This window comes from Oncorhynchus keta, chromosome 22, assembly GCF_023373465.1.
Source record: "Oncorhynchus keta strain PuntledgeMale-10-30-2019 chromosome 22, Oket_V2, whole genome shotgun sequence".
Taxonomy (NCBI): domain Eukaryota; kingdom Metazoa; phylum Chordata; class Actinopteri; order Salmoniformes; family Salmonidae; genus Oncorhynchus; species Oncorhynchus keta.
The window spans coordinates 423471-567649 of NC_068442.1; the positions used below are offsets into that span (position 1 = coordinate 423471).

The 144179-nt window shown below is 42.6% G+C and overlaps 1 protein-coding gene across 2 annotated transcripts; it reads left to right on the forward strand.

The window, feature by feature from the left end:
* The first annotated feature begins 57954 nt into the window (after positions 1-57954).
* LOC118400935 (LHFPL tetraspan subfamily member 3 protein-like) lies at positions 57955-117255 on the forward strand. Of its 2 annotated transcripts, XM_035797975.2 has the most exons (6): positions 57955-58619; positions 58803-58888; positions 59201-59688; positions 102814-103050; positions 114706-114733; positions 115025-117255. In XM_035797975.2, the coding sequence occupies exons 3-5, from the start codon at positions 59256-59258 to the stop codon at positions 114720-114722; spliced, it is 687 nt and encodes a 228-aa protein (XP_035653868.1). In that variant the 5' UTR covers positions 57955-58619; positions 58803-58888; positions 59201-59255; the 3' UTR covers positions 114723-114733; positions 115025-117255. The 2 variants fall into 2 exon arrangements, with proteins under 2 accessions (XP_035653868.1, XP_035653869.1); XM_035797976.2 differs by having other exon boundaries at positions 57956-59688; positions 114709-114733.
* Positions 117256-144179: the final 26924 nt, after the last annotated feature.

Consider the following 144179-nt stretch of genomic DNA (forward strand, 5'->3'; position numbering starts at 1 on the left):
TAGCTTCTCATGCGAAAAGCATTTTACAAATCTGACTTGGTGGATATATTCACAACGAGTGTAGCTTTAATTCACTACCTTGAATGTGTATTTTAATGAAAGTTTAATGAAAGTTTGAGTTTTATCAAAAACTATAGGTGGCGCTCTGAAATTCCGCTGAGTGATGTTCCTGCATGGGAACTGTATTCTGCGTCATCCTTAAGAAGATAATAAAGCCATCACCTACAGAGAGATGAACCTGGAGAAGAGTCCTCTAAGCAAGCTGGTCCTGGGGCTCTGTTCACAAACACACCCTACAGAGCCCCAGGACAGCAGCACAATTAGACCCAACCAAATCATGAGAAAACAAAAAGATAATTACTTGACACATTGGAAAGAACTAACAAAAAAACAGAGCAAACTAGAATGCTATTTGGCCCTACACAGAGAGTACACAGCGGCAGAATACCTGACCACTGTGACTGACCCAAAATTAAGGAAATATTTGACTATGTACAGACTCAGTGAGCATAGCCTTGCTATTGTTGCCATGAGAAAAGGGCAACCAGTGAAGAACACACACCATTGTAAATACAACCCATATTTAAGCTTATTTATATTATCTTGTGTCCTTTAACCATTTGTTAAAAAACTGTATATATATATAATATGACATTTGTAATGTCTTTATTGTTTTGAAACTTCTGTATGTGTAATGTTTACTGTTGATTTTTATTGTTTATTTTACTTCATATATTCACTTTATATATTATCTACCTCACTTGCTTTGCCAATGTTAACACATGTTTCCCATGCCAATAAAGCCCTTGAATTGAATTGAATAGGGTGTCATTTGGAATGCATTCCTAGACTGTCTTTGTAGTTTATACAGGAGGCTATGTTATTAGACTATATATATATATATATATATCCGGGGGATGTGTCCTAGCACAGATACTAAGGGCTGGTATCCCTGACAGATTAATTTATCTCCAAACTCTTTGCTAACCAACACAACTAACAAGTAATGAGACCCCAAGCACAACAAAGGAGAAAATATACAGCATGCTTTTAATTCCCTGACTGTGCTTAATCTTTGTCTTGGAAGCCAGTATGTGGGTTAGTTAGGCCTTCCACCCATCTAGTAGCCAGTGGAACAGACTCTTTCGGAGGCATGGCAGACTAGACCGCCCTGCCTGAAAGTAAGAGAACCTATGATTGGGGAAACAGTCAAGAAAGACAAAATACAGAAGCAAAGCGAGAACGGGTTTAAGAGGGCTCCAGCGAGCTGGGATGAGAGCCACGAGATCACAGTTGAAGGAGGTGGGAAGTGGGCTGCATAGGAAGGATATAGTATACCACCCACACAGAGACAGACAGACAGACAGACAGACAGACAGACAGACAGACAGACAGACAGACAGACAGACAGACAGACAGACAGACAGACAGACAGACAGACAGACAGACAGACAGACAGACAGACAGACAGACAGACAGACAGACAGACAGACAGACAGACAGACAGACAGACAGACAGACAGACAGACAGACAGACAGACAGACGCGCACGCGCACACGCACACGCACACGCACACGCACACGCACACGCACACACACACACACACACACACACACACACACACACGTTCATGCCTCATTGATCCATCACATCAACAAGCAACACCTCGCTCCCACCCTCCTCCTTCGCTCATCCACCTCTCCGCCCCGCATTTACTACTTGTCCTGCACGAGTGCACCAGATTTAGTACTTCTCTCACCACTACTGTATGAGGAGAGAGAAGGAGGGGGAGAAAGAGTAGAGCGAGTGAGACAAAGAGAGAGAGAGAGACACACTCTCCGCTGACCAGGCACAAACATTACACACGCATGTATGTTTTACTATCCCTGTGGGGACCAAATAACTGTAAAAAAAAAAATGTTAAAATTCTATTTTCCCTAACCCCTAACCCTAATTCCTAAGCCAAAAATGTACTTTTTCCTTGTGGGGACCCGTGAAATGTCCCCAATTTTCCGTGTGAGGACTTCTGGTCCCCAGAAAAATATACATACACACACATGTAGAACCAAGGTCACTGTGGATCAGAACAGCCAGTAAATTAGTTTAATTAGGCAAGTCGTTAATAATGAGTGTCTGCAAATGACCAAATCCCACACACATACTGCTGCTTCTCACTATAGTATGGAGAAGAGTTAGGATAGCTCTCTGTGTTGTACCCGCCTGCCAGAGGAACCGTAGCTAGTGTGTAGATTCAGCGATATGCATGTATGCATAGTACTTTGATATTCCCTTTCCCAAGGTAAAACATTTGTATGACTTGAATGATTTTCCTTCATGAAGCCTAACGGTAGAAAAGGTGAAGGGACTGAGCGAAAAGTCAAGTAAACTGAAATGAAATATAACAACATATGCAGGAACAGAGACAGAGGAGCATGAGTAGAATTCCAATCGCCATAAATAGACATTCCAGTTGGAGCCTATACACAGACAGAGCACACAGCTCACAGCTTCAGCTTTCTGATCAGCCAGTCATCTAGCATTGTAATTAGACATGAGTAACGAGCTCATCAGTAATTAACCTTATACACAGACTAAACTGGGAGGGAGGGAAAGAGAACTTAATATTGTTGGGGCAGTGGGGAAACTTTTCATGCAATTAGAAAGTAATTCCAATTAGAGGAGGCTGGAAGAGAAGACCATCTGATCTAACAGCGGGTTTATGGTCGAGAGAGAGCAGTCAGACCCTTCCTCTATGACCCTCTCATCCCTCCATCTCACCATAATTTCCACCAAGCAATTTAACAAGCTAGTAGCCATCTCATATTGACGTCACAGAAGGGTTTTTGGCCTGGTGTTTTCAGCAGGTCAGGGAGAGATCGACAGTAATTACGACACAAATCAACAAGCAAATAAACCTAATATCCATAAACATAGACAGTGTAAGTGTAATATAGCAGAATGTGCATGGTGGTACACAGACACAAATATGTTAGGTTTGTGACACAGTTGCACACTGGTACACAACAAGAAACGACTTTCACAGTGGTGTAAAAACACACAATGCCATGTCACAGCGGAGATATAGATTTTCTCTACTCAGGTCTACTGAGCTGAGAGGCTGAAGCTGCTTCCCTCGTGGGGGGAGCTGTGTGTGTGTGTGTGTGAGAGATAGATAAATAAAGATGGATAGAGAGAGTATGAGTAAGAAAGAGGAAGCATGTAAAAGAGAGTTGGAGAAATTGAGAATGTAAGACAGGGAGAGCATAGGAGAGAAAGCTCAGAGAAATGACAGTGATTGAGTATAATCATTGGATAAACAGAGAATAAAATCAGTTGGTACACCAGCAACAATGGGACAAGAAAATACATGGATTTTACAGAACACCAGCAGTCTCTTGCAACTCATCTGCAATCGTTTCTTACCACATGTTTGTGGTAAGAACAGCAATGAGACAAGAAAAGACAATAGGATGGTGAAAAGTTGGACAGATGTCTAAGGAGAGACACACTGAGTGTGCCAAACATTAGGAACACCTTCTTAGTATTGAGTCTTTTTGCGCTCAAAACGGCCTCAATTCGTCGGGCATGGACTCTACAAGGTGTCGAAAGAATTCCACAGGGATGCCGGCCCATGTTGACTCCAGCAGCAATACAACAGCAGCAACACTCGTTAGCAGCATACAACACTAGTTCGCAGCATTCCACCGTGCATCCCACTGCTGGCTTGCCTCAGAAGCTACGTAGGGTTGGTCCTAGGTGGTCCCTGGATGGGAGACCAGATGCTGCTGGAAGTGGTGTTGGAGGGCCAGTATGAGGCACTGTTTCCTCTGGACTTAAAAATATCCCAACACCCCAGGGCAGTGATTCGGGACATTGCCCTGTGTAGGGTGCCGTCTTTTGGATGGGACGTTAAACAGGTTTCCTGACTCTCTGTGGTCATTAAAGATCCCATGGCACTTATTGTAAGAGTGGTAGCTCGATTCCCAATCTGGCCCTCATACCATCATGGTCATCTAATCATCCCTGGCTTCTCCCCTGTAACTATTCACCAGGTCATAGCTGTAAATTAGGTTTATTTTTATTTTTTATTATTTCACCTTTATTTAACCAGAAGGGGATTAGGGTTCCAAACCTCGTTTAGTTTTGCAGTCTGTGTCTTTCGGTTCTCAAACACGACACATTTCGGTTGAAATGCAGCCAAAAGTCAAGTGGATGCGCACCAAAACGGTGAAATTACATATTATATGTCGACTAAACAGCAATTGTGAGGACGAACAGAAACACAGGCACCGTTTAATCGATCTTGGAAAAAAGACAGGACCGGAGCATGAGAGTAACCTGTTTTTTCCCGTGACCGAAAGGTTTCGGCCCGCCAAAACTCTCGTGAGCGCGCGATTCTCACAATGAGAAGCCCCATTGGAATCAGACATCGCGCTGAAGACAAAGAGACTGTTCCCAGACCTGTAGGTGCTTGGGAAGGGTGGGCGCGATGACGTCAAAGTTGGGCCAACTTTTCTGATGACAAGAGAGAGTTTGGGAGAATGACTGCCCTGAGAGTTCTGCTTTACATACAGACATAATTTAAACGGTTTTAGAAGCTTTAGAGTGTTTTCTAGTCAATAATATTTTTTATTTGCATATATGAGCAACTTTTGACCAAAAAAAATTCTGTTTACTATGGGCACGCAATTACTTCAGAGGGGGCAGTAAACAGCCCTATCCCCAACAGGTTTTAACCAGGTAGGCTAGTTGAGAACAAATAATTTGCAAATAAATTCATTAAAAATCCTACAATGTGATTTTCTGGATTTTTCTTTCTTATTTTGTCTGTCATAGTAGAAGTATACCTATGGTGAAAATTACAGGCCTCTCTCATCTTTTTAAGTGGGAGAACTTGCACAATTGGTGGCTGACTAAATACTTTTTTGCCCCACTGTATATTCCTGGTTCTACATTTTTTGAGTGGGGCATGCTTATTTAAGATGGTGAGGAAGGCACTTTTAAAGAATAGCCAGGCATCATCTACTGATGGGATGAGGTCAATGTCAATCCAGGATACCCCGGCCAGGTCCGCTAGCAATGGTTTGCTGACTGATAGCTGTGTCATGACTGTCCTGATCAGGTCAGGTTACAGGAGACCACAACCCTACAGATTTACTCTCAACCCCAACAAAGGAGGAGAGATCTAGAGGTGTGAAGATGTGGGGGTTTTATGACCCCTCATACCCCCGGTAAATCTTAGGCCACAGACAAATTCCTTTTGTCCTGTTACTATGGAGAACCAGCCTCAGAATATTAAACATGAAATAAAGGGACTTTGGAACAATGGTTTCTGTCAGCCACAATGGTGGTCATGGCAATAGGTGAACTATGAAAATGTATGTCATTGTTGTTTTGTTATTAAAGGTTAATAGATGACGTTATTACGAAAACATTGTAACGTAAACAGTTTACCTAGTATATGTTTGATGTTTATACATTGAACGTTGTATGGAAAATGTCCAAATCAAAGAGACTGTTTTGGTAAAGATGAAATCTGAAGTTAGTTGTCTAAAATTGGATTTGAGTGAAATCCAGACCTTGCCTCTTTACTTGGTACGCCCAGAGAATTTCCCTAAAAGCGGTTACGCCCACTTCTGACACGAGTGTATAAAACCAGTGAGTAAAGAATTTACAGATAAGTGACCCAAGCTGCAGCCGAGGTCTAAAAAGTCAACGAACCCAAACCGCAATACAAGTTTGAAGACAAAGAAATATTTTTCTACCCAAGCTACGGATGACTAGCTGTGTCTAAGCGAGTGAATTCAAGTTGAACCACCTAGCTTCCACTTCCCATCGAATCGTGGTATCTACACTGTTTCATACCTACGCTGTGAGCTCTGAGCTACAGAGCTGTCTGTCCTCAGAAGAGCCCTTCCAGAACAAGGGCGAGGGAACAAACTCCTAAGCCAAAAGGATACTGACATCGTGAGGATGACCAGAGAGGTGCGCCGGAGAAGTGCGTCATTGAGCAGCCTGAACGGTCCACGCGGAAAATCCACAGAGACCTTCCCCACGTAATTTCATCATTATATTCTGACACATAAGAGCAGCAGTTTGGGGCAAGGCTAGGGTTAGAATAAGCATAGCTGACAAATTCACCCAAATTAATATTTCTCTCGTGTACATTCTCTTTTTCTCTCTCTTTTAAATCCCAATTTTGGGTAACACGCGCCATAGTGTGTTGGCTCGTTATACTAAGTTCTAATCAATAGCCTAGAATGTGTATGTGTATCTTTTATCATAATTTTAGCTTTCTAGTAAATAAATACTGAACTAAGATTGGTGTGGTACGAACTCATTGGTGAGACCTGGGTCCGTGCAGATTCCCAGATTATGCGACGTTCAGAACGAGATTGTAGAGGTAACTGATTAATTAGCGGCTGTTGTAAAAATGGATATTGTCACGTTCTGACCTTAGTTTCTTTTTATGTCTTTGTGTTAGGTTGGTCAGTGCGTGAGTTGGGGTGGGTAGTCTTTGTTCTATGTTATATTTCTATGTCTTGGCCTGGTATGGTTCTCAATCAGGGACAGCTGTCTATCGTTGTCTCTGATTGAGAACCATACTTAGGTACTCTTTTCTCCCACCTGTTTTGTGGGAAATTAACTTTGTCTTTGTTCAGGGCACTTAGCCCAAAGCTTCACGGTTTGTTTTTGGTTCTTCATTTTGTCAGTGTCATTTTTTTATAAAAAGAAAATGTACGTTTACCATGCTGCACCTTGGCCCAGTCCTTCAGCCAGCCGTGACAAATATTCTTTGAGTTAATTTGGGAAATAGAAACTCAATAAAAACGTATTTTCACATGGTGCCCCAGGTTAATGAGTTAATAATTGCTTGATTAAGTAAATCATGCAATTAGAAACTTTTAATCATTCGATGAGCAACAGTCATCACATTAACTAATACAACTGTCACGCCCTGGTCGAGGTATTTTGTGTTTATCTTCATTTATTTGGTCAGGCCAGGGTGTGGTATGGGGTTTTTGTATGTGGTGTGTTGGTATTGGGATTGTAGCTTAGTGGGGTGTTCTAGTGAAGTCTATGGCTGTCTGAAGTGGTTCTCAATCAGAGGCAGGTGTTTATTGTTGTCTCTGATTGGGAACCATATTTAGGCAGCCATATTCTTTGTGTTTCATGGGTGATTGTCCTTAGTGTCTGTCTCTGTGTTAGTTTACACAAGTATAGGCTGTTTCGGTTTTCGTTACGTTCTTTGTTTTGTAGTGTTTGTAATTGATTCGTGTTTTACGTTTGTTTATTAAACATGGATCGCAATCTACACACTGCATTTTGGTCCGACTCTCCTTCTACAGACGAACGCCGTTACAACGTCATGACAGCTGGTAGGTAGTTAGCTGGCTAGCTTCAGATGAGGGATTCCAGATCCGAAGTAAATAGAAATACTTTAGAAAAAAAACAGATCCACGCGACATTGGGTGAGGCGGGTTGCAGGAGAGTATTTAGAAGTTGAGGTTTAGGAAAAGATGTAAAAAGATATACAAGGGACACGACAGGACATCTGCTACGCCATCTTGGCGTGTGTTACCTGGTTAAATAAAACAAACTCCAATTGTCAAGGTTTTCTTCCGGTGAAAGAGAGGCGGACCAAAACGCAGTGTGGTTATTTTTATACATCTTTAATAAAGATGAAAATAGAACAATATAAAAAAACAAGAACCATGAAAACCAAAAACAGCCCTATCTGGTGCAACAAAGACAGGAACAATCACCCACAAAACCCAACACAAAACAGGCTACCTAAATATGGCTCCCAATCAGAGACAATGACTAACACCTGCCTCTGATTGAGAACCATATCAGGCCCAAACACAGAAACAGACAAACAAGACATCCAACATAGAATGCCCACTCAGATCACACCCTGACCAAACAAAACATAGAACATACAAAGCAAACTATGGCCAGGGTGTGACACCAATGCTTCCCACAGTTGTGTCAAGTTGGCTGGATGGACCATTCTTGATACACACAGGAAACTGTTGAGTGTGAAAACTCCAGCAGTGTTGCAGTTCTTGATACATTCAAAACAGTATGCCTGGCACCATACCCTGTTCAAAGGCACTTCAATATTTTTGTTGTGCCCATTCACCCTCTGAATGGCACACATACACAATCCATGTCTCAATTGTCTCAAGGCTTAAAAATACTTATTTAACCTGCCTCCCCCCCTTCATCTACACGGATTGAAAAAGTGACATCAATAAGGGATCATCAATCATAGTTTTCACATGGATTCACCTGGTCAGTCCATGTCATGGAAATAGCAGGTGTTCCTAATATTCTGTACACTCAGTGTTAAGGTCCACTGATGTAAGTGCATTAGATGTGGTGATTGTTTTACATATAGAGCTGGGTAGGATCGTTGATATAGACTATTTGAGAATTACTGACAGATACATTTGTGAGACGGACATTCAAAAAGTGAACAGAGTAAATTTGCATTTAGAGAGAGATGGAGAGAGGAATGAGAGCTGAGAGAAGGAGTGGAGGATGAATGAATGAGGGAGTGAGAGGGAGAATGGGGGGAAGGGGATTTATTAGGATCTCCATTAGACATTTACATTTACATTTAAGTCATTTAGCAGACGCTCTTATCCAGAGCGACTTACAACTTGGCTGATGTCAATGGCGACAGCTAGTCTTACTGGATTTCAACACGTAACGAAAACTACATTACAGACAAAATACTTTATAATTTACATACATTTAAAAACATTCAAATTAAGTGTGTGTGTGCATCTATCAGTGACACATACATGTCAGTACATACACACAACACGTAGGTCAAATGGGGGAGAGGCGTCACATGGAGAAGAGTCGTCGCTGCAGCCAATATTGTGGTGGGATGGAGCTTTCTGCTGACCCCTGACCTGTTATTGGATCACATGGTAGTGTTTGTGTTGTCGGCGCCAGTACAGGGTTCAATGTGTGCGAGGAGGAATTTATAGTGTGTTTGTGTGTGTAATGACAGGTCCCTATGAACACCAGCCATTATAGCCATCATAATGATACAAAAACAGATGTGTGCGTTTGTGAGGCCCACTCTATTGTCACATGGTCAACACTAACAGAGTGCCCTATTGTCCTACTGTTGCTCTTAATCACTGAGCTCAGTAGTGGCTGGTGAATTACTGAATACTAAAAAGATGATACCACCTGTCTCTTTCCTCTGATAGCAGTGGGATTGTGCTTTTGTCTCTGCTGAGTACTGGGAGAATATTGTGCAGGATTGTGTGTGTGTGTGTGTGTGTGTGTCCCTCTGGCCACCTGACCCATATGATTAAGGTCAAAGGTCTCCTACCACCTCCATCCCCCTATCACTGGCTGGGTCTCTATGGAACAGACCAGGGAGGTCCATCTTGTTTGAAGTCAAGTCAAGTCCAGGTCCCATGAAAGTCTAAAATTGCCTTCAAAACTTGCCACTACGGGCAACGGTGAGCTCTATTACCTTCAACTAGGCTGTCGGCATGCTAGGACGTTGCGGACAAGGGTGGTGGATGGGCATAAAGGCCATGCTCCGGCGCTGAGGGTTGCGTGTTTAATCCAGTGCTAGGAAATATTTTTTTGTTTTTCTGTTTTAAGCCTTTCCCAAACTTTAAACCCTTAACTTAAAGCTACAACATGTAACTTTTTTAAGTTCCACATAAAAACAAGAATAAAATGTATAAAAAGTATGATACACCAAATAAAATAAACACAGCTTTGCTCTCAAATGCTAGGCTCCTTGATTTCACCACCTAGTAGGCTAATATCTAAAAAGCAGTCCTGCTTGAAAGTGCAACTGTTACTGTCTCTTTAGTCCTGGCAAACTGCAACATATATGAAGAAGAGCACACTAACACATATATTGAGAAGAACACACTAACACATATATGGAGAAGAGCACACTAACACATATATGCAGAAGAGCACAGTAACACAAATATGGAGAAGAGCACACTAACACATATATTGAGAAGAGCACACTAACACATATATGGAGAAGAGCACACTAGCACATATATGGAGAAGAGCACACTAACACATATATGGAGAAGAGCACACTAACACATATATGCAGAAGAGCACACTAACACATATATGGAGAAGAGCACACTAACACATATATGGAGAAGAGCACACTAACACATATATGGAGAAGAGCACACTAACACATATATGGAGAAGAGCACACTAACACATATATGCAGAAGAGCACACTAACACATATATGGAGAAGAGCACAGTAACACATATATGGAGAAGAGCACAGTAACACATATATGGAGAAGAGCACACTAACACATATATGGAGAAGAGCACACCAACACATATATGGAGAAGAGCACACTAACACATATATGGAGAAGAGCACACTAGCACATATATGGAGAAGAGCACACTAACACATATATGGAGAAGAGCACACTAACACATATATGCAGAAGAGCACACTAACACATATATGCAGAAGAGCACAGTAACACATATATGGAGAAGAGCACACTAACACATATATGCAGAAGAGCACACTAACACATATATGGAGAAGAGCACACCAACACATATATGGAGAAGAACACACTAACACATATATGGAGAAGAGCACAGTAACACATATATGGAGAAGAGCACAATAACACATATATGGAGAAGAGCACAATAACACATATATGGAGAAGAGCACACTAACACATATATGGAGAAGAGCACAATAACACATATATGGAGAAGAGCACAATAACACATATATGGAGAAGAGCACAATAACACATATATTGAGAAGAGCACACTAACACATATATGCAGAAGAGCACAGTAACACATATATGGAGAAGAGCACACTAACACATATATTGAGAAGAGCACACTAACACATATATGGAGAAGAGCACACTAACACATATATGGAGAAGAGCACACTAACACATATATTGAGAAGAGCACACTAACACATATATGGAGAAGAGCACACTAACACATATATTGAGAAGAGCACACTAACACATATATGGAGAAGAGCACACTAACACATATATGGAGAAGAGCACACTAACACATATATGGAGAAGAACACACTAACACATATATGGAGAAGAGCACACTAACACATATATGGAGAAGAGCACAATAACACATATATGGAGAAGAGCACACTAACACATATATGGAGAAGAGCACAGTAACACATATATGGAGAAGAGCACACTAACACATATATTGAGAAGAGCACACTAACACATATATGCAGAAGAGCACAGTAACACATATATGGAGAAGAGCACAATAACACATATATTGAGAAGAGCACAGTAACACATATATGCAGAAGAGCACAGTAACACATATATGGAGAAGAGCACACTAACACATATATTGAGAAGAGCACACTAACACATATATGGAGAAGAGCACACTAACACATATATGGAGAAGAGCACACTAACACATATATGGAGAAGAGCACAGTAACACATATATGGAGAAGAGCACAATAACACATATATGGAGAAGAGCACAATAACACATATATGGAGAAGAGCACACTAACACATATATGGAGAAGAGCACAGTAACACATATATGGAGAAGAGCACAATAACACATATATGGAGAAGAGCACAATAACACATATATTGAGAAGAGCACACTAACACATATATGCAGAAGAGCACAGTAACACATATATGGAGAAGAGCACACTAACACATATATTGAGAAGAGCACACTAACACATATATGGAGAAGAGCACACTAACACATATATGGAGAAGAGCACACTAACACATATATTGAGAAGAGCACACTAACACATATATGGAGAAGAGCACACTAACACATATATTGAGAAGAGCACACTAACACATATATGGAGAAGAGCACACTAACACATATATGGAGAAGAGCACACTAACACATATATGGAGAAGAACACACTAACACATATATGGAGAAGAGCACACTAACACATATATGGAGAAGAGCACAATAACACATATATGGAGAAGTGCACACTAACACATATATGGAGAAGAGCACACTAACACATATATTGAGAAGAGCACACTAACACATATATTGAGAAGAGCACACTAACACATATATGGAGAAGAGCACACTAACACATATATTGAGAAGAGCACACTAACACATATATGGAGAAGAGCACACTAACACATATATGGAGAAGAGCACACTAACACATATATGGAGAAGAGCACAGTAACACATATATGGAGAAGAGCACAGTAACACATATATGGAGAAGAGCACACTAACACATATATTGAGAAGAGCACACTAACACATATATGCAGAAGAGCACAGTAACACATATATGGAGAAGACCACACTAACACATATATGGAGAAGAGCACACTAACACATATATTGAGAAGAGCACACTAACACATATATGGAGAAGAGCACACTAACACATATATTGAGAAGAGCACACTAACACATATATGGAGAAGAGCACACTAACACATATATGGAGAAGAGCACACTAACACATATATGGAGAAGAACACACTAACACATATATGGAGAAGAGCACACTAACACATATATGGAGAAGAGCACAATAACACATATATGGAGAAGTGCACACTAACACATATATGGAGAAGAGCACACTAACACATATATGGAGAAGAGCACACTAACACATATATTGAGAAGAGCACACTAACACATATATGGAGAAGAGCACACTAACACATATATTGAGAAGAGCACACTAACACATATATGGAGAAGAGCACACTAACACATATATGGAGAAGAGCACACTAACACATATATGGAGAAGAGCACAGTAACACATATATGGAGAAGAGCACACTAACACATATATTGAGAAGAGCACACTAACACATATATTGAGAAGAGCACACTAACACATATATGGAGAAGAGCACACTAACACATATATTGAGAAGAGCACACTAACACATATATTGAGAAGAGCACACTAACACATATATGGAGAAGAGCACACTAACACATATATGGAGAAGAGCACACTAACACATATATTGAGAAGAGCACACTAACACATATATTGAGAAGAGCACACTAACACATATATTGAGAAGAGCACACTAACACATATATGGAGAAGAGCACACTAACACATCTATGGAGAAGAGCACACTAACACATATATGGAGAAGAACACACTAACACATATATGGAGAAGAGCACACTAACACATATATGGAGAAGAGCACAATAACACATATATGGAGAAGTGCACACTAACACATATATGGAGAAGAGCACACTAACACATATATTGAGAAGAGCACACTAACACATATATGGAGAAGAGCACACTAACACATATATTGAGAAGAGCACACTAACACATATATGGAGAAGAGCACACTAACACATATATGGAGAAGAGCACACTAACACATATATGGAGAAGAGCACAGTAACACATATATGGAGAAGAGCACAGTAACACATATATGGAGAAGAGCACACTAACACATATATGGAGAAGAGCACACTAACACATATATGGAGAAGAGCACAATAACACATATATGGAGAAGAGCACACTAACACATATATGGAGAAGAGCACACTAACACATATATGGAGAAGAGCACAGTAACACATATATGGAGAAGAGCACAGTAACACATATATGGAGAAGAGCACAGTAACACATATATGGAGAAGAGCACAGTAACACATATATGGAGAAGAGCACAGTAACACATATATGGAGAAGAGCACAATAACACATATATGGAGAAGAGCACAATAACACATATATGGAGAAGAGCACAGTAACACATATATGGAGAAGAGCACACTAACACATATATGGAGAAGAGCACAGTAACACATATATGGAGAAGAGCACAGTAACACATATATGGAGAAGAGCACACTAACACATATATGGAGAAGAGCACAATAACACATATATGGAGAAGAGCACAGTAACACATATATGGAGAAGAGCACAATAACACATATATTGAGAAGAGCACACTAACACATATATGGAGAAGAGCACACTAACACATATATGGAGAAGAGCACACTAACACATATATGGAGAAGAGCACACTAACACATATATGGAGAAGAGCACAGTAACACATATATGGAGAAGAGCACACTAACACATATATGGAGAAGAGCACACTAACACATATATGGAGAAGAGCACAGTAACACATATATGGAGAAGAGCGCAATAACACATATATGGAGAAGAGCACAGTAACACATATATGGAGAAGAGCACAATAACACATATATTGAGAAGAGCACACTAACACATATATGGAGAAGAGCACACTAACACATATATGGAGAAGAGCACACTAACACATATATGGAGAAGAGCACACTAACACATATATTGAGAAGAGCACACTAACACATATATTGAGAAGAGCACACTAACACATATATGGAGAAGAGCACACTAACACATATATTGAGAAGAGCACACTAACACATATATGGAGAAGAGCACACTAACACATATATTGAGAAGAGCACAGTAACACATATATGGAGAAGAGCACAGTAACACATATATGGAGAAGAGCACAATAACACATATATGGAGAAGAGCACAATAACACATATATGGAGAAGAGCACACTAACACATATATTGAGAAGAGCACAGTAACACATATATGGAGAAGAGCACAGTAACACATATATGGAGAAGAGCACAATAACACATATATGGAGAAGAGCACAGTAACACATATATGGAGAAGAGCACAATAACACATATATGGAGAAGAGCACAGTAACACATATATGGAGAAGAGCACAATAACACATATATTGAGAAGAGCACAATAACACATATATGGAGAAGAGCACACTAACACATATATTGAGAAGAGCACAGTAACACATATGGAGAAGAGCACAGTAACACATATATGGAGAAGAGCACAATAACACATATATGGAGAAGAGCACAGTAACACATATATGGAGAAGAGCACAGTAACACATATATGGAGAAGAGCACACTAACACATATATTGAGAAGAGCACACTAACACATATATGGAGAAGAGCACACTAACACATATATGGAGAAGAGCACAATAACACATATATTGAGAAGAGCACAATAACACATATATTGAGAAGAGCACAATAACACATATATTGAGAAGAGCACAATAACACATATATGGAGAAGAGCACAATAACACATATATGGAGAAGAGCACAATAACACATATATGGAGAAGAGCACAATAACACATATATGGAGAAGAGCACAGTAACACATATATTGAGAAGAGCACAATAACACATATATTGAGAAGAGCACACTAACACATATATGGAGAAGAGCACACTAACACATATATGGAGAAGAGCACACTAACACATATATGGAGAAGAGCACAATAACACATATATAGAGAAGAGCACAATATCACATATATGGAGAAGAGCACACTAACACATATATGGAGAAGAGCACAGTAACACATATATGGAGAAGAGCACAATAACACATATATTGAGAAGAGCACAATAACACATATATGGAGAAGAGCACACTAACACATATATTGAGAAGAGCACACTAACACATATATTGAGAAGAGCACACTAACACATATATGGAGAATAGCACAATAACACATATATTGAGAAGAGCACAATAACACATATATTGAGAAGAGCACAATAACACATATATGGAGAAGAGCACACTAACACATATATGGAGAAGAGCACACTAACACATATATGGAGAAGAGCACACTAACACATATATTGAGAAGAGCACACTAACACATATATTGAGAAGAGCACACTAACACACATATATGGAGAAGAGCACAGTAACACATATATGGAGAAGAGCACACTAACACATATATGGAGAAGAGCACAATAACACATATATGGAGAAGAGCACACTAAATCATATATGGAGAAGAGCACAATAACACATATATGGAGAAGAGCACAGTAACACATATATGGAGAAGAGCACAGTAACACATATATGGAGAAGAGCACAGTAACACATATATGGAGAAGAGCACAGTAACACATATATGGAGAAGAGCACAGTAACACATATATGGAGAAGAGCACAATAACACATATATGGAGAAGAGCACAATAACACATATATGGAGAAGAGCACAATAACACATATATGGAGAAGAGCACAATAACACATATATGGAGAAGAGCACAGTAACACATATATGGAGAAGAGCACAGTAACACATATATGGAGAAGAGCACAATAACACATATATGGAGAAGAGCACAATAACACATATATGGAGAAGAGCACAATAACACATATATGGAGAAGAGCACAATAACACATATATGAAGAAGAGCACAATAACACATATATGGAGAAGAGCACACTAACACATATATGCAGAAGAGCACAGTAACACATATATGGAGAAGAGCACACTAACACATATATGGAGAAGAGCACACTAACACATATATGGAGAAGAGCACACTAACACATATATGGAGAAGAGCACACTAACACATATATGGAGAAGAGCACACTAACACATATATGGAGAAGAGCACACTAACACATATATTGAGAAGAGCACACTAACACATATATTGAGAAGAGCACACTAACACACATATATGGAGAAGAGCACAGTAACACATATATGGAGAAGAGCACACTAACACATATATGGAGAAGAGCACAATAACACATATATGGAGAAGAGCACACTAACACATATATGGAGAAGAGCAGAATAACACATATATGGAGAAGAGCACACTAACACATATATGGAGAAGAGCACAATAACACATATATGGAGAAGAGCACAATAACACATATATGGAGAAGAGCACAATAACACATATATGGAGAAGAGCACAGTCACACATATATGGAGAAGAGCACAGTAACACATATATGGAGAAGAGCACAATAACACATATATGGAGAAGAGCACAATAACACATATATGGAGAAGAGCACAATAACACATATATGGAGAAGAGCACAATAACACATATATGGAGAAGAGCACAATAACACATATATGGAGAAGAGCACAATAACACATATATGGAGAAGAGCACAGTAACACATATATGGAGAAGAGCACAGTAACACATATATGGAGAAGAGCACAGTAACACATATATGGAGAAGAGCACAGTAACACATATATGGAGAAGAGCACAATAACACATATATGGAGAAGAGCACAGTAACACATATATGGAGAAGAGCACAGTAACACATATATGGAGAAGAGCACAGTAACACATATATGGAGAAGAGCACAGTAACACATATATGGAGAAGAGCACACTAGCACATATATGGAGAAGAGCACAGTAACACATATATGGAGAAGAGCACAATAACACATATATGGAGAAGAGCACAATAACACATATATGGAGAAGAGCACAATAACACATATATGGAGAAGAGCACAATAACACATATATGGAGAAGAGCACACTAACACATATATGGAGAAGAGCACACTAACACATATATGGAGAAGAGCACAATAACACATATATGGAGAAGAGCACACTAACACATATATGGAGAAGAGCACACTAACACATATATGGAGAAGAGCACAATAACACATATATGGAGAAGAGCACAGTAACACATATATGGAGAAGAGCACACTAACACATATATGGAGAAGAGCACAATAACACATATATGGAGAAGAGCACACTAACACATATATGGAGAAGAGCACAATAACACATATATGGAGAAGAGCACAATAACACATATATGGAGAAGAGCACAATAACACATATATGGAGAAGAGCACACTAACACATATATTGAGAAGAGCACACTAACACATATATGGAGAAGAGCACAGTAACACATATATGGAGAAGAGCACACTAACACATATATGGAGAAGAGCACAATAACACATATATGGAGAAGAGCACACTAACACATGTATTGAGAAGAGCACACTAACACATATATGGAGAAGAGCACACTAACACATGTATGGAGAAGAGCACAGTAACACCTATATGGAGAAGAGCACAATAACACATATATTGAGAAGAGCACAATAACACATATATGGAGAAGAGCACACTAACACATATGGAGAGGAGCACACTAACACATATATTGAGAAGAGCACACTAACACATATATGGAGAAGAGCACACTAACACATATATTGAGAAGAGCACACTAACACATATATTGAGAAGAGCACACTAACACATATATGGAGAAGAGCACAGTAACACATATATGGAGAAGAGCACACTAACACATATATGGAGAAGAGCACAATAACACATATATGGAGAAGAGCACACTAAATCATATATGGAGAAGAGCACAATAACACATATATGGAGAAGAGCACAGTAACACATATATGGAGAAGAGCACAGTAACACATATATGGAGAAGAGCACAGTAACACATATATGGAGAAGAGCACAGTAACACATATATGGAGAAGAGCACAATAACACATATATGGAGAAGAGCACAATAACACATATATGGAGAAGAGCACAATAACACATATATGGAGAAGAGCACAATAACACATATATGGAGAAGAGCACAGTAACACATATATGGAGAAGAGCACAGTAACACATATATGGAGAAGAGCACAGTAACACATATATGGAGAAGAGCACAATAACACATATATGGAGAAGAGCACAATAACACATATATGGAGAAGAGCACAATATCACATATATGGAGAAGAGCACAATAACACATATATGAAGAAGAGCACAATAACACATATATGGAGAAGATCACACTAACACATATATGCAGAAGAGCACAGTAACACATATATGGAGAAGAGCACACTAACACATATATTGAGAAGAGCACACTAACACATATATGGAGAAGAGCACACTAACACATATATGGAGAAGAGCACACCAACACATATATGGAGAAGAACACACTAACACATATATGGAGAAGAGCACACTAACACATATATGCAGAAGAGCACACTAACACATATATGGAGAAGAGCACACTAACACATATATTGAGAAGAGCACACTAACACATATATGGAGAAGAGCACACTAACACATATATTGAGAAGAGCACACTAACACATATATGGAGAAGAGCACACTAACACATATATTGAGAAGAGCACACTAACACATATATGGAGAAGAGCACACTAACACATATATGGAGAAGAGCACACCAACACATATATGGAGAAGAACACACTAACACATATGGAGAAGAGCACACTAACACATATATGCAGAAGAGCACAATAACACATATATGGAGAAGAGCACACTAACACATATATGGAGAAGAGCACACTAACACATATATGCAGAAGAGCACACTAACACATATATGGAGAAGATCACACTAACACATATATGGAGAAGAGCACACTAACACATATATGGAGAAGAGCACACTAACACATATATGCAGAAGTGCACACTAACACATATATGCAGAAGAGCACACTAACACATATATTGAGAAGAGCACACTAACACATATATGGAGAAGAGCACACTAACACATATATGCAGAAGAGCACACTAACACATATATGGAGAAGAGCACACTAACACATATATGGAGAAGAGCACACTAACACATATATGGAGAAGAGCACACTAACACATATATGGAGAAGAGCACACTAACACATATATGGAGAAGAGCACACTAACACATATATGGAGAAGAGCACACTAACACATATATGGAGAAGAGCACACTAACACATATATTGAGAAGAGCACACTAACACATATATGGAGAAGAGCACACTAACACATATATTGAGAAGAGCACACTAACACATATATGGAGAAGAGCACACTAACACATATATTGAGAAGAGCACACTAACACATATATGGAGAAGAGCACACTAACACATATATGGAGAAGAGCACACTAACACATATATGGAGAAGAACACACTAACACATATGGAGTAGAGCACACTAACACATATATGCAGAAGAGCACAATAACACATATATGGAGAAGAGCACAGTAACACATATATGGAGAAGAGCACACTAACACATATATGGAGAAGAGCACAGTAACACATACATGGAGAAGAGCACACTAACACATATATGGAGAAGAGCACACTAACACATATATGGAGAAGAGCACACTAACACATATATGGAGAAGAGCACACTAACACATATATGCAGAAGAGCACACTAACACATATATGGAGAAGAGCACAATATCACATATATGGAGAAGAGCACAATAACACATATATGAAGAAGAGCACAATAACACATATATGGAGAAGAGCACAGTAACACATATATGGAGAAGAGCACAATAACACATATATGGAGAAGAGCACAATAACACATATATGGAGAAGAGCACAATATCACATATATGGAGAAGAGCACAATAACACATATATGAAGAAGAGCACAATAACACATATATGGAGAAGATCACACTAACACATATATGCAGAAGAGCACAGTAACACATATATGGAGAAGAGCACACTAACACATATATTGAGAAGAGCACACTAACACATATATGGAGAAGAGCACACTAACACATATATGGAGAAGAGCACACCAACACATATATGGAGAAGAACACACTAACACATATATGGAGAAGAGCACACTAACACATATATGCAGAAGAGCACACTAACACATATATGGAGAAGAGCACACTAACACATATATTGAGAAGAGCACACTAACACATATATGGAGAAGAGCACACTAACACATATATTGAGAAGAGCACACTAACACATATATGGAGAAGAGCACACTAACACATATATTGAGAAGAGCACACTAACACATATATGGAGAAGAGCACACTAACACATATATGGAGAAGAGCACACCAACACATATATGGAGAAGAACACACTAACACATATGGAGAAGAGCACACTAACACATATATGCAGAAGAGCACAATAACACATATATGGAGAAGAGCACACTAACACATATATGGAGAAGAGCACACTAACACATATATGCAGAAGAGCACACTAACACATATATGGAGAAGAGCACACTAACACATATATGGAGAAGAGCACACTAACACATATATGGAGAAGAGCACACTAACACATATATGCAGAAGTGCACACTAACACATATATGCAGAAGAGCACACTAACACATATATTGAGAAGAGCACACTAACACATATATGGAGAAGAGCACACTAACACATATATGCAGAAGAGCACACTAACACATATATGGAGAAGAGCACACTAACACATATATGGAGAAGAGCACACCAACACATATATGGAGAAGAACACACTAACACATATATGGAGAAGAGCACACTAACACATATATGCAGAAGAGCACACTAACACATATATGGAGAAGAGCACACTAACACATATATTGAGAAGAGCACACTAACACATATATGGAGAAGAGCACACTAACACATATATTGAGAAGAGCACACTAACACATATATGGAGAAGAGCACACTAACACATATATTGAGAAGAGCACACTAACACATATATGGAGAAGAGCACACTAACACATATATGGAGAAGAGCACACCAACACATATATGGAGAAGAACACACTAACACATATGGAGTAGAGCACACTAACACATATATGCAGAAGAGCACAATAACACATATATGGAGAAGAGCACAGTAACACATATATGGAGAAGAGCACACTAACACATATATGGAGAAGAGCACAGTAACACATACATGGAGAAGAGCACACTAACACATATATGGAGAAGAGCACACTAACACATATATGGAGAAGAGCACACTAACACATATATGGAGAAGAGCACACTAACACATATATGCAGAAGAGCACACTAACACATATATGGAGAAGAGCACAATATCACATATATGGAGAAGAGCACAATAACACATATATGAAGAAGAGCACAATAACACATATATGGAGAAGAGCACACTAACACATATATGCAGAAGAGCACAGTAACACATATATGGAGAAGAGCACACTAACACATATATTGAGAAGAGCACACTAACACATATATGGAGAAGAGCACACTAACACATATATGGAGAAGAGCACACTAACACATATATGGAGAAGAGCACACTAACACATATATGCAGAAGAGCACACTAACACATATATGCAGAAGAGCACACTAACACATATATGGAGAAGAGCACACTAACACATATATTGAGAAGAGCACACTAACACATATATGGAGAAGAGCACACTAACACATATATGGAGAAGAGCACACTAACACATATATGGAGAAGAGCACACTAACACATATATTGAGAAGAGCACACTAACACATATATGGAGAAGAGCACACTAACACATATATGGAGAAGAGCACACCAACACATATATGGAGAAGAACACACTAACACATATGGAGAAGAGCACACTAACACATATATGCAGAAGAGCACAATAACACATATATGGAGAAGAGCACACTAACACATATATGGAGAAGAGCACACTAACACATATATGCAGAAGAGCACACTAACACATATATGGAGAAGATCACACTAACACATATATGGAGAAGAGCACACTAACACATATATGGAGAAGTGCACACTAACACATATATGCAGAAGTGCACACTAACACTAACACATATATGCAGAAGAGCACACTAACACATATATTGAGAAGAGCACACTAACACATATATGGAGAAGAGCACACTAACACATATATGCAGAAGAGCACACTAACACATATATGGAGAAGAGCACACTAACACATATATGGAGAAGAGCACACCAACACATATATGGAGAAGAACACACTAACACATATATGGAGAAGAGCACACTAACACATATATGCAGAAGAGCACACTAACACATATATGGAGAAGAGCACACTAACACATATATTGAGAAGAGCACACTAACACATATATGGAGAAGAGCACACTAACACATATATTGAGAAGAGCACACTAACACATATATGGAGAAGAGCACACTAACACATATATTGAGAAGAGCACACTAACACATATATGGAGAAGAGCACACTAACACATATATGGAGAAGAGCACACCAACACATATATGGAGAAGAACACACTAACACATATGGAGTAGAGCACACTAACACATATATGCAGAAGAGCACAATAACACATATATGGAGAAGAGCACAGTAACACATATATGGAGAAGAGCACACTAACACATATATGGAGAAGAGCACAGTAACACATACATGGAGAAGAGCACACTAACACATATATGGAGAAGAGCACACTAACACATATATGGAGAAGAGCACACTAACACATATATGGAGAAGAGCACACTAACACATATATGCAGAAGAGCACACTAACACATATATGGAGAAGAGCACACTAACACATATATGGAGAAGAGCACACTAACACATATATGGAGAAGAGCACACTAACACATATATGCAGAAGAGCACACTAACACATATATGCAGAAGAGCACACTAACACATATATGCAGAAGAGCACACTAACACATATATGCAGAAGAGCACACTAACACATATATGGAGAAGAGCACACTAACACATATATGCAGAAGAGCACACTAACACATATATGCAGAAGAGCACACTAACACATATATGCAGAAGAGCACACTAACACATATATGGAGAAGAGCACACTAACACATATATGGAGAAGAGCACACTAACACATATATGCAGAAGAGCACACTAACACATATATGGAGAAGAGCACACTAACACATATATGCAGAAGAGCACACTAACACATATATGGAGAAGAGCACACTAACACATATATGGAGAAGAGCACACTAACACATATATGGAGAAGAGCACAATAACACATATATTGAGAAGAGCACAATAACACATATATGGAGAAGAGCACAATAAGACATATATGGAGAAGAGCACACTAACACATATATGCAGAAGAGCACAGTAACACATATATGGAGAAGAGCACACTAACACATATATTGAGAAGAGCACAGTAACACATATATGGAGAAGAGCACACTAACACATATATGCAGAAGAGCACACTAACACATATATGGAGAAGAGCACACTAACACATATATGGAGAAGAGCACAATAACACATATATGGAGAAGAGCACAATAACACATATATGGAGAAGAGCACAATAACACATATATGGAGAAGAGCACAATAACACATATATGAAGAAGAGCACAATAACACATATATGGAGAAGAGCACACTAACACATATATGGAGAAGAGCACAATAACACATATATGGATAAGAGCACACTAACACATATATGGAGAAGAGCACACCAACACATATATGGAGAAGAGCACACTAACACATATATGGAGAAGAGCACAATAACACATATATGGAGAAGAGCACAATAACACATATATGGAGAAGAGCACAATAACACATATATGGAGAAGAGCACAATAACACATATATGAAGAAGAGCACAATAACACATATATGGAGAAGAGCACACTAACACATATATGCAGAAGAGCACAGTAACACATATATGGAGAAGAGCACACTAACACATATATTGAGAAGAGAACACTAACACATATATGGAGAAGAGCACACTAACACATATATGGAGAAGAGCACACCAACACATATATGGAGAAGAACACACTAACACATATATGGAGAAGAGCACACTAACACATTTATGCAGAAGAGCACACTAACACATATATGGAGAAGAGCACACTAACACATATATTGAGAAGAGCACACTAACACATATATGGAGAAGAGCACACTAACACATATATTGAGAAGAGCACACTAACACATATATGGAGAAGAGCACACTAACACATATATTGAGAAGAGCACACTAACACATATATGGAGAAGAGCACACTAACACATATATGGAGAAGAGCACACCAACACATATATGGAGAAGAACACACTAACACATATGGAGAAGAGCACACTAACACATATATGCAGAAGAGCACAATAACACATATATGGAGAAGAGCACAGTAACACATATATGGAGAAGAGCACACTAACACATATATGGAGAAGAGCACATTAACACATACATGGAGAAGAGCACACTAACACATATATGGAGAAGAGCACACTAACACATATATGGAGAAGAGCACACCAACACATATATGGAGAAGAACACACTAACACATATGGAGAAGAGCACACTAACACATATATGCAGAAGAGCACAATAACACATATATGGAGAAGAGCACAGTAACACATATATGGAGAAGAGCACACTAACACATATATGGAGAAGAGCACAGTAACACATACATGGAGAAGAGCACACTAACACATATATGGAGAAGAGCACACTAACACATATATGGAGAAGAGCACACTAACACATATATGCAGAAGAGCACACTAACACATATATGGAGAAGAGCACACTAACACATATATGGAGAAGAGCACACTAACACATATATGCAGAAGAGCACACTAACACATATATGCAGAAGAGCACACTAACACATATATGCAGAAGAGCACACTAACACATATATGGAGAAGAGCACACTAACACATATATGCAGAAGAGCACACTAACACATATATGCAGAAGAGCACACTAACACATATATGCAGAAGAGCACACTAACACATATATGCAGAAGAGCACACTAACACATATATGCAGAAGAGCACACTAACACATATATGGAGAAGAGCACACTAACACATATATGCAGAAGAGCACACTAACACATATATGGAGAAGAGCACACTAACACATATATGGAGAAGAGCACACTAACACATATATGGAGAAGAGCACAATAACACATATATTGAGAAGAGCACAATAACACATATATGGAGAAGAGCACAATAACACATATATGGAGAAGAGCACACTAACACATATATGCAGAAGAGCACAGTAACACATATATGGAGAAGAGCACACTAACACATATATTGAGAAGAGCACAGTAACACATATATGGAGAAGAGCACACTAACACATATATGGAGAAGAGCACACTAACACATATATGGAGAAGAGCACAATAACACATATATGGAGAAGAGCACAATAACACATATATGGAGAAGAGCACACTAACACATATATGGAGAAGAGCACACTAACACATATATGCAGAAGAGCACAGTAACACATATATGGAGAAGAGCACACTAACACATATATTGAGAAGAGAACACTAACACATATATGGAGAAGAGCACACTAACACATATATGGAGAAGAGCACACCAACACATATATGGAGAAGAACACACTAACACATATATGGAGAAGAGCACACTAACACATATATGGAGAAGAGCACACTAACACATATATGGAGAAGAGCACACTAACACATATATGGAGAAGAGCACACTAACACATATATTGAGAAGAGCACACTAACACATATATGGAGAAGAGCACACTAACACATATATTGAGAAGAGCACACTAACACATATATGGAGAAGAGCACACTAACACATATATTGAGAAGAGCACACTAACACATATATGGAGAAGAGCACACTAACACATATATTGAGAAGAGCACACTAACACATATATGGAGAAGAGCACACCAACACATATATGGAGAAGAACACACTAACACATATGGAGAAGAGCACACTAACACATATATGCAGAAGAGCACAATAACACATATATGGAGAAGAGCACAGTAACACATATATGGAGAAGAGCACACTAACACATATATGGAGAAGAGCACACTAACACATATATGGAGAAGAGCACACTAACACATATATGGAGAAGAGCACACTAACACATATATGGAGAAGAGCACACCAACACATATATGGAGAAGAACACACTAACACATATGGAGAAGAGCACACTAACACATATATGCAGAAGAGCACAATAACACATATATGGAGAAGAGCACAGTAACACATATATGGAGAAGAGCACACTAACACATATATGGAGAAGAGCACAGTAACACATACATGGAGAAGAGCACACTAACACATATATGGAGAAGAGCACACTAACACATATATGGAGAAGAGCACACTAACACATATATGGAGAAGAGCACACTAACACATATATGGAGAAGAGCACACTAACACATATATGCAGAAGAGCACACTAACACATATATGCAGAAGAGCACACTAACACATATATGCAGAAGAGCACACTAACACATATATGGAGAAGAGCACACTAACACATATATGCAGAAGAGCACACTAACACATATATGCAGAAGAGCACAATAACACATATATGGAGAAGAGCACACTAACACATATATGGAGAAGAGCACACTAACACATATATGCAGAAGAGCACACTAACACATATATGCAGAAGAGCACACTAACACATATATGCAGAAGAGCACACTAACACATATATGCAGAAGAGCACACTAACACATATATGCAGAAGAGCACACTAACACATATATGCAGAAGAGCACACTAACACATATATGCAGAAGAGCACACTAACACATATATGCAGAAGAGCACACTAACACATATATGCAGAAGAGCACACTAACACATATATGCAGAAGAGCACACTAACACATATATGCAGAAGAGCACACTAACACATATATGCAGGTAGAGCACACTAACACATATATGCAGAAGAGCACACTAACACATATATGCAGAAGAGCACACTAACACATATATGCAGAAGAGCACACTAACACATATATGCAGAAGAGCACACTAACACATATATGCAGAAGAGCACACTAACACATATATGCAGAAGAGCACACTAACACATATATGCAGGTAGAGCACACTAACACATATATGCAGAAGAGCACACTAACACATATATGGAGAAGAGCACACTAACACATATATGCAGAAGAGCACACTAACACATATATGGAGAAGAGCACACTAACACATATATGGAGAAGAGCACACTAACACATATATGGAGAAGAGCACAATAACACATATATGGAGAAGAGCACAATAACACATATATGGAGAAGAGCACAATAACACATATATGGAGAAGAGCACACTAACACATATATGCAGAAGAGCACAGTAACACATATATGGAGAAGAGCACACTAACACATATATTGAGAAGAGCACAGTAACACATATATGGAGAAGAGCACACTAACACATATATGCAGAAGAGCACACTAACACATATATGGAGAAGAGCACACTAACACATATATGGAGAAGAGCACAATAACACATATATGGAGAAGAGCACAGTAACACATATATAGAGAAGAGCACACCAACACATATATGGAGAAGAGCACACTGTCATGACTGGCCTGTTCGGGTCAGATTACCGTGGACCATAATCCCACAGAGACATCTCTCACACCCAGCACCTGGCGAGAGATCGAGAGTTATGGAGTTGCAAGGGTTTTATGACACCTCACGCCCATTGTAAATCTTAAAGCAGCAGACAAAATCCCTTTGTCCTTTCAGTATGGAGGAATGGAATTTATGATGGGCCTATGGAGAACCTACCTCTGAACAGTAACATGCAATAAATGGATTTTGGGACAATATTGCTTCGTTTGCCAAAATGGTAGTAATGTCGATAGATGGAATATGAAAATGAATGTCGTTTTTCTTATGTTATTAAAAGTTAAATGACGACGTTATAACAAAACATTGTAACCTTGAAGAGTTTTCACAAGATGTACCTGATGTTTGCATATTCCACGTTTTGTGGAAAAGGTCCAGATCAAAGAGAATGTTTTTGTAAAAATGAAATATGAAGTTTGTTGTCTAAAATTGGATCTGAGTAAAATCCAGACCTTGCCTCGTAACTAGTTATGCCCAGAGAACTTGCCCTAATGGTGGAAATGCCCATTTCTGACCCGAGGGTATAAAACATGAGTTAAGAATTAACATTATGACAAGGGACCATGAGCTGCAGCCAACGTCCAATTAGTTGTCACCCCAAAATACAACATGAGGTTGAAGACAAAGGAACCGTTTAACAATCTATGCTACGGATGAGTAACTGTGTCTAAGAGGGTGAATTCAAGCGGGACCACCCGGTTACCACTCTCCAAGGAATCGTGTTTCTACACTGCTTTCATTCCCACACTGGAACCATCTACACAGCTGTTTAGCCGTCCTCAGAAGACCCATCTTTCAGAAGAAGGGCGAGGAAACAGACCACTAAGAGAAAGGACACTGACAATGTGAGGACAAACAGAGTTACACCCGGTAACCGAAGACGGGCCGTCATCAGAGAAGGCGAACCCGGACCACGAATAGACACCCCATTGGAGACCTTCGACATGTAATTACGTCATTATAATCTGACATATAGGAACGGCAGCTCTGGGCAAGGTTAGGGATAAACTAAGCATAGTTTACAAATTTACCCAAGTGTGCTTTTCTCTTGTGCACTCTCTTTCGTGCTCCTTTGAAATCTCCATTTTGTGTAACACATGTCATATTGTGTTGGCCTGCTAGGGACCTGTTTCATTGAACTTAAATCTAATCAATAGCTTACATTGCGTGCTTGTGTATGTATATCTTCTATTATCATTTTAGCCGAATTATGCGACTTTCAGGATGAGACTGTAGAGGAAAGTAATTAATTAACTACTGCTGTAAAATCGACATTCTGATATTCGTTGAATTTATTTGGGAAATAGAAACTCAATAGAAAACAAAACTTTCCCATGGTGCCCCAGGTTACTGAGTTAATAAATACCTGATTCATTTAAACACATAATTATAACGTAACGACCGTCGTTGGAATGAGACCAAAGCGCAGCGTGGAAATTGTTCATGTATAATGTAAAAAAAAAAAAACACAAAATGACAAACGGAGAAAACAAAAGCGCACAGTTCTGTCAGGGAAACAACTTAAACAAAAAACAATCACCAACAACTAAAATGGCAAAAACAGGCTACCTAAGTATGATTCTCAATCAGAGACAACGAACGACACCTGCCTCTGATTGAGAACCATACTTGGCCAAACACATAGAAAAAAGAACATAGACTACCCACCCCAACTCACACCCTGACCAAACTAAAACAAAGACCTAACAAAGGAACTAAGGTCAGAACATGACTTATAAACAGTTAATCATTAGATGAGCAGTTGTTACATTTAATCAAGGCAGCATCACGACGACAAACACTCCAAACAGCCTACCCGACAGTTCGGAGGCGTCCGCATGGTCTTAAAGCACAACGTTTGCCTCGTTTTGTATCACATTCCAACGACAACAGGGGGAGACACAAATTACATTTCCGTGAATGTTGAGCCCCTGCCAAAAACTGCATTTTGGTATTTGTTTTATTAGTCCATTGTTGACATAGTCCCAAAATGTTTAGTTTGTCACCAATCAAATTTCCAAGATAGATAACTTTCAAAACACAGATATCATCCCAGTATGATGCGTTTTGCATCATATCATGCTGCGTTTTGTGTAATTGTTTGGGGGAAAGACTGTACAGTTGAAGTCGGAAGTTTACATACTCTTAGGTTGGAGTCATTAACTTGTTAGGGATAGGGGGCAGTATTTTCACTTTGGATGAATTGCGTGCCCATAGTGAACTGCATCCTACTCTGTCCTAGATTGCTAATATATGCATATTATTTTTACTAATTGGATAGAAAACACTGAAGTTTCTAAAAATGTTTGAATTATGTCTGTGAGTATAACAGAACTCAAAGGGTAGGCAATCTACAGGAAGTGAAATTCTGAATGCGTGTCTAATTTTAAGTCATCGCCTCTTCCCTTCCAAATAAGATATGGATCTGTTAGCACTTCCTACGCCTTCCACTAAGATGTCCTCATTCAGTAGAACGTGGAATGGAGCCTCTGGTGTGAACTTTGACCGAATGGGAGGGGAATGAGTCTCTGTCCTGGCAGAATGCAATTTCCCCGTGGCGCATTTGTCTGTGGATGTCACCATCAGGGGGACGACTCCTCGCCATGAAGCTCGTTTTTCAATCACCACAAATTTCTTGTTAACAAACTATAGTTTTGGCAATTCCGTTAGGACATCTACTTTGTGCATGACACAAGTCATTTTTCCAACAATTGTTTACAGACAGATTATTTCACTTACATATAATTCACTGTATCACAGAAGTTTACATACACTAAGTTGACTGTGCCTTTAAACAGCTTGGAAAATTCCAGAAAATTATGTCATGACATTAGAATCTTCTGATAGGCTACTTTAAATAATTTTTGTCAATTGGAGGTGTACCTGTGGATGTATTTCAAGGCCTACCTTCAAACTCAGTGCCTCTTTGCTTGACATTATGGACAAATCTAAATAAATCAGCCAGAAAGAAATTGTAGACATCCACAAGTCTGGTTCATCCTTGGGAGCAATATCCAAATTTCCGAAGGTACCACATTCATCTGTACAAACAATAATACGCAAGTATAAACACCATGGGACCACGCAGCCGTCATACCGCTCAGGAAGGAGACACTTTCTGTCTCCTGGAGATGAACGTACTTTGGTGCGAAAAGTGCAAATCAATCCCAGAACAACAGCAAAGGACCTTGTGAAGATACTGGAGAAAACAGGTACAAAAGTATGCATATCTACAGTAAAACGAGTCATATATGAACATAACCTGAAAGGCCACTCAGCAAGGAAGAAGCCACTGCTCCAAAACTGACATAAAAAAGCCAGACTACAGTTTGCGACTGCACATGGAGACAAAGATCATACTTTTTGGAGAAATGTCCTCTGGTCTGATGAAACAAAAATAGAACTGTTGGGCATTAATGACCATCGTTATTTTTGGAGGAGAAAATAGGGAGGCTTGCAAGCCGAAGAACACCATCCCAACCGTGAAGCACGGGGTGACAGCATCATGTTGTGGGGGTGATTTTGCTGCAGGAGGGACTGGTGTATTTCACAAAATAGATGACTTCATGAGGTTGGAAAATAATGTGGATATATTGAAGCAACATCTCAAGACATCAGTCAGGAAGTTAAAACCTGTTATGGCTGCAATCCCGATACCGGGATAGATATGACAACTACCAGTGAAAATAGAGGGCGCCAAAATTCAAACCACAGATATCTCATAATTACAATTCCTAAAACATTCCTAAAAAGATACATGTGTCTTATATCATTTTAAAGCTATTCTCGTTGTTAATCACACCAAAGTGTCCAATTTCAAATAGGCTTTTCAGCGAACGATTATGTTATGTCTCCACCAAACCACAATAAGCACAGCCATTTTCCAGCTAAATGTAGCATTCACAAAAACCAGAAATAAAGATCAAATTAATCACTAACCTTGAATTATCTTCATCCGATGAAACTCATAGGACTTCATGTTGCACAATACATGCATGTTTTATTTGATAAAGTTAATATTTATATAAAAAAAATCTGAGTTTACATTGACGCGTTAGATTCATTAGTTCCAATAACATCAAGTGATTTTCCATAGCCACATCATTCAACAGAAATACTCATCATAAATGTGAAATCTGACACAGCGGTTGCATTAAGGAGAGGTTTATCTAGAATTCCATGTGTATAACTATATTATAGCTATATTATAGTTATACAGATGGAATTATAGATAAACCTCTCCTTAATGCAACCGCTGTGTCAGATTTCAAAAAAGCGTTACGGAAAAAGAAATGCATGCAATAATCTGAGACGGCGCTCAAAAGTAAAAACAAGACATCACAGACATCATTCAAACAGTTTTAGAAACTTCAGAGTGTTTTCTATCCAATACTAATAATAATATGCAAATATTAGCAAATATGACTGAGGAGCAGGCCGTTTGATATGGGCACCTTTCATCCAAGCTACTCAATACTGTCCCTGCAGCCATAAAAAGTCAAAGCTTGGTTGCAAATGGGTCTTCCAAATGGACAATGACCCCAAGCATACTTCCAAAGTTGTGGCAAAATGGCTTAAGGACAATGAAGTCAAGGTATCGGAGTGGCCATTACAAAGACCTGACCTCAATTCTATAGAACATTTGTGGGCAGAACTGAAAAAGTGTGTGCGAGCAAGGAGGCCTACAAACCTGACGCAGTTTCTCCAGCTCTATCCGGAAGAATTGTCCAAAATGTACCCAACTTATTGTGGGAAGCTTGTGGAAGGCTACCCGAAACGTTTAAACCCAAATAAAAAAAATTGAAGGCAATGCTACCAAATACTAATTGAGTGCATGTAAACTTCTGACCCACTGGGAATGTGATGAAATAAATAAAAGCTTCAATAAATCATTCTCTCTACTATTATTCTGACATTTCAAATTCTTTAAAAAAAGTGGTGATCCTAACTGACCTAAAAATAGGGATTTTTTACATGGATTAAATGTCAGGAATTGTGAAAAACTGAGTTTAAATGTAATTGGCTAAGGTGTATGTAAACTTCCGACTTCAACTGTAAATCTGATAGACTTTGGTTTTTGATGTAAAGATAGCATAATAGTATTATTATTTGTGTTGAAGTAGAAAGCAATGGGTTGGAGGAATCCTACATAATCCATAAAGTAAAATGCAGCATCCATTTATGGCCAGCTATGTAAACTATTATTTTTCCTGCAATAGATGTCTTTCAATTGATAATATACATTCTTGTATAAAGGGAAAAGTAATCTTAAGGGAAAAGTAATCTAAAAGTAATTGAAAGCAACAGATAGTTACGTAACTGATACATTTTGGACAGGTAACTAGTAACAGTAACAGATAACATTTAGAAAGTAAGCTACCCAACCTCAAATAGTGCAATACACATGGTCAAAAATATGAACAAAGGAGTTAAAGAAGTAATACAAATAAAAGCAGAAGCTCTCTCTCTCGTGCTCTCTCTACACACATATACACACACTTTTTCAGCATGAGTAACTCAGCGCCTCATCATTACCCTCCTTGTATGCAAAGCTGTGAAAGAAAATCTGACAGAATACAATATTTGGCAGGCAAGCAGGCAGACAGTAGCTAGCGTGTGTGTGTGTGGCAGTTGTGTTCAGCGGGGGTGTTGTGTGGAAATGACGGTTGGCTCTCTGCTGTGACTGAGTACTGAGTTCGAACAACTAACCCACACCAGCCAGGAGAGGAGTATGTACGCCAGATAGCTTTGGAATTCAAATAATTCCAGGTATTCAGTGAATATGATTATCCAGCTTCCTTCGCTTCAGCTAAAGCTAAGACAGGCTGTGTCCTCTTCCATCAACATTCACCAATCAACCTATCCCTCATCTTTGTCCTCTCCCTCTACCTTTTCTTTTTCTCAGTCACACTTTATTTGAAGGTGGTATACATGTCGCATTCATAGCATAAGATATTCATAAAACTTCTCTCCAAGAAAGTTATTTTCATTTCTCCTTTTTTCTTCTTCCATTTCTGCTCTAGCCCTCTCTCTGACAGAGTTGGTCAATGATAACACTGAAAATATGCTGTTTTACCCATTAGCCAGACCTGTCCGTCAATTTCCATCCTCCTTTGTCTATCACCCATCCCCCATCTCTTATTTCCTTCCATCTCTGAGGTCACGGTGTTTCGGTCTTTCTACTCACATCTTCTTGGGACTTTGAGTGTTGTGTCCTGCAAAAAGAGTACTAGTTGGTACAGTCACAGAATGACTGACGATACATATTTAACGCATGGTATTAAAAATGAAAGGATCCGTTCTCCTTCTTTATTCTGAGACCCAGGGGGGGAAAAACAAGCTTCAATAATGGATGAGAGAAAGGTTCGCTAAGAAAAGCCAGGGCCGTGAGATTGAGCTAAGGGAGAGAGTGGAAATGAGGGATGGAGGAAGAGAGGGAGGAGGGATGGAGGGAGAGAGGGATGATGGATGGAGGGAGAGAGGGATGATGGATGGAGAGAGAGAGAGTGGAAAAGAGGGATGAGCAGGGAAGGAGGGAGATAGAGGAAAGGAGGGATGGAGGGAGAGAGGGAGGAGGGATGGAGGGATGAGGGAGAGAGTGGAAAAGAGGGATGGAGACATAAAGGAGGGATGCAGGGAGAGAGTGGAAAGAAGGGATGGAGCTGGGAGGGAGGGAGTGGAAAGGAGAGATGGAGGAAGAGAGGGAGGAGGGATGGAACAGGAATGGAGGGAGAGGGCGAGACCCAGATGCATACCCAGGAGGCAGATGGATGGAGTCTTAAAATGTTTATTAATACAAAAAGGGGTAGGCAAGAGAATGGTCGTGTACAGGCAAAAGGTCAAAACCAGTTCAGAGTCCAATAGGTCCCGATGGACAGGCACATTCAAGGTCAGGGCAGATAGGATGATCAGGCAGGGGGGAAAGTAGAGTCCAGAGTCAGGCAGTGGTCAACACCGGGAAGACTAGCAAAAGAGAATAGAGAAACCACGCTGGTTGACTTGACTAAATATATTAGATGAACAGACACAGAGAGACAGAAACACAGGGATAAATACGCTGGGGAAAATAAGCGACACCTGGAGGGGGTGAAGAAAATCAAAGGGACGGGTGAAGCAGATCAGGGCTTGACAGAGGAGGGATGGAGCAGAGATGAGGGAGAGAGTGTAAAGAAGGGATGGAGCAGAGATGAGGGAGAGAGTGAAAAGGATGGATGGAGGAAGAGAGTGGAAAGGAGGGATGGAGCAGGGATGAAGGTAGAGAGTGTAAAGAACAGATGGAGCAGGGATGGAGAGAGAGTGGAAAGAAGGATGGAGCAGGAATGAGGGAGAGAGTGAAAAGGAGGGATGGAGCAGGGATGGAGGAAGAGAGTGGAAAGGAGGGATGGAGCAGGGATGGAGGAGAGAGTGGAAAGGAGGGATGGAGCAGGGATGAGGGAGAGAGTGGAAAGGAGGGATGGAGTAGGGATGGGGAGAGAGTGGAAAGGAGGGATGGAGTAGGGATGGAGGGAGAGAGTGAAACGGATGGATGGAGGAAGAGAATGGAAAGGAGGGATGGAGCAGGGATGGGAGAGAGTGGAAAGGAGGGATGGAGGGATGGAGGAAGAGAGTGGAAAGGAGGGATGGAGTAGGGATGGAGGGAGAGAGTGTAAAGAAGGGATGGAGCAGGGATGGGGAGAGAGTGGAAAGGAGGGATGGAGTAGGGATGGAGGGAGAGAGTGAAAAGAAGGGATGGAGGAGGGATGGAGGAAGAGAGTGGAAAGGAGGGATGGAGCAGGGATGGGGAGAGAGTGGAAAGGAGGGATGGAGTAGGGATGGGGAGAGAGTGGAAAGGAGGGATAGAGTAGGGATGGAGAGAGAGAGTGAAACGGAGGGATGGAGGGAGAGGGTGGAAAGGAGGGATGGAGCAGGGATGGAAAGAGAGTGGAAAGAAGGGATGGAGTAGGGATGGAGGGAGAGCGAGTGGAAAGGAGGGATGGAGCAGGGATGAGGGAGAGAGTGAAAAGGAGGGATGGAGCGATGGAGGTAGAGAGTGGAAAGGAGGGATGGAGCAGGGATGAGGGAGAGAGTGAAAAGGAGGGATGGAGGGGTGAGGTAGAGAGTGTAAAGAAGGGATGGAGCAGGGATGGGGAGAGACTGAAAAGGAGGGATGGAGGAAGAGAGTGGAAATGAGGGATGGAGTAGGGATGGAGGGAGAGAGTGAAACGGATGGATGGTGGAAGAGAATGGAAAGGAGGGATGGAACAGGGATGGGAGAGAGTGGAAAGGAGGGATGGAGGGATGGAGGAAGAGAGTGGAAAGGAGGGATGGAGCAGGGATGGATGGAGAGAGTGGAAAGGAGGGATGGAGTAGGGATGGAGGAAGAGAGTGTAAAGAAGGGATAGAGTAGGGATGGAGGGAGAGAGTGAAACGGAGGGATGGAGGGAGAGGGTGGAAAGGAGGGATGGAGGGATGGAGGTAGAGTGGAAAGATGGGATAGAGTACGGATGGGAGAGAGAGTGAAAAGGAGGGATGGAGCAGGGATGAGGAGAGAGTGGAAATGAGGGATGGAGGGATGGAGGTAGAGTGGAAAGATGGGATAGAGTACGGATGGAGAGAGAGAGTGAAAAGGAGGGATGGAGCAGGGATGAGGAGAGTGGAAAGAAGGGATAGAGTAGGGATGGAGGGAGAGTGGAAAGAAGGGATAGAGTAGGGATGGAGGGAGAGAGTGAAACGGAGGGATGGAGGGAGAGGGTGGAAAGGAGGGATGGAGCAGGGATGGAGAGAGAGTGGTAAGAAGGGATGGAGTAGGGATGGAGGGAGAGAGTGAAACGGAGGGATGGAGTGATGGAGGAAGATAGTGGAAAGGAGGGATGGAGCAGGGATGGAGAGAGAGAGTGGAAAGGCGGGATGGAGGGATGGAGGTAGAGAGTGGAAAGGAGGGATGGAGCAGGGATGAGGGAGAGAGTGGAAAGGCGGGATGGAGGGATGGAGGTAGAGAGTGGAAAGGAGGGATGGAGCAGGGATGAGGGAGAGAGTGAAAAGGAGGGATGGAGGGGTGAGGTAGAGAGTGGAAAGGAGGGATGGAGTAGGGATGGAGGGAGAGAGTGGAAAGGAGGGATGGAGCAGGGATGAGGGAGAGAGTGGGATGGAGTAGGGATGGAGGGAGAGAGTGAAAAGAAGGGATGGAGCAGGGATGGGGAGAGAGTGTAAAGGAGGGATGGAGTAGGGATGGAGGGAGAGAGTGTAAAGGAGGGATGGAGCAGGGATGAGGGAGAGTGGAAAGAAGGGATAGAGTAGGGATGGAGGGAGAGAGTGAAACGGAGGGATGGAGGGAGAGGGTGGAAAGGAGGGATGGAGCAGGGATGGAGAGAGAGTGGTAAGAAGGGATGGAGTAGGGATGGAGGGAGAGAGTGAAACGGAGGGATGGAGTGATGGAGGAAGATAGTGGAAAGGAGGGATGGAGCAGGGATGGAGAGAGAGAGAGTGGAAAGGCGGGATGGAGGTAGAGAGTGGAAAGGAGGGGTGGAGCAGGGATGAGGGAGAGAGTGAAAAGGAGGGATGGAGCAGGGATACAGATAGAGAGTGTAAAGAAGGGATGGAGCAGGGATGGTGGAGAGTGGAAAGAAGGGATAAAGTAGGGATGGAGGGAGAGTGAAACGGAGGGATGGAGGGATGGAGGAAGAGAGTGGAAAGGAGGGATGGAGCAGGGATGGAGAGAGAGTGGAAAGAAGGATGGAGCAGGGATGGAGAGAGAGTGGAAAGAAGGATGGAGCAGGGATGAGGGAGAGTGGAAAGAAGGGATAAAGTAGGGATGAGGGAGAGAGTGAAACGGAGGGATGGAGCAGGGATGGAGGGAGAGAGTGGAAAGGAGGGATGGAGCAGGGATGGAAGAGAGTGTAAAGAAGGGAAGGAGGGGTGAGGTAGAGAGTGGAAAGAAGGGATGGAGCAGGGATGGAGGGAGAGAGTGGAAAGGAGGGATGGAGCAGGGATACAGATAGAGAGTGTAAAGAAGGGATGGAGCAGGGATGGGGAGAGAGTGAAAAGGAGGGATGGAGGAAGAGAGTGGAAAGGAGGAAGGGAGGGATGGAGCAGGGATGAGGGAGAGAGTGAAAAGGAGGGATGGAGCAGGGATGGAGGAGAGGGTGGAAAGGAGAGATGGAGCAGGGCTGAGGGAGAGAGTCGAAAGAAGGGATGGAGCAGGGATGGAGAGAGAATGGAAAGAAGGGATGGAGCAGGGATGAGGGAGAGAGTGAAAAGGATGGATGGATGAAGAGAGTGGAAAGGATGGATGGAGCAGGGATGAAGGTAGAGAGTGGAAAGGAGGGATGGAGCAGGGATGAGGGAGAGAGTGGAAAGAAGGGATGGAGCAGGGATGAGGGAGAGAGTGGAAAGGAGGGATGGAGCAGGGATGGAGAGAGAGTGGAAAGAAGGGATGGAGCAGGGATGAGGGAGAGAGTGAAAAGGATGGATGGATGAAGAGAGTGGAAAGGATGGATGGAGCAGGGATGAAGGTAGAGAGTGTAAAGAAGGGATGGAGCAGGGATGGACAGAGAGAGTGGAAAGGAGGGATGGAGCAGGGATACAGATAGAGAGTGTAAAGACGGGATGGAGCAGGGATGGGGAGAGAGTGAAAAGGAGGGATGAAGGAAGAGAGTGGAAAGGAGGAAGGGAGGGATGGAGTCAGAGAGTGGAAAGGAGGGATGGAGCAGGGATGAAGGTAGAGAGTGTAAAGAAGGGATGGAGCAGGGATGGACAGAGAGTGGAAAGAAGGATGGAGCAGGGATGAGGGAGAGTGAAAAGGGGTGATGGAGGTAGAGAGTGCAACGAATGGATGGAGGAATAGAGTGGAAAGGAGGGATGTAGCAGGGATGGAGGTAGATAGTGGAAAGAAGGGATGGAGCAGGAATGAGGGGAGAGTGGAAAGAGAGATGGATCAGGGATGGAGGTAGAGAGTGTAAAGAAGGGATGAGGGAGAGAGTTCAAAGGATGGATGGAGGAAGAGAGGGGGAAGGAGGGATGGAGCAGGGATTGAGGGACAGAGTGGGAAGAAGGGATGGAGCAGGGATTGAGGGACAGAGTGGGAAGGAGGGATGGAGCAGGGATTGAGGGACAGAGTGGGAAGAAGGGACAGAGGGACGGCGGCAGAGAGTATAAATGAGCGATGGAGCAGGGATGGAGGCAGAGAGTGGAAAGGAGGGATGTGGAAGAGAGTGGAAAGGAGGGATGGGGCAGGGATGGAGGGAGAGAGTAGGAAGGAGGGATGAAGCAAAGATGGAGGGAGAGAGGTGGGGGAGAGGGAAGAGGAGGGGGGCTGGGAGAGAGAAATGATCATGCATTGGTGGACAGATTTAGAGATAGAAGGGAAAGAAAAAGGAGAGAGGGGTGGAGAGAGAGGGAAATCGAGACAGAGAGAGAGAGAGAGCTATGTGGTTTTAGAGCCCTGTTGTGTCAGTCAGCGCGGTTGGGCTGTCAGTCGGTGAAGGTGACTGTGGGTATGACCTGGTGTTGCAGTGATACGTCTCCCCAGATGCAGATCTTTGTCCCATTTAGGGGTACACATAGCTGGCTGCTCCTGATGCTTGGCTCTCACTCAGACACGCACATCAAGCAAACGCAGAGTCAGCCTGGCCTATGCAGCCGCAATGTCAACCAGCAACACACACATACAATACAATTCCTCACGCTCTCTGTGTGTGCGTGTGTGCGTGTGTGTGTGTGTGTGTGTGTGTGTGTGTGTGAGAGAGAGAGAGGTAAAGTCAATTCATGTGTGTTTGAACTGAGAGACTTTTCTTCTGGAGAATCTGAAATCTTGCCTGTGGCATTCCCAAAGTATTCCCAATCCACGGTTTTTCCGAAAGACTTGGTAAGTCTGAATGGTAAGGCCTTCCCACACTGTGCAGTCGTGGTCAAAAGTTTGGAGAATGACAGAAATATTAATTTCCACAAAGTTTGCTGCTTCAGTGTCTTTATATATTTTGTCAGATGTTACTATTGAATACTGAAGTATAATTACAAGCATTTCATAAGTGTCAAAGGCTTTTATTGACAATTACATGAAGTTGATGCAGAGTCAACATTTGTAGTGTTTTTCAAGACCTCTGCAATCCGCCCTGGCATGCTGTCAATTAACTTCTGGGCCACATCCTGACTGATGGCAGCCCATTCTTGCAAAGTAAATGCTTGGAGTTTGTTTGAATTTGTGGGTTTTTGTTTGTCCACCCGCCTCTTGAGGATTTTTTGTGCAAAGCAATGATGACGGCACGTGTTTCTTTTCAGTTAACCATGATTGACAGACGAAGAACAATGATTCCAAGGACTTTGCAATTTATTGCAATTCATCTGATCAGTATATGCAAATTGCCATCATACAAACTGAGGCAGCAGACTTTGTGAAAATTAATATTTGTGTCATTCTCAAAACTTTTGGCTACGACTGTACATCGGATCCAGTCTTTTACGATTTTTACAGGTCACACTGTGCGATGTTACCAAATTTCCAACCTGGCCAGATTGTACGATTTGCTTCAGTTTGCGTCAGCTGAAGTAGGCTACGTCAACTGCAGAGGTGGATTTGATCTACTCATGTGCCAGCCCCAGCAGCACAGTGCCAAAGCCTCCCGAGTTCGAAAAACTGAAAGTATGCAGCTTAGAAATAGGTTTCAGATAGAAATTTTATGTCTGAGCTAAGAATCATATCGGCTTACAAAAAAAAAACATGGTCGCTGAGGGAGAAAGTTCATTTTTGTGTATTTATCAGGCTGATCAGGCTGATTTCCAATTTGTCATGTAAACAAGATAATGAGGGAAATTCTTCTTCTTGAAAAGCAGTAACACATTTAAATAAAATATTATCAACTGCTATTACATTCAACTATTATACTAATCTGATTAAACACAACAATCATATTATTTTGTGCATTATCAGTGTTATTGGTCAGTCCCCAGGATCGGCTTGTAACAAGCCACACTAGACGACATTTCTGACAGTGCCAGTACTTTGGAGCCTACAACCGCACAGTGGTACTTAATTTATGGCTGCGATCCCCGTACAGGGACCAACATACTTATTTTCCACCATAATTTGCAAATAAATTCATAAACAATCCTACAATGTGATTTTCTGGATTTTTTTTCTCATTTTGTCTGTCATAGTTGAAGTGTACCTATGATGAAAATTACAGGCCTCTCATCTTTTTAAGTGGGAGGACTTGCACAATTGGTGGCTGACTAAATACTTTTTTGCCCCACTGTAGATTAGGGTATGTCTTCAGGCGGAAATTGAGAACAAAGGGATGCAGCCATAACAGGTTTAATCAGCAGACCTAGACCCTGTCACACTGAACGAGCCAAGACGTAGTGGTACTGAATCAGCAGACCTAGACCCTGTCACACTGAACCAGCCAAGACGTAGTGGTACTGAATCAGCAGACCTAGACCCTGTCACACTGAACGAGCCAAGACGTAGTGGTACTGAATCAGCAGACCTGAGACCGTGTCACACTGAACGAGCCAAGACGTAGTGGTACTGAATCAGCAGACCTAGACCCTGTCACACTGAACGAGCCAAGACGTAGTGGTACTGAATCAGCAGACCTAGACCCTGTCACACTGAACGAGCCAAGACGTAGTGGTACTGAATCAGCAGACCTAGACCCTGTCACACTGAACGAGCCAAGACGTAGTGGTACTGAATCAGCAGACCTAGACCCTGTCACACTGAACTGAACGAGCCAAGACGCAGACCTAGACCCTGTGGTACTGAATCAGCAGACCTAGACCCTGTCTCACTGAACCAGCCAAGACGTAGTGGTACTGAATCAGCAGACCTAGACCCTGTCACCAGCAGACGTAGTGGTACTGAATCAGCAGACCTAGACCCTGTCACACTGAACCAGCCAAGACGTAGTGGTACTGAATCAGCAGACCTAGACCCTGTCACACTGAACCAGCCAAGACGTAGTGGTACTGAATCAGCAGACCTAGACCCTGTCACACTGAACCAGCCAAGACGTAGTGGTACTGAATCAGCAGACCTAGACCGTGTCACACTGAACCAGCCAAGACGTAGTGGTACTGAATCAGCAGACCTAGACCCTGTCACACTGAACCAGCCAAGACGTAGTGGTACTGAATCAGCAGACCTAGACCCTGTCACACTGAACCAGCCAAGACGTAGTGGTACTGAATCAGCAGACCTAGACCCTGTCACACTGAACCAGCCAAGACGTAGTGGTACTGAATCAGCAGACCTAGACCCTGTCACACTGAACCAGCCAAGACGTAGTGGTACTGAATCAGCAGACCTAGACCCTGTCACACTGAACCAGCCAAGACGTAGTGGTACTGAATCAGCAGACCTAGACCCTGTCACACTGATAGAGCGAACATGTCTGAAAATCGTTTACAACCTAAGAATTTGCCCGCGATATGGACAGCAAAATCGTGGCATAAGATGGCTAAAATCATAGAGGAATGTGTTGAGGTTTGGGGTAGGTAGGTTAGCGATGGTTGCCAGATTTACTACTGACGGACCAACCCCGAAAGTGATTTCATATGATTTGATTTCCATGGCTGGCACAGCTTGACTGACTAACACACACTCATATCAGCCCACCGACATCCCATTTACTCTCCCTCATTCTCTCTCGCTCTTACACACAGACACACAAGCATACACACACCGCCCATCCCCATTTGCTACACATTGGCCAACACACTGCATCACTATCCCAATAGCTCTTGAATGAGCACATAGCCTATATTAATCATAATCATATTACATTTGAAAGGGAAGCTCTTGCACCATCTGTTTGGCTGGGTTTCTTCAAGGGCAACCTCAGATTCACAATCACTGTCAGGAATTTTAAAAATGAAAAGTGCATTCACTTACTGCGGTGTAAGTAAGCATGTCACACTTGTTTACAAATCATGTGTCAAACAACATTTGATATGTAGGACGCTTGGCAAACGAGAAAGCAAGGCAAAATCAGTGCATTGTAACATACTGTATTATTCAATCCATAACCATTATCGGTCTGTGTGTGTGTATGCACACAATAAATAGCTTCACGCGTGTGTCTGTGTGTGTGAAATGTCTTTTTGTCATATAGACAATGGATAATAAAGTAATATTCTTTTTAAAAGGCCTACATGTATTTCATCAAGAGGGAAGTATTAAAACATGCATGTTTGATAATAAAATAATATATTGTAAGGATGTACAGTACCAGTCAAAAGTTTGCACACATCTACTCATTCCAGGTAAAAAAAAAAATAAAAAAAAACTATTTTCTACTTTGTAGAATAATGAGTGAAGTCATCAAAACAATGAAATAACACATATGGAATCATGTAGTAACCCACATTTTTTTCCATCATAAAAATAGATTGTATATTTAAGATTGATGACAGCTTTGCACACTCTTGGAATTCTCTCAACCAGCTTCATGAGGTAGTCACCTGGAATGCATTTAATTTATCAAGGTGTGCCTTGTTAAAAGTTCATGTGTGGAATTTCTTTCCTTCTTCGTGGATTTGAGCCAATCAGTTGCGTTGTGACAAGGTAGTGGTTGTATAGCCCTATTTGGTAAAATACCAAGTCCATGTTATGTCAAGAACAGCTCAAATTAGCAAAGAGAAACGACAGTCCATCAGTACTTTAAGACATGAAGGTCAGTCAATACAGAACATTTCAAGAACATTGAAAGTTTCTACAAGAGCAGTCGCAAAACCAACAAGCTCTATGATGTAAATAAGCTCATTAGAGTTAACTGCACCTCAGATTGCAGCCCAAATAAATGCTTCACAGAGTTCAAGTAACAGATACATCAACTGTTCAGAGAAGACTGTGTGAATCAGGCCTTCATGATCAAATTGCTGCAAAGAAACCACTACATTTTTAAATGTTATTTTTATTTCACCTTTATTTAACCAGGTAGGCCAGTTGAGAACAAGTTCTCATTTACAACTACAACCTGGCCAAGATAAAGCCAAACATTGCAACACAAACAATTAGGGTTACACAGACTTACACATCGGATAAACAAACGCACAGTCAATAACACAATAAGGTAAAGTAATATATAGACCATAGTGGCGAAATCATTTAAATTTAGCAATTAAACATTGGAGTGATAGATGTGCAGAAGATGAATGTGCAAGTAGAGATACTGGGGTGCAAAGAAGCAAAAAAATATAAATATGGGGATGAGGTAGTTGGGTGGGCTATTTACAGATGCACGATGTACTAAAGGACACCAATATTAAGAAGAGACTTGCTTGGGCCAAGAAACATGAGCAATGGACATTAGACCGGTGGAAATCCGTCCTTTGGTCAGATGTGTCCAAATTTGAGATTTTTGGTTCCAGCCGGCGCGTCTTTGGGAGATGCAGAGTAGCTGAATGGATGATCTCTGCATGTGTGGTTCCCACCTTGAAGTATGGAGGAGGTGTGATTGTGTGGGGGTGCTTTGCATTACATTACATTACATTTAAGTCATTTGACACGCTCTCAATACAAATTTATTTTATGACATACAGTGGAACAGCCACTTTACAATAGTGCATCTAAATCTTGTAAGGGGGGTGAGAAGGATTACTTTATCCTATCCTAGGTATTCCTTAAACAGCAGGTGTCTCCGGAAGGTGGTGACTCCGCTGTCCTGGCGTCGTGGGGAGTTTGTTCCAATCGCGAACAGTTTTGACTCTGGGCTCAGTGGTAGGGAGGGGAGGCCTGGATCAGTTTGTTTTTTCAACAGGACAATGACCAAGCAAACACACAACTCCAGGCTGATGACACTCAATGATTTATTTTGCACACTTAAGAAGACAGCATTCTGAGTGGCCATCCAATCGTGTCTGGGCTCAGGGGGACTATCATTTGTTTTTCAGGATGACCTAAAACACACCTCCCTGGCCTGACCAAGAAAGTGAAGTGCTGCATCAGATGACCTGGCCTCCAAAATCAACCTCAAATTGAGATGGTTTGGGATGAGTTGGACTGCAGAGTGAAGGAAAAGCAGCCAACAAGTGCTCAGCATATGTGGGAACTCCTTCAAGACTGTTGGGGAAATATTTCTTAATGAAGCTGGTTGAGAGAATGTCAAGAGTGTGCAAAGCTGTTGTAAAAGCAAAGGGTGGCTACTTTGATGAAGAATCTCAAATATATTTTGATTTGTTTAACACTTTTTTGGTTACTCGGTTCGACTCCTACAGTAGAGGACTCGGTTCGACTCCTACAGCAGTAGAGCAGCCCAACCAAAGTAAGGAGGCAAGGGCATTCTGCCATCTAGTGGCACAAAAATTAGGTTCAACCCTATACTCAGCACACATTTTGCTCACATGACTAGCCTTCTACCTTTTACTAAGACATATATATATATATAAAACATATAACAATAATAACATGTTTATGCCATACCTATGCTAAATGGTTTTCTGATGTTATAAGCCCAGTAAACATACCACCAATAATAGAAAGAGGGAGATGTAAAAGTATGTTTGGCCTCAAGCTTTGACTGGCTCCGTCAAATAAGATGAATATTTCAACTGATATTTTCCTGGCTATTACTGAGCTGGCTCTCGCTCTGCGAATATAGACGGAGTGAGCCCTCACTAACCTTCATAAATGACAGCCAGCGCTTTAGGGTTTAAAAAATCAAAAAGTATGTCAGTGTGAATTGAAGGGGCCTACAGTATGCTAATACTGCAACTGATAGAACTAGGAAGTATTCGAAAGAGGTATTCGCCATAGACCAACTACAGCCCCAAATTCCCTGGTTTGCTCTAAGGCAGAACATGCTGTACAAAGAGTGAGAAACACAGACGCGCACACTCATGCGCACGCACGCACACACACACACACGCACGCACACGCATGCACACGCACACACACACACGCAGACACGCTCAATCTATGCAAGAAGCCTCATTTGCACACCACCATGTATTATCAGTCTAATTAGAGTATTACTAACATAGCGACAGTAGTAAACATGGAATGTCAGAGATAACCAGAGAGGTTGAGAGAGGCCGAGGACACAGAGACAGAAGGCCCCACTTCCCAACAGGGAAGACACAGATAGTAGTAACAGGCCTGGAGAGGACACAGAGACAGAAGGCCCCACTTCCCAACAGGGAAGACACAGATAGTAGTAACAGGCCTGGAGAGGACACAGAGACAGAAGGCCCCACTTCCCAACAGGGAAGACACAGATAGTAGTAACAGGCCTGGAGAGGACACAGATAGTAGTAACAGGCCTGGAGAGGACACAGAGACAGAAGGCCCCACTTCCCAACAGGGAAGACACAGATAGTAGTAACAGGCCTGGAGAGGACACAGAGACAGAAGGCCCCACTTCCCAACAGGGAAGACACAGATAGTAGTAACAGGCCTGGAGAGGACACAGAGACAGAAGGCCCCACTTCCCAACAGGGAAGACACAGATAGTAGTAACAGGCCTGGAGAGGACACAGAGACAGAAGGCCCAACTTCCCAACAGGGAAGACACAGATAGTAGTAACAGGCCTGGAGAGGACACAGAGACAGAAGGCCCCACTTCCCAACAGGGAAGACACAGATAGTAGTAACAGGCCTGGAGAGGACACAGAGACAGAAGGCCCCACTTCCCAACAGGGAAGACACAGATAGTAGTAACAGGCCTGGAGAAGACACAGATAGTAGTAACAGGCCTGGAGAAGACACAGATAGTAGTAACAGGCCTGGAGAAGACACAGATAGTAGTAACAGGCCTGGAGAGGACACGGAGTAGACATACGCTTCAAACCAGTCTGGGACATGACTCCTCTAACAGAGCTTCCGAATAGGCCTTGATATGACTCCACAACTACTATAGGGCATAATGAGATTACTCGTAACCTGATATGGGAACCTATAGTACAAGGGTTGAAAATAAAACATGTAGCTTTCCCACACTACTCAAGTTTTCCAGAAACCCCAGTTGGAGGATTCAGGGATTTCCTGCATATTCTCTCTTGATGCTCTGAATCTTCCAAACAGGATTTCTGAAAAATATGGGAATTTGGGGAAATTTTGCAACCCGTTCTTGCCTCTGCTGGCCAGCTTTTAGCAGACGATCATCGTGACAGAACTATTCTAAACCAAGTTCAATCATAGATCTATAAACATTGAGGACTTAGTTGCAACTGACTTACAATAAACCCACTGGGCACACATTGGTTGAATCAACCATGTAATTTCAATTAAATTATGTTGACCCCCAACGTAGAATAGATATTGAATTGGAATCTGTGCCCAGTGGGAAGGCAGACTATTGACACACATCGATCTCACAGCCTCTTTTGACCAAACAAAGCAGACTATACAATTCCACAAAGACATGTCCCAAACTCCAATAGATACTGTAGCTCTCAAAGCACTTCACAAATGCCTGAGAAAGATTCAAGATTGACACACTCCAACAGTCAGCACAGTATCCATCCAACAGATTTTCATTGGGTTGATTCTGCCCCCTCTTCGGCTTTGGCTATTTTATCTTTTGTTTACTGCCGGGTTTATTATCCTCGAGCCGGGAGCGCAACCACAACACACACACACAATACACCAAACTTTTGGCAGCCTCTCTGTATGATCCCCCAGTAACAGATGAAAGGAACCAGAGGGGGGAAACGCCAAAATGAACGACGGGGCTTAAGGAAATATGAAAACACTAGCTAATTACAATGAAATGACATAAGGATAAGAGGGAATGACAGTTACAGCCAGGGAAAGTGCCAGAGCCTGTATTGTCATGGTAAACAGTGTGTGAGAGAGTGGTTGTGGGTAGCAGTAGGGGTAGAGCATCTACAATAGAGCAGACACACACATACATATTGACACAGATGCGAGCGCACACACACACACACAAACACGGAGAGAGACAAGTATGAACACACACACACACAGAAAGAGTGGTTAGTTGTGGGACACAGTAGAGGTTACCTCTACAATAGGCCAGCTTGTTTTCAACAACAACAAGCCCGGAATGTCACTCACAACCCAACGTGTCAGTCTGTAGAACTTGAGTCTCTGGGGGGACAAACCATTTTAGCATCAACAACAATAATACCAGACTCCTGTGGACCAAATACACTATTAGAAAAAGGGTTCCAAAAGGGATATTTGACTATCCCCATAGGAGAACCCTTTTTGGTTTCAGGTAGAACATTTTTGGATTCCATGTAGAACCCTTTGTAGAAATTGTTTTACATTGAACCCAAATGGGTTCTACCTGGAACCAATAAGGGCTATCCAATAGGGACAGCCGAATAACCATTTTAGGTTCTAGATCTTTCTTAGAGTGTAGACTATTATTTGCTGTGCATTCTCTTGAAAAACAAAAATACCCAATCACTTGAAAAACTTTATCCGCCTTCCAGGCTCCATTCTCTCAATTGTTGTTGATCACTCGTACTAAACAACATCTTTTAAATGTTTATTCACTGGACACACAGTATCAAAATAACTTACTGTCCATCTAGTATTTGAAACCAATGTCTTCTGTTTCGTACGTAGGCTCTTGAAGCGTGTGGGCAAAATGCTAATCGACAAATGACCAAACCTAGAGAGTTCAATGACCATCACAGAGCTCTAAGACAGAAATATTAGAACAATTCTTAGAACATTATTTAGAACACAGAGCTCACCAACAACATCACAAACAACGAACAGGGACCAGTACCAGAAAACATAAGATAAGAGACACAAGAAACCATCCATCTCCATTCACAACAATACACACACACACACACATGCACACACAGAGAAAACAAAACAAACCTCCCCACGACCTCCCCATTATCTCTTTCCACCCAGGCATTCTCTCTGGCACTCCTACACACACATACATACACAGACACACACTGATTGGGTTCAGCAATACAGTACACTGCTACTGTGTTTTCAGTCAACAGTAGTGGATGTTTACTGGCTATCTTTCATCCCTTAATTAGTTGAGGCAGCTTCCCCCAAATCTCTCTCATCCTCTCCCAGCTATTCTTTCCCACCAACTCTCACAGGCACCATCTCTGTCCTCTTTTTCTCTTTAATTCCTCCCCTCTCTTTCCTGTCTGTTTCCCACCTCATCCCTGTCTCCAAAACCTGGGTTCAAATAGTATTTAGAGTAGACTAGTGGTTAGGGGGTAGCCTAGTGGTTAGAGCGTTGGACTAGTAACCGGAAGGTTGCAAGTTCAACCCCCTGAGCTGACAAGGTACAAATTTGTCGTTTGGCCTAATGACAGTTAACCCACTGTCATTAGGCTGTCATTGAAAATAAAATGAAAATTCTTAAGTGAGCTTAAGTATTTAAAATATTTTGAATACTATTTGAACCCATGTATGCCTTCTGCATCGTTTGGTCCATTGGTCTGGCCCTGTCTGGGCCTAATGCCTGCGTCTCTGTCTGATTATGCCCCTTTCCTTCAAATTCCTTAAACCCTGTGTTGGCCAACCCTGCTCCAAGTCTTAGTAAGCTGCAGTGGGGAAATCGCAGAATAGCTGAATCAAGCCAGTGTCTTCAAGACAAAACAACAGAGTACTACTGACACAGCGGCTCTCTCCAGGACCAGCCATGCTGGCAACAGAAAACATGGTTTACAGGTCTTTGTAGACCATGTCTATCTGTTTGAACATATTGCCACTGCACATTAAACTATGGCCAATGACTCCAATAAAGTGCTACACCTAAGATGTGCTGTTCTGCCTTTTTCTGAAGTGTGGTCCTCTGTAGCTCAGTTGGCAGAGCATGATGCCTGCAATGTCAGAATAGTGAGTTTGATTCCCTAGATCAGCCATACATAAAATGTATGAATGTATGAATGCTGTAAGTTGCTTTGGATAAAAACATTTGTTAAATATGATATATTAACACTTCTATGTTAGTTAGCTGTGGATGAAAATGTGTCCAAATAATAATCAAATAACCCAGGGATGTTCTCTATCTGTTGGATCCAGATAAGCATGATAAGATGACATCTCTTTCACTGGCTCTTACTCTAGAACCCTCAAATTCACATCTGGACCTAGAAGCCAGTTCCACAGACAGTGGATGACGGCTCATAATAATGTCTGGAAGGGTGCGAATGAAATGGCATCAAACACATGTTTTTGATGTATTTGATACCATTCCACCTCCTGCTATTACCACAAGCCCATTCTCCCCAATTAAGGTGTCAGCAACCTCCTGTCCGAAGCAGGTACTGATTTAGACCATGGACAACAGGTGGGTGCAATTAATTATCAAGTAGAACAGAAATACAGCGGTACTCCCAGACCTTGTAGAGAAAGATTTGAATATCCCTGCTCTAAAATTGTCCAAAATTGAGATACTGTATCTACGGCTCTGTCAAGTGTGAGTTTGTATTGACCCCTGCTGGCCAACTAGAATACTGCATGTCAATGGAGGCTTTATAACAAGTGCAACAGGGCCATCTACAGGCTGGATTAATTAGGTGCATAATTTCCAGCAGGCAGGCAGACAGCCAGACAGACTTGTTTACTTCCCTTATGCACTACGTTTTTCCGGGTGCTTACTATACCACAGGTCAATATACCAGTCTAACACTTCACTTCCACATAACTCATGGGGGCAATGAAACAACAGAGCCCAATTAAATGTTCAATACAGGGAAGTGAAGTGGGCCGGGGGACCATTGGGTGAGGGGCATAAGGGCAGGGTCGTGTGAACAGGGCAAACTTGGGGAAAGCTGAACTTCATGCAAATAAATAAAAGCAATGTCCATGTCTTCCAAGAATAACATGCTGACCAGACCGCCCAAGTTGAGTGCACATATTCACATTCAATCATCTCATCCAAACTGCTCGCTGGCGTCTGCGTAGCCAGGCAGAACTTGACGCGCTGCAAGTCCCACCACTCCCATCTACTCATTGTTTTTTTACAAGCATATACCCACATGGGTGATTGAAAGATGAACAAGGTCCACACTCCAGTCCCATTGGTGGCAGTAATACACCTTAAACTTGGTTGCCAACCACCATTTAAAATCCATAGAAGAAGAAGAATAAACGAGGAGATACCAATCAAAGAAAACCAAACAAAAACAAATAAGGTTATCCCCTTCATCAGTGGAAAGGTTGCCGTGGGTACAGAGCACATGATTCTGTGTGACCTAAAATTGGTCAAAACTTCACAAAGATCCAGAAACATAAAAAGGACCATATGCACCTAAGGTAGAATCGCAACCCATGTTCATCTCCCAGGACAAAACAGCAAGCTAGCTAAATGTCCATGAAAGCTTCATGTGTTGACCTGTCCCCAAATTTATAAAGTTGGTTCACAGTTGACCTTGGTATCACAACTGGTCATGCGCCATTTTTCGATATAAATCCACAAGAACATAGAGGAATAGCTGGTTGGCAGTAGAGAGGCCAGGTGCATCATTGCACATGAAAGAACAGAACAGTTGTTTCATTCCATTTGGATCAGTAGTGGGACTATTCATGATAGTTTATGAGGTCTAGAACGGCCCAATAGCAGGGCAGTCTGGCTGTATTTTTACGTCTGATACTGAGATGCGCTGTCTGTTGCGGATCAGCATTCTCCCAAGTTGTATAATGTGGCCACATAGTGACTTTTTTTCACATTTTGTTACGTTACAGCCTTATTCTAAAATTGATTTAAAAAAAATATATAACCCCAGCAATCCACACACAATATCAAAAAATTACGAAGTGAAAACCGTTTTTTATAAATGTTTGTACATGTATTACAAATAAAAAACAGAAATACCTTATTTACATAAATATTCAGACATTTTGCTATGACAAACGAAATTGAGCTCAGATGCATATTGTTTCCAATGGATCATCCTTGAGATGTTTCTACAACTTGATTGGAGTCCACTTGTGCTAAGTTGCATTGATTGGACATGATTTGGAAAGACACACGTCTATATGAGGACCCACATTTGACAGTACAAAAATTAAGCCATGAGGTCCGAGACAGGATTGTGTCGAGGCACAGATCTTGGCTCCCAAGAACACAGTGGCCTACACCTACATCATTATTAAATGAGTGTAGGTAGCAACACATCTGCCACGCTGATCCTCAACACTGGAGCTACCCAGGGGTGCGTGCTCGGTTCCCGCCTGTAGTCCCTGTTCACCCACGACTGCATGGCCAGGCACAACTCCAACGCCATCATTAAGTTTGCTGACGACACAACAGTGGTAGGCCTGATCACCGGCAACGACGAGACAGCCTATAGGGATGAGGTCAGAGACCTGGCTGGGTGGTGCCAGAATAACAACCTATCCCTCAACGTAACCAAGACTAAGTAGATGATTGTGGACTACAGGAAAAGGAGCACCGAGCACATCCCCATTCTCATCGACGGGGCTGTAGTGGAGCAGGTTGAGAGCTTCAAATTCCTTGGTGTCCACATCAACAACATACTAGATTGGTCCAAACACACCAAGACAGTCGTGAAGAGGGCACGACAAAGCCTATTCCCCCTGAGGAAACTAAAAAGATTTGGCATGGGTCCTGAGATCCTCAAAAGGCTCCACAGCTGCTACATCGAGAGCATCACTGCCTGGCACGGCAATTGCTCGGCCTCCGACCGCTAGGCACTTCAGAGGGTAGTGCGTATGGCCCAGTACATCACTGGGGCAAAGCTGCCTGCCATCCAGGACCTCTACACCAGGCGGTGTCAGAGGAAGGTCCTAAAAATGGTCAAAGACCCCAACCACCCCAGTCATAGACTGTTCTCTCTACTACCACATGGCACGCGGTACCGGAGTGCCAACTCTAGGACAAAAAGGCTTCTCAACAGTTTTTACCCTCAAGCCATAAGACTCCTGAACAGGTAATCAAATGGTTACCCGGACTATTTGCATTGTGTGCCCCTCAACCCCTCTTTTACTCTGCTGCTACTCTCTGTTTATCTTATATGCATAGTCACTTTAACTATACATTCATGTACATACTACCTAAATCGGCCCGACCAACCAGTGCTCCCACACATTGGCTAACCGGGCTATCTGCATTGTGTCCCACCACCCGCCAACCACTCTTTTTACGCTTCTGCTACGCTCTGTTCATCATATATGCATAGTCACTTTAACTATACATTCATGTACATACTACCTGAATTGGGCTGACCAACCAGTGCTCCCACACATTGGCTAACCGGGCTATCTGCATTGTGTCCCACCACCCGCAAACCACTCTTTTTACGCTTCTGCTACGCTCTGTTCATCATATATGCATAGTCACTTTAACGATACCTACATGTACATACTACCTCAATAAGCCTGACTAACAGACGTCTGTATATAGCCTTACTATTCTTTTTTCAAATGTCTTTTTACTGTTGTTTTATTTCTTTACTTACACACACACACACACACACACACACACACACACACACACACACACACACACACACACACACACACACACACACACACACACACACTTTTGTTCTGCACCATTGGTTAGAGCCTGAGAGTAAGCATTTCACTGTAACACCTGTTGTATTCAGCACACATGACAAATACACTTTGATTTGATTCGATTTGAAATGGAAGAAGTTTGGAACCACCAACACTCTTCACGGCCAAACTGAGTAATCCGTGTAGAAGAGCCTTGGTCAGGGAGTTGGGAGAACCTTCAATAAGGATAACCATCTTTGCAGCACTCCACTAATCAGGCCTTTATGGTAGAGTGGCAAGACGGAAGCCACTTCTCAGTAAAAGGCACAGACAGCCCGCTTGGAGTTTGCCAAAAGGGACCAAAAGAACTCTCAGACCATAAGAAACAGAAACAAGATTCTCTGGTCTGATGAAACCAAGATTGAACTCTTTAGACTGAATGCCAAGCGTCACGTCTGGAGGAAACCTGGCACCATCCCTACGGTGAAGCATGGTGGTGGCAGCATCATGCTGTGGGGATGTTTTTCAGAGGCAGGGACTGGGAGTCTAGTCAGGATCGAGGTAAAGATGAACGGAGTAAAATACAGAGAGATTCTTGATGAAAAAAACCTGCTCCAGAGCGCTCAGGACCTTAGACTGAGGTGAAGGTTCACCTTCCAAATGGACAATGACCCTAAGCACACAGCCAAGACAATGTAGGAGTGGCTTCGGGACAAGTCTCTGAATGTCCTTGAGTGGTCCATCCAGAGCCCGGACTTGAACCCGATCTAACATATGTGGAGAGACCTAAAAATAGCTGTGCAGCGACCCTCCCCATCCAACCTGACAGAGTTTGAGAGGATCTCCAGAGAATAATGGGAGAAACTCCCCAAATACAGGTGTGCCAAGCTTGTAGTGTCATACCCAAGAATAATCGAGGCTGTAATGGCTGCCAAAAGTGCTTCAACAAAGTACTAAAGGATCTGAATAATTATGTAAATGTAATATTTCAGTTTTTTTATTTTTTAGAAATGTGCCAAAATTTCTAAAAACCTGCTTTGATTTGTCATTGTGTGGTATTTTATAGATTGTAGAATAAATCTAACGTAACAAAATGTGGAAAAAGTCAAAGGTTCTGAATACTTTCCAAAGGCCCAGGAATCCTTAACACGCAGTCTGCCTCTCTATTCCTCACATACCTAGAACCTAACATTTCAATATAGCCTAAATACTTGTCATTTAACTTTTAAAATGTTTTATATATTTTGTGTGGCGTAAACACAACCAGTCAAAGTTTTAATCTGATTACGGTACTTCAAAAGTCTCCTGTAGGCTACCTGTGTATGTTGGTCCACTCCACTCTGATATTATTCCAGCATCCAAACTGTGCCCCGGCCACTGATGAATGGAAAGAGACATCTGTTACAAAACAACAAATAGTTGAATGACCTTAAGAAGTTGTCTGGCCAAGCCTTTGATACTGAGTACAACGTAGGGAGGGATATATTTTGTAGGGAGGGATATAGTTTGTTGAGATTGACATACTGTTTTTGATTGTGGTGTTGAAAACACAAACTATGACGTTGAAGCGCCCGAAGTTGGTAATCGGTATGCAGTTATGCTTTGCTTATTGGCACAGAAACCTGTTGGTAGAAAATATTGGTAGCATACATTTTATATAATTATAAATATAGCATCAAAATATTGAAAATCAAATTACCCCCCCCTTCAGGCCTGGGCAATTCCAGTCCTCAGGGGCCTGATTGGTGTCACACTTTTCCACCATCCCAAACACAGCTGATTTAAACTAATTGCGTTCCAAACTGAAGGTCATGATTAGTTGATTATTGGAGTCACGTGTGTTAGCTGGGGCTGGGGAAAAAGTGTGACACCAATCAGGCTGGAGTTGCCCAGGCCTGCGCCAAGATGATAATTGTCTGCAGCTGGCTCTGATCGTAGTGTAATGAGACATGCAGGGAGAATGAGCTCGTCTGTGGTGGCCGGCGAACGACTCTGCCACAAAAGCTTGCTGAAGTGGTAAAGTTGATATCCACGTTTATAAATACAGGGATGCTACAGTTATTGTTATTTGTGGTGGTAATCCTTCTTTTTTAGTTAATTCAATGAGAGGGTAGGGTGTGTAATATTTTAGTTTGGTGTAACATGCCTTCCCAACCTGGACTAGGCCTACTGAAATGTTACATAAAAAAACACAAAAGGATACTAGCCTACATAATGGTAAGACCGACAGATAAATTAATACATTCTTCTCAAGCCCCAGTAGGCCCATAGTTTTCCTGCCTTCCATGCCAACCCAGCCATTCAAAAGGTAAAATGAAGCTCTTACCATGTTGCCTCTGAGGGTGTAGCAGGGGTTAGGGGTCTACAAGCAGTCTCTCCATTGCAGTCCTTTCACAGAACTACTAGCTACTGTGTTGGTTTAGCACCATAGACAGCACCAACCTACATGGCTCTTCACTCAGCACCATGGATAACGACAATCATGTGCCCTAAAAGACAACGTTTAACACACACATCCCCCCCAATTATTGTGTATGAATCTATGTATTAATCCAAAGGCAGAACAGGCTATATGGCTACTCATTGCATGGCAGCATCCTAGCTAGCACCCTATTCCCTATAGTGCCTCACTTTTGACTGGCTTTGGTCAAAAGTAGTGTACTATGTAGGGAATAGGGTGTAATTTGGGAAATATTTGTATTGACTAACGAGCTAAACCATGGCTGGGTGATGAGTCATCATGATGATGATGATGATGTTAGAACCCTGTGTAATCCAGATCAAAATCATCTCCTTCCTGTGTTGTGAAACATCCTGCTCCCCCCAACTGTGATCCCTCATTGGATGAAACTTCAAACTTGTAAACTGAACCAAATCTGTATGTTCCTGCATATGTGCAAACCTTAAACACTGTGTGCATGGGATACTGTGAAAATATTAGACATGTGAGTTCATCTACCATTATGTATATTAGGCTATGAATGTATAATTCATTTTGAAGAACAAAGTAGCAGTCATCCAATCACTATGTGGCCACAGGTAAATCATATCTTTGAATGCCAGCACTCAGCGGTGGACTTACCATTAGGCAGAAGAGGCAATTGCCTCAGGCCTCACATCACCAAGGGCCTCACATCACCAAGAGAATAGTAATCCATTTTTATGTCTGTTTTCATTTTAGGAAATGGGTAAATGGGTGTGAGGTGACTGTGTTTCCTCAATGGCGTCAACACATTCGGTTGTCCTTCCTTATCCTTATCTATACTGAACAAAAATATTCATGCAAAATGCAACAGTTACTGTTCATAAAAGGACATCAGTCAATTTAAATAAATGCATTAGGCCCTAATCTAGGGATTTCACATGAGAAGGCAGGGGCGCAGCCATGGATGGGGCTGGGAGGTCATAGGCCCACCCACTGGGAAGCAAGACCCAGCCAATCAGAATATGTTTTTCACCACAAAAGGTCTTTATTGCAGACAGAAATACTCCTCAGTTCCATCAGCTGTCCCGGTGGCTGGTCTAAGACTATCCCGAGGGTGAAGAAACCGGATGTGGAGATATTGGGCTGGTGTGGTTACACGTGGTCTGCAGTTGTGAGGCCGGTTTGGACGTACTGTCAAATTCTCTAATATGATGTTGGAGGTGGCTTATGGTAGACAAATTAACATTAAATTCTCTGGCAACAGCTCTGGTGGACATTCCTGAAGTCAGCATGCCAATTGCAAGCTCCCTTCAAAACTTGAGCCACCCGTGGCATGGTGTTGTGTGACAAAACTGCACATTTTAGAGTGGCCTTTTATTGTCCCCAGCACAAGGTGAGCATGTGTAATGATCATGCTGTTTAATCACCTTATTGATATGCCACACCTGTCAAATGGATGGATTATCTTGGCAAAGGATACATGCTCACTAACAGGGATGTAAACAAATTTGTGCACAACATTTGAGATAAATAATAATATATTTGATTTCAGCTCTTAAAACACGGGAACAACACTCTACATGTTGTGTTTATATTTGTGTTTATATTTTTGTTCAGTATACAAGACATATTGCCCCCCCCCCCTCCCCTGTGTTAAGAACACAGCAGCAGCGGTCTACCATTTTGGAAGGAGACCGGGGGAGGCGCGCCGCGTGCACTAACCAAACCGGGCCAGTGCAACTGAATCTGTCTGTGAGGGACAATTTACCCCCGACCGAGCCGCGTGAGGAAATCGATTCCGCGATTATTGTATAGGCTCCATTTCGACGAACGAACGGCTCGGATCATCTGATTGCATTGATTTAGGCGGGATTGTCATCCGGATGCTATTCCGTAGCCTAGCCTACAGAGGGTAGCCTACCAGAGCGAGAGTGGATTGTGTGTGATGCGTCAGTGTGTTTGACGGCTTTTCACGTAGGCTATGTGTATCTTTGAAGATAGTGCTGAGAATGTAACAGCCTATATTAAACCAGCTCATGGGATAGACAAACACAGCGTTGTTATAGATTGAGAGAACTGTCGGCTTCCTCTGGTGTGGGTATTGTATCGTGTCTCTCTTTTCTCTCATCCTCCTCATCCTTCTTCCGGCATCACTGACGGAGGCTGCTGATGCTGCCGTAGCTCGTGAAAAAAAATCTCTGTCGCAACTACCTGGACTGGGCTGTGCGTTATCTATAGCCCGCGAGATGCTGTGAATTATCCCGCAGGATTGTGATTTGGGCTATACAAGAAGGAAGGCATCATAGTCATTGCGTTTCGTTTGCTCTGGTTTGACACCGTCACTGTCGTTATCATTGCTTAGGAAAGAACCATAGGCTATTGCAAAAAACTGCTGTTCTATTAGCTATTGGAAGGCCTTATTATTTGATATTGATTTGACTCTGAATTAAAATGAGTAATGTGTTATGGGTAATATCCGAATAACAATCTGATATTTGCTGTGTTTTCAAGGAGGTATTCCGGAGCCATACAAGTGACATGTGCCAGGAGCGATGTCTGACAAACGGTTAGACGGCCATACATAGCCTATGAGAAAGGTGGGAGGGAATTATTTCTCATATAGGCTAGTTCAGGAGTCGCCACATTCTCAGAGTTATCATTTAGGCTAAATAAAGGCACAAGCTTGCAGATTAGCTTTTGGCTATTCAGTTTATGCGCCAGCATCGGGGTGCGACCTCGTGAGTTGAATATGCTTGCCAGATGTTGCCTTTGATGTGATTCATTCAGTTGCATGGTTGCATAGGCTACTTTGGGTTGCATTTATTCAGCAAACATATCTACTGACTCCTCCATTGCTCAACTAATTAATTAGTCAGTGCCCCCCTTTGCTCATATACCTACTTTAATAGGCTTACCTACTTCATAAGAATACCGGGACTGGGATACAACACAAACTGTGCTACAATGATACCCGGATCGGCTGCGTCGATGCTCCCATCGATGTCTTCGGAAGACATTAAACTATACCAGCATAACTATGTCCGCAACTCCCGTGCCATCGGACTCCTGTGGGCCATCTTCACCATCCTGTTCGCCATCTTGAACGTGGTGATCTTCAGCCAGCCCTATTGGATCGGGGACGGCGTGGACACCCCACAGGCCGGCTATTTCGGCCTCTTCCACTTCTGCACCGGCGACGGGATCCAGAGGGAGCTCGACTGCACAGGGACCTTCACCGAGTTCGCTCAGATCCCTTCCACCGCGTTCAAGGCCGCGTCGTTCTTCGTCGGCATGTCAATGATGCTGGTGATAGCTTGCATTGCTTCTTTCACTCTCTTCTTCCTGTTCTCCACCACCACCGTCTATAAGATCTGTGGCTGGATGCAGGGGGCCTCGGGTAAGTCAGTGAGTGCCGCGAGGTCAGCTTGTTTTTTTGAGTAATGTCTTGGAAGTCATAAACCTGCAAGGTTTGTGTAAAGCGTTTTAGGTTAGCTATATGCCTACAAATGAACTGAATAGTATGTATTGTTAGCTTATCTGGCCTGGTTAAGTGATCAAAAGTTAACACAAATGCCTATTATTTCAGTGTCTTCCTATGCATGGAGCTAATCAAGTGTTAGGATTTCATGTTTCATGTTAAGAAGTAGACTGATGTGGACTGCCTGTGCACTGATACATTGTTGGTCCTACATTGTAACAATTCCAATGAATTAGAAAATAGCCATGTCTATCCATCTATTATGTTTCCTATTAGGAGGGTATTCGGTTCTGCCGACTGTATGGTGGTAGGCAGGTGGTGCTGAACAAACAGCAATACTGTTTTAATCCTGTCTGAAAAGAGTGCTGAAAACAGATATGTGATGTGGTACTGTCCATTGTGCTGAAAGAAGAGCTATGTAGTAGATTGGTTAGGTATTGTGATTGGCGATGTCCATGGTGCTGAAGGGACCTGTAGGGGTTGTTATGCTGTACTTTCGTCGGTTGACTCTGACCATGGTGCTGTATGGACAGCCATGTATACTGAACAAAAATATAAACGTAAAATGTAAAGTGTCGGTCCCATGTTTTGTGAGCTGAAATAAAAGTTCCCAGAATTTTGACATACGCACAAAAGCTTATTTCTTTACAATTTTATGCACAAATTTGTTTACCTCCCTGTTAGTGAGCATTTATCCTTTGCCAAGATAATCCATCCACCGGAGGAGTGGCATATCAAGAAGTTGATTAAACAGCATGGTCATTACATAGGTGTACCTTGTGTTGGGGACAATAAAAGGCTACTCTAAAATGTGCAGTATTGTCCCACAACACCATGCCACAGATGTCTCAAGTTTTGAGGGAGCCTGCAATTGGCATGCTGACTGCATAAATGTCCACCCAAGCTGTTGCCAGATAATTGAATGTCCATGTCTCTACCATAAGCCGTCTACAATGTTGTTTTAGAGAATTTGGCAGTACATTCAACCGGCCTCACAGCTGCAGACCACGTGTAACCACACCAGCCCAGGAACATCTGGCTTCTTCACCTGCAGGATCGTCTGAGACCAGTCAACCGGACAGCTGATGAATCTCTGTAATGAAGCCCTTTTGTGGGGAAAACTTATTCTGATTGGCTAGGCCTGGCTCCCAATTTGGTGGGCCTATACCCTCCCAAGCCCACCCATGGCTGTGCCCCTGCCCAGTCATGTGAAATCCATAGATTAGGGCCTAATTAATTTATTTAAATTGACTGATTTCCTTATATGAACTGTAACTCAGTAAAGTCGTTGAAATCATTAATTATTGCATGTTGCGTTTATATTTTTGTTCAGTTTTGGTTGGTTAGCGGGTGGTTCTGCAGAGAGAAATAGACTGGTTAGAGCTGTCTTTGGTACTGAATGGACAGCTATATGGGTTGCACCTGCAGTCATGTTATTGTCACAGGTGCATGCAGTTCTGAATACACTTGAGTATACAAAATGGTCAGTATACCTGTTTTTTCCATGACATGGACTGACCAGGTGAATCCAGGTGAAAGCTATGATCCCTTATTGATGTCACTTGTTAAATCCACTTCAATTAGTGTAGATTAAGGGGAGGAGACAGGTTAAAAAATGATTTTTAAGGCTTGAGACAATTGAGATATGGATTGTGTATGGGTGCCATTCAGAGGGTGAATGGGCAAGACAAAACATTTAAGTGCCTTTGAACAGGGTATGGTAGTAGGTGCATCAGTTTGAGTCAAGAACTGCATGGCTGCTGGGTTTCCTGGGCTCTGGTCAAAAGTAGTACACTATATAAGAATTAGGGTAACATGTGGGACTCAACCTTAAATGGGATTGACCACCATCAACATACAGTATATTTACTTAGTGTGTTTATGCTAATGTGAGATAAAGCTAATGTGAAATAATGTTTTAGAACCTTCTAGTACACATTTTGTCAAATTCTTGGAATCTTCTTTCCTTCCTCTCCCATCAATCTAAACATGTAAATAAGCATTGCATCAAATGGTTCCTACTTTCTCCATCTCTGACCACACACACACACTGAACACACACACCCAAACACACATGCAACCCGAATGAGAAGGTGATTATTTGGAAGGAGTCCAGGTCTATAGTGCGTTATCTTGGTCTGAATAAAGGCAGCAATAAGCCAGTCTTAATGAGGCCACCACTGTGCTCGTGGTGCTGCAGTTAGAGAGATGAAAGAGACGAGGGAAACAAGCAGCCTTTTCAAACCAACAGGAGGCATTGGAGTCAACATGGGCCAGCGTCTCTGTGGAACACTTTCAACACCTTGTAGAGAGTCCTTGTAGATGTAGAATTTAGGCTGTTCTGCTGGCAAAAGGGAGGGGGGGAGGGGGCTGCAACTCAATATTAGGAAGGTGTTCCTAATGTTTGGTATACTCAGTGTATGAGAGTGTGTCAGTTAAGTGTGTGAGTGAGCATATATCTTTATCTCTGGATCTCAGAGGTGCACTTCTCTCTCTCGGTTTAAAACCTGGGGAAAGAGCTGTGAAAAAGGCTTCATGCAAAACCAAGGAAATAGGTTGCAGCGTTAATGAAAGAGTAAAAACCACCAGGAGACAGAGGAGGAGAAGTAGGGTAGAGATTCTATTATAGCTACTCAAAATGTCTACCATTCACGTGTGTAGTGCACTCCATGCGTTTCCTAAAAAGGCGATGAGCGCATAAGTGCTCCTTTTCGGTCCCACTCACCACTACTCCCTTCCAAGGCCTCAGTTCTCTACCAAGTCTTGAAAAGCCAACCCTAGGTAACTAGGGTCTGGTTTAAATGACAGACTCTTTTGGTATAGAGGAACAACATCCCTGCCTACGTCTTGCGGTGTTGCGCCTCTGGGTTTAGGAACTCTGTGCTTTCTCCCTCTTTCTATCCCTCATTCTTTCTATCCCTCTCGGTCTCTGCCCTCTCTCCTCCCTCGCTTCCTCTATCATCAGATCCTGCTGCTCTCCTCCTTGCAGTCTGTACATTATGTGCTCCCTCTCTCCTTTTTCCTCTCTATCCTCGCTCTCTCCCTCTTATCCTGGAGATCTCCACTTGGTGCACCAATTAACAGTGAAAGGCTTAACAAAGCCATCAGTGCCCTTAGAGGCAACCAGAGCTTGAGGTCAGTAATAATTTCTCCTCTACAAATTATGTTGTCATATTGTGTACATTTTTATCTCCTTCCCTCTGTAGTTTTGGCTGTTGTTTTTCAGCCAGAACATTGGGAATAAGCTGTTGTTCCTGTAGTGAGAAACATGCACATTGAAAATGACTCATCTCTGATGCGTGTGACGAGGGAAGGCAGGTGTGTGTAAATGGTGGCAGGAGTGCCCTGGTGCCCTCCAGCGCCAGGGGGGAAGAGCGGGAGCGGGCGTGACCGTACACCCCCCCCCCCCCTCACCTGGGCGAGCCGGCTGAGACATGGGCGCTGGGGGTAAACTCCCCACGAACCGGCAGGGGAGTGCGAGCCTGGCGAAAGTAGAGTCGTAATTCAATGGCTCAGACACTAGAGGTACAGTGCCTTGTGAAAGTATTCGGCCCCCTTGAACTTTGCGACCTTTTTCCACATTTCAGGCTTCAAACATAAAGATATAAAATTGTATTTTTTTGTGAAGAATCAACAACAAGTGGGACACAATCATGAAGTGGAACGACATTTATTGGATATTTCAAACTTTTTTAACAAATCAAAAACTGGAAAATTGTGCGTGGACAGTAGTGGAGAAAGTGGAAAGTTAAGTTCCTCGGCGTACACATCACGGACAAATTGAAAAGGTCAACCCACACAGACAACATGGGGAAGAAGGCGCAGTGCCTCTTCAACCTCAGGAGGCTGAAGAAATTTGGCTTGTCACCAAAAACACTCACACACTTTTACAGATGTGCAATCGAGAGCATCCTGTCGGGCTGTATCAACGCCTGGTACGGCAACTGCTCCGAACACAACCGTCGTAAGGCTCTCCAGAGGGTAGTGAGGTCTGCACAACGCATCACAGGGGGCAAACTACCTGCCCTCCAGGACACCTACACCACCCGATGTCACAGGAAGGCCAAAAAGATCATCAAGGACAACAACCACCCGAGCCACTGGCTGTTCACCCCGCATCAAAGCTGGGACCAAGAGACTGATAAACAGCTTCTATCTCAAGACCATCAGACTGTTAAACAGCCATCACTAACATTGAGTGGCTGCTGCCAACATACTGACTCATCTCTAGCCACTTTAATAATGAAAAATGTATGTAATAAATGTGTCACTAGCCACTTTAAACAATGCCACTTTATATAATGTTTACATGCCCTACATTACTCATCTCATATGTATATACTGTACTCGATACCATCTACCTCACCTTGCCTATGCCATTCGGCCATTGCTCATTCATATATTTTTATGTGCATATTCTTATTCATTCCTTTATACTTGTGTGTATAATGTAGTTGTTGTGAAATTGTTAGGTTAGATTACTTGTTAGATATTACTGCATGGTCGGAACTAGAAGCAGAAGCATTTTCCTACACTCGCATTAACATATGCTAACCATGTGTATGTGACAAATACAATTTGTCACAAGCCCAACGTCACCAACAAAACAAGATCTCATGGGCCGGCAGGGCGAACAAGACCTGACGATCCTGCTGAGGCCCGATGTGATATGGGCGCCTTTTGAGCCAACCGGGGCAAGGAAACCTCTCGAGCCAACTAGGGCGTGGAAGCCCGACGAGCTGGTTAGGCACCCCCGGTTACATCGGTGTCAATCCACCACCCTCCAGCGCCAGAGGTCATAAACTTACAGCTTATGATACAAAAGGTGTAAAATAAATGCAAGTCTTATGTCCAGGGTGAATACATTTTTATTCATGTATATCAGACACACCACACCCCTTACAAAAAAGATTGCACTTTTGAAACTGCAGTAAATACAGTTGACTGTGGCATTTTGGATGCAGTAATTGCAGAATTACTGCAGTGTACTGCACTTGACATTCAGTTATACTGCACTGTAACTGCAGTAATACTGGATTGTATTGCACTTTGACTGCAATCCTTTTCTTAAGGGACAGGTGTGTCGACTAAAATATATACAGTACCAGTCAAAAGTTTGGACACACCTACTTATTCAAAGGTTTTTCTTATGTTTTACCATTTTCTACATTGTAGAATAATAGTAAAAACATCAAAACTGTGAAATAACACATATGGAATCATGTAGTAACCAGAAAAGTGTTAAACAAATCTAAATATATTTTAGATTTAGATTCTTCAAAGTAGCCACCCTATGCCTTGATGACAGCTTTGCACACTTTAGGCATTCTCTCAACCAACAGTCTGAAGGAGTTTCCATATATGTTGAGCGCTTGTTGGCTTCTTATCCTTCACTCTGCGGTCCGAACTCGTCCCAAACCATCTCAATTGGGTTGAGTTCGGGTGATTGTGGAGGCCAGGTCATCTTATGCAGGACTCCATCACTCTTCTTCTTGGTCAAATAGCCCTTTCACAGCCTGGAGGTATATTTTGTCATTGTCATGTTGAAAAACAAATGATAGCCCCACTAAGCCCAAACGAGATGGGATGGTGTATCGCTGCAAAATGCTGCGGTAGCCATGCTGGTTAAGTGTAACTTTAATTCTAAATAAATCATTGACAGTGTCACCAGCAAAGTACCCCCTCACCATCACACCTCCTCCTCCGTGCTTCACGGTGGGAAATAATAATAATAATAAATCATCTTTTCACTGACTTGGCGTCTCTCTAAGACATGGTGGTTGGAACCAAAAATCTGCATATGTAATTATGTGTGATTATTTTGGAATAATAATTACACCAAATGTTGTATTGCTGATTCAACTTGTTAGTCAGGGTTCGTGAAGATAACCAAGAATTTTACGACGTTCAGACTGAATAAGGTGCCGATTAATAATTGACTGCTATTGATATAAAAGATTGCCAGGTCTTTAAGTGTTTATTCGGAAGACAACAACTCTATAAACATTCTTCCGTGGTGCCCCGACCTCCTAGTAATTACATTTACATGATCAGTTTAATCGGGTAATATTAATTACAGAGAAATATATTTTTTTTAAATAGCATGTCATATCATTTAATCCGGAATAGCAAAGACGCGGCAACCATGAATGCCTTATTCACACAGTCTCCTCTGAGCAGTTGAGATGTGTCTGTTATTTTAACTCTGGGCTGCAATTTCTGAGGCTGGTAACTCTAATGAACTTATCCCCTGCAGCAGAGGTAACTCTAGGTCTTTCTTTCCTATGGTGATTCTCGTGAGAGCCAGTTTCATCATAGCACTTGATAGTTTTTGTGACTGCACTCGAAGAAACTTTCAAAGTTCTTGACATTTTCCGGATTGACTGACCTTCATGTCTTAAAGAAATGATGGACTATCGTTTCTATTTGCTTATTTGAGAAGTTTTTGCCATAATATGGACTTGGTCTTCTACCAAATAAGGCTATCTTCTATTTTTATTGCCAAATTTAACTTGCAACATGACCTTAAATGAGACACAACCACATGGCTGTCTGGCACACACACACACACACACACACACACACACACACACACACACACACACACACACACACACGTGCTGTAGTGTTTGTTCCTGTTAGTGCTTTGGAGTGTGTGTGTTTGCGTGTGCATCAAAGCCAACATTTGAGCGTTTGTATGTAATTCAATGAGAAACTTGGGCAGTAAATGTAATGTTCCATGTCATTACATATTAGCCTCAGAAGAACCACTTCAAGCTAGCATTGGGGAGAGGGGAGGAATATAATCTCTATCATCACATAGTGAAGTGTTAAAGAGAAAAAATAAATGAGTGTTGAGAAATTAAGGATAAAAAAGATAAAGAAAAGAACGACAGACAGACAGTGCATGAAAATATGATGATTCTCTCACTTTCTCTATATCTCGTTCTGTCTCTCTCTCCTTACACCCCCCGTCTCTCTCTGTGGCTCTTATTCTCACAGTCCATTAGCTTCACTGAGAGGATGTTACTGAAAGGAGCATTAAAGACCAGTTAATTGGAGAGATGGATTGCTGCAGGAGAGAGAGAGCGAGCTCTGAGTGAAAGAGAGAGCTTGCACCATTACAAATGAAGACCTTTCCTTGTTAATACAGATGTGGTCAGTCTTTGTGGAAGTTAGATAGCTAAAATTGGTTTCGGGAAGATTTTTGCAATACAAAATGCATGTGTGCATGCATTCCTGCATTGGAGTGTGTGAGTGTTTCAAAAAGCAGATCCCTGCACTGTAAAACTGTTCTGTAATTTCAACAGTAAAACACTGTCGAACAGTAAAATACAGTACATGTGTTTTACAACATTAATGCTGTAGGTTGCACTGCATTATGGGTAAAATGCTGAAAAATAATGTTATTAACTGTAATTGGAAGCCTCCTGTAAAAATGTCTCTAACATACTGTATTTATTTAAAGTAATAGCTTAGGCCTACTGTAGATTCAAATTATCAGTTATTATTACTTTGTGCTGTCGGGTGAGATGAATCTCAGACTATTTTAGTAAATCTTCTTGAAGCAGCTGTGAAGCGGTAGACTATTTTTAGCAGCTGCTGGGTAGGTACCTTGACTTGTTTATAATTACCTTTATTGCTAGCCAATGTTGAATTTATTTTCTTAGCTAACCTAACTAGCTAGCGAGTTAGCTCAAGTTGACACAAGCCATTTCAGTCTGCTCTGTTCTTGCTGTACAACCTAGAAAAATATCTCCTAGATAATAATTGACAGGTATGTTTTCACCAATACTACAGACAAATTGTCTTGATTCTAGCAGTCCAAAAGATATGACCAGTACTCTTTTCACTACTTTAAAACATTACAACATCCCTGTCAATTTACAGCAGGGATGTTGTAATGTGTTATCACGCAATTCGTGTGCCAGTATAATGCTGTAAATTTACAGCGAAAAGTTAGTTGACTCGCTGACTCTGGATCAGTGGAGTGAGTCATCCTCAGCAGTTCCTCAGAGAGACAACCTGTTAAATGTAATATCAAAATGTAGATTTACACCTATTACGAGCGGGCCATGAACAATACATAGTAATGCTTATATTGCCAGAAAGAGTAAAACCTCACCTTTCTCTATAAAAATAGTCATGGATTGCTGAGCACTAGTCACTTTTGAGGACACAAGATCAAGTATATAGTACAAATATGAGAAAAAGATTAAAGAAATAATTGATATTCCACAAACGTGGGGGAATAGGGTTTGAAATTATTGAAATGCCTTCTGAATATATTAACAATCAAATTCTAAACAACTTACGATTTTTATTTTACCTTTCTTATACTGTTACTGTATAACAACTTCAGCTTTAAGTACAAGGGGATTTTGTCCCTCTGATCAGCAAGAAAAGGTAGTCTTGTTTCAATTCGACACAATTCTGTTAAATTTCTTTCATGTTGCGCGCTCTAAATCCATCTGAGAATATAACAGCAAGATGGGTTTGTGTTTGCTGCAATCACTAGGGTCTTCCGTTTCATATGTCGTATTGTAAGCAGGACTGCGAGGTTCACAGCCAGGGGAAATCGGTTCCTTGTCTAGATAGGGCAGAAAGTGTGACATTTCGCTCCCTATGCAAATCAGGTGTCAGATTTCACATACTGCATTTCAGATAAGAGTGGAAAGCGCCATGCGAGCGGGTCCAAAGCTATCTCGGAGGGCACAGCAATTGATGTTGCGCCGTTTACTCTGTACGTAAAAATGTTGGTCGGAACCGTTCCAGAACCGCTGAAAGTGAATGGAGACTTTCCTGAGTAGATGACTTCACAACCCCAGTGGGATAGATGTATTTAATGTAGATAGTGAAACAACAGGGGAGTGTTGTGTACTGTCTACATTACTTTCTTGTGTCTACTGTCTACAGACAGCTAGACACTAATGGAGTTTCAGTGCCATGAAGTGTTAGTTAACCATGATACACAGGAGAGAAAGGAGGGGGGGTAAGAGAGGAGAGACAGACAGAGAAAGAGAAGGGGGAAATGCAATATAGATAGTACTAGAGAGAGGGAAGTGTAGGGAGATAGTGCTCCAGAGATAATTTTTATATCACCAGATTGAGTTGATGATGTGGCTGCGGCAGTGGTAGGTGGTAGGTGTGTAGTGTGTAAGTGTGTGTGTGTGTGTAAATGCCTGTGTGTGTGTGTGTGTGTGTGTGTGTGTGTGTGTGTGTGTGTGTGTGTGTGTGTGTGTGTGTGTGTGTGTGTGTGTGTGTGTGTGTGTGTGTGTGTGAGAGAATGTGCAGATGGTAGTGTTGTGCCTCCAGTAGATTTGATTGAAAAGGGTTTAGGGTTCAGGACAGACCGTTTCAGGCAGCGCTAGCTAAGAAGGAACACCCCCTGAGAATACAGATTGCTTGTGCATTTTCCCAAACCTCTCCTCTCCTCTCCTCTCCTCTCCTCTCCTCTCCTCTCCTCTCCTCTCCTCTCCCTCAGTGCTTCAATCTCCTACTTGAGCAGGGGCATTGTGTGTTTTAGATGTGGGCTGACTGGGCTCTGTCCTCAGAGTAGCTCTCACTGCTGCAGTTTCATTGTACGTATAGCTTCAAAACTTCTCCTTCACCTGTGTCTCACTTCTAATTCATGATCAAAAGGAGCCGAAACACAAAGCATGACAGCAAATCTGCATTCTATATTATTCAACTAGTGAATAATATGGTGAATCTATGGCTCAGTGGTATGTTACATACAGTAGATATGCAACAACTAAAGCGTTCTACAGATGTCAGATCTTAATTTGATCACTTTTGTCACTAAAATGTTTCCGGTGCATCAGGAAGATGTAGAATGGCGCCGGAGGGAATGGTTGATGTTTTACGTGCTCCTAACTAACTTTGATCATTTGTTTTTCCACGTTTTTCTTAACCTTATTTTGTACATAATGTTGCTGCTTCTGTCTCTTATGACCGAAAATAACCTCTGGAGATTACCCACCTCAAACTGGAAGAAGGATTTTTATTTAAGGACTCAAAGGATATACTGCTTTCTCCAGAATGGGCCCAAATCCCCATCATTTGCGTGAAGAAAAGACGAAGAAAAAGGGGGCCGAGGTCGGACTGCCTTCTGAGAATTCTTTAGAGAGTGAATAAACTCCCACTGCCATCCGTTCTATTGGCCAACGTGTAATCATTGGAAAATAAAATAGATGACCTATGATCAAGATTATACTACCAATGGGACATTAAAAACTGTAATATCTTATGTTTCAACCGACTCGTGGCTGAACGACGATGTGTATAATATAGAGCTGGCGGGATTGTCCATGCACCAGCAGGACAGAGAAGCTATGTCTGGTAAGACGAGGGGCGGGGTTGTGTATCTATTTGTCAATAACAGCTGGTGGGCGATGTCTAATATTAAAGAAGGCTCAATGTATTTGTATTTATTATGGATCCCATTAGCTGCTGCAAAAGCAGCAGCTACTCTTCCTGGGGTCCAGCAAAATTAAGGCAGTTTATGAAATTTTAAAAACATTACAATACATTCACAGATTTCACAACACACTGTGTGCCCTCAGGCCCCAACTCCACCACTACCACATATCTACAGTACTAAATCCATGTGTATGGATGGTGCGTATGTTATCTTGTGTGTGTATGCATGTGTCTGTGCCAATGTTTGTGTTGCTTCACAGTCCCATAAGATCTTTCTTATCGGTTTTTAAAATCTAATTTTACTGCTTGGGTCAGTTACTTAAATGTGGAATAGAGTTCCATGTAGTCATGGCTCTATGTAGTACTGTGTGCCTCCCATAGTCTGTTTTGGACTTGGGGACTGTGAAGAGATCTTTTGTGGCATGTCTTGTGACGTATGCATGTGTGTCCGAGCTGTGTGCCAGTAGTTGAGACAGACAGCTCGGTGCATTCAACATGTCAATAGCTCTCATAAGTATTGCTTCCCTTAGGTAGAATACCTCATGATAAGCTGTAGACCAAACTATCTATCAAGAGAGTTCTCATCTATATTATTCAAAGCCATCTATTTACCACCACCAAACTATGCTGGCACTAAGACCACACTCAACCAGCTGTATAAGGCCATAAGCAAACAAGAAAATGCTCATCCAGAAGTGGCGCTCCTAGTGGCTGGGGACTTTAATGCAGGCAAACTTCTCCATTTTACCTAATTTCTACCAGCGTGTCACATGTTCAACCAGAGAGGGAAAAAAACTCTAGACCACCTTTATTCCACACACAGAGATGCGTACAAAGCTCTCCCTCGCCCTCCATTTGGCAAATCTGACCATAATTTTATCCTCCTGATTCCTGCTTACAAGAAAAAACTAAAGCAGGAATTGTGTGACAGGAAGCAGTGACTCGCTCAATACGGAAGTGGTCAGATGACGCGGATGCTACGCTACAGGACTGTTTTGATAACACAGACTGGAATATGTTCTGGGTTTCATCACATCGCATTGAGGAGTACACCACCTCAGTCATCGGCTTCATCAATAAGTACATCGACAACGTCGCCCACACAGTGACCGTACGTACACATCCCAACCAGAAGCCATAGATTACAGGCAACATCCGCATTGAGCTAAAGGCTAGAGCTGCCTCTTTCAAGGAGCGGGGCTCTAAATCCGGATGTTTATAAGAAATCCCGCTATGTCCTCAGACGACCATCAAACAAGCAAAGTGTCAATACAGAATTAAGATTGAATCCTACTACACCGGCTCTGACACTCGTTGGATGTGGCAGGGCTTGAAAAATATTACGGATTGCAAAGGGAAACCCAAATGCAAGCTGCCCAGAGCCTACCAAAGTAGCGAAATGCCTTTTATGCTTGCTTCGAGGCAAGCAACACTGAAGCATGCATGAGAGCACCAGCGGTTCTGGACGACTGTGTGATTGCGCTCTCGGTAGCCGATGTGAGCAAGACCGTTAAACAGGTCAACATTCACAAAGCCGCAGGGCCAGACAGATTACCAGGACGTGTACACAAAGCACGCGCGGATCTTCACTGACATTTTTAACCTCTCCCTGACTGAGTCTGTAATACCTACATGTTTCATGCAGACCACCATAGTCCCTGTGCCCAAAGTGGCGAAGGTACAGTGGGGCAAAAAAGTATTTAGTCAGCCACCAATTGTGCAAGTTCTCCCACTTAAAAAGATGAGGCCTGTAAATTTCATCATAGGTACACTTCAACTATGACAGACAAATGAGATTTTTTTTCTCCAGAAAATCACATTGTAGGATTTTTAATGAATTTGCAAATTATGGTGGAAAATAAGTATTTGGTCAATAACAAAAGTTTATCTCAAAACTTTGTTATATACCCTTTGTTGGCAATGACAGAGGTCAAACGTTTTCTGTAAGTCTTCACAAGGTTTTCACACACTGATGCTGTTATTTTGGCCCATTCCTCCATGCAGATCTCCTCTAGAGCAGTGATGTTTCGGGGCTGTTGCTGGGCAACGCGGACTTTCAGCTCCCTCCAAAGATGTTCTATTGGGTTCAGGTCTGGAGACTGGCTAGGCCACTCCAAGATGCACTCCTTAGTTTCCCTGGCTGTGTGTTTTGGGTCGTTGTCATGCTGGAAGACCCAGCCATGACCCATCTTCAATACTCTTACTGAGGGAAGGAGGTTGTTGGCCAAGATCTCGTGATACATGGCCCCATCCATCCTCCCCTCAATACGGTGCAGTCGTCCTGTCCCCTTTGCAGAAAAGCATCCCCAAAGAATGATGTTTCCACCTCCATGCTTCACGGTTGGGATGGTCTTCTTGGGGATGTACTCATCCTTCTTCTTCCTCCAAACACGGCGAGTGGAGTTTAGACCAAAAAGCTATATTTTTGTCTCATCAGACCACATGACCTTCTCCCATTCCTCCTCTGGATCATCCAGATGGTCATTGGCAAACTTCAGACAGGCCTGGACATGCGCTGGCTTGAGCAGGGGGACCTTGCGTGCGCTGCAGGATTTAATGTGTTACTAATGGCTTTCTTTGAGACTGTGGTCCCAGCTCTCTTCAGGTCATTGACCAGGTCCTACCGTGTAGTTCTGGGCTGAGCCCTCACCTTGCTCATGATCATTGATGCCCCACAAGGTGAGATCTTGCATGGAGCCCCAGATCGAGGGTGATTGACCATCATCTTGAACTTCTTCCATTTTCTAATAAATGCCTTCTCACCAAGCTACTTGCCTATTGTCCTGTAGCCCATCCCAGCCTTGTGCAGGTCTACAATTTTACCCCTGATGTCCTTACACAGCTCTCTGGTCTTGGCCATTGTGGAGAGGTTGGAGTCTGTTTGATTGAGTGTGTGGACAGGTGTCTTTTATACAAGTAACGAGTTCAAACAGGTGCAGTTAATACAGTTAATGAGTGGAGAACAGGAGGGACTCTTTAAAAAAGAACTAACAGCTCTGTGAGAGCCGGAATTCTTTCTGGTTCATTTGAAGTAATCCTTGTTGTGGATTGAAAGCCGGTATTGTGTGGCTTTAATATTTCATTTCGTAAAACTGTCTATGCATTTTAACCTATCCAAAGACAATTTAGTTACATTTTGTTAAACTGAGCCCATGACGACTCTGGCATAATTATGTGTGTGGCTGTAACTGCTGGACCAGACATTGATGCAACCAATAATGGATTATTCCGATTGCTTGCCTTGAACATATAATAAAACAATTAATTTAAAAAATAAAAATACCACTACCTGCAGTCTAAGGTACAGTACAATGTAGGTAACTACAGTACGTGTAAACAAATCTCTCTTTGTGGATCTCTACGTCTCTCGCTCTCTGTATTGCTCTCTCCCTCCCTCGCTCTCACTACCCCCTTCTCTTCCACCCCCCCTCCCTGCATAGCTGATTAGCTTTAAAAAACACTTCTGCATTAATACCTTACTGTACTGCTTTTTAATTAAGAAACAAGCCATTTGAACACCATTTAATTAGGGTGCTAGGAGGCATAGGGGATCCATCAGCCATGCACTTCACACACAAACACATGACAAATATGTGCACACATGCACTTCTTATGGTCCTTATGGTCCCATGCACTTATGGTCCTTCTGTGGCTCAGTTGGTAGAGCATGGCGCTTGTAACGCCAGGGTAGTGGGTTCGATTCCCGGGACCACCCATACGTAGAATGTATGCACACATGACTGTAAGTCGCTTTGGATAAAAGCGTCAGCTAAATGGCATATATTATATATATACAAATGAATGACTCCTCCAGTGTCCCAGAGTTCCCCGCTGGGTGTGGACTATAGATTTCCTATCGGAGCTATGATCTCTATGATCTGAGATTGGGAGGAACAGACACACACACACACTGCTGATGATTTATTCCAGAGATGAGGTGAGACAACAAGGACACTGTGACCCATTAAAACTCACCACACTGTAGTGACAGCAGCAGCATATGGATGTGTGTTGCTTGTCTGTGAGTGAGTGTTTGTGTGCATGGGTGCATGAGTGTGTGTTCATTCGTGACTTTTTGCATAGTACTGGAAAGATTCTCTATGTCAGTATGGGGTCAGAAGGTTTATTTGCCAGTGCATTTTTGTTTTGTTCTAATGGTAGAACTGATTAGCATAGTATATATAGTTGCTTGGTAGGGTATGCATGTACCATTAATTTACTCTGTTACATTAATGTACATGATTTATTTAGGGCAACGGTCTGTCTTTTTTTCTTTTTCTATGGCCATTTCCATGGTTTCATAATGCATGGCTCGAAAGTGTTCGCCACATAATTAGTCAAGTCAATGACCTCTTTTAGCAGGCGGTACCAAACCCCCACAGGCCCTTAGCCCTAATCCTGGCCTGCATTCACATTGACACTGTTTGGTCGGTGAATCACTGACTGAAAGATACAAGCCCTCAGATCCAGTCATGGCCTCTTCCCAATGTCCAGCTCTCAATCCTTTTGATCCTCGCTGCAGCATGGTAGCCCTGCCCGGCCTGGCCAATCCCCATCCTCTAATGAGGTATACGGGGTCGGGCTTGGGACGCATCTGGACCAGTTATATAAGAGAGAAAGAGAGAGAGCGAGCTCTGCAGCCCCACTTTTGCTGCCTGCTTCCTGCTCGACTCTGCATACTGCAGTTAACACTGCCATCTGCACTCTTCCCCATCCCTCCATCACCCACCTCTGCGAGCTAGCTACAAACTGCAGTTATCAACTGCACTACTCTCTCCAATCCATCTATCTACCATCCCTTCATCACCCAGCTCTACTAGTTACAACCTTTGCTGCCTGCTCTGCACACTGCAGTTAACACTGACTGCACTCTTCCCCCATCCCTCAATCCCTCTATCCCCAACAAAAACCTCTTCTTCAACCTGTGCTCCCTGCTCTGCTCAGCACATTGCTCCTGTTACAACTGACTGTACTCCTCCCCCATCCCTCAATCCCTCTATCCCCAACAAAAACCTCTTCTTCAACCTGTGCTCCCTGCTCTGCTCAGCACATTGCTCCTGTTACCACTGACTGGACTCCTCCCCCATCCCTCAATCCCTCTATCCCCAACAAAAACCTCTTCTTCAACCTGTGCTCCCTGCTCTGCTCAGCACATTGCTCCTGTTACAACTGACTGTACTCCTCCCCCATCCCTCTATCCCCCCCAAAAAACCTCTTCTTCAACCTGTGCTCCCTGCTCTCCTCAGCACATTGCTCCTGTTACCACTGACTGGACTCCTCCCCCATCCCTCAATCCCTCTATCCCCAACAAAAACCTTTTCTTCAACCTGTGCTCCCTGCTCTGCTCAGCACATTGCTCCTGTTACAACTGACTGTACTCCTCCCCATCCCTCTATCCCCCAAAACCTCTTCTTCAACCTGTGCTCCCTGCTCTCCTCAGCACATTGCTCCTGTTACCACTGACTGCACTCCTCCTCCATCCCTCAATCCCTCTATCCCCCAACAAAAACCTCTTCTGCAACCTGTGCTCCCTGCTCTCCTCAGCACATTGCTCCTGTTACCACTGACTGCACTCCTCCTCCATCCCTCAATCCCTCTATCCCCCAACAAAAACCTCTTCTGCAACCTGTGCTCCCTGCTCTGCTCAGCACATTGCTCCTGTTACCACTGACTGCACTCCTCCCCCATACCTCAATCCCCCAACAAAAACCTCTTCTGCAACCTGTGCTCCCTGCTCTGCTCAGCACATTGCTCCTGTTACCACTGACTGCACTCCTCCATTCATCCCTCCATCTCCCATCTTTGCTAGCTACAATTTTTATAACAATTGTTTACAGACAGATTATTTCACTTAGAATTCACTGTATCACAATTCCAGTGGGTTAGAAGTTTCCATACACTAAGTTGTCTGTGCCTTTAAACAGCTTGGAAAATTCCAGAAAATGATGTCATGGCTTTAGAAGCTTCTGATAGGCTAATTGACATCATTTGAGTCAATTGGAGGTGTACCTATGGATGTATTTCAAGGCCTACCTTCAAACTCAGTGCCTCTGGAGGAAACGGGTACAAAAATATCTATGTCCACAGTAAAACCAGTCCTATATCGACATAACCTGAAAGGCCACTCAGCAAGGAAGAAGCCACTGCTCCAAAACCACCATAAAAAAGTCAGACTACGGTTTGCAACTACACATGGGGACAAAGATTGTACTTTTGGAGAAATGTCCTCTGGTCTGATGAAACAAAAACAGAACTGTTGGCCATAGTGACCATCGTTATGTTTCGAGGAAAAAAAAGGGGGGCTTGCAAGCCAAAGAACACCTTCCCAACCATTAAGCACGGGGTGGCAGCATCATCTTGTGGGGGTGCTTTGCTGCAGGAAGGACTGGTGTACTTCACAAAATAGATGGCATCATGAGGGGGTAATTATGTGGACATATTGAAGCAACATCTCAAGACATCATTCAGGAAGTTAAAGCTTGGTCGCAAATGGGTCTTCCAAATGGACAATGACCCCTTGCACTTCCAAAGTTATGGCAAAATGGCTTAAGGGCAATAAAGTCAAGGTATTGGAGTGGCCATCACAAAGTCCTGACCTCAAACCTATAGAAAATGTATGGGCAGAACTGAAAAAGTGTGTGCGAGCAAGGAGGCCTTACAAACCTGACTCAGTTACACCAGCTCTGTCAGGAGGAATGGGGCCAAAATTCACCCAATTTATTGTGGGAAGCTTGTGGAAGGCGACCCAAAACGTTTGACCGAAATTAAACAATTTAAAGGCAATACTACCAAATACTAATTGAGTATATGTAAACTTCTGACCCACTGGGAATGTGATGAAAGAAATAAAAGCTGAAATAAATCATTCTCTTTACTATTATTCTGACATTTCCCATTCTTAAATGAAGTGGTAATCCTAACTGACCTAAAACAGGGAGTTTTTATTTGGATTAAATGTCAGGAATTGTGAAACACTGGGTTTAAATGTATTTGGCTGAGGTGTATGTAAAGTTCTTTCTTCAACTGTATCTTCAATGTTTCTCTTGCCACTACTTTCTATACATATACAATAACACACCATGGTCAGTAACACCTTGTGCTATTTGTAGTGGCTGCAGACTACGTAGACATTTCTTCAATAAATGCCTACAGACAGCTGGGCTTTCAAAGGTACCGTTATTCACCATCGTTCTAGTCTTCTCACCATAAGACTATGAGTGTCACACCAGTCTTCGCTTTGGCTCCCCCTTCTGTCCAGCTCAGCCGTTCGGCCCTTCACTCATCAACCCCGGACATGTCTCGTCATCATTACACTCACCTGGTTCCAATCCCCACTCTATCACTGTATATGTACCCCCTCTTCCATTTGTCTTTGTCAGTCATTGTAAATGTTACTTGTTTTCCTAAGAGGAATCTCACCTATTATTTCCTGAGCACTTTATATTTTGCAATTTGGGTTCGCCCAGTGCCTTTTTGTTTATGAATAATTATTTTGAGCACAACAGCGTTTGGGTTTCGTCCCACTTTGATCTATGGTGCTTAAATACATTCAGTAGTTTTAAACCTGCCACTGCCTCCTGCCTACTCCTCTCTGTACCAGTGACAATGGTTACCTTTTTATTGTACAGTACTATTAGTTTGATTTTTTTATACAGATTCATTGAAATTGACTTACCTTACTTTAATTCAGGTGCCATGTCACTCAATTATTTGCAGATGATGCGTTTCCTCCTGGGCAGCTCACATTAAGTGTCTGGTCTGGGCGGGTTCTCGTCGTCTTTTGGTCAGACGGGACTTTCCCTCACGCTTCATAAAATGTGCCACCGGTTTTCCTCTCAGACCACCACTGGAAAGCTCGACAGGCAGAATCATTCATCCTGTTCATTGACGCCACATTTTTGTTGAAATTATACACAGGGACACCAAGTCAATCATAAATGAATCATTGTTTTTTAACAGCAAGCTGGAGAGATCACAATCAAACTTAGATGCATAAAGTACTGGTCTGAAGTGAGCTCCACCGGAGCAGTCCCGTTACTTCTCTTATATACTGCTTACACAGTCGAGTTATATTTGCATGATTTAGCTTATTCATCATTCATAATTAATTCATCATTAATGTTTGGTTCATGCATGTGACTGACCAATACTGGTTCATGCATGTGACAGACCAATACCTCACGAGGCTTCTTCTCTCTAAGCTGAGACCTTGAAACTGAGATATCCATTTCGTTCTCAAAACAAGGTTCTGTGCGCACTGCCAAATTGCAGATACTGATAGTGAGTCAATAACTTGCATGAACATAGAAATGGGTTATTAGAAAAGCACAAACACAGAACACAGAAATTGGTTATTAGAAAAGCACAAACATAAAATGTTCCATCACACAGTCATACGCAGTACCATATATGAAATGTGAATTCACGTCCTTTTATTATTAAAAAAAACGAATGTTTAAACGTTTCAAAAAATGGACGTTTTAATGCTGATATTTTTTTACATTTGTCACATCCGTACACCCCACACATCAAATCAAATCAAATGTATTTGTCACATACACATGGTTAGCAGATGTTAATGCGAGTGTAGTGAAATGCTTGTGCTTCTAGTTCCGACAATGCAGTAATAACCAACAAGTAATCTAACTAACAATTCCAAAACTACTGGCTTATACACACAAGTGTAAGGGGAAAAAGAATATGTACATAAAGATATATGAATGAGTGATGGTACAGAGCGGCATAGGCAAGATGCAGTAGATGGTATTGAGTACAGTATATACATATGAGATGAGTATGTAAAAGTGGCATAGTTAAAGTGGCTAGTGATACATGTATTATATAAAGATGCAGTAGATGATATAGAGTACAGTATATACGTATACATATGAGATGAATAATGTAGGGTATGTAAACATTATATTAGGTAGCATTGTTTAAAGTGGCTAGTGATATATTTTACATCATTTCCCATAAATTCCCATTATTAAAGTGACTGGAGTTGAGTCAGTGTGTTGGCAGCAGCCACTCAATGTTAGTGGTGGCTGTTTAGCAGTCTGATGGCCATGAGATAGAAAACGTTTTTCAGTCTCTCGGTCCCAGCTTTGATGCACCTGTACTGACCTCGCCTTCTGGATGATAGCGGGGTGAACAGGCAGTGGCTCGGGTGGTTGTTGTCCTTGATGATCTTTATGGCCTTCCTGTAACATCGGGTGGTGTAGGTGTCCTGGAGGGCAGGTAGTTTGCCCCAGTGATGCGTTGTGCAGACCTCACTACCCCCTGGAGAGCCTTATGGTTGTGGGCGGAGCAGTTGCCGTACCAGGCGGTGATACAGCCCGCCAGGATGCTCTCGATTGTGCATCTGTAGAAGTTTGTGAGTGCTTTTGGTGACAAGCCAAATTTCTTCAGCCTCCTGAGGTTGAAGAGGCGCTGCTGCGCCTTCTTCACGATGCTGTCTGTGTGGGTGGACCAATTCAGTTTGTCTGTGATGTGTATGCCGAGGAACTTAAAACTTGCTACCCTCTCCACTACTGTTCCATCGATGTGGATAGGGGGGTGTTCCCTCTGCTGTTTCCTGAAGTACACAATCATCTCCTTAGTTTTGTTGACGTTGAGTGTGAGGTTATTTTCCTGACACCGCCCTCACCTCCTCCCTGTAGGCCGTCTCGTCGTTGTTGGTAATCAAGCCTACCACTGTTGTGTCGTCCGCAAACTTGATGATTGAGTTGGAGGCGTGCGTGGCCACGCAGTCGTGGGTGAACAGGGAGTACAGGAGAGGGCTCAGAACGCACCATTGTGGGGCCCCAGTGTTGAGGATCAGCGGGGTGGAGATGTTGTTGCCTACCCTCACCACCTGGGGGCGGCCCGTCAGGAAGTCCAGTACCCAGTTGCACAGGGCGGGGTCGAGACCCAGGGTCTCGAGCTTGATGACGAGCTTGGAGGGTACTATGGTGTTAAATGCCGAGCTGTAGTCGATGAACAGCATTCTCACATAGGTATTTATCTTGTCCAGATGGGACAAAAAAGTTATTTAGTCTGCCTGGGAGCAAGACATCCTGGTCCGTGACGGGGCTGGTTTTCATTTTGTAATCCGTGATTGACTGTAGACCCTGACACATACCTCTTGTGTCTGAGCCGTTGAATTGAGATTCTACTTTGTCTCTATACTGACGCTTAGCTTGTTTGATTGCCTTGCGGAGGGAATAGCTACACTGTTTGTATTCGGTCATATTTCCGGTCGCCTTGCCCTGATTAAAAGCAGTGGTTCGCGCTTTCAGTTTCACGCGAATGCTGCCATCAATCCACGGTTTCGGGTTTGGGAATGTTTTAATCGTTGCTATGGGAACGACATCTTCAACGCACGTTCTAATGAACTCGCACACCGAATCAGCGTATTCGTCAATGTTGTTGTCTGACGCAATACGAAACACATCCCGGTCCACGTGATGGAAGCAGTCTTGGAGTGTGGAATCAGATTGGTCGGACCAGCGTTGAACAGACCTCAGCGTGGGAGCTTCTTGTTTTAGTTTCTGTCTGTAGGCAGGGATCAACAAAATGGAGTCGTGGTCAGCTTTTCCGAAAGGAGGGCGGGGCAGGGCCTTATATGCGTCGCGGAAGAATAGCAGTGATCCAAGGTTTTGCCAGCCCTGGTTGCGCAATCGATATGATGATACAATTTAGGTAGTCTTGTTTTCAGATTAGCCTTGTTAAAATCCCCAGCTACAATGAATGCAGGATGTATGGATTCCAGTTAGCAAAGAGTCAAATAAAGTTCGTTCAGAGCCATCGATGTGTCTGCTTGGGGGGGGATATATACGGCTGTGATTATAATCGAAGAGATTCACTTGGTAGATAATGCGGTCTACATTTGATTGTGAGGAATTCTAAATCAGGTGAACAGAAGGACTTGAGTTCCTGTATGCTTTTGTGACCACACCACGTCTCGTTAGCCATAAGGCATACGCCCCCGCCCCTCTTCTTACCAGAAAGATGTTTGTTTCTGTCGGCGCGATGCGTGGAGAAACCAGCTGGCTGCACAGACTCCGATAGCGTCTCTCCAGTGAGCCATGTTTCCGTGAAGCAAAGAACGTTACAGTCTCTGATGTCCCTCTGGAATGCTACCCTTGCTCGGATTTCATCAACCTTGTTGTCAAGAGACTGGACATTGGCAAGAAGTATACTGGGGAGTGGTGCACGATGAGCCCGTCTCCGGAGTCTGACCAGAAGACCGCTACGTTTCCCTCTTTTACGAAGTCGTGTTTTAGTCGCCGGCTGGGATCCATTCCATTGTCCTGGGTGAAAGGCAGAACACAGGATCCGCTTCGCGAAAGTCATATTCTTGGTTGTACTGATGGTGAGCTGCTCTTATATTCAGTACATGCACGTGCACCCGCGTACTCTCACTCAGTCCAAACACAAAGGGTCCATCAGGGGTCCATCAGAGATGAGATGGTGATGGACTAAACTGTTTTCTAGCAGAACATAATCCCTGAATTTATGTGACAGGTATTATGTTGCTGGCTGGACAGAAAATACATGATGTTGACAGTAAGGGCTCTCTCTCAATGTCCTCTGAGCTCCTCAAACTCTCCACATGTCATTTACTGTCTTTACTTCCTTACATGATCCAAATTGCTCCATTTATTTGTCCCTCAATTATGCCAAGCAGAACCTGGGATTTAGTTTAGTCTCACTGGGGATCTACTGATTGTCCCTAGTGAGTGAGAAGATGGAGCTGGTTCTGTTCTCACAGTATGGAGTCCATTTTAGGACATCCTCATCCAGCCTCATAGTATGTGTATGTCATCCTTGCAGGAATTAACCTATGACCTTGGCACTGCTGGAGCCATACTTTTGCCAACTGAGCCACACATCATCCATTTTCTGTATGAGATACCTTGAGGGAATTGAACTCACGACTTTGGCATTGCTGGTAGAGCCACACTCTTACCAGCATGCACTTACCAACTGATCCACACAGCCACAAGCTACCAGCAGCCAGCTCCCACTACTTCCACACAGTCTGGGCATGCAGTGTGGTGCCTCCAGGGAGTGACTCATCCAGTCATCCAGTTATCCTCTATAGCCAGAGTCCCTATGCCTGGAGGTCCTAGACTGGTCAGACCATGCCAGACAACAGGGACACACAGGAGCACAGAGTGTCTGTAGGGCAGGGCATCTTATAGAGTCTGGAGGGCAAAGGCCCTGGGGAGAGGTCATAGTTTCCATGCCAGGTAGCCAACTGGATCATACCTATTAAACCACACTAGGGAACAAACTCTTGTTATTTTTGCTTCATTGTGTTTTGGGCACATTTGGGTCAGTATTGCACCTGTGGCTCCTGTGGCTTTGGGAGAATAACATTTGTAACACTGTCTGGCTACACTGATAAATATTCATAATAATACAAATCCCCACAGGGATAAAATCTGTCTCCCCAAATAATACAGCAAGTTCTGTTCAGAATAATACATTTAACTTTTTTTTTTTTTTTTGTTACCTGAAATGCCATCCTGACAGCCTTATGACATTTCAGACACTAGTTAATATGCATGTTTCTAGGGAGACTGTCAGTTAAGTAAACATGCAAACGTATTTATCGGCACAAAGAGGATGTGTCACTGCAAGATGTAACAAAGGATGTGAGCACGGAGATAGCTCTGCTCCAGAAAGGACAGTGGAAGCTGTGCAGGTACATAGAGTCATTGAATATTGGTCACTTTAATAATGCTTATTGTTCTGAAATTGTTTCCTTACTTAGATACAAATAAGATTACCATTCCTGCAGCATTATTCTGTTGAGATTTTATTTGATCTGATTTGAATAAAGTAGGTCCTCCTATTTAACTACTGCTGTACATACTTATATATCGTCCATACGCCAAGTTAATAAGTTATTCCCCTTGACCACGCCCACAAATTGGGGAAAACAAACATTCTTTCCCATTGGCCCCCAGTGTAAAAGAGACAACTCCGGCGTAAATAACAAAACATGCCGAAAAGCTGCTGTGTTGTTCAAGGTATATGTAAACAGGTCACAAATCTCGACCTACAGTATAGTTTGCAATGATCCCACATAGGGAAATGGAGCCTGCGAGAAGAGCCCTGTGGCTTCAGGCTATTCGGCATTGGAGAGTGGGGAATTGTGGGGGACATTGCTCGTTTTGATATTTCTTAATTTCTTTCGCTTTTTTATTTTTTTTAATTTTTTTTATCTTTGTATTGTTAGATATTTACTGCACTGCATGAGCTAGAAACACAAGCATTTCACTTCACCTGCTTTAACATTTGCTAATTTGTGTACGCAACAAATAAACTTTGGTATGATCATAATCCCATTTCATGGCTTCTTACTGTAGATGTGCTACTGCAGATGATGCAGAGATGAGAAGAGCACAGCTACTGAGCCCTGCAGAGAGATGCTCACACACACGCACGGACACAGGCAAGCAGGCAGGCATGAACACCTGCACGCACGCATAGTCATACGCAAATGCACGCACACACCAGTAGAGGCTCCTCAGAGGAGGAAGGGGAAGACCATCCTCAGTAAATTTCATAAAAATAAAAATAGTGAAACTATTAAAAAGTTACCCTGTAAAATCACATATTACCAAATAATTGATTGAAACACACTGTTTGCAATGAAGGTCTACAGTCTACAGTAGCCTCAACATTACAACATTACTGTAGGGTAGAATCATGGTGTAGCCGGAGGACAGCTAGCTTCCGTCCTCCTCAAATCAAATCAAATGTTATTGGTCACATACACATGGTTAGCAGATGTTAATGTGAGTGTAGCGAAATGCGTATGCTTCTAGTTTGACAGTGCAGTAATATCTAACAAGTAATCTAACAATTCCCAAACGACTACCTAATACACACAAATCTACAGGGTTGAATGAGAATATGTACATGTAAGTATATGGATGAGCGATGACCGAGCGTTATAGGGAAGGTGCAATAGATTGTATAAAATACAGTATATACATGTGATATGAGTATTGTAAGATATGTAAACATAATTAAAGTGGCATTGTTTAAAGTGACTAGTGATCTTTTTATTAAAGTGTCCAGTGATTTGGTCTCAATGTAGGTGGCATCCTCTCTGAGTTAGTGATGGCTGTTTAGCAGTCTGATGGCCTTGAGGTAGAATCTGTTTTTCAATCTCTCGGTCCCAGCTTTGATGCACCTGTACTGATCTTGCCATCTGGATGATAGTGGTTTTAACAGGCAATGTCCCTGATTATCTTTTTGGCCTTCCTGTAACATCGGATGTTGTAGGTGTCATGGAGGGCAGGTAATTTGTCGCCGGTGATGCATTTTGCAGACCGCACCACCCTCTGGAGAACCTTGCGATTGGGGGCGGTGCAGTTGCTGTACCTCACTGTGATACAGCCCGACAGGATGCTCTCAATTGTGCATCTGTAAAAGTTTGTCAGGGTTAATACCAGCCAGCTGGTATGAGTTTCTGCCATGCACTGAGGCTAGGGATGCCGTCCAGCATCCTTGCGTGGGTTAATACGTTTAAATGTTTTACTCACGTCAGCCATGGAGAAGGAGAGGGGGGACGCAGTCTTTGGCACAGTATTATCCTCAAAGTGGGCAAAGCAGGTGTTTAGTTTGTCTGGAAGCGTGATGTCGATGTCCGTGATGTGGCTGTTTTTGTTTTTGTAGTCCATGATTTCCTGTAGACCCTGCCACATATGTCTTGTGTCTGTGCAGTTGAATTGCCACTCCACCTTGTCCCTGTAACGGCATTTCGCTTGTTTGATTGCCTTGCGGAGGGAATAACTACACTGTTTATATTCAGCCATATTTCCAGACCTCTTTCCCATGGTTAAATGCGATGGGTCGCGCATCCATCCACGGTTTCTGTTTAGGGTAGGTTTTAATTGTCACAGTGGGTACAACATCTCCAATGCACTTCTTTATAAATGCACTCACCGAGTCAGCGTATAGGTCAATATTGTTCTCTGGGGCTGACCGGAACAGTCCGCGTTATCAAAACAATCTTGAAGCGTGGCTTCCTATTGGTCAGACCAGCGTTGACTGGTTCTCGTCACTGGTACATCCTATTTGAGTTTTTGCCTATAAGACGGTGTGAGCAAGATTGCGTCGTGGTTGGATTTGCTGAAGCGAGGGCGGGGGAGGGCTTTGTATGCATCGCGGAAGTTAGAGTAGCAGTGGTCGAGAGTATTAGCCCTGCGTGTCATGCAATCAATATGCTGATAGAATTTAGGTAGCCTTGTTCCCAAATTTGTTAAAATCCCCAGCTACAATAAATGCAGCCTACGGATATATAGTTTATATTTTACATAGAGTACAGGGAAGTTCCTTGAGGGCAATCTTGGTGTTGGCTTGAGGGGGAATGTACACAGCTGTGACTATAACTGCCGAGAATTCTCTTGGTCGGTAAAATGGTCGGAATTTGATTGTAAGGAATTCTAGGTCAGGTGAGTGGAAGGATCTGAGTTCCTGTATGTTGTTATGAATACACCATGAGTCGTTAATCAATCAAGCATACACTCCCGCCCTTCCTCTTCCCAGAGAGGTGTTTATCTCGGTCAACGCGATGGATGGAGAAGCCCGGTTGCTGAACCGATTCCGACAACATATCCCGAGAGGGCCATGTTTCCGTGAAACAGAGAATGTTACAATCTCTGATGTCTGTCTGGAAGGCAACACTTGCTCGAATTTCATCTACCTTGTTGACGACATATTGGACATTGGCTAATAGTATACTCATGAGCGAAGTGCACGTGTACGGAGCCTGACCAGGACCGCAAACAGCCACGCTGTCTGCCCCTTCTGCGGCGCCATTGTTTTGGATTGGTTACTGGAATTAGATCCATTGTCCTGGGTGGTGGTCCAAACAGAGGATCCACTTCGGGAAAGTCGTATTTCTGGTCGTAATGTTGGTACGTTGCCGTTGCTCTTATATCCAATAGTTCTAACCAGCTGTATGTAATAACATTTCCTGGGGTAACAATATAAGAAATAAAACATTTAAAAAATCTAAATACTGCAAAGTTTCCCAAGAACTCAAAGCGATGCGACCACCTCTGTCGGCGACATTTTGGGTACATTGACTTTAATACTAAACATAGGAGGCTAATGGTTCTCACCCACATCCATAGTCTTACACAGTAATTATTACAACTTCCTAATTAGGACATTCTCCAACCCATCAGAGCTCTTTCAGCATGAACTGACATGTTCTGCTCTCATAATGTGTATGAAGTACAAAGCTTGGCAGACAGCTAACATCACAATAAAGTCCCAGGAGGCAGGAGTACCATTTGGAATCTTTACTGAAGCAATTTGTAAAATATGTATGAGAAAATGTTCAGCATACATTCACACATACAGTTGAAGTCGGAAGTTTACATACACCCTAGTCAAATACATTTAAACTCAGTTTAAATTGTGAATTCCTGACATTTAATCCTAGTAAAAATTCCCTGTTTTAGGTCAGTTAGGATCACCACTTCATTTTAAGAATGGGAAATGTTAGAATAATAGTGAAGAGAATGAGTTATTTCAGCTTTTATTTCTTTCATCACATTCCCAGTGGGTCAGAAGTTTACATACGCTCAATTAGTATTTGGTAGCATTGCCTTTAAATTGTTTAACTTGGGTCAAATGTTTTGGGGAGCCTTCCACAAGCTTCCCACAGTAAGTTAGGAGGAATTGGCCAAAATTCACCTGACAGAGCTGGTGTAACTGAGTCAGGTTTGTAGGCCTCCTTGCTCGCACACGCTTTTTCAGTTCTGCCCACACATTTTCTATAGGATTGAGGTCAGAGCTTTGTGACGGCCACACCAATACCTTGACTTTGTTGTCCTTAAGCCATTTTGCCTAGTGAGTGAGCTTAGTGTCATTGTCCATTTGGAAGACCCATTTGCGACCAAGCTTTAACTTCCTAACTGATGTCTTGAGATGTTATGTTACATAATGTCCCCCCTCATGATGCCATCTATTTTGTGAAGTACACCAGTCCTTCCTGCAGCAAAGCACAACCCACAACATGATGCTGCCACCCCCGTACTTCACGGTTGGGATGGTGTTCTTCAGCTTGCAAGCATCCCTATTTTTCCTCCTAACATAAAGATGGTCATTATGGCCAACAGTTCTATTTTTGTTTCATCAGGCCAGAGGACATTTCTCCAAAAAGTACGATATTTGTCCGCATGTGCAGTTGCATACCGTAGTCAGTCTTTTTTATGGTGGTTTTTGAGCAGTGGCTTCTTGCTGAGCGACCTTTCAGATCATGTCAATATAGGACTGGTTTTACTGTGGATATAGATACTTTGGTACCTGTTTCCTACAGTATCTTCACAAGGTCCTTTGTTGCTGTTCTGAGATTGATTTGCACTTTTCGCACCAAAGTACGTTCATTTCTAGGAGACAGAACGCGTCTCCTTCCTGAGCTGCAATGACGGCTGCGTGGTCCCATGGTGTTTATACTTGCGTACTATTGTTTGTACAGATGAACGTGGTACCTTCAGGCATTTGAAAATTGCTCCCAAGGATGAACCAGACTTGTAGAGGTCTAGAATTCTTTTTCTGAGGTCTTGGCAGATTTCTTTTGATTTTCCCATGATGTCAAGCAAAGAGGCACTGAGTTTGAAGGTAGGCCTTGAAATACATCCACAGGTACACATCCAATTGACTCAAATTATGTCAATTAGCCTGTCAGAAGCTTCTAAAGCCATGTGTCACGCCCTGGTCTAAGTATTTTGTGTTTTCTTTATTATTTTGGTCAGGCCAGGGTGTGACATGGGTTTATTATGTGGTGTGTTTCGTCTTTTTTTTTTTTTTAGGTATTGGGATTGTGGTACAGTGGGGTTTTCTAGAAAAGTCTATGGTTGCCGGAAGTGGTTCTCAATCAGAGGCAGGTGTTTATCATTGTCTCTGATTGGGAACCATATTTAGGCAGCCATATTCTTTGAGTGTTTCGTGGGTGATTGTTCCTGTCTCTGTGTTTGGTTTGCACCAGATAGGCTGTTTAGGTTTTCGCGTTACGTTACGCGTTTCTTGTTTTGTATTGTTCGTGTTTATTCGTTTATTAAATATGTATCAAAATTACCACGCTGCATTTTGGTCCTCTTCTCCTTCGACGGAAGAAAACCGTAACACCATGACATAATTTTCTGGAATTTTCCAAGCTGTTTAAAAGGCACAGTCAATTTATTGACCAACTGGAAATGTAATACAGTGAATTAGAAGTGAAATAATCTGCCTGTAAACAATTGTTGGAAAAATGACTTGTGTCATGCACAAAGTGGATGTCCGAACCGAATTGCCAAAACTATAATTTGTTAACAAGACATTTTGTGGAGTAGTTGAAAAATGAATTTTAATGACTCCAACCTAAGTGTAAGTAAACTGGCATAGAGATAATAATTTAGTTAATAATGAAGTAAGGCAGCTCCAAATGCAGGTGTTTCAGCCTAGCTCAATGTTTTCTGTGGTGGTGGGGCAAGCCCAAGCCAGCAGAAAATACAGAGCGTTGCGCCATGATTGGTTCAGTGTTCTGTTACTCATGGGGACAATATATCACCGCCAAGTCTAAAGGTGGACCTGGAAAATTCTAGCCCCTTGAGTCCTGCCATAGAGTTACATTAGAAGTGCCCATCCAAGAATGCTCAAGGTCATTGGCCACAGATAAAATGATATCAAATCACGTTATATATACAGTGGCTTTGATTGGACTGATCGTATCAACATCATACTTTCAAAATCTTAGTTCATGAATCAAGTCGACAATCTACTGGCAAATCCTTGTCATATGAAGAGAAATAATGAAGAGAAATTATAGATAAAACGTATCGGTGCTCATGGGCAATTGGACATAAACATTACACAAGTTGGAAATTGCAAATTCAACAATGAGTGGTTTGGAAGAAATCAGTGACAGTGGCTGTGTAGTCCCTAATCTGGGATTAAGGGACTCTTTTCCCAGTTTAAAATTATAAACATTCAACATTGGCCATGCTGTCAATGAAGCATGATTTGTGCTGCGCTCAAAACAACTGTTAACTCTGAACTGAAAAAACTTCAAGATCAAGACATCTGGGAAGTCAGGAATAAACAAGCTCCGACTGGGAAAATATGTTTTGAACGGTCATCCAACTCAGAATTGTAAATCTGGCCTCTTTCTAGAGCTACGACCTGAAGATCCTTAACGTCATCATGATTCGACCTTGTTTTTTCCCCCCGAGTTCCCAGTTGTTTTGAAAGCACCATAAATCCAGAGAATGCCAGACTTTGATGACAAAACTTGCCCACAAAGGACTCCCGCGCCACCTTTCTGTTCAAGTGAGCAGAGCACAACAAGGTGAATCCAAAAATGTATTGTATGCTGCAGCATTAATTATGTAATATGCCAGGGAGATGTGTATACTATAGCTAAAAAAGTCATTATAGTGTATGTTGTGTAGTAAGATGTTAGTAGCCCATATGCTTCACCCTAATAATTTGGTCTATTTACCCCTCTTCATTTCACCTACTGTTCTGACTTGGTGGTGCACATGTAGCCTATAACCTGTATTAGAGAAATGTAATCATAAGATATTGTAAGAGCTTTCATTGTATGCTTATATGACCTCTTTATTTGTCCTATGGTTCTGACTTGGTGTACAGGGAGAACACTGTAAGAACAGCCCATGTTCTAAATTTTGTCGCTGTACATTTCAAAAGTGCTAAACAAATAGTTATATTGACTAAGTCTATCCTAGCTCGCTCATTAATGTCTTAATTGAAATTACGGATAGCCTATTATCCGTTTGTCATTCCCTTATGCCATAGTTTGTACATCTAAATTGTTATTAGACATCACATGTGTAAGCAAGTCAGCCATATCAGCTGTTTTTTTAAAGGCAGTAAATGAGGCTGAATGAACTGTTTCACTGCCAGACAAGGCTCCGCTGATAGCCAGGTGTAACAGTGGTAAGCTGTTACACCTGGTGGGCAAATTGGTATATGGGCAATATACCATGTCTAAGGGCTGTTCTTATGCACGACGCAACACGGAGTGCCTGGATACAGCAATTGCTGTGCTATATTGGCCATATACCACAAACCCCAGAGGTGCCTTATTGCTATTATAAACTGCTTACCAATGGTCCGATATGCCACTGCTTTCATCTAATCAGCATTCATGGCTCGAACCTCCCGGTATATGAAGACCAATATAATAATATATATACAGACAGATGTACAGCTATCAGAATACTTCCTATTATATTCTCTGTGTTATGCTGCCTGCAATGTAACATGATGAGCTATTGGACTGATTTGTTTTAGTGTATTTGTATCACAAAATGATTACATTCATCGGAGTACACTGGTTAACAGCCAGAAAATTACTTTACAGATGCGGTCAAATATATTGGCACCCTTGGATGATTCACCGTTTCTTTAAAAGAAAGTTGAAAAAACTATTGGTTGCATTTATTTGGTTTACAACTGCACAGGACTAAAAAATATATAATCTGGAATTGAGGTTTTTCACTTCAAAGTAAAACATGGTCTGGACTAAATTATTAAAAGTTTAAATTATTTGGTTGGAGGCAATTCTCATTTAATGTGTAATTTATCTCACCAGTTGCAGGTGCTTAAAGGGGTAAAACTAGCCATTCAACGAGTTTTGAAAGGATGTTGTTAGGATAGTTCGAGACTTCCGTGACCTTACATTTTTTGTACCAGTACTCCTTGTATAGCCTTGTTATTGTATTTTAATGTGTTAGTATTTCCTTTTTAATTGCTTATCTTTTCTTACTTTTTTAACTCTGCATTGTTGAGAAAGTGTTCGTAAGTAAGAATTTCACGGTAAAGTCTACACATTTGGCTGGTAACATTTTCAGACACAGCCCAGTTTTCCAATCCCAAGATCCCAGTGTTTCAGCTGGGTGCCTGAGAATAGCCTCTTTGTGCCGAAGGACTCTGGGCTCGAGGCTGAGGCATATGGCAGCCAGAGTCATGATGACGTGTGTGTGTGCATGTGCATGTGTGTGACATGTGTAGTGGTACTGTACCATCCAGGGAACATGCTGTGAGCTCTCTCTCACTCTTCCCTTTCCTTTCTCTTTCTATCACTCCCTCTCTCTTTGCTGCCATCACCGTTCTCTCTTATTTGTCCTCTCTAGCACTCTTTCTAATTGCTCATTTTATTTTCTCTACGCTCTCTTTCCCTCTCCTCTCCTTCCCTTTCTCTTTCTCTCTCTCTTTCTCTTGCTCTGGAGGGAATGGGACAGAGAGAAAAGGGCAAAGCTAAAAGAGGAGAAAATGTCATCAGTTAACATCTTCTTTGATAGACAGCTGCATGCAGTCAGGTGGTAATGACGCTGTTGCTATGACTCATTGCATAATTCACCCATCTCAGAATATTACTCAGTAAATGAAGGGTCAGTCTTCACATTCAGATGTACTTACAGTAATGAAATGCTTGAACAAATACACACTGATGTCAACTGTACTACAGTATTGCATGTTTTAGCTAGTGATATATGATTTACTTCATTTCTAATGTCAGACTTTCATTTAGAAATAGAAGATAACCAGCGCATAAGAGATTATTAATATATTTACTACAATAAGCAGTGTTGTGTAATCACTTTAATATATCCTCAATTCCCTAAAATTTCTGCGCAAAGCAACTTGAAGCAGTGGGATTGGGGTTGAGAGAAAAAACCCTGGTTGTCACGTCAATATGAATGATTCGGAAGACAGGCGCAGGAATGCGTAATAGTTTTTTTTTTTAAACCCAAATTACAGCGTGCCGTGTAAAGGCACGGGGTCAAAGACCAAACAAACACTATACAAAACACAGGGTAGAAACCCAATCAAAAGAGCGAGGAGTAGCCAAAACACACAGCACAGGTATACACACGCACCAACGGACATTGTAACAATAATTGACAGGACACTGGTAAACCAAGGACTCACTTATACAATTATTAATCACTGGGAATAGGGGCCAGGTGTGCATAATGAAAGTTCCGGAGCGATCCTGGTTGAAATTATGCAATATATACAGATCCTGGTTGAAATTATGCAATATATACAGTATAACCAGATTACAACCAGTTGTCAACTCTGTCACTTCCTACAGTGTGTTTAAACCCCACAGTTTATTTTATTTTATTTCACCTTTATTTAACCAGGTAGGCTAGTTGAGAACAAGTTCTCATTTACAACTGCGACCTGGCCAAGATAAAGCATAGCAGTGTGAACAGATAACAACATAGTTACACATGGAGTAAACAATAAACAAGTCAATAACACAGTAGAAAAAAAAGTCTATATACATTGTGTGCAAAAGGCATGAGGAGTTAGGCAAATAATTACAATTTAGCAGATTAACACTGGAGTGATAAATGATCAGGTGGTCATGTGCAGGTAGAGATACTGGTGTGCAAAAGAGCAGAAAAGTAAATAAATAAAAACAGTATGGGGATGAGGTAAGTGAATTGGGTGTGCTACTTACCGATGGACTATGTACAGATGCAGCGATCGGTTAGCTGCTCAGATAGCATATGTTTAAAGTTGGAGATAAGTCTCCAACTTCAGCGATTTTTGCAATTCGTTCCAGTCACAGGCAGCAGAGAACTGGAAGGAAAGGCGGCCAAATGAGGTGTTGGCTTTCGGGATGATCAGTGAGATACACCTGCTGGAGCGCGTGCTACGGGTGGGTGTTGCCATCGTGACCAGTGAACTGAGATAAGGCGGAGCTTTACCTAGCATGGACTTGTAGATGACCTGGAGCCAGTGGGTCTGGCGACGAATATGTAGCGAGGGCCAGCCGACTAGAGCATAAAGGTTGCAGTGGTGGGTGCTTTAGTAATAAAACGGATGGCACTGTGATAAACTGCATCCAGTTTGCTGAGTAGAGTATTGAAAGCTATTTTGTAGATGACGTCGCCGAAGTCAAGGATCGGTAGGATAGTCAGTTTTACTAGGGTAAGTTTGGCGGCGTGAGTGAAGGAGGCTTTGTTGCGATTCTAGATTTTAATTTAGATTGGAGATGTTTGATATGAGTCTGGAAGGAGAGTTTACAGTCTAGCCAGACACCTAGGTACTTATAGATGTCCACGTATTCTAGGTCGGAACCATCCGGGGTGGTGATGCTAGTCGGGCGTGCGGGTGCAGGCAGCGAACGGTTGAAAAGCATGCATTTGGTTTTACTAGCGTTTAAGAGCAGTTGGAGGCCACTGAAGGAGTGTTGTATGGCATTGAAGCTTGTTTGGAGGTTAGATAGCACAGTGTCCAAGGAAGGGCCAGAAGTATACAGAATGGTGTCGTCTGTGTAGAGGTGGATCAGGGAATCGCCCGCAGCAAGAGCAATATCATTTATATATACAGAGGAAAGAGTCGGCCCGAGAATTGAACCCTGTGGCACCCCCATAGAGACTGCCAGAGGACCAGACAACATGCCCTCTGATTTGACACCCTGAACTCTGTCTGCAAAGTAGTTGGTGAACCAGGCAAGGCAGTCATTAGAAAAACCGAGGCTACTGAGTCTGCCGATAAGAATATGATGATTGACAGAGTCAAAAGCTTTGGCCAGGTCGATAAAGATGGCTGCACAGTACTGTTTTTTAATCGATGGAGGTTATGATATCGTTTAGTACCTTGAGCGTGACTGAGGTGCACCCGTGACCGGCTCGGAAACCAGATTGCACAGAGAAGGTAAGGTGGGATTCGAGATGGTCAGTGATCTGTTTGTTAAACCCTCTATCCCAAAATCTGGACTGACATGCTGACCAGACACGTCTGGTCAGCATGGACACATAAATTATTGCACCCACAATGCTGGACATGTAAATTATTGCGTCAACGAGCGTCTGCGTTCCCCAGGGCTAAAATAGAAGTCATTCCTATTTCTGACGCAAATCGCGCTGCAAGTCCTGCCTCTCCCATCTCCTCATTGGTTTATAGAAGCAGGTACCCACGTGTCATCTACTCATTGGTTATACCCACGTGGGTAATTGAAAGACAAACTGTTTTGCCACTCGTCGTGGTAATACTATGTAAGTTTAGATGCCAATCACCATGTAAGTTCAAAGATGAAAAAGACTGGAAGGAGGAGAGATGACTAGAAACGATTCGGTTGACCATTTTATGAGTGGATTAATTGTGTGAGTAGAGCATCTCGTGCATTCAGGTAAAATAACAACTCAATGTTTATTTCCCAGGACAAATTAGCTAGCAACAACAAGCTAGCTGAATAGGACAAATTAGCTAGCATGTGCAAGCTAGCTAGCTGTATTGCCATTCATGTTAAATGCTTTTCGACCTGTCCCCAAATTAATGTAACTGGTTCAGAGTTTGTTTTGATATTTTAACCTGCGTGTCGTGATTGCGTTTGGTGTAGGGGGACAAAATAAATGTATGCACGATGGTGCACGCACGCAGTTGGTTTGGGTTCAGTATTAGTGGTTGTGATTAAGCCTTGGTTTTGTTATTAAATCAAATCAAATGTTATTTGGCACATGCGCCGAATACAACAGGTAGACGTTACAGTGAAATGTTTACTTACAAACCCTAACCAACAATGCAGTTAAACATAATTTAAAAAAATTAAAATAACTGGAAATATTACAAATAATTAAGGAGCAACAATAAAATAACAGCAGCGAGGCTATAAACAAGGTGTTCCAGTACAGAGGGTTTGGTTACAGAGTCAATGTGCGGGGTAGAGGTTGACCGATTATGATTTTTCAACGCCGATACCGATTATTGGAGGACCGGGAAAGCCGATGCCGATTAATCGGCCAATTAATTATAAAAAAAAAATGTATAATGACAATTACAACAATACTGAATGAATACTTATTGTAACTTAATATAATAGATCAATAAAATCAATTTAGCCTCAAATAAAATGAAACATGTTCAATTTGGTTTAAATAATGCAAAAACAAAAGTGTTGGAGAAGAAAGTAAAAGTGCAATATGTGCCATGTAAAAAAGCTAACGTTTAAGTTCCTTGCTCATGAGAACAAATGAAAGCTGGTGGTTCCTTTTTTAACAGGAGTCTTCAATATTCCCAGGTAATAAGTTTTAGGTTGTAGTTATTATAGGACAATTTCTCTCTATACCATTTGTATTTCATATACCTTTGACTATTGGATGTTCTTATAGGTACTTTAGTATTGCCAGTGTAACAGTATAGCTTCCGTCCCTCTCCTCGCCCCTACCTGGGCTCGACCCAGGAACACATCGACAGCCACCCTCGAAGCAGAGGGTATCCAAAAATATTGATTTCCGATTGTTATGAAAACTTGATGTCGGCCCTAATTAAATCGGCCATTCCGATTAAAATCAGTCGACCTCTAGTGCGGGACATCGGTTAGTCGATGTAATTGAGGTAATATGTGCATGTGGGTAGCGGTAAAGTGACTATGCATGGAGTAGCAGCATAAAAATGGGGGGTGGGGTGTGGGCAATGTGGGTAGAAGATTTACTGGGCCGTACACATTACCCTCTGTAGTTCATTGTGGTGAGAGGCCACAGAGTTGCCATACCAGGCGTCGATGAAACCAGTTAGGATGCTCTCGATGGTGCAGCTGAAGATCTTTTGAGGATCTGTGGACCCATGCCAAATCTTTTCAGTCTCCTGAGGGGGAATAGGCATTGTCATGCACTCTTCATGACTGTCTTAGTGTGTTTGGACCATGATAGTTTGTTGTTGATGTGGACACCAAGGAACTTGACGCTCTCACCCTGCTCCACTACACTCCAGCCCCATCGGTCCTCCTTTTTCTGTAGTCCACTATCATCTCCTTTGTCTTGATCACATTATGTTATGTAACACAGTTAAAAGGCAGATTGGTGCTGTGCCGCTGCGAGAGTTTTAGAATGGGGCTGCTATCTGCTGCACGTCTCCACACACACACACTGTAATAACACATGCACAAACACAAGCACACTAATACATAAACACTTTATGTACGACAGGCAGATTGGTTCCATGCTGCTGTTTAAATGTTAGAATGGAGCTACTGGGTGCTGACTGTCTCAGGTGCTGCATTGTATAGTTGATTAGTGTAGATTAGTAGATTATAGTGTTCCTGGGTTGATACAGTGTGTGTGTGTGTGTGCTTGTACATGTGTGTGTGTGTTGTTACAGTGTGTTTGACATGTGTACCCCTTCTGTGCCTGTTTTGACATGAAGATGGGAAGTGTGTGTGTGTGTGTCTGTAAAATGGGAAAGTAAATCAGTTTCGCCCCCTGGTGGTTTTAAACAGCCTTTTTTTAACCAGACAATGCTGTGTTCACCATTGTTTCTATAGCAGTTCAATCTCTCGATCCCTCTCTTTCTCTCTCTCTCCATTTTCACACCTGTACCAGTAGCACTCTAGCTGTGTGTACCTTCCCCCCTCTCCCCATTGACACAATGTAAAATTAATATATGTGACAAGACAAAGCCAAACCCAACGACAGGACACCCCAGAGCATTTCTCAACTTTGAAATAAATACATTCATGAGACTGAAGATTTAAGCCATACATTTACTTACGTCCTTGGATTAACTTGATGACATCATAATTTAAAAAAAATCATAATCTTTGTCAAAGTAGCCTATGACCTTGAGTATTATCTCATTCAGTCCGACGAATGCTGGTATTACTAACGCATGATTGTATTTTAAAATACTGTTTCACAAACCCTTTAGGCCAAGTGACATCTCCTATTCTCCTCTGTAGCGCACCCAGCAACGTGGACAGCCCAGCGCATAGTCTGCTTCCCTAATTTTCAGCACAATTGACAGCTCCTCTCTCTTAACAGCTCTCTTTTCACTTTGTCCAGCATGGTTCCAGCAACTAGGGCATAACCAGACTGGTGCAGTACAGCCCGGCTTGGATTTGCTCAGCTCAGTAGTGTGAAAAGGGTACAAAGTCAGTCCCTTTCAGCTAGTCTCGTTCCCTTCATCATATCCCTGATGTGGAAACGGCTTAGTCCACTCTGCACTTATCCAGCCATCCCACTGATAGAACTGAACTCTCTCCTTCCATCCCAGGCTGATAACAGTCAGTAGAGCCACCTGAGCTTTTAAGTCAGAGCCAGAGGGACTGGAAGGAGAGGATAAGAGAGGAAAGGAAAAAGCTAGGAGAAACTCTGTTCTATATGTTACTTGTTCTTTCACTCACAAATGGGTCCTGTCCACGTTTATGAGAAGGTACAGGCATGAGCTCGCCAGGAAAAACAAATCCAATGGAGTGGTGGTTTCAGTAGCAAACAGCGAGTCAGCTCGAATGCTACAGGAGGAGATCTCCTCTCTGTTGGGCAAAACGGCAATCAGAATAGTACCAGCAACTCTCGTTACTTCCTGGTTCCCAAAAAGGAGGGAGGGGGGATACGCCCCATGTTAGACCTACGCATCCTCAACAGATATCTGAGAAAGTTGACGTTTCATATGCTTTCGCAAAAGGTGACGCCTCGATCCATTCTTCAAGACGATTGTTTAACCACAGTCGATCTACAAGATGCATATTTTCACATAAGCATTTTGCCAGCACAAACAATATTTCTCAAGGTTGCCTTCCAGGACATGACCTAAGAATATCTTGTTGTCCCATTCAAACTATTTCTAGTCCCAAGAACATTCAGTAAATCTGTGGAAACGGCTCTGAACATAGAATACCTGGGTATCAGAATAAATCACATTTCAGAAGGGCGAGTCACATCATTCTGCCTGTTCCAATTAGGGCATACAGTCAAACTGCAGACTCCGTTTACTCGGGTTGATGGCCTCCACCATATCAGTCGTCCCACTGGAATTATTGATAATGAGAGATTTCCAATGCTGAGTTTCTGCCCAACATGTGTGTCCCCGTCTTCATCTCGAACAGTGGGTAAGGGTATCCTCGTACTGCATTGCTGCTCTCAGCCACTGGAGGGGCCCTTCGACATTCGCCAAAGCCTCTCCCCTTCTGGGTAGTAGCTATGAGGAAGGTGACGATGACAGACTCATCTCTCACAGGGTGGGGAGCAGTTTACGAGGTCAGTGATGAGAACGGACTATGGCCCCCACAACTCCGCCTCACTCACACAAACTACCTCAATCTTGGACACATCCCCACACAGGGAGGCCCATCACTTGCTAGTAAACACTAGCGAGTGATGGGATAAACATCCAATTGCATAGTGGAAGATATTATAATGGTAAGGGTTTGTATATTATATATTGTAAGGGTTTGACACCTCTGGAGGGCTGGAGGTATGGCATCATGGGAATTATTCAAAGGCCCCCCCCCCTTACCATCAAATCAAATTGTATTAGTCACATGCGCAGAGTACATGTAGACCTTGTAGACCTTACAGTGAAATTCTTACTTACCGACAGTGCAGTTTAAAAAAATATGGATAAGAATAAGAGATAAAAATAACAAGTAATTAAAGAGGAGCAGTAAAAAATAACAATATATACAGTAGGGATCCGGTACAGAATCAATGTGTGGGGGCACCGGTTAGTTGAGGTAGTATGTACATGTAGGTAGAGGTATTTAATGTGACTATGCATAGATGACAACAGAGAGTGAAAGTGATGTGGAAAGGGGGGGATGAATAGTCTGCATAGCCATTTGACTAGATGTTCAGGAGTCTTATGGCTTGGGGGTAGAAACTGTTTAGAAGCCTCTTGGACATAGACTTGGCGCTCTGGTACTTGGCGCTTAGATATCGTGCACCAGCTGTTGTTTACAAAAATACATAGACCGCCGCCCCTTGTCTTACCAGACGCCGCTGTTCTATCCTGCCTGTACATCGTATAACCAGCCAGCAATATGTTGATATCGTCGTCGTTCAGCCACGACTCCGTGAAGCATAAGATGTTACAGTTTTTAATATCCTGTTGGTAGTTTAATCTTCCCAATAACTTGTCCTTTTCATTGTCCAAAGTTTTCATGTTTGCGAGCAGAATTGAGGGGAGTGGGGGTATATTTGATCGCCTCCTACTCCTCAGAAGGAAACTCGCCGTCCGGCCTCTCTGTCTCCGCCTCCTCTTCACGCAGATCACTGGGGTCGGGGCCTGTTTCCAAGGGAGCCGTATATCCTCCGCCTCAAGCTCGTCAGAGTCGCGAAAGAAGAAAAAGCATTCTGCTAGACCGTGTTGAGTAATAGCAGTCCTGATGTCTAGAAGTTATTTTCGGTCATAAGAGACGGTAGCGGCAACATTTTATACAAAAATAAGTTACAATCAATGCAGATAAACAAACAAAAAAAACAATCGTTGGGGGCACATAAAACTTCTGCCGCCATTTTACCTTGATGAGGTTCTACCGACTGGACGTCTCTGTGCCCCTTGTTAGCGCATACAGTGCTTGTTTTCGGGACTTTTGAGGGTTGATCCTGTCTAGACTTGAGTTCAGAGAGTATATGAGCGCTATATCCCCAGAAGTAAAAGACTGAACAAGTAATTGAAATAGAACTTAGGGTTACTTAACCTAACCCCGGTTCTCTGATATTAAGCGTGAGGTCTCTTCACGCTTTGTGTAAGAAAGACGACATGTATGTACAAGTGAAGATAAGAGCGGACTACGGCACCTTATATGGGAAGTGGAGTGGTCCACTATTGGCCGTTGCTCCTGTCTGTCTACGACAGACGTTGTGTGATTGGATCTTCCATTCCATCATGAGTGATCTCGCTCATAATACACTGCTCAAAAAAATAAAGGGAACACTTATACAACACAATGCAACTCCAAGTCAATCACACTTCTGTGAAATCAAACTGTCCACTTAGGAAGCAACACTGATTGACAATCAATTTCACATGCTGTTGTGCAAATGGAATAGACAACAGGTGGAAATTATAGGCAATTAGCAAGACACCCCCAATAAAGGAGTGGTTCTGCAGGTGGTGACCACAGACCTGGCTGATGTTTGTCACTTTTGAATGCTGGCGGTGCTTTCACTCTAGTGGTAGCATGAGATGGAGTCTACAACCCACACAAGTGGCTCAGGTAGTGCAGGTCATCCAGGATGGAACATTAATGCGAGCTGTGGCAAGAAGGTTTGCTGTGTCTGTCAGCGTAGTGTCCAGAGCATGGAGGCGCTACCAGGAGACAGGCCAATACATCAGGAGATGTGGAGGAGGCCGTAGGAGGGCAACAAAACAGCAGCAGGACCGTTACCTCCGCCTTTGTGCAAGGAGGAGTAGGAGGAGCACTGCCAGAGCCCTGCAAAATGACCTCCAGGCCACAAATGTGCATGTGTTTGCTCAAACGGTCAGAAACAGACTCCATGAGGGTGGTATGAGTGCCCAACGTCCACAGGTGGGGGTTGTGCTTACAGCCCAACACCGTGCAGGACATTTTGCATTTGCCAGAGAACACCAAGATTGGCAAATTCGCCACTGGCACACTGTGCTCTTCACAGATGAAAGCAGGTTCACACTGAGCACATGTGACAGACCTGACAGAGTCTGGAGACGCAGTTAGATTATGTTCTGCTGCCTGCAACATCCTCCAGCATGACCGGTTTGGCGGTGGGTCAGTCATGGTGTGGGGTGGCATTTCTTTGGGGGGACGCACAGCCCTCCATGTGCTCGCCAGAGGTAGCCTGACTGCCATTAGGTACCGAGATGAGATCCTCAGACCCCTTGTGAGACCATATGCTGGTGCGGTTGGCCCTGGGTTCCTCCTAATGCAAGACAATGCTAGACCTCATGTGGCTGGAGTGTGTCAGCAGTTCCTGCAAGAGGAAGGCATTGTTGCTATGGACTGGCCCGCCATTCCCCAGACCTGAATCCAATTGAGCACATCTGGGACATCATGTCTCGCTCCATTCACCAACACCACGTTGCACCACAGACTGTCCAGGAGTTGGCGGATGCTTTAGTCCAGGTCTGGGAGGAGATCCCTCAGGAGACCATCCGCCACCTCATCAGGAGCATGCCCAGGCGTTGTAGGGAGGTCATACAGGCACGTGGAGGCCACACACACTACTGAGCCTCATTTTGACTTGTTTTAAGGACATTACATCAAAGTTGGATCAGCCTGTAGTTTGGTTTTCCACTTTAATTTTGAGGTCCAAATCCAGACCTCCGTTCATTCAGATCTAGGATGTGTTATTTTAGTGTTCCCTTTATTTTTTTGAGCAGTGTATAATAGAACCGGGTTATGTTAAGTTATTTTTAGTATGCAGTTTAGACTGCAGCTCTGCAGCAGCATACAGCTCTGCTTTTTCCTTCTCATTCTTTTCTTTCACTCTGTCTGTTGCTAACCTCTCTCTCTCTCTTTCTGTCACTATCCTCTCTCTCGCACACTGTATGTCGCTATCCTCTCTCTCTCTGTCTGGCCTTATCCTTTCTCTCAAACACAAACACTCTGCTTCCTCTCCTTCTCTCTCCTCTCCCTCCTGATGTCTTTCAGGAATATTACCGCAGCTGTACTGTACTCGTGAAGCAAAGTAGCTCGGTTGTAGTTAATTTCCCTCTTCTGTAGAACTAAATCATTGTGAGAGGAAGGAGAGGATGAAAGGAGGTCAAAGTACTAAAGGAAAGATTTAGGGAAAGGGAGGAGATGAGAGCATGAGAGTCCAAATTCACATACACATCCTCATTTACACTGTATCATGAAGACAACACACCCACACACACCCACACACCCAGCCAGACACACACACACAAACACCCATATACAGACACAAACACACACACAAACAGTGTCAAGGGATGTGAGGGAAGTTGTGGGGGTGAGGAAGTGGAGGAACATGTTGTATTATTAATGTTGAAATGCATTCTGGGTAACTGTGCAGTCAGCTCCTTTTCTACCTTCTTCTACTGCCACAGCATCAACTCAAAGACACACACTCTAACGCCTGCACACACACACACACTCTCACGCACACACTCTCACGCACACATGCATGCACACACACACTCTCAAGCACACGCACACACACATACATACACCTCATCCAAGTTGAAGATCAGTGAGATTCTTCCACTTGGGCGAAAACCAAACCGCAATCAAGCCGTAGCTGCTTAATATTGAAGATGGAGAGGCGAAGGGGTGAAAGTCAAATTCAAAGCAGCACATTTGTGCATGGTCTGCGTGTCTCTTCAGTGTGTGTGTGTGTGTACACTATGCATGGAGTTTATGAATATGCCATGTAGCAGAACAAGACTAACTAACAGGCTAGCTCAGCCCGGACTGTCAGTTCACTGACCATCACACATATAGAAGACGGCAGGGAAAGACTTAGAGGAATGATTTCATACCATCAACCTCCTGTTACTCTTAGCTTCTGGCAAAACGTTTCAGCCTTGTTGCTGTTGTGCAACTGACTAGGTACCCACTTTCCCCCTGCGAGCTTACAGATATAAACTCTTGTGGTTCCCAGGAGAGCAGAGGTCTGGGATCGATAGATGAATGCATTAATAGCAAACAGGGTGATGATAGAAGGGCAAAGACTTAATAAAGCACTGGAAATAATATTTGTTTTTTCTCTATCATTCTCTCTCTCTCCTAACCCTCCTTATCCCACTACTTTCCTTCACTATACCCCTACTCTTCATTTTTCTCTTCCTCTCCTCCCACCTCTCATCCCCTCCTACTCCTCTCCTCCGTTCACCCCTTCTCCCCCCTCCTCCTCTCCTCCCCCCCTCCAGGTGTGTGTCTGGTGATGGGCTGTATAATCTACCCTGATGGCTGGGACAGTGATGAGGTGCGGAGGATGTGCGGTGAGCAGACAGACAAGTACTCCCTGGGAGCGTGCTCCATGCGTTGGGCTTACATCCTGGCTATCATGGGGGTCCTGAATGCCCTCATGCTCTCCTTCCTGGCCTTCGTACTGGGCAACAGGCAGGACGGACTCATGACCGAGGAACTGCTGGCCGAGAGCAAGGGTAATACTGGAGAATAGTCGATGCAGTCCATGAGGACCCGTACACACTATTGCTCCACCATACCTTTACTTGACTAGTTACTTGACAATGTCTTGATCAAAAGTGGTAGGGAACTAACCAAATAAAAGGTATGGTGGAGTAATATGAGCATTTTGGAGCAAATCATGTGCTGTGCGGTTCCTATAAGGAGTGTAGAAGACACTATGAATACACTGCAAGCAAGCAGCACACAAACAGGACACAGAGACACACACACACACACACACACACACACACACACACACACACACACACACACACACACACACACACACACACACACACACACACACACACACACACTGTCGTGACTTTCATTAATCTGACGACTGTTATTTCATCAACTAACTATGTTTAATTGATACTAAATTAAATGAATCATGTAACAATTAACTCATTAGGAATTTGGGGCACCAAAGGAAAAGTTGTTTAATGAGTTACCGTTTCCCGAATTAACAAAAAAATATATGGATATCATTAGTCACTAAATAATCATTTCCTCACATTCTCGTTCTGAACGTCGTGGATCTGCACAAACCCGGGTCTCACTGATCATTCCATACCACACATTGATTTGATAATTTATTTACTAACACTAAATGATAACATAGGATACACACACACACGGTATAGGTTATTGATTGTAAACTTAATACGACGACAACAAGTCCCTGGTGGTCTAACGCAATATGACACTTGTTACACAAGATGGAGAGTTAAAAAGAGAGAGAAAGAGAGGGAGAGAAAGAGAAGCAATTACTTTGATACATTTGGGAACTATGCTCACAGAAGTAATGCATGTATTTACGTGTTGAAGATCTTCATTGGGTATCTCTGCCAGGCCCAGGCCTTCGTGGGCAGGGTTTCACTTGGTGAGGAGGGTTCAATTGGGCCTTCTTATTTCGGATGGCCTTCTCCTTTTGTTCTCTGGTGTAAGTCTCTGATTGTCCACAAGAGGTCACGATGTCCGTCGTGCCTGTTTACTTGCACTCGTTCTGGAAGAGTGGTCTCCTGAGGACGGCTAATCAGCCGTGTTCATGATCCCAGATTGGTGAAAGCAGCGTAGGAAACAATGATTTGAAGAGAAGAACCGGATGGTCCTACTTAAAATCACCTTCTTAGATACAGTTCAGTTACTCGACCATAGCATTGATTGTTAAGGGGTTATTTTGTCTTCTTCAACCTCATGTTGCATTCCGGGTTCGTGACTATGGTAGACCTCGCTGCAGCTGTGGTCTGTTTTAGTTTGTTCATTCTTAACTCAATCTTGTTATACCCCGGGGAAAACGGGGGGGTTCGTCATTCACACATGCTCTCTGGGCTACTTGGGGGGGCTAGTTATGAGGCAAGGTATCAGAATTACTATGACCTCGTTACAAAACTAAAATCACAAAAATATTATTTTTATCCTTGATATTTTCTACACAATGTAAAGGATGTAAACCTAATAAACACAGTGTAAAGGCTCTTGAAGTTAAAATGTATTCGTTATAACATGTTTATAATCATTTTAATGACATCACAAAATAGACCTACATTTTCAATATTCCATTCGAATGTTGAAATATAATGTCCCAATGTCCATTGTTTGATGTTGAAGTTTAGGCGGCAAACTCTTCTGTAACACAAAGAGACATTCCATTCGCCCACATTAGACCCCAAAAGGAATCATCGGCTGCCTAAAGTTTGCGATCGACGTGAGGTGTCATAAAACCCCCTCATATTGACGCTAATCCACCGTAACCTGATCCTTGGATCCTCACAGGAGAGTCATGACAACACACACACACAAGTATTCACACCCCTTTACTTTTTCCACATTTTGTTGAGAATTTAAAAGTGGATTACATTGAGATTTTGTGTCACTTATCTACCTACATACAATACACCATAAAGTCAAAGTACACATTTCTTTGTAGAACATTTTTAGAAATGAATTAAAATGAAAAGCTGAAATGGGCAATAAGTATCCAACCCCTTTGTTATGGCAAGCCTAAATAAGTTCAGGAGTGAGTCCATGCATAATAAGTTGCATGAACTTATTCCGTGTTCTATAATAGTGGTTCATGTGATTGTTGAATGACTTCACCATCTCTAGAACCCCACACATACCTGTAAGGTCCCTCAATCGAGTAGTGCATTTCAAGCATAGATTCAACCACAAAGACTAGGGAGGATTTTTTTATGTTTCGCAAAGAAGGATACCGATTGGTAGATTTGTAATATCAAGAAAAGCAGATGCTGCGTATCCCTTTGAGCATGGTGAAGTTATTCATTAGGCTTTGGATGGTGTGTCAATACACCCAGTCACTACAAAGATACAGGCTTCCTTCCTAACGCAATACTAACCCTAAATGACATAGTGAAAAGAAAGAAGCTTGTACAGAATACAATTATTCCAAAACATGTATCCTGTTTGCAACAAAGCAATTAAACATAATATATAATATAATAATATAATAAATACTAATATAATAATAATAATATAATAATATATGCCATTTAGCTGACGCTTTTATCCAAAGCTTTTATCCAAAACATGAACTGCGTAACTATATGTGTATAGGTGTTTTTGAAGAACCCTCTGGCAAGAATGCAATATTTGTTGTTGTTGATTTGAACATGATATCCATGAAACCCCAGCTCTCATTGTTATTCGCAGCTGCGATGAAGTAGCATCAACATCCTCTCTGAGACTTTGTGGCTGTGTTATCTAGTGACAACCCAAAAGTGTCGGGAAATTTGAGACTGTGCGATAACAGTTACGGACAAGATTGAAGATAATTCCATTTGAGCAACAATGTCTTCAGAAAAGGTACACATTTTTTATACATGTTATAATATTTACGTTATCAGCCAGAAAGGTAGATAATGTGAGACAAAGGAGAGAGACACAGCTGCGGGTGAGCACTGAACTTTTTTCAGCATGTTGTTTTACCAAAAAATTATTTGAAGTTAGATAAACTTGGATTTTACGACAGGGACTTGATATACCACCCTTCACAGCATAACCTTCACTCCAGATTCAAAACTCCAAACCTACAACCTAATTTTGGACAAAATTACCTGGAAGGATTACAACTACCAAGGATTCCTTTTCCCTGGCAAAAAAAGAGGGCGCTTTGGCAAACAAACAGCACCTGAGCACACCTTCCAACCTGGAACTGAGACAGACCAGATACAACTTCAGTTATCACTGAGGTGTGAAGTGAGAGGTGTTGATGCCTTTGAGCCCAACAAATGTCAGAAGTCTCACAGGTTACCCCACCCAAATCCAGAGGCCTTTGCAGCTCTCTCCCACTGTTCAGAGACCATCCACTGACATTTTATACAAGAAATCTGCCTCCAGAAATAAAAGCTTCTCCGAAGTGGGTGTGACACCTACTCCCGTTGCCTGCTGCACTGCTGCTTGGATTCCACCTGGCGATCTGTTCACCATCTGCCCTGGCCTGTCTCCCCCTGTCCTGGTACAGGTACCCCCACCACACTCCCCCCTCTCTACCGAGCTTTCGCTCACCTCCAGGACACAGGCACTGTTGGGGCGAGTGACTCTGAACTTACAATGGCTAGCCCCATGTCGTTATATATTTTTCCTTGTGCATTTAGCTATTTTCCTAATGACTCCTGCATGCATTGCTGACAATTAACTTTTTTATTTACCCAACCTGTGGGACAGAGTATGTTTGGTCCCACACTCAGGACTCTGACTCTCTATTGGCTACTCAGACTTTTGGCCTCCCATCCTATTCTAACCACCTCTCGCCGGCTTTGTATTCAGGTTACCTGATGAAATTGCTGTACAGTAGCATCATGTTGCCATCTAATGAACATTCAAATGTCATAAATCAACACTGCAGAGCTCTCCCTGTCCTCTGCAGTGCCTTGATTGTATTACTGTTGATATCTGCAAATGTGCATGTACACCCTGTCCTATCTACTGTTGCTAGCCCAAATTCTGATATCTGCTTCATTGATTTCTGCTCTCGTAAAAGCCTGGGTTTTCTGCACATTAACACTAGAAGCTTATTACCTAAAATGGATCAATTGAAAGTGTGGGTTCACAGCTCCAATATGTTGGAGAAATGGTTAAGGAAGATTGTTTTGGATACTGATGCTAAACTTTCTGGTTATAACCTTTTTTTGGCAAGACAGATCTTCCAAAGGTCGGAGAGTGGCAATCTTTACCAAGGATCACCTTCAGTGCTTGGTTGTCTCCACCAAGTCTGTCCTCAAACAATTTGATTTACTGGTTTTAAGCAATACACTTTAAAATAGCTCTACTTTGACTGCTGCTGGGTGTTATCATCCTCCATCAGCACCGGCCTATTCCCTACCTGCCCTAAGCTCTCTCCTGACCTCTTGCACTAAGTCTGAATTTGTCCCCCCGGAAAATCTGGGTCAGATGGTTTAGACCCTTTCTTCTTTAAGGTTGCTGCCCCTATCATCACCAAGCCTATCTCTCCTCTCTGGGTAGGTCCCCATTGCTTGGAAGGCAGCCACGGTGCATCCTTTATTTAAAGGGGGAGATCAAGCTGATCTTATGTTATAGGCCTATTTCTATTTTGCCCTGTATATCAAACATGTTGGAAAAACTGACTGTCATTCTTGATTGCATTCTCTCTGGTAGGCAATCTGGTTTCCGCTCAGGTTGTTTGTGTCACTGCAAATTTAAGGGTCCTCAATGTCGTCACCATTGCCCTTGATTCTAAGCAATATTGTGCTGCTATTTTTATTGACTTGGCCAAATCTTTTGATATGGTAGACCACTCCATTATTTGGGCCGGCTAAGGAGTATTGCTGTCTCTGAGGGGTCTTTGGCCTGGTTTGCTATCTACCTCTCTCAAAGAGTTTAGTGTATAAAGTCAGAAAATCTGCCGTTTCAGACACTGCCTGTCACCAAGGGAGTACCCCAAGGCTCGATCCTAGGCCCCACGGTCTTCTCAATTTACATCAAAAACATAGCTCAGGCATTAGGAAGCTCTCTCATCCATTTATATGCAGATGATACAGTCTTATACTCAGCTGGCCCCTCCCCGGATTATGTGTTAAATGCTCTACACCAAAGCTTTCTTAGTGTCCAACAAGCTTTCTCTGCCCTTAACCTTGTTCTGAACACCTCCAAAACAAAAGGTCATGTGGTTTGGCAAGAAGAATGCCCCTCACCCCACAGGTGTGATAACTACCTCTGAGGCTTTAGAGCTTGAGGTAGTCACAACATACAAGTACTTGGGAGTATCGCTAGACTGTACACTGTCCTTCTCTCAGCACAAATCAAAGCTGCAGGCTAAAGTTAAATCTAGACTTGGTTTCCCCTATCGTATTTACTCCTCTTTCACTCCAGCTGCCAAACTAACCCTGATTCAGATGACCATCAGTACCCATCGCTCATCTTTTCAATTCACTGCAGATAGCGACTGGAACGAGCTGCAACAAACACTCAACCTGGACAGTTTTATCTCTTCATTCAAAGCCTCAATCATGGAGACTCTTACTGACTGTTGTAGCCGCTTTGTGATGTATTGTTGTCTCTACCTTCTTGCCCTTTGTGCTGTTGTCTGTGCCTAATAATGTTGTATCCTGCTACCATGTTGCTATGTTGTGTTGCTACCATGTTGTTGCCATGTTGTGTTGCTACCATGCTGTGTTGTCGTGTGTTGCTGACAGGCTGTTGTTGTCTGAGGTCTCTATTTATGTAGTGTTGTGTTGTCTCTCTTGTCGTGGTGTGTGTTTTGTCCTATATTTTTATTTATTTATTAGTATTTTTAATCCCAGCCCCCATCCTCACAGAAGGCCTTTTATTTTGCCTTTTGGTAGGCTATCCTTGTAAATAAGAATTTAGAAGGACAGCCTTAACCTTTATTTCCTAGTTAAATAAAGGTTCAATTAAAAAAATAGAAATTTCAAGGTAGCTAGCTAACTTGGTTATTTGTAGCTAGCTACATGGTTGATAATCGCTACCATGAGCTTCCCTGCCTGGTGAAAGTTAACAATATGACCAGTGCCGACCTGTCATTCAGGGCTATGCCCCAGATATATATATATATTGGCCTGTTTTGCATGTTATTTTCGGAATAATATGTGTCACAAAACAGTTTGCAAACAATGTAAAAAATAAATAAATAGAGATATCATACAAACATTGTCTCTTTTTTTGCCCTCTTGACTAAGGCAGCTCCAAAAGGGAGGTGAGTGCTTTTTGTGGTGGTGGGGGAGCCAGCGGAATATACGGAGCATATGGCTTGGTAATGTTCTATAGTTGCGCCGTGATTGGCTCAGTGTTCTGTCACTCATGAGGACACTACATCACCTCAGAATTTACGGGGAGAGCTCTACAATTCTAGCCTCTTTGGTGCTGCCATAGAGTTACATTAGAAGTGCCCATCCAAGAGGCTCAAGGTCATTGGGCACAGATAAAATGATGTCAAATCACGTTATATCTAGAGAAGCTTTGATTGTACTGATCAACATCATTCTTTCAAAATCTTAGCTAGCAAGCTAGCAGTCATCATCATGAATCAAGTTGACAATCTACTGGCAAATCCTTTTCAATCCTTGTCATATGAAGAGAAATAATGAGAAATGCCCATGTTCTGAATTCTGTCGCTGTACATTTCAAAAGTGCCCATTCATGTCTTAATCGAAATGATGGATTGCCTCTAATCTACTCGTCGTCCCCTTATGTCATAGTTTGTTAATCTCAATTGTCTGTAGAAACCATATTTGTTTAAACAAGTCAGCCATATCAGCTATGTTTTTTTTTAAAGGCGGTAAATGAGGCTGAATGAACTGTTTCACTGCTAGACAAGTCTCCGCTGATAGCCAGGTGTAGCAGTGGTAAGGTGTGGTCAGCTTTATGTAGGCCCTAACAGTTTATGGGCACCGTTTGTTACCATTATACTGCAATGAATGTATTGTTTTAGTGATGCGTTGTGTGGTGGCTTTGATTTCCAAGATTTACATGCTTTAAATCACCACTGAAAATGATGATAGCTTTAGTACATTAGTTATCACACTTGCATAAAAAAAGCTGTGTAAAAGGCAGAATTTTGACTGTCATAGCTCTTTATGGAAAATAACCTTGGATTTGGCAAGTCCTTTGCCTTTCTCAGACTCCTATACCAGCTAGCTAGCTAATAATATTATGGGCATGGCTCCTTGTCTTGATTCTTGAGAGCTATGGCTATGAAGGTGTGTATTGATTGTAAAAGTGTAATTTTGACTATCATAGCTCTCCATTCATAGAAAATAACATTGGCTTTGGCATGCATTCAATCCTTTGTCCTTTTGACTCCTAGCTATAATAGTTAGCTAATAACATCACTGAGAAAATCCGTCACTCATTGTGCACACCACAAAATGTAGTGGGAAAATCTGACCCTACTGGGAAAATGAATATCAGTGAATACAGCAGTTCTCACGCAAGCTAGGGGCGCACTATTGTCACTGTTGCATCACTTTGGATGACCACTAGCGACTTACACGGAACCAAAACCAGCTGCGTGCGTGCGCCATAGTGCATACATTTATTTTGTCCCCCGAAACGAGAAAACAACACACAAGTTAAATATATCAAAGCATTAAACATGTATGGCAATTTAGCTAGTTAGCTTGCACTTGCTAGCTAATTTGTCCTGGGATATAAACATTAGGTTGTTATTTAACCTGAAATGCACAAGGTCCTCTACGCCGACAATTAATCCACACATAAAACGGTCAACCGAATCATTTCTAGTCATCTCTCCTCCTTCCATGCTTTTTCATCTTTTAACTTATATGGTGATTGGCATCTAAACTTTCATAGTATTACCACGACGAACGGAAAAACAGTTAGTCTTTCAATCACTCACGCGGGTATAACCAATGAGGAGATGACACGTGGGTACCTGCTTCTATAAACCAATGAGGAGATGGGAGAGGCAGGACTTGAAGTGCGATCTGCATCAGAAATAGGAATGACTTCTATTTTAGCCCTTGGCAACGCAGACGCTCGTTGACGTGCGTGAGCAGTGTGGTTGCAATTTTGCAACGCGAGCGGTGTAGTCAGGGTATTAGTGGAGCTTTTGAACATTAAAAAAATACAAAAAGTTACATATTGCAGCTTTAAGTACTACTGCAAAACATGTGGCAACTAAACTTACTTTTTGTCTTGAATACAAAGCATTATGTTGTGGCCAAATCCAACTGATTACTACTGTTCATATTTTCCAGCATCATGTTATGGGTATGTTTGTCATCGACAAGGACTAGGGAGGTATTTTTAGGATAAAAATACAAATAATGCAGCCATAAACATAAACAAATCCTAGAGGAAAACCTGATTCAGTCTGCTTTCCAACAGCTGGGAGACAAATTCACCTTTCAGCAGGGCAATAACCGAAACACAAGGTCAAATCTACACTGGAGTTTCTCACCAAGACGACTTTGAATGTTCCCGAGTGGCCTACTTACAGTTTTGACTTAAATTGGCCTGAAAATCAAATGGCTGTCTAGCAATGTTCCACAATCAAGTTGACAGAGAAGAAGAAGAAAAAAAGTGTAGTATGTGTTTCAATGAGACTTCTACAATTTCTCTTTCTCTCACACACACACACACACACACACACACACACACACACACACACACACACACACACACACACACACACACACACACACACACACACACAAATCAGGCCTTTATGGTAAAGTGGCCAGACTGAAGCCACTCCTCAGTAAAATAAACATGACAGCCCGTTTGGAGGTTTTCAACAGGCACCTAAAGGATTCTCAGACCATGAGAAACAAGATTATCTGGTACAATTTTTTATATTGATCTCTTTGCCCTGAATGCCAAGCGTCATGTCTGAAGGAAACCTGACACCATCCCTACGATGAAGCATGGTGATGGCAGCATCATGCTTGTGGAGATGTTTTTCAGCGGCAGGGAATGGGAGACTGGTTCAGAGTGCTCAGGACCTCAGACTGGGGCTTAGGTTCACCTTCCAACAGGACAATGACCCTAAGCACACACCCAAGACAATGCAGGAGCGGCTTTGGGAAAAGTCTCTGAATGTCCTTGAGTGGTCCAGCCAGAGCCTGGACTTTAACCCGATCGAACTTGAACCCGATCTGGAGAGACCTGAAAATAGCTGTGCAGCAATGCTACCCATCCAAACTGATAGAGCTTGAAAGGGATCTGGAGAGAAGATTGGGAGAAACTACCCAAATCAGGAGTGCCAAGCTGCCGAAGGTGCTTCAACAAAGTACTGGGTAAAGGGTCTGAATAGTTATGTAAATGTAATATTATATACATTTACATTTAAGTCATTTAGCAGACGCTCTTATCCAGAGCGACTTACAAATTGGTGCATTCACCTTATGACATCCAGTGGAACAGCCACTTTACAATAGTGCATCTAAATCTTTTAAGGGGGGGGGGGGAGAGAAGGATTACTTTATCCTATCCTAGGTATTCCTTAAAGAGGTGGGGTTTCAGGTGTCTCCGGAAGGTGGTGATTGACTCCGCTGTCCTGGCGTCATGAGGGAGTGTGTTCCACCATTGGGGAGCCAGAGCAGCGAACAGTTTTGACTGGGCTGAGCGGGAACTGTACTTCCTCAGTGGTAGGGAGGCGAGCAGGCCAGAGGTGGATGAACGCAGTGCCCTTGTTTGGGTGTAGGGCCTGATCAGAGCCTGGAGGTACTGAGGTGCCGTTCCCTCACAGCTCCGTAGGCAAGCACCATGGTCTTGTAGCGGATGCGAGCTTCAACTGGAAGCCAGTGGAGAGAGCGGAGGAGCGGGGTGACGTGAGAGAACTTGGGAAGGTTGAACACCAGACGGGCTGCGGCATTCTGGATGAGTTGTAGGGGTTTAATGGCACAGGCAGGGAGCCCAGCCAACAGCGAGTTGCAGTAATCCAGACGGGAGATGACAAGTGCCTGGATTAGGACCTGCGCCGCTTCCTGTGTGAGGCAGGGTCGTACTCTGCGGATGTTGTAGAGCATGAACCTACAGGAACGGGACACCGCCTTGATGTTAGTTGAGAACGACAGGGTGTTGTCCAGGATCACACCAAGGTTCTTAGCGCTCTGGGAGGAGGACACAATGGAGTTGTCAACCGTGATGGCGAGATCATGGAACGGGCAGTCCTTCCCCGGGAGGAAGAGCAGCTCCGTCTTGCCGAGGTTCAACTTGAGGTGGTGATCCGTCATCCACACTGATATGTCTGCCAGACATGCAGAGATGCGATTCGCCACCTGGTCATCAGAAGGGGGAAAGGAGAAGATTAATTGTGTGTCGTCTGCATAGCAATGATAGGAGAGACCATGTGAGGTTATGACAGAGCCAAGTGACTTGGTGTATAGCGAGAATAGGAGAGGGCCTAGAACAGAGCCCTGGGGGACACCAGTGGTGAGAGCGCGTGGTGAGGAGACAGATTCTCGCCACGCCACCTGGTAGGAGCGACCTGTCAGGTAGGACGCAATCCAAGCGTGGGCCGCGCCGGAGATGCCCAACTGGGAGAGGGTGGAGAGGAGGATCTGATGGTTCACAGTATCGAAGGCAGCCGATAGGTCTAGAAGGATGAGAGCAGAGGAGAGAGAGTTAGCTTTAGCAGTACGGAGCGCCTCCGTGATACAGAGAAGAGCAGTCTCAGTTATATAGTATATATAATATATAATATATAATATAGAAAGTAGTTTTTTTTAAGTATACATTTGATGAGGCAAAAAATTGATGGGATTGATGAGGCAAAACAAATATTTCATTGATTTTAGAATAAGGCTGTAACGTAACAAAATGTGGAAAAAGTCAAGGGGTCTGAATACTTCCCAAATGCATTGGGGCGGCAGGGTAGCCAGGTGGTTAGAGCGTTGGAATAGTAACCGAAAGGTTGCAAGTTCAAATCCCTGAGCTGACAAGGTACAAATGTGTCATTCTGCCCCTGAACAGGCAGTTAACCCACTGTTCCTAGGCTGTCATTGAAAATAAGAATTTGTTCTTAACTGACCTAGTAAAATAAAGGTTTAAAAAAAGTACTGTATATGTACAATTATTCATGTAATACCAGATACATGCACAAATATTCCCTTATAGGTACAGTTTTAAACATTCTCACATCTTCCTACCGTTTTACATTTATCAGATTACCCACTCCTAATGTTGAAGTTTAAACACTGAGGTAACCACTAATGCTCAGGCACTATTTAACAGAAAAACATTTACTATAAAAAGCTTATTCTGAACGGTTCTATGTAGAACTGTTCTTTCTTCCCAAATAATCGCCAAACAATGCTTTCTTCCAAAAGGGGTTCTTCAGATGAAAATGGTTCTTGATAGAACTCTATCCTTACGCAAACGACCCCGTTGGGGAATGGGATCCCTGTGTAGGTTTTAATGGAACCAGACAAGTGAGTGAGTGAGTGAGTGAGTGAGTGAGTGAGTGAGTGAGTGAGTGAGTGAGTGAGTGAGAGAGAGAGGTTAATTGCAGAAGTATCATTGGCATACTATACTCATGTGACACACAATGCTGTTTGTTATAGATACTACACACACCACTTATCAGTGTATTTTTGCTAAAACAATCTATTTTTCTCTCTCCCCCACTGGCTCTATACCTCTCCCCTTCTCTTCTCGCACAGAAGCTGGGAATGCCTAAAACATCCATAGGTAAGTGATCCAAAATACAGTGAAACTGCCCTCACTGACAAACTACATTTTGGCTCCCAAAAACGTATCTATGATTTCAATTAGCAGTGGCGGCCACTTCGCATAAAACTATCATGACCTATTTAATTGAATATGATTCCAACAGGCTTGATTGGCATGGAAATGTAATATATGTCCTCACTGTGCTATTGTGGGACTACAGAGGAAATGGGTCCTAAATTGAAATGTCTGTGCATAAACAATTTGATTTGTCCCACCCTAACCATGTCCCCTTTTTTTTCTCCCCCCCAGGTGTGTTTCACCGCTCATCACTCTCCAGCTTTTTACCCATCATCCCCAGAAGAGGACAGCACACAATGGCTGTGGGAGAGAGAAGAAAGAGAGAGAGGGGGGAAGGAGGGAAGAGGAGGAGAAATGGATAGCTATGGAACTAGACGCCTCCACTCCATTCACACGTTGACACTGTAATATTCCACCCCTCACCCTCTAGTTTCTAATATATACTGTATCTGCCAATGATATGTACATACGTGTGTCTTTGTTGTCCGTCCTGCTCATAGTCCTAGCCCTATCGAGAGTCTCTACCCCACACTACTCCCTTATCACTGAGCCTGTAAAACCCCAGCAGAGACTGACAACCCTTACACGACCGATAATCAACCAAGACAGGGACAGAGACTTTGACTGACCAACTGAAGACGTATGGATTATCTGCAAGAATGTGGATGGGTTGTACTATGTTGAAGTATTATACTGATACAAATACACAAACACGGTAGTACAGTTCACTCATACATAAATGCACGTGGTTGAGCAAATACACACACACACACACTCATCTAAAGTCACACGTGAATACATATCCTTAGACTTTAACCTTGTAATAAATCCATACGCTAACACGTTGAGCAACAGTAGATATTGTATATTAGTGTACCATGCCATCTCCTGAGTATGTGTTTATGTTTTAGTTGTGAAAAGAAGGAAATTACCTATTGTCATCTAATATTGGGTGTACATTTACGATATCTCAAAATAATGTGTGAACTCTTACAAACAAAACCTATCCCTCCTCCTCATTCTCCCCCTCTTCCTCAAAAGCCGTCTTTACTAGAGCACTGTTGTCTAACGTGAGTGGCTACAGTTACTGTATATAGATCATTAATTCTAGTTTTACAAAGTTGGGTCTGAAATACTAAAATATAAAAGAAGCACTGTTGTTGGAATTCAGTTTGTTACTCCATTTCAAGCGTACGTCGTCGATGCCCAGCTCAGTTCGTTTTGCACACTACTTGCATTTGAGGAGAATCTCAAAGTTTTGTAGTTTGTGGTATGGTATATTCTTATTCACTGTGATGGGGGAGGTATTTGACTGTATGTCTGCTCCATATCTTGTAGCTGTTGGGTGAATGCGTGTTTGTATGAGTGTGAATGTAGGGGGGTGGGGGTGGGTTGGTTCTTCTATCCTTGGGCTCTAAAATCCCCAAAAGTCTCCATGACAGTAAAATAAGGAAAATTGTCCACAGGGGGGACACTTCCCATGTCCCCATGAGAACAAAGGCTATGTTGGGTTTAAGGTTAGGGTTATATTTAGTGTTAGTGGTTAGGAGTTAGGTTTTGGGTTAAGGAAAATATGATTAATGGAAATCAATTTTAGGTCCCCACGAGGATAGAAGAACAAAACCTGTGTGTGTTTTTTAAATGCACCTTTTTTTAATGTACCAACACACCAGCCTCGTCTCATAACGACTCTTATACTATATAGTCCTGAACATACAAATGTATTTATTTCCCTCTCTCTTGATCTCTCGCTCTTTCTCCATCTCATTCTCTCTCTATTTCACACTCCCTCTCTCTCCCCCTTTCCAGCTGTCTCTCTCTGTTTCTCATGTTTTTTGAATTAGTGTGTTTGTCAAATTAACCTTTTTAATGTACCAACACATCAACTCTCTCTCTCTCTCTCTCATATTTTTTCAGTATGAGTATGTTTGTTAAATGCACCTTTTTAATGTACCAACACACCAGCCTCATCTCATAACGAGTCTTATACCATGTAGTCATGTACATATTTATTCATTTCCCTCTCTTGATCTCTCACTTTCTTTCTCTCTCATGTCTCTTTTTCAGTATGTATTCATAATTCATTATGGGGACGTGCAGGTAATATTAATTGTGGAGAGGGTCATATGTAATAATTGATTGATTGATTAATCTAGAAGGCCTGGTGAGGTTATTTAAGTCCTATACCTCCATCGTGAGCTGAGGGGAGGAAGAGCAAAAAGAGGGGGAGGAGAAAGGGGATGAATATGAGAAGGAGCTAATAGTGTTAATACTGTAGGAACGAAAGGCCTGTCCCAGCCTCTTCTGTATGTATTTATGTACCACCAATGTAAATATAAATATATTACAAATACCAAACATTAAGCAAATACATGGACGAGAAGGGTAACAGCAATGGAATAAACAAAGTTATTATAAAGAATATATGAATATGATTAATAAAGGTTTTCACTGTAGAACAATGGTGTGTTTGCCCAGTGTTTTTTCATGGATTTGCATAGATTGTGGTGATTGTGTACTGATCACTGGGGGCTCCCGAGTTGGCGCAGCGGTCTCAGTGCTAGAGGTGTCACTACAGACTCTGGTTCGATTCCAGTCTGTATCACATCTGGTCCCAAAGTGCGGTGCACAATTGGCGCAGCGTCGTCGGGTTTGGCCGAGGTAGCCCGTCATTGTAACTAAGAATTTGTTCTTAACTGACTTGCCTAGTTAAATAAAATCATGTTATGGGACCTTTGGCAACCTATGCTGTCTAGTTATAGAAACTAGCACAGCTTATCATGAAGTATTCTAACTCAGGCCAGCAGAACCTTGAGACTTCCTTAATATTAGAGATCGGGCCAATATGGCCTCCCATGGCATCAGCAATCCAGGGATTATATACATAATTGATGTAAACAGGGTAAGAAAACTGTACACTTGCGTGTCTGTTCGACATAAATCAAACACAGTGCATATACAGCTTATCACGCAAGTGTACAATTATGTATATAATCCCTGGATTGCTGAGGCTATGGGAGGCCATATTGGCACGATCTCTAATATCAAGGTTCTGCTGACCTGAGTTAGAATACTTCATGATAAGCTGTAGACTATAGTATTTACCAAGAGAGTTTTCATCTATATTTTTCGTAGCTGTCTATTTACCATCACAAACCAATGCTGCATTGTTGGGAAGGGCCCGTAAATAAGCATTTCACTGTAATTCTACCCCGGTTGTTTACAAAGCATGTGACAATTAAAATGTAATTATAAAATATTTACCATGGTGGAGAAGTGCCAAGATAGAGGTGCAGTGGCTTCAAAACAGTGCCTCCTGTCAGTCATCTAGTGTATATGCACTTTGTGTACAAAACAAGAAAAACACTTTTCTAATGTTGAGTTGCACTCTCCAACCCCCTTTTGCCCACATACCAGCCTTAATTCGTTGGTCATGACCACATAGCAATACTGCAGGAACTCATGTAGGTTCCTCAATCTCAGAATCAATACAATTTAACAGTGGGACTAGGCAGGGGACCCCGAGGGGTGCACGTTTTGGTTTTTGCCCTAGCACTACACACACAGCCGATTCAAATAATCAAAGCTTGATAATGAGTTGATCATTTGAATCAGCTGTATAGTGATATAGCAAAAAAACGAAATATTCACCCCTTTGGGTCCCGAGGACCAAGTTAGGGAAACCCTGCTATAGCCATGTCTGTCGTGTCCGTTTATGACTGCATGTCTGAGCGGCAAAAGCCCAGACCACCTTAGAGAATGTAAACTATGAAGCAGAGCACATGCAATGGAATTGTTCAGTCAATCAGATTAAGAAATAGCTTCAACCGGAGATTAGCAGTGAGTCTGAGATCAACTTCACAACTTGTCACAAGGTATTCTGTTTCACAGAAAAGGTCTGTCATGTGAAGTCGATATGAATGGTTTGTTTGTTTATGTCTGAGAGAGAGAGAGAGAGATTATATCGAGCAGCTTTCAGCGCTTGTGGGGATACTATGCTTTATTTATTTATTTTAATTGTTACAGTAGGCTTACTTTTTATGTTCTCTGTAGGCCTGCCCTAACTACATGTACAGTGGTTGCCCCGCTAAACATTTTTCAATTATGCTGCGGGATTTAGAGGTAATTTGTGGTTTAGTACAGTGCTCTGCGTCACTACTTCATTCCTCCAGACCAGCGCAAGGGGGAGTTAGAGCACTGATTATGCTTTTGGGTCCCAAGGCAGCTGTCTACTGTTGTCTCTGATTGAGAACCATACTTAGGTAGCCTTTTCCCACCTGTGTCTTGTGGGTAGTTATTTTCTGTTGTGTGTCTGCACCAGACAGAACTGTTTAGTTTGTTCCGCTTTGTTATTTTTTGTTCTGGTGTTCAGTTTCATTAAAAATCATGAACATGTACCACGCTGCACCTTGGTCCTCTTCTTCTAACAGCCGTTACACACGACTCAGTATTTCTTACGAAAACTGTTGTTACTCTCAGGTTTTTCTTCTAAGAGAAACTTAGACAACAATTAGATGTGGAAATGTTAGGATTATTTTGCTCTTACTGTAGCACTGTAGCCTACTACCAACCAGTAACATTTGTATAGAGCCTGAGTGGCGCAGTGGTCTAAGACAATGTGTCTCAGTGCAAACTACATTGCTGTGACCGGGAGACCCATGAGGCGAAGGAAGGCTTTTGGTTCCCTCTAAAAACAGAAATATATCATTATAAATAACAAACTGACCTTATTTACCAATTAGTAACAATGTCTCACCCCTTGTTCAAGAATGGACTTTTTCTTGTTCATTTTACGTCCTTGTTTTTGTTTGAGAAACAGACACCTCACAAGTCCTCAACTGGCAGCTTCATTACATAGTACCCGCAAAACACCAGTCTCAACATCAACAGTGAAGAGGCGACTCAGAGTTCCTCTGTCCATTTTTATTGGCCAGTCTGAGATTGGGCTTTTTTTCTTTGCAACTCTGCCTAGAAGGCCAGCATCCCGGAGTTGCCTCCTCACTGTTGACGTTGAGACTGGTGTTTTGCAGGTACTATTAAAGGATTAGCCCCTTTTTTTTTAATTTTCACCTAAAATGACGTACCCAAATCTAACTGCCTGTAGCTCAGGCCCTGAAGCAAGGAGATGCATATTATTGGTACCATTTGAAATGTGAAAGGAATGTAGTAGAATAGATCTGGTAAAGGCTAATACAAAATCTTGCCTACCCTTTGGATTATAATACATTTCTGAGACTCAAACCATCTGCCTCCCGTGTCTGCATCTGGGTCTCGCCTTGTGCCCTGATATATTTGAAGATTTAATTTTCAAATAACCTAAAGTGAGGGAGGAAAAAGGCCATTCTTGAACATGGTGTGAGACATTCTTGCTAAATTGTGAATACAGCCAATATGTTATTTAGAATTATTTATTTCTGTTTTTAGAGGGAGAGAAACCAAAAGCCCACCGTCCCCTCATGGGTTTCCCAGTCACAGCTGGCAACGGGTATCGAACCAGCATCTGTAGCAACGCAGTTTGCACTGAGATGCAGTGTCTTAGACCGGGAGGCCCCACCCAAAGTTTTTAATGCTGATCAATTGCCTTGCACAAAGTATATATTGTCCTGCTAGTTGCCCATGATGGCTTTGTACAACGTGACCGGTCGATAGATGGCTACAGTATTACAGTAAAAGCTAAATAATCCTCAGCTTTCCACACCTTCATTGTATTCTAACCAATACCCAAACGGAGATTCAGTGAAAATAAAAATCTAATTGATTTCTCAAGACCAGCCCCCATGCTTGTCTCAGAGTAGTGTTGTCTTGACCTCTGAATGCAGTCTTCTCTCCTTTCGACTTGCCTCTTCCATTCATTTTGAAAGAGTATTTTCCGGTAAGCATAATCACTGCTCTAACTCCCCCTTGCGCTGGTCTGGAGCAGTGACGCAGGGTACCGTACTAAACCACAAATGACCTCTTAAGTCCCACAGCATTATCTCAAAACTTTTAGTTGAGCAACCACTGCATCTGATGTTAGAGAAGCTTCCTTTGAAGAAAACTCTGAGTTATATCGGATAGAAATCTCCAACCAGGTGATGTAAAGCCATAGCAAGCGAGTTTCAAAATTAACAATTTATGATCAATAATATCAAAGGCTGCACTGAAATCAAACACAGCTCCAACTACCATTTTTATTATCCACTTATTTTATCCAGTCATCTGTCATCGGAGTCAGTACAGTACAGTACAAGATGAGTGCCCATCTCTATATGCATGCTGAAAGTCAGTAGCTGACTTGTTCTCTGAAAAATATTGTTGTATTTCTTCAAACACCAGTTTACTAAGAAAAGGCAGCAAGCTGATTGGGCTGCTGTCAGAGCCAGCAAATGGTGTATTACCATTTTTAGGCAGGGGAATGACTAAGGATTCCTTCCACGCCTTTGGACACCCTTTGGTTATAGATGTACCAAATAGGGGTAGCAATACAGTCTACTACCATTCTCAATAGTTTCCCTTCAAGGTTGCCTATTCAAGGTAGCTTATGACTGATGGAGAGGTGAAAAAACGACTTATCTAACACAGACGTCATCAAATTCAAAACAGGCATTAGTCACAGATCCAACACAATTGTTGTCCACTATAGTTGGTTGAGTGATAACCTGGGTCATGTCATAGGCATTATTCACAGATTCAACACCATTGATCCAACACTTTCATTCCTCTCAAAATTTGTAGAAAAAGCTGTTGCGCAGCAACTCACTGCCTTCCTGGAGACAAGACAATGTATACGAAATGCTTCAGTCTAGTTTTAGACCCCAACACAGCACTGAGACTGCACTTGTGAAGGTGGTAAATGACCATTTAATGGCGTCAGACCGAGGCTCTGCATCTGTCCTCATGCTCCTAGACCTTAGTGCTGCTTTTGATACCGTCGATCACCACATTCTTTTGGAGAGATTGGAAACCCAAATTGGTCTACACGGACAAGTTCTGGCCTGGTTTAGATCTTATCTGTAGGAAAGATATGTTTGTCTCTGTGAATGGTTTGTCCTCTGACAAATTAACTGTACATTTCGGTGTTCCTCAAGGTTCCGTTTTAGGACCACTATTGTTTTCACTGTATATTTTACCTCTTGGGGATGTCATTCGAAAACATAATGTTAACTTTCACTGCTATGCGGATGACACACAGCTGTACATTTCAATGAAACATGGTGAAGCCCCAAAATTGCCCTCGCTAGAAGCCTGTGTTTCAGACATAAGGAAGTGGATGGCTGCAAACGTTTTACTTTTAAACTCGGACCAAACAGAGATGCTTGTTCAAAGTCCCAAGAAACAAAGAGATCTTCTGTTGAATCTGACAATTAATCTTGATTGTTGTGCAGTCGTCTCAAATAAAACTGTGAAGGACCTCGACGTTACTCTGGACCCTGATCTCTCTTTTGACGAACATATCAAGACATGGACAGCTTTTTTCCATCTAGGTAACATTGCAAAAATCATAAACTTTCTGTCCAAAAATGCAGAAAAATGTATTCATGCTTTTGTTACTTCTAGGTTAGACTACTGCAATGCTCTACTTTCCGGATACCCGGATAAAGCACTAAATAAACTTCAGTTAGTGCTAAATACAGCTGCTAGAATCCTGACCAGAACCAAATAATTTGATCATATTACTCCAGTGCTAGCCTCCCTACACTGGCTTCCTGTTAAGGCAAGGGCTGATTTCAAGGTTTAACCGCTAACCTACAAAGCATTACATGGGCTTGCTCCTACCTATCTTTCAGATTTGTTCCTGCCGTACATACCTACACGTACGCTACGGTCACAAGACGCAGGCCTCCTAACTGTCCCTAGAATTTCTAAGCAAACAGCTGGAGGCAGGGGTTTCTCCTATAGAGCTCTATTTTTATGGAATGGTCTGCCTACCCATGTGAGAGACGCAGACTCGGTCTCATCCTTTAAGTCTTTACTGAAGACTCATCTCTTCAGTGGATCATATGATTGAGTGTAGTCTGGCCCAGCAGTGTGAAGGTGAACGGAAAGGCTCTGGAGCAACAAACCACCCTTGCTGTCTCTGCCTGGCCGGTTCCCCTCTCTCCACTGGGATTCTCTGCCTCTAACCCTATTACAGGGGCTGAGTCACTGGCTTACTGATGCTCTTTCACGCTGTCCCCAGGAGGGGTGTCACTGACGTGATCTTCCTGTCTGGGTTGGCGCTCACCCCTTGGGTTGTGCTGTGGCGGAGATCTTTGTGGGCTATACTGGGCCTTGTCTCAGGATGGTAAGTTGGTGGTTGAAAATATCCCTCTAGTGGTGTGGGGGCTGTGCTCTGGCAAAGCGGGTGGGGTTATATCCTTCCTATTTGGCCCTGTCTGGGGGTATCATCGGATGGGGCCACAGTGTCTCCTGACCCTTCCTGTCTTAGCCTCCATTATTTATGCTGCAGTAGTTTGTGTCGGGGGGCTAGGGTCAGTTTGTTATGTCTGGAGTACTTCTCCTGTCTTATCCAGTGTCCTGTGTGAATGTAAGTATGCTCTCTCTAATTCTCTCTCTGTTTTTCTTTCTCTCTCTTGGAGGACCTGGGCCCTAGGACATGCCTCAGGACTACCTGGCATGATGACTCCTTGCTGTCCCCAGTCCACCTGGCCGTGCAACTGCTCCAGTTTCAACTGTTCTGCAGGCGGCTAAGGATCCCTGACCTGTTCACCGGACGTGCTACCTGTCCAAGACCTGCTGTTTTCAACTCTCTAGAGACAGCAGGAGCGGTAGAAACACTCCTAATGATTGGCTATGAAAAGCCAACTGACATTTACTCCTGAGATGCTGACTTGCTGCACCCTCGACAACTAATGTGATTATTATTTGACCATTATTATTTGACCATGGTGGTCATTTATGAACATTTTAACATCTTGGCCAAGTTCTGTTATAATCTCCACCTGGCACAGCCAGAAGAGCACTGGCCACCCTTTGTAGCTTGGTTCTCTCCTCTCTAGGTTTCTTTCTAGGTTTTGGCTTTTCTATGGAGTTTTTCCTAGCCACCATGCTTCTACACCTGCATGTCTTGCTGTTTGGGGTTTTAGGCTGGGTTTCTGTACTTTGAGATATCAGCTGATGTAAGAAGGGCGATATAAATACATTTGATTTGATTTGATTGTTGTCCACTCTAGTTGGTTGACTGATAACATGGGTCATATTACAGGCATAAGTCACAGATACAACACTTCTTGTTCACTCTAGTTGGTTGAGTAATAACCTTGTTCATATTACATGCATTAGTCACAGATCCGACACTATTGGCATGCACAATAGTTGGTTGAGTTATAACCTGGATCATATTACAGTTTTTAATCACAGATCCAATGCCTGTAATATGACCCAGGTTTTCACTCAGCCAACTATTAAAGGCATTAGTCACAGATCCACCATTAATGTTTTCCTCTCTAGTTGTTTGAGTTATAAACTGGGTCATATTCCAGGCATTAGTCACAGATCCAAACTAGTGGTATGAAATACAATTGGTTGAGTGATAACCTGGATCATATTACAGGCATTAGCACAGATCCAACACTTTTGGTGTGCACTCTAGTTGGCTGAGTGATTTCCTGGGTCATGTTCCAAATATTAGTCACAGATCCAACACCACTGTTGTCCACTGTAGTTGGTTGAGTGATAACCTGGGTCATATTCAAGGCATTACTCACAGGTCCTTTTAGAAGAAAAATAAACACACACCTATTAAGATGAGGTGCTGGCTTGCGGAGTAGAAAAATTGAAAATAAAAGAGAGCCGCACACTCTAGGAGCTCAGATGCAAAAATGAAATTACCAACGTTCCGACAGCCAAGCTGTCTTCATCAGGTCCAACCTAGTTGTTAGAGTAAAAACCTGGGTCATATTACAGGCATTGGTAACAGATCCAACACTTTTTGGTATGCACTACAGTTGGTTGAGTGATAACCTGGGTCATGACACAGGCATTAAGTCACAGACACAACACCATTGGTTTGCACACCAGTTGGTATAACCTGGATCATATTAAAGTTATTAGTCCCAGATCCAACACTACTGTTGTCCACTCTAGCTTGTTGAGTGATATGCCTGTAATATGACCCAGGTTTAGTCACAGAACCAACACCAATGTTCTCCACCCTAGTTGGTTGAGTGATAACCTGGTTCATATTACAGCATTAGTCACTATTGTTGTCTACTTTAGTTATTTGAGTGATAACCTGGGTCATGTCACAGATCCAACAATACTATTTTTCCCACTCTAGTTGGTTGAGTGATAACCTGTTTCATGTTACAGGCATTAGTCACAGATCCAACACAATTGGTATGGACTCTAGTTGGTTGAGTGATAACCTGGGTCATGATACAGGCATTAGTCACAGACACAACACTATTGGTTTGCACACTAGTTGGTTGAGTTATATACTGGATCATATTACAGTTGTTAGTCCCAGATCCAACACTACTGTTGTCCACTCTAGCTGGTTGAGTGACAACCTGTTTCATGTTACAGGCATTAGTCACAGAACCAATACCAATGTTCTACACCCTAGTTGGTTGAGTGATAACCTGTTTCATGTTACAGGCATAAGTCACAGATCCAACACCACTGTTGTCCACTGTAGTTGGTTGAGTGATTACCTGGGTCATATTACAGGCATAAGTCACAGATCCAACACCACTGTTGTCCACTGTAGTTGGTTGAGTGATTACCTGGGTCATATTACAGCATTAGTCACAGATCCAACACTTTCGTCTATTTTAGTTGGTTGAGTGAAAACCTGGGTCATGTTGTAACGGTTTTGACTTGAGGTTATTATTTATAGGGGTGCCAGGTAGGTTGTGCCTACCAGAGAAAACATTGGTTTCTCCTTTTGGTTTGGGAGGGAACGAGTCCCATCTGGTCCGTCAAGTGTACACCAATACAAAGGACTTATGTAAAAGTCAGGATGGAAATAAACTTTTCATAAACCCTTAAAACATTGGAAAGAACTTCCAAAACAACTATATTCTTTTGCGTGGGTTGTATTAACAACATCAATGATTACACACACATATAATAATATAACACAATGAGTTCTGGTTCCTCCAGAAATGTCCTGTACCTCGGGCCTAAAAAGAGTCCAGCCCGGTAAAGGAGTTCAGTGAACTCAAGTGACTTTTGTCACGCAATGTTTGTCCGTTCATTCCGTGTAGCGTAAAACCAGTATTAAACATACAATCAATATAACAATTATTTTACCACAGAACTTTAAAGCGTATCAACTCTTACTGAGTCCTCAACTACAACTAACTACATAAATCACAGTATACATCACATAAAAACAAATGAAATACCGTATACAAAAAGGTGGTAGTCAGTCGGTCAGTCAGACAATCCAATCTGCCAACAGATCTCCAGCGGAGAAAGGCCACGAAGAAGAGAGGTGGAGTCCACGGACGCAAAGAGTGGATCCGATCCTGGGTAAACTCTCTTAGGCTACAAAACACACGTTCAACGGCAACAAAACAAACAGAATAGAGAAGCTTCGGAACTGAGGGTTGAACACATCCTCATTCACGTCCCCCTCACAACCCCACGTTTGCGCACCTGATGCTGGCTATTTAATTGGGAATTAAAGGGAAAGCACCCTATTGGAAGGAGAAGCACTGTGACGGTTCAGAAAAATTCAGGGCCGTCACAATGTCACAAATCCAACACGAGTGTTGTCCACTCTAGGTGGATGGGTGATAACCTGGGTCATATTACAGGCATTAGTCACAGGAACAATAATGTTGTTGTCCACTCTAGTTTGTTGAGTGATAACCTGGGTCATGTTAAAGGCATTAGTCACAGATCAAACAATACTGTTGTTCACTCTAGTGTGTTGAGTATTAACCTGGGTCATGTCACAGATCCAACACCATTGTTTTCCACTCTAGATGGTTTAGTTATAACCTGGGTCATTTTACAGGCATTAGTCACAGATCCAACACTAATCTTCTCCACTCTAGTTGGTTGAGTGATAACCTGGGTAATGTCATAGGCATTAGTCACAGATCAAACACCATTGTTGTCCCCTTGAGTTGGTTGAGTGATACCATGGGTCATATTACAGACGTTAGTCACAGATACAACACTATTGGTATGCACTCTAGTTGGTTGAGTGATAACCTGGGTCAAATTAAAGGAATTATTCACAGATCCAACAATTTTGTTTGGCCACTCTAGTTGGTTGATTGGTTGATTGGTTGATTACAGATCCAATCCCATTTGGGGTGGCAAGGTAGCCTAGTGGTTAGAGTGTTGGTCTAGTAACCGGAAGGTTGCAAGTTCAACCCCCCAAGCTGACAAGGTACAAATCTGTCGTTCTGCCCCTGAACAGGCAGTTAACCCACTGTTCCTAGGCTGTCATTGATAATAAGAATTTGTTCTTAACTGACTTGCCTAGTTAAATAAAGGTAAAATATATATATATATTTTTTTTTGATGTTGTGGACTCTAGTTGATTGAGTGATAACCTGGGTCATGTTACAGATCCAACACTATTGTTGTCCACTCTAGTAGGTTGAGTCATAACCTGAGTCATATTACAGGCATTAGTCACAGATCCAACACTATTGTTGTCACTCTAATTGTTTGGGTGATAAGCTGTTTCATATTACAGGGATTCGTCGCAGATCAAACGATTCTGTAAACCACTCCAGTTGGTTGAGTGATAACCTGGAACATTTTACAGGCATTAGTCAAAGCTCCAATACTAGTTATATGCACTCTAGTTGGTTGAGTAATAACCTGGGCCATTTTATAAACAGTCACAGATCAAACAATACTGTTGTCCACTCTAGTTGTTTGAGTGATAACCTGGGACATTTTACAGGCATTAGTCACAAATCCAACACTGTTGTTGTCCACTCTTGTTGGTTGAGGGATAACCATTGTCACATTACAGGCATTAATCACAGATACAACACAGATACAACACTTCTGGCGCCGACAGAGATGGCGTTCCTAGGAAACTATGCAGTAATTTGTTTTGAAGTGTTATTTCTTACATTGTTACCCCAGGTAATCTTAGGTTTTATTGCATACAGTCGGGAGGAACTATTGGGTATAAGGGTAACGTCAACTCACCATCATTACAACCAGGCATACGACTTTCCCGAAGCGGATCCTCTGTTTTGCCAACCACCCAGGACAATGGATCGGATTCTAGCCGGCGAACCAAAACAACAACGCCGTAAAAGAGGCAGACGAAGCGGTCTTCTGGTCAGGCTCCGGAGATGGGCACATCGCGCACCCCTCCTGAGCATACTACTCGCCAATGTCCAGTCTCTTGACAACAAGTTAGATGAAATCCGAGCAAAGGTAGCATTCCAGAGAGACATAAGAGACTGTAACGTTCTTTGCTTCACGGAAATATGGCTCACTCGAGACACGCTATCTGAGTTGGTACAGCCAGCTGGTTTCTTCACTCATCGCTCCGACAGACACAAGCGACAAGTGATCATAACAACATACAGGAAGGAACTCAAGTCCTTCTGTTCACCTGACTTAGAATTCCTCACAATCAAATGTTGAACGGATTAACTACCAAGAGAATTCTCTTCGATTATAATCACAGCCGCATATATTCCCCCGCAGGCAGACACATTGATGGCCCTGAATGAACTTAATTTGACTCTATGTAAACTGGAAACCACATATCCTGAGGCTGCATTCATTGTAGCTGGGGATTTTAACTAGGCCAATCTGAAAACACGACTCCCTAAATCCTATCAACATATCGATTGTGCTACCAGGGCTGGTAAAACCCTGGATCATTGTTACTCTAAATTCCGCAACGCATATAAGGCCCTCCCCCGCCCTCCTTTCGGAAAAGACTCAATTTTGCTGCTTCCAGCCTATAGACAGAAACTAAAGCAGGACGCTCCCGTGCTCAGGTCTGTTCAACTCTGGTCCAACCAATCTGATTCCACGCTTCAAGATTGCTTCGATCACGTGGACTGGGATATGTTCTGCATTGCGTCAAACGACAACATCGACGAATACGCTGATTCGGTGAGCGAGTTTATTAGCAAGTGCATCAACGATGTCGTACCCACAGCCACTATTAAAACGTTCCCAAACCAGAAACCGTGGGTTGATGGCAGCGTTCGCGCGAAACTGAAAGCGCGAACCACTGCTTTTAATCAGGGCAAGGTGACCGGAAACATGACCGACTACAAACAGTGTAGCTATTCCCTCTGCAAGGCAATCAAACAAGCTAAGCGTCAGTATAGAGACAAAGTAAAGTCGCAATTCAACGGCTCAGACTCAAGAGGTATGTGGCAGGGTCTACAGTCAATCATGGATTACAAGAAAAAAAGAAGCCCCGTCGCGGACCAGGATTTCTTGCTCCAAGAGAGACTAAACAACTTCTTTGCCCGCTTTGAGGACAATACAGTGCCACTGACACGGCCCGCTACCAAAACCTGTGACTCTCCTTCACTGCAGCCGACGTGAGTAAAACATTTAAATGTGTTAACCCTCGCAAGGCTGCAGGCCCAGACGGCATCACCAGCCGCGTCCTCAGAGCATGCGCAGACCAACTGGCTGGTGTGCTTACGGACAAATTCAATCAATCTTTATCCCAGTCTGCTGTGCCCACATGCTTCAAGAGGGCCACCATTGTCCCTGTTCCCAAGAAAGCTAAGGTACCTGAGCTAAATGACTTCCGCCCCGTAGCACTCACTTACGCCATCATGAAGTGCTTTGAGAGACTAGAGACCCTGGGTCTCGACCCCGCCCTGTGCAATTGGGTACTGGACTTCCTGACGGGCCGCCCCCAGGTGGTAAGGGTAGGTAACAACATCTCCACTCCGCTGATCCTCAACACTGGGGCCTCACAAAGGTGCGTTCTGAGCCCTCTCCTGTACTCCCTGTTCACCCACGACTGCGTGGCCACGCACGCCTCCAACTCAATCATCAAGTTTGCAGATAACACTACAGTGGTAGGCTTGATTACCAACAACAATGAGACGGCCTACAGGGAGGAGGTGAGGGCCCTCGGAGTGTGGTGTCAGGAAAATAACCTCACACTCAACGTCATCAAAACAAAGGAGATGATCGTGGACTTCAGGAAACAGCAGAGGGAGCACCCCCCTATCCACATCGACGGGACAGTGGTGGAGAGGGTAGTACGTTTTAAGTTCCTCGGCTTACACATCACGGACAAACTGAATTGGTCCACTCACACAGACAGCGTGGTGAAGAAGGCGCAGCAGCGGCTCTTCAACTTCAGGAGGCTGAAGAAATTTGGCTTGTCACCAAAAGCACTCACAAACTTTTACAGATGCACAATCGAGAGCATCCTGTCAGGCTGTATCACCGCCTGGTACGGCAACTGCTCCGCCCACAACCGTAAAGCTCTCCAGAGGGTAGTGAGGTCTGCACAATGCATCACCGGGGACAAACTACCTCCCCTCCAGGACACCTACACCACCCGATGTCACAGGAAGGCCAAAAATAATCAAGGACAACAACCACCCGAGCCACTGCCTGTTCACCCAGCTATCATCCAGAAGGTGAAGTCAGTACAGGTGCATCAAAGCGGGGACCGAGAGACTGAAAAACAGCTTGTATCTCAAGGCCATCAGACTGTTAAACAGCCCTCACTAACATTGAGTTGCTGCTGACTCAACTCCAGCCACTTTAACAATGTAAAAATGGATTAAAAATGTATCACTAGCCAATTTAAACAATGCCAATGTTTTATGTTTACATACCCTACATTACTCATCTCATATGTGTATACTGTACTCTATACTGTCTACCGCATCTTGCCTATGCCGTTCTGTACCATCACTCATTCATATATTTTTATGGACATATTCTCCATGCTTGTCACGTTCGTTGAATGAGGGAGACCAAGGCGCAGCGTGATGTGAATACATTCATTAACGAAGAAACAACAAAACGAACGTGACGCTATATATAAACAAGTGCAGATACAGGCAACTAACCATAGAACCGTGCATCAACATCACTGTGTTGAAAGAACAACATCATCAAAACATGATTTTCACACAAAAACAAAAACATAATAATGAATATTTAATGCAAATCAGTGTGACTTCTGCTGTTGCCTTTCAGAGACCAGTCAGAAATGCGCAGCTTCACCTTGGCAAGTGCCACTCTCATGTCATTTTCGCAACAAAGTCTGTTCCTTTTCTTCGTTTTTATGTCCACTATCCTCGAAAAGGATTGCTCGCAAAGATATGTTGTAACAAACAGTATGAAAATCTCCAGAGCTTTCTTAGCAATAAAAGGGTACGTTACCATTTGCTGACACCAAAACGTTGAAAGCGTTGTTGTTCTGAAGAGTTGCTGTTGGACCTGGCTCTGCTGAATTTCAATGATTTCATCAAGGTATTCATCATTGACATCTGTTGTCTCAACACTAAACGTGAATGGCTGTCTCACCCATGCTGGATATGACTCTCTTGAAGGGAAGTATCCGTCGAGAGACTTTGCAAGCTCATCTAAGTGCGTGGCAATTGCTTGCTTCAGTTCCGCGGGTACAGAAATGTCTCCGATTCCAGATACATCTTCGATCTTACTTACACAGTTGTCCAGCAGGGGAAAGTTTGCGAAGTTATCGTTTCCATAACGGTAGCGTTCTTTGAAAAGCCTTCAGGTTTTCCTCCGCTTCTATGATGTTGACTCCACCGTCCTGCATCTTTTGATTGAGATGATTGAGAGCTGCGAAGATATCAGCCATGTACGCTAAAATGAGAATGAACTCAGAATTTATTAAGCAATCTGCATGACAATGTTGGTGCTCTTGCAAAAACAGGGCTAAATCCACACGTACTGCAAAAACTCGATTCAGCACCTGTCCCTGGGATAACCACTGAACGTTAGAGCCCATTTCTTTACACAACTCACTGAAGATGCGGTGCCTCAGAGCACTAGTTCGCACATATTTCACGCATTCCACTACAATTTTTAATACTTCTGCCAGTTTTGGAGGTAAGGTTTTTGTTGCCAACGCATGCCTATGCAGAATACAATGCGTAACAATGATGTGTGGTGCATCGGCTTTCACTAGCGCACCAAAACCAGACTTTCTTCCCAGCATGACTGGAGCTCCGTCCGAACAAACTGCAGAAACCATATCCCACGAAAGATTTTTGTCTTTGAAGAAGTCATCCACAAGTTTCTTCACATCGGCTGCCTTCGTTGTTGTTATAAGAGGCTTACAAAATAAAAAATCTTCCTTTATCACGTCGTCTTTCACATAGCGCACGAATACAGCAAGCTGGCTTAGATTGGAAACGTCTGTGGTCTCGTCGAGTTGAAGGCTGAATTTTGCCGGGCTTGAAATCAGATCTGCAACTGCTTGAGCCAAGATGTCTTTGCTCATGTCCTCTATTCTGTCGCTGATGGTGTCATTTTAAAGAGGAATTTGGGATAACTTAACCTCTTAGCCTCTTTTCCCAGCATGATATTCGCCATCTTCAACACAGCTGGTTTTATGAGTCTTTCACCAATGGTGTGTGGTTTGCGATCAGGTAAAGCAACTTCGTACGATGCTGTGAGGATCGGTTTGTTGATGGGTACAAAGCCGAGAACAGGCAGAGTAGCCTTTTCATCGAATCTGGCTCTCTTTTCACCTTGAATTCAGCGAGCATTGTGTTCTTGTATTTTCCATCTCCATGCAGCTTAAGGAAGTGTTCTCTTAGTTTTGCCGGTGCTAGACTAGAATTGCTCAACTTGGCATTGCAAATCATGCAGTTAGGACGCTGACTCCCATCACGTTCCGTTATATATGTGAATCCATATTGTACATATTCGTCCGACCACTTTCTTTCTTTGCTCGACATAGTAAGTATGAAGGGATTAAAATATTAAGAAAGAAATCACAAGACGTACCATCACGACAGTCACAAGTCAACTACTGAGCGCACCAAATTCCCTGCAGCACAGATAGGCCAAGCGATGTAGCATGATCACCTGCAGCCAATGATGGCCATGCGGGGCGTGTCATCACAAATCATATGTGTCGGATGTGTGTCTTGACCTCTGCCGAACCCAGGTTCGATCGAACCCAGGTTAAGAAGCACTGGCCAAGGGGTTCACATACTTTTTCCAACCTACACTGTAAATGCTTAAATTATGTATTCAATATAGACAAGAAAATACAATAATGTGTGTGTTATTAGTTTAAGCAGACTGTGTTTGTCTGTTGTGACTTAGATAAAGATCAGATCTAATTGTATGACCCATTTATGCAGAAATCCAGATCATTCCAAAGGGTTCACATACTTTTACGTATATCAGTGAACTTGCAACAACTTATTAATTACGAAACTTCTAATTGATCAAATAAGCCACATGTAGCAAATAAGCCATTACATGTTTTTGTTAACAACATTCAAACGCTCTCTCATTGACCTCAATACAAAAACTTTACACATGCTGGAGAAGACAGATTTTGGGCCCAGTTATCCCTCTCTGGTGGTAACCAATCTCGCCAACTAGACTCTCCTGCCCATACGCAATTAGGATGAGTTTACAGGTAACAGTAGGCTAGCTAGACATAGGGACAAGCTTTTCCAAAGGTAGGCTATATTGACTTGCCTGAAAAATGTATAGACCTTTACTCTATCTAAAGATCATTTAAATATTTGTTTTATTTTATTTTAGTCATAGCTAGGTTTGAGCCCATTTGATGTGCATCTAATTTATTGTATATTATGTACAGTGAGGTAAAAAGGTATTTGATCCCCTGCAAATTTTGTACATTTGCCCACTGACAAAGAAATGATCAGTCTATCAAATCAAAATCAAATCAAATTTATTTATATAGCCCTTCGTACATCAGCTGATATCTCAAAGTGCTGTACAGAAACCCAGCCTAAAACCCCAAACAGCAAACAATGCAGGTGTAAAAGCACGGTGGCTAGGAAAAACTCCCTAGAAAGGCCAAAACCTAGGAAGAAACCTAGAGAGGAACCGGGCTATGTGGGGTGGCCAGTCCTCTTCTGGCTGTGCCGGGTAGAGATTATAACAGAACATGACCAAGATGTTCAAATGTTCATAAATGACCAGCATGGTCGAATAATAATAAGGCAGAACAGTTGAAACTGGAGCAGCAGCACAGTCAGTCTATAATTTTAATGGTAGGTATATTTGAACAGTGAGAGTCAGAATAACAACACAAAAATCCAGAAAAATGCATGTAAAAAATGTAATAAATTGATTTGCATTTTAATGAGGGAAAAAAATATTTGACCCCTCTGCAAAACATGACTTACTACTTGGTGGCAAAACCCTTGTTGGCAATCACAGAGGTCAGACGTTTCTTGTAGTTGGCCAGCAGGTTTGCACACATCTCAGGAGGGATTTTGTCCCACTCCTCTTTGCTGATCTTCTCCAAGTCATAAAGGTTTCGAGGCTGACGTTTGGCAACTCAAACCTTCAGCTCCCTCCACAGATTTTCTATGGGATTAAGGTCTGGAGACTGGCTAGGCCACTCCAGGACCTTAATGTGCTTCTTCTTGAGCCACTCCTGTGTTGCCTTGGCCATGTGTTTTGGGTCATTGTCATGCTGGAATACCCACGACCCATGTTCAATGCCTTGGCTGAGGGAAGGAGGTTCTCACCCAAGATTTGACGGTACATGGCCCCGTCCATCGTCCCTTTGATGCGGTGCAGTTGTCCTGTCCCCTTAGCAGAAAAACACCCCCAAAGTATAATGTTTCCACCTCCATGTTTGACGGTGGGGATGGTATTCTTGGGTGTCATAGGCATCATTCCTCCTCCTCCAAACACGGCGAGTTGAGTTGATGCCAAAGAGCTTCATTTTGGTCTCACCTGACCACAACACTCTCACCCAGTTGTCCCCTGAATCATTCAGATGTTCATTGGCAAACTTCAGATGGGCATGTATATGTGCTTACTTGAGCAGGGGGACCTTGCGGGCACTGCAGGATTTCAGTCCTTCACGGCGTAGTGTGTTACCAATTGTTTTCTTGCTGACTATGGTCCCAGCTGCCTTGAGATCATTGACAAGATCCTCCCGTGTAGTTATGGGCTGATTCCTCACCGTTCTCATGATCATTGTAACTCCACGAGGTGAGATCTTGCATGGAGCCACAGGCCGAGGGAGAATGACAGTTCTTTTGTGTTTCTTCCATTTGCAAATAATCGCACCAACTGTTGTCACCTTCTCACCAAGCTGCTTGGCAATGGTCTTGTACCCCATTCCAGCCTTGTGTAGGTCTACAATCTTGTCCCTGACATCCTTGGAGAGCTCTTTGGTCTTGGCCATGGTGGAGAGTTTGGAATCTGAATGATTGATTGCTTCTGTGGATAGGTGTCTTTTATACAGGTAACAAACTGAGATTAGGAGCATTCCCTTTAAGAGTGTGCTCCTAATCTCAGCTCGTTACCTGTATAAAAGACACCTGGGAGCCAGAAATCTTTCTGATTGAGAGGGGGTCAAGTACTTATTTCCCTCATTAAAATGCAAATCAATTTATAACATTTTTGACATGAGTTTGTCTGGATTTTTTTTTGTTATTCTGTCTCTCAATGTTCAAATAAACCTACCATTAAAATTATAGACTGATAATTTCTTTGTCAGTGGGCAAACGTACAAAATCAGCAGGGGATCAAATACTTTTTTCCCTCACTGTATGTCTTGTTGGGTTTAGGTAGAACCAATGAAGATGACAACGTCATTGAGATTAACCCAGTGGGCTGGATCCTAGAAAAGAGATCTTCCTTCTCTTGTCCAAACGTCTGTTTGGGAAACAACCTGCCAGTTCACCTGTCCCAGGTGGCAATCGTCACGACAACAAGAGAACAGCCCCTTGCAGCCCCTTTTCCTCCCAGCCCAGAGCACAGACTGGTGACAGTGAGAACCGACCACTTCCTCGTCTTCGGCCTATCGGAACCGGTCTTCTGACGTGGGTTCGTCCAGTGAGGAGATGGCACCAGAACCATTCTCATTAGCAACAAAACCGTCTAGTAACATGTCCGCCGCCACCAAAGGTCCGGAACTAACATGTGATAGGTCTATGTCCCCTGGGAAAGACACACCCATTGAACAGGATACACCCTCTGCTGCAAGATAACCTCTTACAAGAGAACCCCGGAATTAACCTAGAAAATCACCTGAACCGGCAGCAGGTAACGTGTAGCATCAATACACATCGTCATGAAGAGTCACCTTCATTGAACTGGACCCACTGCCTCCGCCTGCAAGAGAACCCAACACACCCACCAAGAAACCTGCTGAAACAGCCCAAAGAAAACATTTACGTTTGGTGACCCCTGCAAAAGATAAAGCTGAAACAGAGGAGATCCCCAAAAGATCCCCAATAGTTCAGCACACCCACTTCTCCTGCCTGTGCTGCCAACAACCAGACTTCTGGTCCCAGCCGTCAGACCTCCAGGGAACCCCCCTGCCCTGCCACTACAGCCCCAGTCATGGCTCTCTCTCTGCTGTGAAGACCTGCTTGGAGTGTGGGGCCTCCAAGTCCTCGAAACACCTTGCCACCACCTGGAGTCACCTGTGTTCCAGAGCTCCACCCTGGTGCCCCCCGTGGAGGATATATAACCCTGGAGGTAAAGTTTCAGTGTTATTTTGTATATTTATGTTGTTTTGTAAACTTGTACCATGTGTACTGTCTGTGGAATTTACAGGCTATGCAAATTCAAGTACGTTTTTTATGAGCTGCACTAAGTCAAATTCCTAACACCTTTGGTTAGCATGGCAATAAAAAATGCATCTTGATTCTTGTAATAATTTGTAGTGAATAATTTAATGATAAGTTGTGCTTGTAATTCAGCTTGTTGCTGACAGTTGTATAAAGATTTGTCAAAAAAAAACAACCCACTATTATCATCATCAGGTGCCTTGAAAACCAGGAGATGAACCGGATCTACTGTCGCCAATGTAGCATATGTGTGTGTACCGTGTGTACCGTGAGTACCGCGTGTACCGTGATAGAGTTGCACCGAGCATAGCTGCATCAGTATCCAAGAGGCCAGGAGGGAGCTGAGGGTGAGAGAGGAGGGGCCAAAACACACTCTTATAGTGAGCTCCAAAAGTATTGGGACAGTGACATTGTTTTTTTTTGTTCTGTTCTCCAGTACATTGGATTTGAAATCATACAATTACCATGAGGGTAATGTGCAGACTGTCAGCTTTAATTTGATTTTTTGTAAAAATGGTATCGTTTAGAAATTACACAAGTTTTGTACTGAGTATAGAAAACATTAAGAGCACCTGCTCTTTCCATGAAATAGACTGACCAGGTGAAAGCTACCGTATGATCGCTTATTGATGTCCCTTGTTAAATCCACTTCAATCCGTGTAGATGAAGGAGAGGAGACAGGTTAAATAATCATGTTGAAGCCTTGAGACAATTGAGGCATGGATTGTGTATGTGTGCTATTCAGAGGGTGAATGGGCAAGACAAAAAATGGAAGTTCCTTTAAACGGGGTATGTTAGTAGATGCCCGTGCAATGCTTCTGGATTTTTCACACTAAACAGTTTCCTGTGTGTGTCAAGTATGGTCTACCACCCAAAGGACATCCAGCCAATTTGACACAACTGTGGGAAGCATTGGAGTCAACATGGGCCAGCATCCCCGTGGAACGCTTTCGACAGGATGTGGGGGGGTCCAGCTCAATATTAGGAAAGTGTTCCTAATGAATGTTTGGTATACAGTGCATTTGGAAAGTATTCAGACCTCTTGGACTTTTTCCACATTTTGTTACGTTACGGCCTTAATCTAAAATGGATTAAATCTGTTTTCCCCCTCATCAATCTAAAGACAACACCCCATAATGAGAAAGCAAAAGCAGGTTTTTAGAAATCTTTGCAAATGTAATAAAAATAAACTACTAGATTTACATAAGTATTCAGACCCTTTACTCAGTACTTTGTTGAAGCACTTCTAGCAGCGATTACAGCCTCAAGTCTTCTTGGGTATGACGCTGCAAGCTTGGCACACATGTATTTGGGGAGTTTCTCCTGTTCTTCTCTGCAGATCCTCTTAAGCTCTGTCTGGTTGGATGGGGAGCGTCGCTGCACAGCTGTTTTCAGGTCTCTCCAGCGATGCTTGATCGGGTTCAAGTCTGGGCTCTGGCTGGGCCACTGACAGAACAGAAAAATGACAAGATTTTGTTATAATACTGTTATTGCATCAAATGGTTGTTTAAACACTCTACAACAAAGCTTTCTCAGTGTCCAACAGGCTTTCTCTGCCCTTAACCTTGTTCTGAACACCTCCAAAACAAAGGTCATGTGGTTTGGTAAGAAGAATGCCCCTCTCCCCACAGGTGTGATTACAACCTCTGAGGGTTTAGAGCTTGAGGTAGTTACCTCATACAAGTACTTGGGAGTATGGCTGGTGCCGTGGAAATATTGGTTCATATATTTCTCAGATACCGGAGCTTGTGAATTCAAATAGACTTTTGAACTTGAACTCTTTCGACCTGAATGCCAAGTGTCACATCTGGAGGAAACCTGGGACCGTCTTTACAGGGAAGAATGGTGGTGGCAGAATCATATTGTGGGGATGTTTTTCAGCAGCAGTTACTGGGAGACTAGTCAGGATCGAGGGAAAGATGAACGGAGCAAAGTACAGAGAGCTCTTTGATGAAAACCTGCTCCAGAATGCTCAGAGTGTGGCGAAGGTTTACCTTCAGACAACGACCCTAAGCACACAGCCAAGGCAATGCAGGAGTGACTTCGGGACAAGCCTCTGAATGTCCTTGAGTGGTGTTTTGGTATTATTGTAATCAAAAGGAGAGACTTTTACATTTTTTCAAAACACAAGTAACCTTTATTATTTAATTAGTGCAGTAATGACGCTTGTCAATGAGCCCCCTGTAGGTGATTTGTTGAGAGCCCAACCAGCAGGAGTAAGCCACAGCATTTTATAGCAAAGTCCATCCTCCTGGATGTGCATGACAAATCACAGATGAGACCTTTATACAGACAGATTTTGCTCTCATGCAACAGACATCAAGATTTACATGGCACCAAATATCTGTCTCTTTTTCATTTACTGCTTTCTTGTACAAAAATACTAATGCAACCTAGAATTCTAAATCCTTTCTTTAAAGAAACTGAAGATTGATTTTCCCTGTGACCAACAGACAGGCACAAAGACACTAATCATGGAATGTTGTCTTATCACCTATCCATGGTAAATCCACTGTCAGTGATAAATCTCCCAGAGGCCCACACACACAGATGAGTGTTCTAAAAAAACTATTATGTTGCATTAACACAAAATCCGGGGAGGGGCCAGCTGAGTACAAGGCTTCATCATCTTTTTATAAATGGATGAGAGAGTTTCCTACTGCCTAAACTATGATGTAAATTGAGAAGAGTGTGGGGCAAAGAATCAAGCCTTGGGGTACACCCTTGGTGACAGGCCGTGGCTGAGACAGCAGGTGTTCTGACATTATACACTGCACTCTGAGATAGGTAGTTCGCAAACCAGGCCAAAGAACCCTCAGAGACACCAATACTCCTTAGCCGGCACACAATAATGGAATGTTCTACCGTATCAAACGCTTCAGCCAAGTCAATAAACATAGCAGCACAACATAGCTTAGAATCAAGGGCAATGGTGACATCATTGAGGACCTTTAAGGTTGCAGTGACACATCCATAATCTGAGCGGAAACCAGATTGCATACCAGAGAGAATACTATAGACATCAAGAAAGACAGTCAGTTGATTATTGACAAGTTTTTCTAACACTTTTGTTAAACAGGGGAAAAAGAAATAGGCCTATAACAGTTAGGATAAGCTTGATCTCCGTTGCTGCCTTCCATGCACTGGGAACCTCCCTAGAGAGAAGAGACAGGTTAGAAGGTCAGAGATAGGCATGGTGATTATAGGGGCAACAACCTTATGAATGAAGACAGGGTCTAAACCATCTGACCCAGATGTTTTTTAGGGGTCAAGTTTAAGGATCTCCTTTTGCACCTCAGACTCAGTGACCACCTGCAGGGACAAACTTTGTAGCGGGCACGGGAAAAAGAGGGAGGAGCATCGGGGCTAGTTGCATTAGAAGGGGTGGGAGATGAAATGTTGGACGGGCAAGGAGGCATGGCTGAGTCAAATAGGAATCCTGACTTAATGAAGTGCCGATTAAAAAGCTCAGCATTGTGCATCTTGTAACAACCACATCATAAACTTTAAGGGACCTTTTAACCGTTTTCCAGAACTTCTTGAGGTTAGACCTACAGAGAGAGAAATTAAAGTAACTGTGGCCTTCAAGATAGCCTGAGTGCACTTATTTCTCATTTGCCTGGACGAGAGCCAGTCAGCCTGAGTATATGTGTGCCGAGCCTTTCGCCAAATACAATTCTTGAGGTGGAGTAACTCTGCAAAATCACGGTCGAACCAGGGGCTGAACCTGTTTTTAATTTTAATTTTCTTTATGGGGGTGTATTTGTTAACAATATCACGGAAGATTAGAGGTCGACCGATTAATCGGAATGGCCAATTAATTAGGGCCGATTTCAAGTTCTCATAACAATCGTAAATCAGTATTTTTGGACAACGATTTGGCCAATTTTAATTTTAATTAATTTTTTTACACCTCTATTTAATCCTTATTTAACTAGGCAAGTCAGTTAAGAACACATTCTTATTTTCAATGACGGCCTAGGTATGGTGGGTTAACTGCCTCGTTCAGGGGCAGAATGACAGATTTTTACCTTGTCAGTTCGGGGGATTCAATTTTGCAACCTTACAGTTAACTAGTCCCATGCTCTAACCATCTGATTACATTGCACTCCACGAGGAGACTGCCTGTTATGCGAATGCAGTAAACCAAGGTAAGTTGCTAGCTAGCATTAAACGTATCTTATAAAAAACAATCAATCAATCAATCATAATCACTAGTTAACTACACATGGTTGATGATATTACTAGTTTATCTAGCGTGTCCTGCGTTGCATATAATCGATGCGGTGTGTATCGTTGCTCCAATATGTACCTAACCATAAACATCAATGCCTTTCTTAAAATCAATACACAGAAGTATATATTTTTAAACCTGCATATTTAGCTAAAAGAAATCCAAGTTAGCAGGCAATATTAACCAGGTGAAATTGTGTCACTAATTCTCTTGCGTTCATTGCATGCAGAGTCAGTGTATCTGCAACAGTTCGGGCTGCCTAATTTGCCAGAATTTTACATAATTATGACATAACATTGAAGGTTGTGCAATGTAACAGGAATATTTAGACTTATGGATGCCACCCTTTAGATAAAATATGGAACGGTTCCGTAGTTCACTGAAAGATTAAACGTCTTGTTTTCGAGATGATAGTTTCCAGATTCGACCATATTAATGACCTAAGGCTCGTATTTCTGTGTGTTATCATGTTTTAACTAAGTCTATGATTTGATAGAGCAGTCTGACTAAGCGATGGTAGGCAGCAGCAGGCTCGTAAGCATTCATTCAAACAGCACTTTTGTGCGTTTGCCAGCAGCTGTTTATGACTTCAAGCCTATCAACTCCTGAGATTTGGCTGGTGAAATAGCTAGCTAGTAAGCGGGTTGCGCGCTAATAGCGTTTCAAACGTCACTCGCTCTGAGACTTGGGAGTAGTTATTCCCCTTGCTCTGCATGGGTAATGCTGCTTCGAGGGTGGCTGTTGTCGTTGTGTTCCTAGTTCGAGCCCAGGTAGGAGCTAGGATTCTTCTGTTGAAGGAGAGGCGGACCAAAACGCAGCATGGTTATTGTGATACATCTTTAATGAAGTTGATAAATGAACAATATACAAAACAAGAAATGTGAAAAACCGAAAACAGCCTGTTACTGTAATTTAATTATGCCAATGTGCTTTCATCAATTGAAAGCCCTTAATATATTTTATGAGAATTTGTAAGATTTCTTGTTTGCATAAAATAGACGCAGACCAGTCTTTCAATAAATAGGGAATAGAATTTATTCTCGGAGCGCGCTCCCACTTAATCTCGTGCAACAGTTTATACAGATCAGGACATCATTTCACTGCTTTAACAGAATCCCCTCCTCTCGACCGGGACAAAGTAAGGTGAAAAGTTCATTCTAACTTACTAACACACTCCCAGATAACTTTTGACCCCTCAACATTATCGATCACCACTGACCTGGCAGTTTTAATTAACAGAAAACCTAGGAATGCACTCACTGCCTTATCTAAAAACCCCAGAGCTATGTTTCTGTAGGGTCAACTATAGGCCTTATATGTTTACACAGTCCCCAACCCATTTGTTTCTGCCGAGTTGGAATGGTGTTCATTAACTTTTTATTACTCCTTGTCCGTGTCACACAATCCCTTCTTATGAACTCATATTGTTAATCACTATATTGTTATGAACTCATATTGTTAATCACTAATCATAAAACAGAGTATAAGTTTACTTAGTTACAATTCTATTTAAAATGGGGATATTGTTTATTCATTTATCCATAATAATTTCAACACAGCCCTATCTGGTGTAACAAACACAAAGACAGGAACAATCACCCACAAAACCCAACACAAAACAGGCTACCTAAATATGGCTCCCAATCAGAGACAATGACTAACTCCTGCCTCTGATTGAGAACCATATCAGGCCCAAACACAGAAACAGACAAACAAGACACCCAACATAGAATGCCCACTCAGATCACACCCTGACCAAACAAAACATAGAACATACAAAGCAAACTATGGTCAGGGTGTGACAGTACAGGACTCCGGCCGCAAAATCTGAACCTATTGGGGAGGGTCTGGGTGGGCATCTGTCCGCGGAGGCGGCTCTGGTGCTGGACGTGGCCCCCACTTCACCATAGTCTTAGTCCGCCCCATTGTACGCTTCCGTGGCCTCCTAACCACGGCGACCCTTCTAAATGAACCCACTGGACTGAGGGGCAGCTCGGGACAGAGGGGCAGCTCGGGACAGAGGGGCAGCTCGGGACAGAGGGGCAGCTCGGGACAGAGGGGCAGCTCGGGACAGAGGGGCAGCTCGGGACAGAGGGGCAGCTCGGGACAGAGGGGCAGCTCGGGAAAGAGGGGCAGCTCGGGAAAGAGGGGCAGCTCGGGAAAGAGGGGCAGCTCGGGAAAGAGGGGCAGCTCGGGAAAGAGGGGCAGCTCGGGAAAGAGGGGCAGCTCGGGAAAGAGGGGCAGCTCGGGAAAGAGGGGCAGCTCGGGAAAGAGGGGCAGCTCGGGAAAGAGTGACGACTCTGGCAGATCCTGGCTGACTGGCGGCTCTGGCAGATCATGGCTGACTGGCGGCACTGGCGGATCATGGCTGACTGGCGGCACTGACGGCTCCTGGCAGACTGGCGGCACTGGCGGCTCCTTGCAGACTGGTGGAACTGGCGGCTCCTTGCAGACTGGTGGAACTGGCGGCTCCTTGCAGACTTCCACCGGGCTATGCACCCGCACTGGGGACACCGTGCGCTTCACAGCATAATACGGTGCCTGCCCGGTCTCTCCAGCCCCCCGGTAAGCACAGGAAGTTGGCGCAGGTCTCCTACCTGGCTTCGCCACACTTCCTGTGTGCCACCCCCCCAAGACATTTTTGGAGCTGACTCTCGGGCTTCCATCCACGCTGCCGTGCTGCCTCCTCATACCAGCGCCTCTCCTCCTTCGTCGCCTCCAGCTCTTCTTTGGGGCGGCGATATTCTCCAGGCTGTTCCCAAGGTCCTTTCCCGTCAAGGATCTCCTCCCAAGTCCATTTATCCAAATAGTGCAGCCTCTCGCACTGCTGCTGCTGCTGCTGCTGCTGCTGCCTCTGTTGCTTCTCCTGCTGCTGCTGTTGCTCCTGCTGCCTTTCACCACGTCGCTTGGTCCTGTTGTGGTGGGTGATTCTGTAAGGGTTTTCCTGTGGTGAAGGAGAAGCGGACCAAAATGCAGCGTGGTGGTTATTCATGTTCTTTAATAAAGGAACTAGACATGAAATAACTAACAAAACAATAAATGTGGAAAACCAAAAACAGTCCTATCTGGTGCAAACACAGAGACAGGAACAATCACCCACAAACACACAGTGAAACCCAGGCTACCTAAGTATGATTCTCAGAGACAACTAATGACACCTGCCTCTGATTGAGAACCATACTAGGCCGAAACATAGAAATACCCAAATCATAGAAAAACAAACATAGACTGCCCACCCAACTCATGCCCTGACCATACTTAATAAATACAAAAGAAAGGAAATAAAGGTCAGAACGTGACAATATACTTCGTTTGACATTTTTCTACGGACTGTAACTTAACTTTTTGACTTTTCGTCTGCTCCTAGAGATCGCACGTCATGAATGTGGAATACTGGGATAAACGCGCAAACAAAAAGGAGGTGTTTGGACATAAATTATGAACTTTATCGAACAAATCAAACATTTAT

Bases quoted from the DNA above. Each gene is read 5' to 3' on its own strand.
- LOC118400935 (XM_035797975.2), top strand. From the start codon at position 59,256: ATGATACCCGGATCGGCTGCGTCGATGCTCCCATCGATGTCTTCGGAA. The intron at 59,689-102,813 runs GTAAGTCAGTGA...CCCCCCCTCCAG, and splicing joins CTGGATGCAGGGGGCCTCGG to GTGTGTGTCTGGTGATGGGC.